Raw genomic sequence first — 144,179 nt, 5'->3', positions numbered from 1 at the left:
ATGTTCTCTAAGGTAACTAAGGGAGAGTGATATTCATAGCATTAACATGTATAATGGACCTAGAAAACTATAAAAAGCACTGGTGAGCAGTTGCACTATTTATAGACGGAAAGCCTCTCTTTTGGAAAATATTTTATATACATTTACTATTGGGGCTGGACAGGTCATAACTAAAATGCATACTGGAATTACGTAATTTACAGCATACAGCTGTAAACAGCTTTTCAACATTCAATTGATTGCTAGCATTTGGGAGAATGGGTATAAATGACTGGCTCAAGTAAAGTCTTACTCTCTTAAAAGTGACAGCAGTATTTATTCTTATACTTGAGCTGTTTACCATGGAGATAAGATGAAAAGCTAGAAATTAGCTTCCCTTTGTCACTCTGTGTATTTTGTAGCTAGGTGTTGTTGCCTAAGTGGATGTGAGATGCTATTGAAACCTTTCTTCATGCAGGACACCCAAAAATCTGGCCAGGGAAAGATGCAAGAAGTGTTAAAAAATGTTCAGTACAATAAGCATTCAGATATCATGGTGATGGGTACTATATCAATACTACATAAAAGTAAACCATGACTGTTTTTCGTTTGGCAACACTGTCACAGAGCTTTTCAGCGCACTTAAACTGAATTGAGACATGTTCCTTTATATTGGCTTCTAACTGCATTTGGAGGTCTTTAATTGTCACATAGAAATGTTTACAGAGATCTTGTGGCAAATACATAATTACAGATGTTCTTGTGCATATTTCTGATGGACATACTTTCTTAAACCAGGGATGGCCTAATACTGAAGGACCTGTAGAGAAACCAAGTGACATGAAACTTCAAGTAGGTTTGTACATTTCTGCGATTTGATTATTTAGCAGCCTTGTTTAAATATTCTGACGTTAAAAAACCCCCCAATTGTTTAAACTTTTATCTAGAAGAGTCATAGGGGAATGGCTATCACATATATCCCCCTTCTCAACTCATACGATAAAGTTGTGATATATAGGGGTACTAAGGAGAAACTGATCTTCTATATCTTGGCCATTGTCACATGATGTGGTTCAGGGTTACAAAAGGTGATACTCTTACCATATGACAGGAGTCTATTGTCTCCAACACTCTTATGGGGTTATATATTGATAGTGAATGTCAGTGTGTATTGCATTCTCTCAATGACCTTTCTCATTATTGTGGCATGGACAGTTTGGGACAGACAATGCTAAGTTAGTTTGGTGGCAGCCAAACCAAACACAAACTCTCATGCAAGGAGAGGCTGTTGGCTGTTTGTTGAACTTATGATATATTATAAAACTGCCTTGTGGTTTATATATTTTTTTAAATATTTACATTTTTTAAATTAAGTATTAAGAAATCCCAGTGAAAAATCCTCCCCTCTGAACCATGGCTGATCAAATGTGGAACAGACATAGCTGCATCAAGGAAGCATTCAGTGTCCTTAGCACCAATGGTGGCATGAAGATGAGACAGAGAGGCACACTACTTCGTCATAAGGTGCCCCAATTGTGCTTTATTGTTTTGGTGATGGGGAAGAGAGAGAGATGGGTGTGGGCGGACTGGAGGGAGATGAGAATGTTTTGTAGTAACTCTTCTCTGAACAGTACTAGTCATTCCTTGCACAAGATTCTCTTCCAAAACTAGCTGCTGTTGTTCTACCTGACAAGATATTCAGAGGGCGAACTATTCTAAAGCACTTTAGAGTATAAAAGAGCAGTGTACATGTATATTTCATGACATGATTTCCCCCCCGCCCCACCCTTTTTACTTGTAGTTTAAGGCTTTTTATAAACAGATTTCAAGTTCCTTACCAAGCTACTCTTCCATATTAGGAACATACTCTAAATATGCTGTATAACAGCTGTTTCAAACAAACAAAAACGAAACAAGAGAAACCCTTCCTCTGTTACAGGAAAGGTTTTCTTTCCAAGTATTTTAACTATCTGTTCTTCTTCTAGTGATTGCTCATGTGTATTCCACAATAGGTGTGTGTGCTCGCCATGTGCACTGGTGCTGGTGCAGTACCCATGGGGGAAGGGGAGGGGGGAGCACCCCCTGCGACCCCTGCAGTGGCGCCTGCCTGGCGCAGTATAAGGGGAGCTCCATGCTCCCCACACCCTCAGTTCCTTCTTGCCACCAGTGAAGGTGCGTCGGAACTGCTCTGCTCGAGCTTTGCTGTAGCTCGTCCCCAGAACTGTTCGTTCGTTCAGTGTTAGTACCTGTATTTAGTTAGCCGTTTAGTTAGTTTAGTCAGTGAGCCTGGGCTGGGGCATGCCCCGTGCCCTGGGGTTTATATCGTGTGGTTCTTGTAGGCTTTCTATGCCAAGAAGTGACCCGCCCGCAAACTGTTTGCGCTGTTTGGGAGAAACCCATATCAGTGAAAGGTGTAAGATTTGTAAGTCATTTAAGCCTCGGACCAAAAAAGAAAGAGACATTAGGCTCCGAGCCGTCCTGATGGAGTCGGCACTGACCCCGACTCCAGCACGCCGCTCCAAACCGGTACCCAGCACCGCGGCATCGGTATGCGGCGACCCTCCAGTGCCATTGACCAGTCAGCACCGCTTCCCATCCAGGGGGCACGCCAAAGAGGGCCAGGAAGACTCCCTCTTCACAGTGGCACCGAGGGAAGTCTGGGACAGAGGCTAGGCCCATGTCGGGCAGTCCTCGATCCCCACTGGGCCCCAGGCCTCTGACTCACGTTGAGTGGAGTAGCCCGGCCCCTTCAGAACAGGCCTCTCCAGATGTCCGGATGCCATCCGCACCTGAAGCCCTCCAGACGGCCTGGGACGTTATGTCCATGCCAGTGCCTGGAGCGCCTCCAATGTCAGCCCCACGCTCCAGAGGCAAGCCGCCGCTGGGATCTCCGCAGTCGCCTCCGGCCCGGTACTGGTCTTGGTCGAGGGAATGTTCCTGACGCCATTCACCGCCCAGCGACTACTTGGGCAGAGTCCATGTAGATCACCCTTGATGCCGACCAACCTATCTGGCTGGGTTCCATCCAGACGGGACTCTCGGCACCGCTTGTCCTCAAGGAGCGAATATGGACAGGGCCACAGCGGGTGTGGCCAACGATCCTCATCTCGGAGTTGGTCACGGCATGGTCGTCGCTGCTATTCCCGCTTCGACTCCCGCTCCAAGACTCCGCCAAGACATCGCAGCCCCGGGGGTCAATTGCCGTTGTCTCGCCGTCGCGAGTGGAGGCGGTTCGCGGAACGGTTGTTACCATCGGTACTGATCCTCCACGTCAAGATCATGGTCCTGTGGCCATCGTAGATCCCGGCACCACTGCTCCTTCTGGTCCAGAGACAGCAGCACATCTTATGCCAGCCCAGTCTCCATTCGTAGCCATCCTCCGATGGGCCAGGCCAGCCAACCTGAGCAGCCGGCCCCGCCAGTGCCACAGCAGGTGCAGTGACACCGAGCATTGTGGCTGGCCCAATGGTACCAGTGGGCACCGTGGCCTCCGGCACAGCCCCTGAGGGGAGCTTGCTCGATGGCCAGAGTTTCGGAATCACCATTGGCCTCCCTCTTCAGACCCCTGAGAAAGGAGTCGGTGGGATGTGCGTCCTCAGCACTGTGCCCAGAGTCTGACCAGGTGGTGGACCCTCCAGTGCCAGATGACACCCAGAGCACCGCATCGGCCTCCTCACCCCACCCCCCTCTGCCCCGCAGAAGGACTTCAGGGCCCACCAAGAACTTTTAAAGAGGGTGGCAGCAAGCCTCCACCTCCAAGCAGAGGAGATGGAGGAGCCTTCAGACTCCCTGTTTAATGTGTTGTCCCCATCAGCACCGGGTAGGGTGGCCTTGCCTCTCCATGAAGGGGTGGCTAAGATTTCAAATGCCCTGTGGCAAACACCGGACTCGTTGGTACCCATCTCTAAAAAGGCGGAACACAAGTACTTTGTACCCACTAAAGGACATGAGTACTTGTATACCCACCCGGTGCTCAACTCCCTGGTGATCGAGTCGGTCAACCACAGGGAACGGCAGGGTCAGCCAGCCCCGACCGCAAAGAACAAAGACTCTCGGAGACTGGACTCTTTTGGAAGGAAAATATATTCGTCTTCGAGCTTCCAGTTACGAGTGGCAAACCATCAGGCTCTCCTGGGCCAGTATGAATTCAGTCTGTGGGGCTCCCTGCCCAAGTTTGAGGACTCCCTCCAGGAGCACAATAGGAAGGAATTCAAGGTGCTAGTGGAGGAAGGGGCAGCGGCCGCTAGGGCATCCCTGCAGGCAGCTTCAGATGCTGCGGATATGGCTGCACGATCCATGGCCTCCGCAGTGTCCATGAGACGGCGCCATGGCTCCTGCTCTCTGGGCTGTCCAGCGAGGCACAGTCTTCCATGCAGGATCTTCTGTTTGACGGGAAAGCTCTGTTTGTGGAGGAATCAGATACAAGAATGCATGGCATGAAAGACTCCCACAAGACCCTCCAGATTCTGGGCCTCTATGTCCTGGCTCCGGCAAAACCTAAGTTCAAGCCGCAGCTGACTCCCCGCCCAGGCCGCCCTCCCGAAGTATGAGGCCGCCTATAAGAAGCAGCAGGAATATAAGAGACACCCTGACCCCCAGCCTGGATCCTCCCAGGGCAAGCAGGTGGGGAAAAGGTGTTTTTGACGGGACACTCGGGGGCACCCTGCCAGTCCTCACCCGGGATCCAATAAAACTACCCTTTTCCAACCAGTTATGTGCTTTCCTCCTGGAATGGTGGTGGCTAACCTTGGACCCATGGGTCCTCAACACCATCTCCTGGGGTTACACCCTCCAGTTTACTTCCCCCCCACCCAACCACCGCCGACCCCTGTCCCTCTTGGGGGACCTCTCGCACAAAGCTCTACTCAAGCAGGAGGTTGGGCGGCTGCTAGGACTAGGAGTGATAGAGGTGGTGCCCGAGGAGTTCATGGGCAAGGGGTATTACTCCCATTATTTCCTTATCCCAAAGGTCAAAGGGGGGCTCAGGCCCATCCTGGACCTGCGAGGTCTGAACCAGTACATGGTGAAACTGAAGTTCCGCATGGTCTCCCTGGCCTCCATCATCCCCTCCTTGGATCCCGCGGACTGGCACGCTGCCCTTGATCTACAGGACGCGTACTTCCACATTCACATATTCGAGGGGCATAGGTGCTTCCTCTGTTTCGCGGTGGGACAGAATCATTACCAATTCACTGTCCTCCCGTTTGGTCTGTCCACTACCCCCTGGGTGTTTACAAAATGCATGTTGGTGGTAGCAGCCTACCTCAGACGGTGGGGGGTTCCAGATATTTCCCTATCTGGACGATTGGATTGTCAAGGGCACCTCCTGGTTGCAGGGGAGGGATCACGTGGCACTCCTCCTGTCCATGTGCACCGCCCTGGGCCTTTTGGTAAACAACACCAAGTCCATGTTAGTCCCGGTCCAATGCATAGAGTTTATCGGGGTGCTCCTGGATGCAGTGTCTGCCAGGGCCTCTCTCCCGCCAGACAGATTTGAGACCCTGAAAGGTCTCATCAACTCGGTCACAAGATTCCTGGTGACAACAGCCAGGGTTTGCCTGCTAACTCTTGGGTCACATGTTGGCATGCACATATGTGGACCATCACGCCAGACTCAGGAGGAGGCCCCTCCAGCTCTGGTTGGCCTCTAAGTTCTCCCAGGCCATGGACAGGATGAACAAGGTCCTCACCTTGCCGGACTCTGTGATCACCTCCCTGTCGTGGTGGTCCGCCCCAAACAACATGCTCCAAGGGGTCCCGTTCAGGGACAGGACCCCGTCGTTGGAGCTGGTGTCCGATGCATCGGACCTGGGTTGGGGGGTCCCATGTGGGGAACTTTCAGACCCAAGGCCTGTGGTTGACTTACCACCTGACCCTACATATAATGTCATGGAGCTCAGGATGGTGCGGCTGGCATGCATGGCCTTCCACTCGCACCTGGAGGGCAAGGTAGTCAGGGTCCTTACGGACAACATGGCCTCGATGTTCTATATCGACAAGCAAGGTGGGTCCTGATCCTCTGCCACAAAGCCCTCAGGCTGTGGGACTTCTGTATAGCCCACGACATCCACCTGAAGGCCTTCCACCTACTGGGCGCCCGGAATGAGAGGGCGGATCACTTGAGCAGGGACTTTTCCTTGCAACACGAGTGGTCCCTCCGCCTGGAAGTGGCCCACTGGCTCTTCCGAAGGTGGGGAACTCCCCAGGTGGACCTATTGGCGACACAGCAGAACCGGCGATGCCCCCAGTTCTGCTCCAGGGGGGCCTGGGGAGGGGCACTATCTCTGATGTCTTTCTCCTGGCCTGGTCAGGCTGGCTTCTCTACGCCTTTTCCCTGTTCCCTCTAATCAGCAGGGTCCTGGAGAAGATGAAGATGGACAAGGCCCGGGTCCTCCTGATTGCCGTGGCGTGGCCCAGGCATCACTGGTATGGGATCCTCACGGGCCTGGCAGTAGCTCCGCCATTGCCGTTGCCGCTCCACCCGGACCAGCTTTCTCAGGAGCACGCCACCTCACGGCGTGGCTGCTCAGCGGTTAGGGGGAGAGGAATGAATGTGCTCAGAACAGGTTCAGCACGTCCTCCTCGAAAGTAGACGGCCCTCCACTCACCGCGCTTATTTGGCAAAGTGGTCCCGGTTCTCTTGGTGGGAGGCAGACCAGGGTGTCTCCCCAGTTGCCACCCTGATCCACTTATCCTTGATTACCTCCTCCACCTGAAGGCCCAGGGCCTGGCGCCCTCATCAGTCAAGGTGCACGTGGCAGCCATATCGGCCTTCCATCCGCCGGTGCAAGGGCACACGGTATTTTCCCATGCTATGACTGGCTGGTTCCTTAAGGGTTTAGATTGTCTTTTTCCATATTCTAGACCACCGGTCCCGCAGTGGGACCTAAACCTGGTGTTGGCTCGTCTCACGGGGCCCCCGTTTGAACCAGTGGCCACGTGCTCCTGGTCTGACCTCTCGTGGAAGGTGGCCTTCCTGGTTGCAATCACGTCGGCCAGGCAAGTCTCAGAGCTCAGGACCCTGACCTCCAAGCTGCCACACACAGTCTTTCATAAGGACAAGGTCCAGCTCTGCCCACACCCTGCATTCCTCCTGAAGGCGGTCTCCGCCTACCACATGGGTCAGGACATTTTTCTACCAGTCCTCTGCCCCAAGCCTCATGCGTCCAGTGAGGAGTGCCGTCTCCACATGCTCGATGTGCAGCGAGCTCTGGCTTTCTACCTCAAGCAGACCAAGCCATTCAGAAAGTCCTCGCAAGTGTTCGTCACCTTGGCTGAGCGCGCGAGGGGCCAGCCGATATCCACTTGGCAGCTTTCCAACTGGATCACTTCGTGCATCTGCTCCTGTTATGAGCTAGCAGGTGTTCCCCTGCCACCCATTGTGAGGGCACACTCGACTCGGGCGCAGGCCTCGTCAGCTGCCCTTGTGGCCTACGTCCCCATCCAGGACATTTTATAGGGCCACCACGTGGTCTTCGGTTCACATGTTCACCTCGCACTAGGCAATCGTTCCCCAAACCAGGGATGACGCCGGGTTTGTCAGGGCGGTCCTCCGTCCTGGGAACTTGTGAACTCCTACCCACCTCCAACAGATATAGCTTGGACTCACCTATTGTGGAATACACATAAGCAATCACTCGAAGAAGACGACAGTTACCTTTTCCATATCTGGTGTTCTTCGAGATGTGTTGGTCATGCCTATTCCACATCCCACCCTCCTTCCCCTCTGTCGGAGTTGTCTGGCAAGAAGGAACTGAGGGTGGGGGGAGCATGCAGCTCCCCTTATACCATGCCAGGCAGGCACCACTCGAGGGGCCACCGGGGGCACTCCCCCCCATGGGTACTGCTAGGGGAAAAACTTCCGGCACCGGTGCACATGGCGAGCACGCACACCTATTGTAGTCTTTTCTTCACTGCCGTTTTCTGTAGAGGGTTGTAGAGGACTGTTCACAGGCTTGCTTGCTGTCAAGTAAGTGCTAGTTATAGTTAAAATCATGTGATCAGAAGTCCAGCATTTGTGGTACTGAAACCGCTATGGTGACAGTACTTTCACACCAAAATGTCACTGGGCATATAATCACCCTTGCCAAAATAACTTACTGCATCCTTGGGTCTGCTTCTGCTGGTACTGATGGCAAACAACACCAGAGATTTTAAGGGAAGCCTGCATTAATATTGTAACGCTAGCTATTGTTCCACTACTGACTGAAATAACTGATGTTTATTTACAAAAGAGCTTATCAGTTCTTCATATTTGTAGTGGAAGTGATAATACAGTATTTGTCTCATTTATTAGAGCTATTTTGTTACAGTTTTTAGATCCGTATCGTGGTTATTCAGAAGACATGTCAACTCAGTCGGATTGTAGTTTGAATTTCATTAACAACATAAATTGTAGAAGAGTTAACCGTTGGCTGACACACAAAATACCAGAGATGGTAGCTTTGGAAGACATCTTCCCTTCGGAAGACCAAGAGTTCCTCCATACATCTTCAAACTGGGTCTCCCCAGCAACAGAAACCCATGGTGATGTTTCTATGGAAACAGTAATCGATTTTAAAATGCCAGGGGATACAATCAGTAAAGAGAAGAGGGATTTTCCAACAAGATTTGTAATGCCATTTGAACTACCTAGGAACTCTGAAGTAATTGCTGATGCAATGTGGCTGACACCTGATCATTCCTTACTTATGGATATTGATCCTTCAAAATCCAGGGGCTTCCTAGAAAACTCAGTCACAGCTGCTCTGCAACAACCCATGCTAACAGAGTATGAGGGTGACGTTCCCATGTGTGAGGAACCAATAATCAAGAGCAAACAAGTATTTCCAATTCTAGAGTGTGTTGGTGAAAAACTAAGAGAAAAACTGCATGTTGACTTAAACTGAGGTATGACTAGGCTAATTATGATCTGGACTTGTCAAAATGTTCCCACTATTAAATATATACTATCAATAATGCAAAAAGATATTTCTAAACAACTTATTCTAGATGTTGTGTTAACCTGTGGGGCATTTGTACTTGGGTAGTAGTATTAAGGCTTTTAGTTAGGGCCTTGCAACCCTTGTGGGTAAGACGAGGTTCTACTCAATTTATGAATTGCAGATTGTAGTCCTAGGTTGAATCTGTACACACAGTCACACCCCCACCACAAAACTAGGACCCTCTTAACCTCAGATGGCTTCATGAGGGACAGAACCTGTTCCAGTGTCTGAGAGGTCAGGTGCTCCCTCTCTCCTTTCTCAGGTTTTCAAAGAGATGTTGGTTGTCAGGGTTGGGGGTGGGAGCCGCTGGAAAGTGCCCCAAATCCTATAGAGATTTTTCTGAGGGATTGGGAGCGCAGCTCTGCTGGATTTAGGAAATTTGTTTTTTTTGGCCCATTCCTGTGACTAGAAAACAGAGATAGAAATTAACATTCTTCTTTGGGTGGCCTCTGCATATTCCCAGTCATGGGATGCATGGGCTGTGCAGCTCCAGCGATGGAATGTTTCAAAGCAGTGCCCATTGTGGCACTCTCTTGCCCCCTTCGGTCCCTTCCCTCACTGTTTCTTAACATTCTGAGGGAAGGCTGTAAAAGGGGGTGTGGTGCTCTGGCTGCCTTAGATCCTTCCAAATGGACCAGGAACCCCTCCAGGCTGATCCAATCTTTTCAAAGACCCAGTACCTTAGTTAGATTTCATAGTTAGATAGGAATAGGGTTTGAAACCTTAGCTTGCATATTTTCTTTAAGAAAGATTTTCTTTTATTCATTTTTATTAGTTCCCACATCTCTGGGTGGGCTTAAAGATCCTGTGGCAGATCCGAAGAGGAAGTGGCCAGGAGTTAAGAGGTGTGCCTCTTATCCTGCTGTATTTCCACTTTGGATGTCCATTGTGACAAAGCTCTGACCTTGACTCAGTGGGTCCCGTGCTTCTTGGCAGATTATGCTAGCCTCAGAGACTCACTGTGACCCTCCACATAGGCCTTCTCTCTCTAGAGGCAAGGGTCACAGCCTACTGAGCCATTTTCATCATAAGCCAGCAAGGGAGGTGAGGAGAAGCTCTCCTCCCTCTCACAGTCTCTGTTGTCTCCCAGTCTCAGTAATAAGTCAGGGAGAGGAGAGGGGAGCCTGGGCCCGCCCTCTACTCCGGGCTCCAGCCCAGTACCTGGATAGTAGCAGCTTTTGGTAGCTGACTTTTTGGAAACAGGACAAGTACAATTCCCTGCGCCACTTCCCCACAGCAGCCCCCACTTCCTCAATATCTTCGTCACCCTTACCTCAGGCCTCCTTTCTTGTGCCTGATAAGGTTTGTACTGCTCCATTTCTCCAGCGGCATGGCTCCCTTCTACAGCTCCTGACACACATGCCCCCCACCTGACTAAGTGAGAGGCTTTTAACTAGTTTCAGCCAGCCCCTGATTGGCTTCAGGTGTCCCAATCAACCTAACTGTCTCCACTGCTTTCTGGAAGGAACTTAATTGGCCCCAGGTGTCTTGATTAACCTGGAGCAACTGCCATTTGGTTACCATGGTAACAGGGATTTGTTTAGCCTGGGGCTAACATGCCTGTGTCTCACTACTTTCCTATAGCCATCTGGCCTTGCCCCGTCACACCATACAAGATACTTGGTTTGCTTCGATGAAGGACACTCTTCTTCCTGGTGCATGATCTGCAGCACTTTCAGTCCAAGAGCTCACAAGGAGCATCAGAGCTGGCTCCAAGCCATACGACTGCAAGAGGCACTCGTGGCCAAACCTTCTGGTTCCATAACCACTTGTTCCATGAGTCCCAGGTGGCCTGTGTTGGCCCTTAGCCCCTCAGGGGATAAAAAGCCCAAGATCTCGATAAAGGTACGCTGCTCCTCTCCTAGAATGAAAACAAAACCTTTGATATTGAAAGATCCTAAGCCATTGGGATCCTAATTCTAGATACAGCAGAACCCCACAGATGTCCGCTTATGTCACCAGAACCAATCCTAGTGGGGCATCTCTTGGATCCAACACCTCTGGTTCCAGTTTGGAGTTTGGTCCGAGATATGATCAGTCCTAGCAGAGCCAAGAACTACTCTGGGTTCCTCTTGGATCCCTCAGGGTCAGTTCCGAAAACACCCTCAGAACTTAGGCTAAAGGTTAAGGCCACAGAAGAGGGAAAATACCTAAAGAAAGGTCATACCCCTAATACAACAAGACTGAGGAGTCGTTTCTGACTCTGATGCTGGCACCGTCTACCATAATGACAGCTGTTCAGGTACATCACTTGGATCAACAATTCAAATCTGATCTGAAGGTTATGAAGATTCCTATGTCCTCTTGGTGGAGTGATAAGGGGAATAAAAGAAACACCACAGGTCCACTTCCTACTCCCACTTCCCTGATGGGAAAAGACAAAAGATCAAGGAGCAGATTCAGATATCCCCAGATGTTTGGCTCCCTACCCCTAGAACCAGGGAGATCTGTCTCCCCGTTTTCAGTTTTAAGGATGCAGAGTCACTGATTTCCCTTTTATTTATTGAATAGATATTGAATAGAACCAGACCCAGAACTGATCCCAGTAGGACCCCAGTTGATATGCCCTTCCAGCTTGACTGTGAACCACTGATAACGACTATCTGGGAACGGTTTTCCAACCAGTGATGCACCCAACTTATAGAAGCTCCATCTAGGCTATATTTCCCTAGTTTGTTTATGAGACAGTCATGTGAGACAGTATCAAAAGCCTTAATAAAGTTAAGATATACCACATCTACTCCTTCTCCCCATACTCCGTCTAAGAAAGCTATTATGTTGGTTTGACATGATTTATTTTTGAAAAATCCATGCTGACTGTTTCTTATCATCTTATTATCTTCTAGGTGTCTGCAAATTGATTGCTTCATCATTTGCTCCATTATCTTTCTGGCTACTGAAGTTAAACTGACTGGTCTGTAATTCCCTGGGTTGTCCTTATTTCCCTTTTTATAGATTGGCATTATATTTGCCTTTTTCCAGTCCTCTGCAATCTCTTGCGTCTTACATGACTTTTGTAATCGCTAATGGCTCAGGTATCTCCTCAGCCAGCTCCTGGAATATTCTAGGATGTATTTCATCAGGCCCTGGTGACTTGAAGACATCTAACGAGTCTAACTTGGAATACCTTTCCAACAGTGTAAAGGCAGCCTCCTTGGCATGCCTTAGGCATATTTCTACTGTAGAAATTGCAGAGCTGCAACATGGACCTCTAGTCATATGTTCACAAAACATTATGTAATAGACCTAATCAGTTGGATTTTAGAGAGTGGTACTTCAGTCACTGTTTAATAAGGACTCCATGTTCCACCTTCCTCAGATGACAGTACTATTTATCAAAGTATCCCATGACGTTGAATGTGCAGAGGCCACTCAAAGAAGAAATTAAGGTTGCTCGTCTATAACCAGAGTTCTTTGAGAGAGACTCTGCACATTCATACTCCCTGCCTAGCTTCCCCTCTTCCCAGGAGTCCTAATTACAATCTTGGACCTGAGGAGGCAGAGGAAGGAACTCGGGTGGCCAGAGTACTAAACCCTCTTTTATAGCCTCCTCCTCAGAATGTTTAGGAACGATAAGGGGAGGGGCGGGAGTGAGCACAAGAGTGCTACAATGGGCACTGCTTGCAGAGCTGCCCACCTGTGTATCCCATGAGTGTGAGTATGCAGAGTCCATCTCAAAAAACTCCAGTTACTGGTGAATAACCCTCATTTAAAGTCAGACAAAATCTCCCATATATTCTCCAGGGGGCAATTATTTTCGTGCTCTAGTGATACAAAGAAAAAGCATGTTTTTGAAAATATAATAGCAATATTTTAAACTGTCTTTATAAATGAAGTTTACTTTCCTAGTCAACTTGTGTACTGGGTCATTGATTCATTTCTCAGGTGATAGAATGCTCTCTCTTCCCGGTTCATTCCCTACAAGACACCCACCATCTGCATTTGTGACTCAGGAACTCATGCCAGGTTGTAGCATTCCCCTTAAAGTGCCGATGGGTATCAGCATATTGCTGGAGTCTTGGCATCTGATTGAACAGTTTCCAGGAAACAGCAAACATGGCACCATAACTAAGCAGAAATGTTAGCAGCAAAATTCTGCATAAGTGATGCTGGATTTTGTAGTCAAACTGTAGCTTAACAGTGTAACTGTTAAATGCATAATGAACAGTAGGCATCATATCACATTTCATTTTACAGTGACCCATCATTCAGATAATCGAGTCCTGAGACTACTATCTGTGGCCACTTCACTCTGGGCATGAATGATCTTTCACAGCTTCAACTATGGATGACTTTTAAAATAGCTCAAATGAAATAAAGCACAAAGAAACAAATAGCCCTGATCTAGTCTTATTTTATAGGGATAAACTGATTATTGCGACTAATATGTAATAGAATGCTAATGTATCATTGACTTGCCTTGATGCAGCACCAGATGTATTTTGAATATATTTTTAAATATAAAATCCATATAAATTTGCATGCAGTATTGGATTTACAATGGAAATATCAAACAGCCATTTTGTTATGAGATGTTTACTTTTATTTTTGCTTTGTGAAAATTGAGTAACTTCCCCCTTCCCTGGCCAGTTACTAGTAATTAGCTCTTGCAAGCACTTTTCATCTATCTAGGTCAAGTTGCTTTACAAAGAAAGGTAGTATCATTATCTACAGTTTACAGGTGGGGAAATGAGGCATAGAGATGTATAAAGTGACTTGTCTGTGGTCACACAGCAGGCCAGCAGAAGATCTAGCAATAGACCTAGTCTAGTGCCCTATCCACTGGCTCATACTGCCTCCCACTAAACAGAAGAAAACTGAGTCTTAACTGGTTTCAGATTAGCAGCCGAGTTAGTCTGTATTCGCAAAAAGAAAAGGGGTACTTGTGGCACCTTAGAGACTAACAAATTTATTTGAGCATAAGCTTTTGTGAGCTACAGCTCACTTCATCGGATGCATAAAGTGGAAAATACAGTGAGGAGATTTATATACACACAGACCATGAAAAAATGGGTGTTTATCATATACATTGTAAGGAGAGTGATCACTTAAATTGAGCTATTACCAGCAGGAGAGTGGGGCGGGGGGAGAGAAAACCTTTTCAAGTGATAATCAAGGTGGGCCATTTCCAGCACATTTCCAGGAGTAAACAAGAATGTCTGAGGAACAGTGGGGGGGGGGGAATAAACAAGGGGAAATAGTTTTACTTTGTATAATGACTCAACCACTCCCAGTCTCTATTCAAGCCTAAATTAATTGTATCCAATTTGCAAATTAATTCCAATTCAGCAATCTCTCTTTGGAGTCTGTTTTCGAAGTTTTTTTGTTGAAGAATAGTCACTTTTAGATCAGAAATCGAGTGACCAGAGAGATTGAAGTGTTCTCCGACTGGTTTATGAATGTTATAATTCTTCACATCTGATTTGTGTCCATTTATTCTTTTACATAGAGACTGTCCAGTTTGACCAATGTACATGGCAGAGGGGTATTACTGGCACATGATGGCATATATCACATTGGTAGATGTGCAGGTGAATGAGCCTCTGATAGTGTGGTATATAAATCTCCTCACTGTATTTTCCACTTTATGCATCCGATGAAGTGATCTGTAGCTCACGAAAGCTTATGCTCAAATAAATTGGTTAGTCTCTAAGGTGCCACAAGTACTCCTTTTCTTTTTGAGTCTTAACTGATTATCTTTGCTCATTTTCCTTTTCTCCACTTTTCCTGTAATATAGGGAGGATTTGTGGCATGTGCAACCTAGACTCCTTAGAACTGATTTCTACCACAAAAGACTACTTCTTCCATGTCCATAGAATAGAGAAGAAGCTGAGTGAGTTTTCTTTTACAGTGGCAAAGAAAAGGCTCTCCATACCACGTGGGGCCAGATTTTAAAAGATATTTAGGCCCCTAACTCAGGAGTTAGGGATCTAACTACTTTTAAAAATCTGGCTCTTGGTCATGCGTAGTAGTGAGGGGGTTTAAAATTTGCATTTCTCATCTTAGGCCTAACCTTGTGTTGTTTTTTGAATAATCAACTGTCATATTAGCCACAATAATGATATCTAGTTCTTATATAGTGCTTTCCATCAGTTGATCTGGAAGTGCTTTACAAAAGAGGTATTGTCACCCCCATTTTACAGATGGGGAAACTGAGGCATAGAGCAGTGATGTGCCCAGCACCACCCAGTGGCTGAGGTGGAACCCAGGTCTCCTGAACCCCTGTCCAGCATGCTCTTCACAAGGCCACACTGCCCCCCTTACAGTAGATATATTTTCTTCATATGTTTAGCAACAAGACAATAAGAAAACATATTACTCTTAACTAAAACAACTGCAAACTCTATCATGGTCTCTTATTCACTGTATCTCTTTGTTCACAATCTGGGTGGATTTAGTAAGAAGTTACATATTCTGAAGAATTTCCTACACCATTAGGGTGACCAGATGTCCTGATTTTATAGGGACAGTCCCAATTTTTCTTATATAGGCTCCTGTTACCCCCCACTCCCATCCTGATTTTTTACACTTGCCATCTGGTCACCCTATACACCATGCATGTAGATGGAGACATTTCCGTTACATAGTATGAGTAGGGAGCCCTTTGGTCTTTGTCTATTCCGGCTTCTAGCTTCCACACACCACCATTTTATCTGAGTGCATGTCGAGCAAAAGGTATCTTTATTAGCATGCCCCAAAGGGTTGCCAAAATTCCCATTTGTTTATATAGTTACAGTAACATTGTACACAGTCTAATGTACAGCTTCTTGTAATGAGGGGACTGGCACTACTTGCACCTTTCCCATACACCTTGAATCTTGACACTTGGTAAGACATTTATTATGCGTCACTGACTGCAGGAGCAAAACCTCCCAGATTTGAAATGCAATTTTTCTCTAGTAGGTCACCAAAAGAGTCCAGACCAACAATTTACACAAATTATATTAATTTCTGATATGAGGCTTTATGTTGGGTAAGAGGCCTCCACTGTGGAGAAGTGAAGGCCACCTGAACTAGTGAAGGCTAGTTGTATTTATATTGGACTTTTAACCAAGTAACTTTTGAAGAAACATCAGTTATCTAAAACTTCCTCTTCAAAGCCATTATGCTTGTAGCTACTACCACAGGCAATTCCACTAATGGTTTTTTAAGCAAAAAGTCTGTACTTTCTGCAGAAGCTGATTTACCAGCACACAGCAGTGATGTGCCCAAGGTCACCCAATGGCATCTGGAAAGGTGGCTGCAGTTGTGTCATAGTTTATATTTTAAAAGTCAGCTTTGTTTATATTAGGACTTTGTCTTTGTATGACACACACACAGTTTAGTGGTCAGGTCCAAATTACTAACCTGTCTGACTCCTCCATGCTTGAGCTGGTCTGGGCTTGTGTATATTACATATGTTTTCAATGAATTCAGATAATTGTGATGCATTACGTTGTCTTATTGTGCCTCATTGTGCACTTACTATACTTTTACTGCAGTATAGACCCATTTTACAATTTTTTAAAAAGTGCCATGATGATGAATGGCAGATGTATAAAGATTCCTAATACCTGATCAGCACAAGAAATAATGGTATTCAGCACTACACCGGGGGACTGAGAGGAGCAAGTCAGTGCCAGCCCTGCTATGTGAACCAGTAGACAAGTCTCTTTTAGCTCCAGTCCATCTGTGAGGGGCCCTACGATGAAGCATACACACATGTTGTCTGTAGGCTGATGGGGAAACAGTTAACCTTCGGACCACAGCAGGATAGCAGCTGTGAAAAGTTAATTTTCCAGCATACACAGTATACATGACCTGACCTGAGAGGAAAACGAGAAAGGAGCTTTAGAAGTTGCTGCTGGTGTCATTGAAGTAGTCTGGATTTTATGTGCAGGACTGTGGCTAAAGAAAGTCTAGTAATGCTTAGGCCTAACTTGAAGACAGAAACATGTTCTGTTTTCTATACAATAAAGTACATCTCCCAGCTCTTTGAATTCTCTCCAGCTAGATGAATCCTTCCTTGACCACTTCTTCTTGGCCTGCTATAGACCTCAAACCTGGTTACCCTCAGCCAATGGTTGATGAGTTGTGTAAGGAGTACTAAATTTTTAACATCATGTTGCACCTTAAGAATTCTTCTTTTTTTGTGTGTGTGTGTGGGTGGAGTGGAAGCAAGCTGTCTTTGAGCCCCTTGCCTCCCAAACAGATAGTGAGTTGGAAGTCTTGTTCATTGTTATGTCTCCAGGTACTAATTAAGCCAAAACATACTCCTTCAGTAAAACTAAATGATTTTAATTGGCTCAGCAAAACAAACAAGGCAACAACAACAACAAACCAAGGTCTCAAGTAAGCACAATGTAACATTACAAGTTGCTGTTCAAATCCACTCTAAAAGGCTTCAGTTGGGACCAGGGTCCCACTGCCTTGGTATAGACATGGAAGGAGACATGGTCCTTCCTGAAAAACGTACAGTCTAGAGTCAGTCTCAGCTGCAATTCTGTTAACTCCTACCTCTCAAGTCTTGAACTCTGCCCTCCAGCCAGTTCTAGAGCTGCAACTTGGTGCAACAGCACAGATAAAGTTAATTTCCTACAGCTGCATACATTGCTTTCCCCACTGCTTGCCTTTCATGGTAGGCAGACTAACATCATACAAATAGCCTGTATGTTTAATGTGCCAGATACTGTTCCATCAAACCAAGGGATACTCTACAGCTGAGGCACAGCTGTGCCATATTTCCAGTAAGCTGAGTGTGATGATCCATGTGTGTGGTGTTCAAACAGAAAGGTGCAATGGAAGTTGTAGTTCCAAACTGGACCACTGGGAGAGCTGTTCCTTGCAGTTCCCATCTGTCAGACCACTCGGGGAAATATGGGGAGGTAACTGGTTTATTCAATATGACTGGGGGACTTTACTGGCTAGGCTGTTGGAAAAGCAGAGAGTACCAGGGCCAATCATGACAGAGCTCTGTATGGAGAAGACAGTCCTTCCCAGTCCCAAGGAAGATAAGGAACCACCAGGAGTGACAGTAAGTGATTGTTTCAATCTTATTACTACCATAATTTTCGGTGCAGCTATACAAAGTGTTTCTGTGCCTGTATATCCCTGCTAGCCCTTCTTTCTGCTTAGTAGGCAAAACAAAATCCTGTTCTGCTCTACTTCTGCCATGACGCAGCCCCACTTTATTTCAGTTTTGACCCCTCTACACTTGCAATTAGGACTTTTTTAAGAACCAGTTTACACGGACTAGTTGCTGACAACTGTTTTCACAATAGATTAGCTACCTACTGTAGACAGATCTTGTGAGATTCAGATAAACATTTTCACACAGAGCTGCATGACTGAAAGAAGAATAGTTGTAATTACAAACTTACTGAAATCAGCTGTAGGCCAAAGCACTTACTAGGGCATGGTTTAGCTCCCATATCCCAGCCTTGAGCCAAATTTGGGTGTGTAAGTAAGTCCTGTGAAGGCTGCTCGCTAGCTGCTCCATCCTTGTTATTGCTTCTACCATCTCACTGATCTCTATGTTCTTGTGAAAGTAGTCAGAGAATTCAGAGGTGCAAAAGCACCATCAATCCAATCCCTAACTATTGCAGAAGGGGAAAGAGAAAATGGAGACAGAAAAGAAAGGTATAGGGGGAAGAAGAGAGATAGAGACAGTGAGAAGAGCAGAAGGTAGCTGGAGGTCAGTTGGAAAAGGGAACAGGAAAGTGCAGGGGGAACTGGGTAGAAGGAAGAAAAGAAGAAATGAGTACAAGGGATTAGAAAAGTGGCATGGTGTACATAGCTATGTGACTGTGGTATTCTTTTTCTGTGAGCTTCCCCTTTAAATTCCTAGTGAATTGCTGTCAGCAGCAGCCATTTTCAAAAGCAAAGTCAGCTGATGAGTACAGAGGGTGGGATCCAGGAAAGTACTGAAGCACTCCTGTCCCATTTGGGGTTCACTGTGATCTACAGAACTCCTGCCCAACCCTGTAGGTGCCTACATTTTCTAGAGTAAAAGTTCCCCAGATGCCTGTGTTTCTGCGTCTGGTGCCTCCTGCTAGGTGACTAGATGCCTGTCTCCCACCTAAGTCCCTGAGTGATCCATGAACCAGGGGAAGATGGCATAGGTGCCCACTCCGTGGGTGCTCCAGGGCTGCAGCAGTCATGGGGGGGAAGGGTGGGTGCTGAGCACCCACTGGCAGTCCCCCTTAGGGTGACCAGAGGGCAAGTGTGAAAAATCAGGATGGGGGTGGGGGGTAATAGGAGCCTATATAAGAAAAAGCCCCAAATATCAGGACTGTCCCTATAAAATCGGAATATCTGGTCACCCTAGCCCCCCTATCAGCTCCCGCCTCCCCCCTGCTGGTGGGTCCTGGCAATCAGCACCTCCCCCTCCTTCCCAGTGGCTCCCACCCACCATGATCAGCTGTTTCGCAGCATGCAGGGGATGTTGGTGGGGAGGGGGAATAGTGAGGGCATGGCACGCTCATTGAGGGGCTGGGAAGAGGTGAGGCGAAAAGAGGTATGGCAGGGGTATGAAGAGGCAGGGTGGGGTGGGGGCCTTGGGGGAAGGAGTCAAGCACCCCCCTGGCACATAGGAAAGTCCCTGCTTGTGGAAGATGGGCATTCATGTGTGGAGCCTGATCTGATAGGTGTGCTCAGAGCCCATCCAAAATCTAGCGTGGAGGTGCTACCCTTCACTGTATAAGATGTAGCCCAGTGGTTAGAGCCCTCCTCTGGGATATGGGAGACCCGGGTCCAATTTCTCCCACCCTGCCAAAAGGGCAGAAAGGATTTGAATAAAGGGCTCCCCCCTCACAGGAGAGGGCTTTAAGCACCAAGCTACGGGATAGGCCCGTGTGGGGCTCCCTCAGCCTCTCCTGTTGAATCCTCTGTTGATAAATCCTTAAACGGTCATTGGGCCAAGGAGCAGAAAGGACTCAGTATCCCAATGGTTAGGGCACCCACCTGGGTGGTGGGAGGTCCTGGGCCCAGTCCCCGTGCTCTGCCACTCTTCATTACTTATCCACAATGGCTCCAGGCAGCAGGTGCCCATTTGTGGATCACTAGCAGAGCTAGGTGCCATTCTAGAGCCTGGACTTATGCAACTCTCTCTCAGAAAGAGTTGGGGAAACCCCTTTTGTTGGCATTTCCCATTGGTTGGTTTAGGCAGATTCCCAACAAGCTTGCTGGCTTTTTGGTTTGCATTCCTAGGGTGACTGTCTCTCCCCATTCATTGTGTAGGAAGCCGAGGCACCTAACTTGGCTTTGTGGATCACAGTGTTGTTCCTGTGATTTTCCAGACTCCTGAAAGTTAGGTGTTATGATGTTCAGCACTGCAATGCCTAAGTCCCTTTGTGGTCCCATCCAGAGCGAGACACAAAGTGAAGAAACTACTCTAAGGCAAGTTTCCTATCTAGTGAGAACGAACAAGAATCTGAAATATATTTGAAGAGACTTGTGCCCTGATCCTTCAGTGAGGTTCCACGGGCGTACTCAGGTCTCCTTTGCTGAACTTTTTGCAAAATATGGGTCATGCAAATGTTGTAGAAAACAGTAGCAAGAAAAACAGTCTATTTTCCTAACACTAATGAGAGAGGTGTGCAGTACTTAGGCAATCAGCTGGGATAGATTTCAAGGACTTAATAAAAGTGCTTAGAAAGCATTATGTGCCAAACCCAAACTTTCTGTCTGTGCAGATTTTCTGCAAAACTGAGCTTATATTAAAAACATACGGGGAAGAAGTGTGATGCATGTAAATATGAAACTGCAATGCCTTTTATTTTCTGTGTACTTCATCTGTGTATTACAGGGGTTTTCTGTCTTCAACAGCCATTTTCAAAAGCATGGTCTCCAGCCTTTACCAGTGACACACCCACTTTGCGGTTTCATAGAAAGACTTGATTTTTTCCCCTTTTCATTGCTTCAGCTTACTCCAACCCCTCAGACAGAGACAAACACCTACAAGAGCTCTATCAAGCATTCTTACAACGACAATACCCACCTGCTGAAGTGAAGAAACAGATTGACAGAGCCAGAAGAGTACCCAGAAGTTACCTACTACAGGGCAGGCCCAACAAAGAAAATAACAGAACGCCACTAGCCGTCACCTTCAGCCCCCAACTAAAACCTGTCCAGTGATCATCAAGAATCTACAACCTATCCTGAAGGACGACCCATCACTCTCACAGATCTTGGGAGACAGGCCAGTCCTTGCTTACAGACAGCCCCCCAACCTGAAGCAAATACTCACCAGCAACCACGCACCACACAACAAAAACACTAACCTAGGAGCCTATCCTTGCAACAAAGTCCCGTTGCCAACTGTGTCCACATATCTATTCAGGGGACACCATCATAGGGCCTAATCACATCAGCCACACTATCAGAGGCTCGTTCACCTGCACATCTACCAATGTGATATATGCCATCATGTGCCAGCAATGCCCCTCTGCCATGTACATTGGCCAAACCGGATAGTCTCTATGTAAAAGAATAAATGGACATAAATCAGAGGTCAAGAATTATAACATTCATAAACCAGTCGGAGAACACTTCAATCTCTCTGGTCACTCGATTTCTGATCTAAAAGTGGCTATTCTTCGACAAAAAAACTTTGAAAACAGACTCCAACGAGAGACTGCTGAATTGGAATTAATTTGCAAACTGGACACCATTAAATTAGGCTTGAATAAAGACTGGGAGTGGATGGGTCATTATACAAAGTAAAACAATTTCCCCATGTTTATTTCCCCCACCCCCCTTACGGTTCCTCACACGTTCTTGTCAACTGCTGGAAATGGCCCACCTTGATTATCACTACAAAAGGTTTTTTTTCTCTTCTGCTGGTAATAGCTCACCTTCCCTGATCACTCTCATTACCCTGTGTATGGTAACACCCATTGTTTCATGTTCTCTGTGTATATAAAATCTCCCTACTGTATTTTCCACTGCATGCATCCGATGAAGTGGGCTGTAGCCCACAAAAGCTTATGCTCAAATAAATTTGTTAGTCTCTAAGGTGCCACAAGTACTCCTTTTCTGTCTTAAAACCAATTTAAGTTGAGGTACAATTTTGCTCTTTGTGTATGGAAACTGGTGGAGAGGTAGAGGAAAGCTGTGATACACAGGAGGAATGGTAAAGGAGATGGCTCTCTCTTTCAGGATCAAATCACTGCTTGTTTCCTGAAAAATTCTCATGAAAATTTGTTTATGGAATTTAAGGGTGGTGGGGGAAAGTAGCTGCAAGCATTAGGGAGGGGAGGGGCATGGCAGAAGTGGGAGGGGAAGTCATGCCTATAAAGCAGGAGTAGGTTGAGGCTGCTTGTAGTAGAATGGCTTCAGTGGAGAAAAGGCAAAGGAGAAGGAAGAAGTGCTGGGGTAGACAACCCAGAGCAGGTATGGATGGGGTTAGGATGATCCTGGAAAATGGAGTTATAGTGATAGTGGGCATAGAGACACAACAATGCAGCTTCTCTAACACCCCCCTTTCCTTAAAGGCATGTTTGTATTGCTGTTAACAGGACACACATCCAAGCACTTTATTCTGTCTACTAGAGAGGGCAGTGGTACTAGTAAATATTAATTAGTTTATTGCAGTTTTATACAAAAATGATTCCTTGCTTGCATTTCCTGCTAGTGTGCTAGAAATGTCCTATAAAAGTGCAATACCTCACATTCACAAGCTAGAGTGGGCTGAAAATATGAGAGTTACAACTAATTCGAAACATGGCTTTACTTGAGCCTGACTGAAGAGTTCACTTGGGGAAGAGAAATGCCTTCTGTCTTATCTGGCTCCCTGGGTTAATGCAAGTTTTTCTCCATCTTCCAGTGACATACAATGCTTAAAAACCATGTGCCCAAAATGACAGTCTCTGTGTCTTTTCTTTCTCATAACAGGATGATTAAATATTGAATATCCTAATTTTTTTCCTTGAGCTATCCTCTTGGTAAGATATGAGGGTATGAGATTTGTGGATGGTCACTGCTTTTAAGCTGTAGAAGCCAAACTTTATTAAATATTTAACTTAAAATGCAATTGTTAACATGGTTGGTAGATGTGTTTCTAGTATTAGGGGAGTTGCCATGTCTGGGTATCCTCTATTAGAAATGCTCTTCTAACACAGCTGGTCTTTCCCTCCTTTGTGGTAGACTCCTGTGATCTGATGGATTCTGATAAAAGTTCAGACTACGTAGAGAGACTAGCACACAAATACATGGTAAAATTTCTCTTTAAGTTATTGGCCTTTCCGATACATGTGTGATTCTCTAGCCTAAGATTTCAGACTAAACAGCTAAATTGGAAAAATGCTGCCTAATGAGCATGTGTGGCTAATTGTCTGTGTTGGTAAATTGACACAAACTGATTCACCTGCAAAGAAATGAGGATGGGAGGAAACTGCTTCTGATTTAACTCCTGTTACCATCTGCAGCATGAAAAACTTTTTTTTTTTTTTGGTAGTTTTGAGTAAATACAGCAGACACACTGTATCCTTTGGAAAAGCTGTGGCTGGGGGTGTTATAAATAGCTAAACTACATCTATAACTTGGATGCAATTTAAAATAATGGCCAAAGAAAAATCAAGTTAACAAAGCTGAAAGTGCTGTTTCTGTTGCAGGCATAACTCTGAACCACTCTTTCTGCTACATCTTAAAAAAAAAAAAAAAAAAAAAAAAAAATCCCCTTGACCTGAAATTTCTTAGGTCAGCACAGATTTCCCTCCCTCCCCCTCAAAATTTGAGGTTTTTCAGACAAGTTAGCTTTGTGTAATGGAAGTTTAGAAAAATACAGCATCAGCGAACTTCCTAAGTATATTAGAGAATGTGTCCTATTTACTATGACTTCAAAATAAGCCCTGTGCTGTTTTATATTTACAAACATCTGGTTGTCTCCCCTCCCCCCTTCTCTACAGCGAAAATGCACGGTGGAGTCCAGTACAGAGTCAGAATCTGAATCCAATAATGAGGTAATTTCTTTTGCTGTTTGATCCCTGGGGGCTGGGATTCTCCTCTCTGACTATACGAAACAATGTCAGGGGACTCTCTCTCTCTCAGCATGTTGGCTGTGCTCCTTCCCTACCCACCCTCCTGCAGACTCTGTAGGGGAGAGAAGGCTTTCTTCACAGCCACCATTGTCTTCCCTTCAGAGCATCCTATGGTGGGTGTGTGTGTTTTTTTTTTTTTTTTTTTCTGGAATGGCTGACTTGGGGAGGGAGGTTTGGTATTGACAACAACGAATGTTTGGGGAGCTGAATGTAGTACAAGAGTTTCTCTGTTAAAAGGTACTTACAGCTGAACTGGGTTGTCTCTGAGGAGGTGACTGTTTGTTTTTTCCCTTAATAGCTCAACTCTTGTGCAACTGGGCTCCAGCATGTTGTAGATTTCCTGCAGATAATTCTTGCATTATATGCATTCAATGCATATTCTGTCATCAATAGAGTGCAGGAGAGAGTGGATTTGACTTTCCTACTTGCTGCAAGAGTTGCCCCAAATGTCTGTCATTCAGCAAAGAACGTTTCCATCTACTACCATGTTGGGTACAACAAAGAAAACAGTAAACCCTGTGTTGTGATGGTGTGAATATTTATCTGTGGGTATACAACTCCAGAATCTAACTAAAGGTCCACCAGGTAAATATTGCCCACTCTGTTGTCTAGGGATGTAGTAGGTGTCTTGCTGCAGTCTGTCACCTCTTCCCCATGCTCTGTGGAGGGTTGCTGAGAGGAGAGACTGGGAGGAAGCAGAAGTGAGTTCTACCAGGAATCTGACCAGAGGTAGATGACTTCTCTCTTTGAGAGCAGAAGATACAAAAGCTCCTCTTCTATGCAGCCATCTGTGACCGCTTCCATTGAGAACCACAGAAGCCCACGGTTTGGGCCATGGATGATGATAGGGATGGCTGAGGCAGACATGGTTGCCCACTTAAGAGGATTTGCACACCTTCATTGGAACAGAAAGTGTATTTCCTCTTTGATATTCCTATGTTTCCCCACCTTTTTTTTTTTTCCCCAGTACCTCCTCAGAGGCCCCAAATCAAAACAAGACTTGTTGGTGCCAAAATCCAGCTAAAAGTCACAAACAGACTTTGATAGGAATTTTCTGAGGTAAAATTTTTCAGAATAGGGTTTGAAAGGTCTGAACTCCTCTCCAGGCCTAAATAGGTTGGACTTTAGAAGAGACTTCTCTGAAAACATCCACTCAATGTGCAGTGGCAGTCAAAAAGGCAAACAGAATATTGGGAATCATTAAGAAAGGGATAGATAAGACAGAAAATATGATATTGCCTCTATATAAATCCATGGTACGCCCACATCTTCAATACTGCATGCAACTGTGGTCGCTCCATCTCAAAAATATATATATATATATATATATATATATATATTGGACTTGGAAAAAGTTCAGAGAAGGGCAACAAAAATGATTAGGGGTATGGAAGGGCTGCTGTGTGAGGAAATTAATGACTGGGAGTTTTCAGCTTGGAAAAGAGATGACTAATGGGGGAATATGTTAGAGGTCTATAAAACCATGACTGGGGTGGAGAAAGTAAATAAGGAAGTGTTGTTTACTCCTCCTTATAACACAAGAACTAGGGGCTACCAAATGAAATTAATAGGCAGCAGGCTTAAAACAAACAAAAGGAAGCATATTTTCACACAACGCACAGTCAACCTATGGAACGCCTTGCCAGAGGATGTTGTGAAGGCAAAGACTATAACAGGGTTCAAAAAAGAACTAGATAAATTCATGGAGGATAGGTCCATCAATGGCTATTAGCCAGGATGGGAAGGGATGGTGTCTCTAGCCTGTTTGCCAGAAGCTGGGAATGGGCGACAGGGGATGGATCACTTGATGATTACCTGTTCTGTTCATTCCTTCTGCGGCACCTGGCATTGGCCACTGTCGGAAGACAGGATACTGGGCTAGATGGACCTTTGGTCTAACCCATATGGCCATTCTTATGTTCTTCTCATGACTTTCTGTGGTGAGTTTCTTCCATAGAGACTAACAGATACTAATGCTTTGCAGACGAAGGCTTGTCTGTTTGAGCTGCTGAGAAAGAAGAGTAATAGTGACAGCTCCTCAGTGGAGTCTAGTCTGCAGTAGTGACTGACAGAATTAGACCAAGGAGAGACTGAAGATTGTCTAGGGTGTATGGGCTTGCCTGTGAAATACAATTGCTGTTGACAGTATTAGTTTTTAAAATGACAGAGCACTATAAACACCACTGGAGAAAAATCAGTTTTACAAACAGACTTTCCTCAGGAACATACCTAATGGTTTCCTTGGATCTGCACAAGTTCATATTATGCACACAGGAGATAGAGATGCAACTTGCTTATCACTGAAATGATTGTTAGGACTTGATTTAACTGATCTGACTTCAACAAAAATATCAACTCCTAGGTGGCAGCAGCATTTAATGTTATGGAGCAGCTCACAAGGGAGATAAAAGAAAAGAGAATGTATAGTTTTTAGCTTCTCTTAGGTAAGTTTCAGGGCTATAAAATACATTTCTCCACTTCATTCCCTCAAATATATTCTGTACAATAAAAAAATACAGTACAAACACCCACAGTTAAAGTGGCTTAGATAAAAGGTTGTTTTGTTTTTTTAAATGGTACTTTACTTTCTTGTGTCTGATTAGACTCTTGCAGAAATTTTTAGAGCACTTAAACTGAATTCCGAGAGATGTCCAATGCTAGTTAAAACAAGAAAAACATCTCTGCTCTCTACATAAAAACGTCCAGAAAGAACTTGTGGCAACCATGTATGAGACCATTTGTAAATACATATGTCTGATGGGAATACTTCTTTAAACAGGGCCTGCCTAGCACACTTACTGAAGGAGTCTTCAAGAAAGCAAGGGACACGCTACTTCAGGTAGGTTTATACACTTCTGCCATTTCATTATGTAGCAGCCTTGTTTAAATTTCCTTAAAAATAAACAGTTGTTCAGGTTGTGGAGTGGGTGGATGTGTTGATTCTAAATGATGCTGTTGCTTATGTTTTTCCAGTGTGATCTCTTAGTATTGCAGCAATGAAAGGTTGTGGGGAAACTGGATGGTTACCAAACTTTTTTTTTTCCAGAGAAATGTCAAGAAAGGTACAGTGGATAACCTAGTGATCTGCTTTATTTAGACCTATTTGTTTTAGTTTTTAGATCCATATGATGGTGATTCAGAAGATGCATCAACCCACTCAGACTGTAGTTTGAATTCTCTTAATGATGTAAACTATAACCGAGTTACACCTTTGGTGCACAATTTGCCAGAGATGGTGGAAGACCTTTACTCTTCTGAAAACACAGAGTCCCTACATATGTCTTCAAATTGGGTCTCCCCAAAAACAGAAATCTGTGATGTCTATATGCAGCCAGTAAATGACCTTAAAATACAGATGGAAGTTATCACTAAAGAGAAAAGTGATGTTCCAATAAGACTTGCCAGGCCATGTGAACGGCCCAGAACCTCTGGAGTACTTGCCTCTGCAATGTGGCTGACATCTGACTGTTCCTTACTCATGAGTGTTGAGCCTTCAAAATATGCCGGAGTCCTAGAAAGCCCAGTCACCACTACTCTGCAACAACCCATGTTAGCAAAGTCTGATGGTGAAAATACAATGTGTGACCAATCAATAATCAAGAGAAAACTAGGGCTTCCATTTCTAGAGGGTGTTGGTGAAAAGCTAAGAAGAAAGAAATTGCGTTCAACCTAATCTAAGGTACATATAGGCTAATTTATGATCTGGAATTCCGTCTGTTTAAATGTATATTATAGTAAATGAGAGAGAAGACTTCAAAATGTCAACTAGGACTAGCAGTACCCTACAGAACATTAATGCTTATGTAGGGGAATTGGAGCTAATATAGAGCTGTACCAGTCATTGTGATCAAACGTGATCCCTTTCAGCATACAGTACTCTGCCTTCAGTCCTGTTCTTCCCCAGCAACCCAACTCCTGTACCTGTGGCCAAGTAATTATCCATTTCTTTAAGCAATAAGCGACAATGGATTCTATGCCTTAGCATTGTATACAATGCCTATCCTACTGCTGCAGGGGTCAGGCCTTCTCATGACATGGTGGTTGGAGAAATGCATAGCATCACAAATAACTAAACTGTAGGGTTGTTAATTCTGTAAATGCAGAATAAGTAGCACTCATCATATTGTTTCACCTTCACAGTGAGTGCGCCATCTTCAGTGAGGCCTGTTCCTGCTTCCTGCAGCTGCTTTGTTCCCATCGTGAATGGTCACTTGCAGGTTCAGCCTTGGATAACTGCCAAAATAAATCAAATCACACAAACCAGAAGTTTGGGGGAGCAGATAATCCTCATCAACTTTCATTTTGCAGGGTCAAACTGACTTTCCCTTTTATTTGGTGTTGACAATGAACTCTAACAGAGCCTGTTTCTTTAACCTTCTCTCCAGTACTGTGCATGCCAACGTGGGGTTTATAATGTAAATACCCAACAGTTGAAGTTCTTCTACAATGAGGGGTTTTTATTTTTCCTTTCTCAAACCTGCTGTTAAATAGTGATCAGGGCCAGGAGAATAAATAACCATTTTAATTCGCATGGTTACCTCTTTTTGTCTTCCCTTCCATATGGTATGGGGTAGATTCTGGGGGGAGTAATCTAGAGAAAGGGCTCTATGGAGCCCCGTTGCTCAGCACAAGTAAAACTGTCTGCTACTGAACAAATGTAGACGTGTGGGATTTACCTAGTAGCAGGAAGAGTGAGAGAAGGGTATTTTGTTGCAGCACCACCCAGAGCTACAGGGATGTTTGTTTAAACTTCTTTTCAAATCTACTATCCCAGTATACAACCTGTTTTTTACTACAATTGAAATAAACTACTTTAAACCAAGCCTGAACTTTATTGCTCTTCCTTATTAACTGTATGTTCTCAAGGTGGAGATGGGGGGGAAGTGTGGCAAGTGAAACATGTAAAATAAACCTACATCAAGTGTTCTATTAAACATCATCAGTTAGAACCTTTGTGTCTAGGTCCCTCTGTATCCTATCCCTACCCTCCAGCATATCTACCACTCCTCCCAGTGTCATCTGCAAACTTGCTGAGGGTGCAATCTACGCTATCCTCCAGATCGTGAAACTGGCACTAGGATTAGTGCCTCCAACTACATCTATGGAGTATCTCCATAGCAGCATAAGCCTTGTTCTTTAGTCAGTGCTACATAAATTTTTTTCTAAATTCCTCAATATTTTTCAGTTCTTCTGTAAAAACTTTTTGGACACCTTTTTTGTTTTGTTTTTTGCTCTCTAGATTTCATCTCAGACAAATTAGAGGTGGAAAAAGACCTTCTCTGTCTAGCTTGCTGGGATTTATTTCTACAACTGCTAGTAAGCTGAAAGTTGCTACTGGAGACAGTGAACAAACACTCTTGAAATCTGGACCTCAAGGTCCACCTCTTCAACCTACCAAAGGCCAAAGCTGGGGCACAATGTCTGAAAACCCCCAAAGTGTGTGGTGAACACTATTTAAGCTTAAAATGCTGGAGGATTCCTCATAGCATAGATCAGTATCTACTTCTACCAAATCCTAGCCCCATGTTAAACAGAAAAAATTCAGTGCCCCCATCTAGCCATGTAGAATAGAAATGGGCTCAGGAGACCAGTAGCTCTGTTCATGACCCCTCAAGGCTGGCATTAAACATCTTTCAGCTTTTTACTGCTGATTATTAAGTGCATGTAACATAGATAACAGTGAGTGAAAAGAGTTATAGTCCTCACTTTTAGGGTCATTTGACACATGCAAGCCCAGATGTGTCAATCAGGGAAGGGAAGTAACCCAGTCTCCTTCCATAATTGTGTCAAAGGGCTTACCTTTGATTTACTTCAACAACTGCATGAGACTATATATTTCAGGGTGAAGCTTTTCCTCACAGTTTAAATTATTTTCCATTTCACTGCCTGTAGCACCACCCTAAATAAATATTCGTGGATAGCCTTTAATATATTGTCAAGTGGTCTGAAACTCATAAGTTATCTATACAAGGCCTACATTTAACTGACAGCAAGGATCAGTTTAAGTATACTACAGCATCTTTAACATGTAGTGTAGGGGTCTATATCATGGCAGGTGTGAATGCACAACTCAGCTACTTTAGTGGAAGCTGAGACACTACTGCCAGAACCTAGCTCTTAAAGCCTTTTTTCATGGGAGCTCTAGAATCTCTAAAGCAGTGCTCATCAACTGAATTGTAAAAGGGGTTTCAGCACAATTCCCCTGTAATTTTTTCTAAGTCTGGCACTCTGGAGAAAGTTGCACTTTCTCCATTCCTCTCTCAAGGCAGCAGGGCTCAGGGTCCTCACATAAGAATCTTAGTGAGGCTCCACCAAAAGCAGATACTACCCACCCTCCCAATGAAAGACACCCTGCACTCCAACAATTAGGCTGCTGGTCAATGACAGGCTACTTGTACTGTTGCCAGAGTTGGCACACAGGTCACAAGCCATGTGGTGCCATCAGTCTAAGAGGTACCATTTCCCAATACAGTGCAGGTTGTGCTTTTATCCCCCAAGTATACTCCTGCATATGTACCTCTGTGTAAGCATGGCTCATTGAGTTCTTACAGCCACATGATTAGCCCATCCAAGACCTGTGTTTCCCTGTGTACAGGAGTTCAGAGATCTCAAATGCCAAATGGGAATACAGAACAGTAAAGCTCTTTAATTACTAATGCAAATTTTGTTATGCATATGATATTCAAATTACCTGAAGACTACAGGAAGTTTAGACGGATACTCCATGTGGCAACATTCTGCAGTCCAAATACCAGTCTCATTTGATGAGACTTTTAGAAGGCTTAGGGGCCTTCTTGTAAGATTTAGGGCACAAGGAAGTCATGTACTTCCCTGGAAGGAATGTTAGAGGCAACATCCATGTTCAGAACTCACATCCCACAAAAAGCTCCTCAGAGGCAGAGAATGGCAGATTCTGTGCATGAGGAACAGCGATCAAGTGAGACAGTATTCAGAAATTGCAGGTTGTTTTGCTGCCCTAGAAATTTCTGAAGATAAAGGAGCCAAACAAGTAAAAATCTAGTAAAGATGTATTTTGAGAGCAGCAGAGTTTTAAATGTTAGCAACTACTGTGTAACCAAAAGCTATTTGGTTGGGTGGGTCAGATTTTTGGGTCTGCCAGCTTTAAAGTGTCCCTTTAAGGAATGAACAGAATAAAACCACTATCTTTAGCATATGCTATCAGAAGAGAGACACCTCAAGGTATTTGCCATAAGAAGTTTGGTAGGGCTATTAGTTTATGTCAATGATGCCGCTCTCAGAGGTGGAAATAATACCCATTCAGAAAAAATCCCAAGTGGATCTAAATTCAAGTGTCTGCAGACATGTTGATATTAATGCAAAGTTACTTCCTCACATATGTCCACTGTGCTGGTTATTGTATCACTGGAGGTGATGAAACTGTTCTGAAAGTTAGCATTCTGTGTACAGGGTAGTTCTCACTTAAGTATGCAGGTGGTTCATATCTATACCATGTAGATTAAGCAATGTGTGCAGTTCATCACGCCTGTGTAATAGTAATATTGGCATAACCTCTCCCTTGCATTCCTTTTTAAAACCAGTGTTTGCTCAATTTCAACTTGTTCCACTGAATTAATTTTGGCTTTTCTTGTTTCTGGTTACAGGTGATTTATACAGGAGATCTGCAAGTTAAGTACCACAAATGGTAAAACTGGTTTCTTAGTAAGTTAGCATCATTCATTATTGAAGACCTGGGTAATGCTTCACCATCATTCTCCATTCCTTGAACATTTAAAAACATTAATGGAAGTAATTCTCTAGAGCAAGTCATGGCAAGAACAATGCTTTTAGAAATGAAATAAAGAACCACAAATCATGCTACAGAATTTATTGAATGTAGTAGGAGCCATCAAACATTACCATATGTAACTAGAGCCATCTAAAAACCACATCCAATTCTCCCTCAAAACCATCAGTATCACCAGAAACCCTGGCAAGAAGCCCAGCCTCTAGCAAGTCAACTTTACACCAATCCATCTGACAACTTAACCATGCCCTGGAGGTTAAAACTAACACTGTGGACTAGATTAAAGACACTGAATTTTACTACTATTTATCAGTTAGAAAACGTTATTTTGTTACTCTGTGCAGAGGACTGCAACACCACGTTCATAGAAACTGCGAGGATCTTCCTTGGTGGCTATTTCAAAGTCAACAGTGAAGATCAGATCAGCACGGGTGAAGTTCAGATAAACTGGTAATGTAACCTGGAAAAGAAGTTAGGCATTTATTAAAATGTGGATAAGACAGATGAATGCAAGATAAAAGTCAAAGGGAAGACAGCAAAGGTCCCCACCACTGGAAATTATGAAGAGGCATTCCATATTGAACTTTGCCCATCCTTCCCCAACCAAGATCAACTGTACTCCTAAGAAAGAACTCCCAGCCTGCCAGGCTAAAGTGTACTTTTATAATACATTTCTAAGGTGTTGTTCAGACTTCTCAGGACCCAATGCTTCATGAGTTTACATTTCTTGGTACCCCCCAGCTAGCCACAAAGAAAGGGTGGTAGCAATACTGGATCTGTTTGTCAGACTCCTAGGAATTGTAACCCCCAGGTTGAAAACTCATATTGGAAAGGAACATCTGTGGTACTGCAAAATGTAAGACTAATGAAATGGAAGCAGGTATTTCCCCATTTTTATTCCAGGGCACCAGAGAAAGCAGAATTTAAAGCTGATGAGCCACTACTGAAAGAAATCACAGAATAACAAAACTTATGTCTCCACATTACTTACCACATTAGCCTTTTTATCTGCATTTGTCTGCTTGATCCAGCGAAGCTGTGTTATGGGCAATATAGTTGATATAGCATTTGAAAGGGACAGTTTATTGTTACTGCATGTAGCTCCCTGAAGCTTCAAACCTATGAGTTAAGAAGTATGAAAATGTGAAGTCTTTCCTGAAAGTGAAGTGTATGCACATTTAAAGGAAGTTTCCTTTTCCACTCCATTTTCAAGTCCAGAGGTAGATTCACCCATCTAAAATGTGGTAATTGATATTTAGACCTACTGTTAAAATGGGAGACCTCATTTATAAATGAAAAAATACTCCAGAAAAGGTAACAGTGAAGGCTACTAGAGGAATAAAAAAGCCACCAGAGCGCTACCTCTAACATATTGACTGTTAGTTATTTGCATTTATCCATATTGCACTACTCCTGACAATGTTCATTCATAAGGATTCTCAACCCCTATGCACTAGCATAGCAAAGTTTTCCATTAACGTGTTTTTAAATAATGCAGAATCCCCCATAGAAATTGACTTCCAATGCTACTTCTCGTGCAACTGCAATCAAACTTTCACTGTGCTTGTTAACTCCCCTCGGTGTTATGTATCTGATATGGTCTGTACCAGCATTTTTACAGAAGATAAATACTCAGTGTTAAGGGCTAATAGCACCTATTTCCTTCCCTTCCACCTTGTAAAAAGCACATCAGCTAACCTGTGACTCCAAAACTGCAAGCATCCAGGACTGCATTCTGGGTAGTTGTAACATTGACTTCTAGACAAAGTTCTTCCAGGGACCAGCTGTTTGCTTGAGCCACATATTGTCTTGTAGCAGTAATATAAGCCTCAGGTACGAACAAGCCACCCAGGCACACATGGATGTTCTATTAAAAGAATTGTATGTTTTAGAAATTTCTATAGTAGCTACTGCAATGGCACTTAGCTGCATTCAATATCTATTTAAACAAAAAGTTGCACTAAAATATGGACCATCTTGCAAACTATGTATGGCATGTTTCCTCAGATGAAGATTTACCCTCAAAGGGATAGTTTCCTACTAACATACACATGTAGAAACAATTTTATGAATCCTAAAGTCTGTTTTATAGGAAAAAATTAGCAGTTTCAGAAGAGTTCAATATTTGTACGTAATTCTATTGAATATATATAAGTAGAATTAGAAATACAAATTTCCTAATGTGTCAACATTTCCCACAAGGCTGTGCTATAAGGTATTGTCTTCTTTGAGTACATGCAGCGTATTCCATGCATGTGCCCAGCGCACCAAAGCCAGAGAACTTTGCCTAGCAGTACCTATAGAGGCTGTGCTCATGCCTTGGGACACCTCCTCTGGGTATTTAAAGGCAGCACCTCCCTGACCCTTCTCAGTTCCCTCTCACTGCCCATGGCTTGAATCGGAGCTCTGAGTGTTGTTCTCACCTCATGTTTTAGTATCAGTTTTCTGAGCGTTATTTCTTCTAGATCAGCGGTTCTCAAACTATGGGTCGGAACCCCAAAGTGGGTAGTGACCCCCTTTGAATGGGGTCGCCAGTGCTGGCTTAGACTTGCTTAAACTTAGAACAAGCCCTACTGCCCAGGGCTGAAGCCAAAGCCCAAGGGCTTCAGCCCTGGGCAGCAGGGCTCAGGTTACAGGCCTCCTGCCTGGGGCTGAAGCCCCTAGGCTTCAGCTTTGGCCCCCTTGCCCAGGGCAATGGGGCTTAGGCTTCGGTCCCCCCTTTTGGAGTTGAGAAGTAATTTTTGTTGTCAGACGGGGGTCACGGTGCAATGAAGTTTGAGAACCCCTGTTCTAGATAACAGTAGCTTAGATTTTGTTTAGTGTCAATATAGTGTTTGAATAGCAGGCTGCCTCGTGTGATGCCCTCACCAGGGTTCAAGCACCATCTGTCACGTGAGGGGCATCCTCACACAAAGTGTCTGTGGTGTCTCAGTGAGGGACACATTATGGACTAGTGCTCCATTTGTAAGGTTTTTGGGTTGTTTTGTTAAAAAAAGGATTCAGGTGGCGAGAGACTTATGGCGGAAGCAGCACTTTCTGGAGCAGGCCTTGAGGCCCACTTCAGCACTGAGGCCCTTGTCTGATTGGTGGTCACCTTCGTAACTAGCAAGTAACTGTGCTCCATGTTCGGACTCTGGTGTTTCACTCAAGAGGAAGAGGAGTTACTCTCCATAACACTAATTGGGACCACTTCAGGGCTCAGGGAGACTCTTCCTCATCTTTTAAGAGGAGTGCTAACTGGCATCGTACTCCTGGCATGCAGAATGGAGCAGGTCCATCTAACTCAGGGGTTCTCAAACAGGGGGTCACAAGGTTATTACTGGGTCGGGGGGGGGGGTGTCGTAAGCTGTCAGTGTCACTGCAAGCCCCACTTTGCCTCCAGCATTTATAATAGTGTTAAATATAAAAAAATGTGTTTTTAACTTATAAGGTGGGGGGGGGGTCACACTCATAGGCTTGCTGTGTGAAAGGGGTCACCAGTACAAAGTTTGAGAACCACTGGTTGAACTGCTCCCTGGTACCATACTGAGACCAGCAAGAGCCTGTACCATTGACTCTGATTCTGGCCATGGGGTGTTCATTGAGTCCAGTACCAATGATGTCAGGACTGGAGCAGATTGTCTCCGTGCTGGTAGCATGTCAGGCAGCATCAGACCTGCTTTGCCTCTCAGTCCCTGACTCTCCACTAGTTCAGGAATTTTTCTGGGGCCGTAGCTTTTAATGTTTCGTTCTCAGTGGTGCCCATGGCACCTTCTAGCTGGGTTGCAGAACTGTTGGGTTTATTGGCAGTGCAGCTTGCACTGCCCATGTCCCAGACTGTGGAATTGAGGCAGATGCCAGGCCTGGCCCCAAAAGCTCCCCGTCAATGCTTGTGCGCCGTTTAGTACAGTCATTGCCCTGACAATAGATCCTGTTGTCGACTTCAGTACCGTCCTTGACCTCAGTACTGGCACCTCTTGTAGTACCGGGTAGGATTGTGTCTCGCTCAATACCACCAATGCCCAATTCCCCATTCCTCTTTAGTACCGATGCTGCCCCCGTGTTGGGACGCTATTAGTACACCATGTTCCCTTTGCTCTATCTTCCACTCCCTGGGTTTTTAGCAATTGCATGATTGTGATGACAGCATATCTCAGGAAGAGGGGATTTCATATCTTCCTGCATCTAGATGATTGGTACAGAGAGGCAAGTCCAGAGAAGAAGTCCTCATGTTCAGTTCACACTACGCTTACTCGATAGTCTAGGTCTCATCTTAACCAATGGGAAGTCAACATTAATTCCAGTATTGAGTTCACTGTGGCCCTGCTAGACTGAGTTTGAGAGCATTTCTGCCGACCGACTGATTTTGCATTATTCACCACCTGTGTCTGGAACTGCAGTCTCAACCCTCAACCACAGCCCAAGTATGCCTGAGATTGCTAAGCCATGTGGCTACTACATACACACAGAAAGTCCAATACGTCAGGTTACACCTTTGTCCTCTTCAAATGTGTTTGACATTGATCTATCATCTGAACCATCATCTGTTGGACAAACTGGTCTGACTTCCTCTGCCTGTCCGGACTCCTTATGGTGGACAACTGTTCAGGGAACATGTGCCAGGGTGTTCCCTTCACCCAGTCCCCATCAAGCAGGACTACTGTCACTGATGCACATCCTTAAGAATATCACCATGATGTATTATGTGAACAGACGGGGGTACATACTCTAATGTGCTGTGTCAGAAGGCGATCAGACTCTGCCAGTTTTACATCAACAAAAACAATCACTGTGGCCTGTCATTTACCTAGGATCCAGAATCATCTGGCAGATCCCCTCAGTAGAAAATTTCTCCTTGAATTACAAGTGGTCTAAAAATCCCTGTGTCCTGCGGTACCTCTTTGCAGTTTGAGAATTCTGATCTGTTCAAGACAGACAAGAAATGCTATCTATTTTGCTCTTGAGGGTGTGGGTCTCAGTCGAGGCCTCCAGTTGATGCTTTTCACCTGATGCTGGGAATCAGCACTCCTGTATGCCCTTTCCTCCAATTCCAATCATCCTGGAGGTCATTCCCAAGCTGAAACTGGATCGTGCCAAGCTCATTCTCATTGCTCCAATGTGGCAGAAACAATATCAATTCTCTGACCTCAGGTTATTGTCCTCAGGTTATTGGTTTGGCCTTCCATATCTCTTTCTCTTCACCCTGACCTCTTTCTTTCTTCCTTTTTGTCAGAAAGCTCCTTTCCTTGTGGCAACATCATCTGCTAGGAGCACGTGTGAATTGCAAGCTCTGATGGCGGAGCATCCTGACACACAATTTTCCAAAAACAAAGTAACCCTTCAGTCACACCATAAATTTTTATCTAAAGTGGTTTCTCAGTTTTACTTGAAACAAATTATATATCTACCAGTGAAAGTGGCAAAGAGTCCTGTGGCACCTTATAGACTAACAGACATACATGACATGCACCTGAAGAAGTGGGTATTCACCCACGAAAGCTTATGCTCCTATACGTCTGTTAGTCTATAAGGTGCCACAGGACTCTTTGCCGCTTTCACAGACCCAGACTAACACGGCTACCCCTCCGATACATATCTACCCGTGTTCTTCCCTGAGCCGAATTCAACCTCAGATGAACAGCATCTTCACACGTTGGATGTCAGGTGATGTTTAGCCTTTTACAGATAGAACTAAATGCTTCCTTTCTTCATCTCATCTGTTTCATATGTGAACCAAATGAAGGGGCAAGCGGTCTCTTCACAGATGATCTCAAGGTGGATAACTTTCTATATCATGACAGCATATGAAGCAGCTCAGATTGGGCCTCCACAAAGGGCCCGGGCAATGATGATGGCATTTCCAAGTGATGCTCCTATATTAGGAATTTGCAGAGCTGCCACTGGAGCCTGTGTACATATGTTTAAAACCACTATGCCACTAATGCTAAATCCAGATCAGATGAAACCTTTGAGAAGGTAATCCTGCACTCCTTGTTTAAACATATTCCAAGCCCCACCTCCTGCAAATACTGCTTGAGAGTCACCTACATGAAATTCATGGCTGTGACTACTTGAAGAAGGAATTACAGTTCAGGTAAGTAACTGTTTCCGTTTTTCTAGATGTGATGCAGATGTGTATTCCACAACTCACCCTCTGCATCGGAGTCTGTACTCTTGATATTTGGAGCAAAGGAAATGAGGGAGGTTGGGGGTGCACCAACCTTATACAGCCACAGTAGAAGCTAGGGTCACAGGGCATGAGTGCTGCCCCTACATGTACAGCTAGTCAAAATTATTTGCTTTGGTGCTCGGGACCCACACGCACCTACATGGAATACATGGCTGCATCACATTTTGAAGAACAACAGTTACAGAACAGTAAGTAAGACTACGTCTACACTACCACGGTAAGGCGACCTACACTACACAACTCCAGCTATGTGAATAATGTAGCTGAGTGGACATACTTTAGGTCGAGTTACCACAGGGTCTACACCAGGGCAGCGGGGGTTGATGTCAGAAAGTCTCCTGTCAACTTACCTTACTCTTCTTGTAGAGTACAGGGGGTTGACTAGAGAGCACTCTATTGTTGATTTGGCAGGTCTTCACTAGACCCGCTAAATTGACCGCTGGTGGATTGATCCCGGCAGTAGTGTAGACATAGCCTAACTGTTTTTTCCCATTGCAGCAACTATTCTGTATGCATGATCTGTAGCTAGGTTTGGAAAATGGCAATTTTTAAACACAGGAAGTCATTCAGGTACACCATAATATACAAGCACGTTTGAAGGGGTGTCCAGGTAAGATTTCTGATAAGCTCCTTAGCTAAAGCGTTTCAATGCTTTTTACACTAACAGATATAAGCAGTTACAGACTCATGTAACCCTGATTTCTCAGAATTCAGAAAAGCCTTTAATGAGAAAAGGCAATACAACGCAAGATAGATACCTTTAGTTCTTTTGCTCCACCAGAAGCAGCTGCCTGGGAAATATTCTGTAGTTGTTTAATGCGTTCACTGAAGTCAGACACCCACTGAATAACAGTCATGCCAGCAGGTACAGTGTAATGAGACCAGCTATGAGGCACAATACCTAGAGAAGACATATCCAAGGTAAGAGCTCTGTATGGGTATGAGTTGGATTACACACTATTTCCAAATGCAATTTTATCCTTTCAGTGGCAGCCACTTCGCTATTACTGTGTTTTACAACAGATTTTTTTATACCACCAACCACAATGGGGTTCTAACCTAACTGGGACCAGAGAGTACAAGTGTAACACAAACTGAAAGACAAACAGAATTTCATGACATTATAGAAAGCTACCTAGTTTTCTAAAATGTGTTCTTCAGATGAATATTTAAACAGAAATTACTGTCTAAAGTACAACTTACTAACAAATCCTGGAAGACATTCATTAGTAAGTTCAACTGCATATACACATCAGATCTCAAAATACATCACAGCTAATTTTACAATTAAGCCTTTTGCAACATGGAAGACACAAATTTTAAGGAGTTATTGCACAGGTACCACCACCTTTATCCTTGGGTCACAAGGCAAAGAATATTTTATTAATTCAGTGTACAATAGTTCTGCTTAAATCGGTATCTCAACCACCAGCATATTCCACTGTATTGGTACAAAATGTCCCCTTTTCATCATACTGCCAAATGTATGAGCAGAGAAAATCAAGCCAGGGTAACTTTTGGAGTTTCTCTGATAATTTTGTTACAAGTGAGTGCTTAAAACTTAAGGTTTAGATGGAAACTGATTTACGGTCAATTAACACCAGGCTCCAACTGTTTGTTTCAAACTCAGCAAAATCTTATTTTTTGATACCAGTCTCAGTTTTAGTGCTGCCAACTCTCAATTCTTTTCCAAGTCACACAATATAGATGTCCTACTTAAATCTCCAGCTCCTGGACAGTAACATGAAAGTTACATCTTTCATTTAAATAGTTTCTAGCTCCCACAGCTGCAGAACAAGGTTAAAAACCACAATCCAAGTGAACCCCAAAGGCAAAAAACCTAGATTGACTTGAAAAAAAATAAATCAAATTTTTAAGCCAATCTCATGCTATTTGAATGCTTGGGTTGGCAATACTGCAGTTCATATATGTCACAGGACCAACCTCACCATTTTGACTTCAGAATTTTGTATTAGGCAAGAATAGTGTTTTTTCTTTCACCTGGTCAGTGCTGGAAATGAGAAGACATCAGCTGATGTAACAGGATTACTGGGAAAGCATTCTAAAAAGAGAAGCTTGTTTGAAGTAATATACCTTTCACCAATTCGTTTATAAGTGTACGCAAGTAGTTGGTCTGTTTCTTCTTGCCTTCACAAACCTGAAGCACATCGGCAAGATCCTGATGGACATTCTGAAGTAATTTGTCTCCCATTTTCACCTCTCTCTCAAAGAATCGGAACAACGGATCCTTATTTAAGCAAGAAAAAAACATGATGAGCATCTTCTGGTGGGAAAACTAACTTAGCCCTGCAACACTGAAGGGCACTAGTTGGCTGCCCAAATCCCACATACATTATCATCAGCTGTTAAGGTCTCACCGTAATGTTTTTTTTACAATGCAGTCACTTCCTCCACCCACCCCAAAGATGCAGCTGCCCCACAGATAGTCGTTTAAGGGAAGCGAAGCAAGTACTTCATTCCCTACTGACACCAACTGCAGGTGGGAACAACAGTGTGCAAGCTGCCTGCTGCAGTTTGGTCTGATTACTACAAATTCCTGTTCCTTTCTTTATCTACATCCAGAGCTCAAGTCCATAATATGATCTAAATAGAGAAGTTTAATATATAATCCACGTCTAAATCATTCAACAACTTAGAAACTGAGACTCTCCCTAAACTCTCTTGCTTGTAAAACAACCTGTCTCATACTAGCCCTCACAGTTTTATGGCTCCCTTTCATTATTAGTCTCCACTCCCAATTAGCAGAAGCCTCATTATTAGCTACCACCCATCTTTCCAGTGAGGACCGACCAGTGATACTACCTTTGAGCCAACATACACTCCTCAGTTCACTTGAGTGATCAGACATGTGATGTGTCTGATGCTGCACTTACAGCACCCCTGGCTCAGGAAGCAAGAGACTAGAAGTAAACTCTTCTAAATGATACCTTCCCAACCAAATGGAAGTGTTACTCTGTCATAATTTCTTTAACTGAATTACAGCAAAGAAAAGGAAACAATACCTTGTTTCAAAGTCTGCTATACTACTTGGATCTAGAAAGACCTTTTTCAGGCTGCAATCTGAGTAGGATACCTCAGCCACATTTGCATAACCCCTACTCTTTTACAGACCAAAATATGTATATGGCAATCACCTTAATATTTTCCACTGTTCGTTTAAGAGGATTTAGAGTTTGTGGGATAAGATGGAACCAGTTGGAGGCTGTGGTGTGCAGTGTTTTCATCCAGGATGGACGACCATCTGAAGTTGAATCTGTTCTTGCCTTCTTCTCAGTTTCTACATAAGCTAGATCATCCTCATCCTCTAGCATCTGCATTTTCAGCATTTTACTGATCATATCAATACCTGAACCAAAGAATAAAGGAAGCAAAGCCAAAAAAAAAAAAGTAAAGAAAAGTGTTGGGATATCAGTACAAGGAAAGTTTGAAAGAGGCATTAGTGGATTACATTTAACACTTCTGTGATTGCCACTTATTTAAAAATAATTCTTAAGTATATTATTAAACAAGAGTAACCTTCCTTAGGACTAGAACTAAAAGTCAGAGTCTCACTTGTGTAGTATCTTCCTGTCTACTGATGAAATTCTAAGCAAGTTACTTTAAACCTTAAGCATTCATAGACATTTATTCATTATTTTGTGGAGGCTGATATTGTTAATACACATTGAGATACACTAAATAGTAAAGTTACAAGTATCTCAAAAAGGTACTTGTGTCTCCTCTATTTTGAGCATTAAAAAAAAAAGAGTGAAGTTTACATAACTTGTAAGCACACAAAGTCAAATACAAGTTTTACCCTGTGTGGTGAGAAGAACTTTTTCTGCATTGTTTGGTAAACCAAGCCAGGATGGGGTTTGTGTGTCTGGCAGCAACTCAACCCATTGGACAAATTCTTCACATCTGCAAGTGAAAGTTGTGGCAGTAAATTGAACTAAGTTAATTATCCATAATCTCATGCATTTTAATAGGTGACCAGGAATACATTGCCTGGCTAAATACCAATGCAAAAAATACAACTTAGAGTCCAGCTTCTCAGAAGGAAAGCAGGCTACTAGGGTGAGACCAACTGAAATTTGAGGTTGAAAAAATACCTGATTCCATCTGGCATTTGAATATCCTTACGTCCATCAACCTTGCAAGCCAGTTTGAATTCACTATCAAAGCTCAAAGTGGTAAACAAACGCTCCAGGAAAGTGTTTAGCAAACGCTGATCAAATTCATTATCAATGCGACCTCCATAAATGGACTGTGCCATCAATGTCTTCAGAGCAGACCATGGGATCTTGTCAGGTGAAATGTTTTGGCGGCCCTGACAGTAAAGACAATTTAATTAGAATGTGAAGATTCCCCAAAAAATAGGGAAATCGAGTTTGGACAGTTTGTTTGATTTTGGCTTTCATTAAATAGTTTGAAATTTTGTTTTGGATATTGCTTGCTTTCAGCTAATCTCATCAGTGTTTCAGATTAATTTGCCCTTCATTGAACAGTAACCACAAGTAATCCAAATGTTACTCTGTATTTAAAAAAAGATTATGAAAGAGCAAAAAATTCAATTACCTTTGCTGTATCATCCAGCCATGTATCTATTGTGTCACAGGCAGATCTCAGATCAGATTCACCAAATTCATATTTCTTGGACCAGCCCAGGGGAGCATATCGCAAACGTTCTTGAATGATGGCATGGAACCAGGCAAGGAGGAAATATAAACGAGCACGTTCGTTTGGAGACTAGCATGGGGAAAAGAAAATGCATTATTTCTCCACAATAAAACCAAAGTGATCAGAATTTATTAAAAAAGAAACCTGGTTTGCTATAGTGCTGGTGAATGTCAAATGTTTAGTAAACACAGCATCTCCAAGTTTTAATGTATCAGATCACAAAAAGCTTAAAATATTGCTTCCTTACATGACATGCATGTTTTAGTCAGGGTAAAGTGAAAGCCTCTGAAAAGCTGGTTGCTTTACAGTAATATCAGAAGGCATAACATTAGTTTAATGTATGATAGACCAACTGAAAGCTATGAAGTTAAAAATAAACTTTCATAAACAGTTTTCAGTTTCTGAGTTCCCATAACTATACAGAAACCATCGCCTCACCTTGCATATTCTAGAAACAGGAATACTACTGAATGTCCTCAGCATGTTCACCTTTACACCAGGAGGAGGTTCAAACACAAAGATCCGACCAGCACGTAGCAAATTCACCGGCACCTAGGACAGAAGAGCATCAACACAAGTTACACCCTGAGGAATGCTTTCTTCTATGAAGAATGTGATATTTGGAACAAGTTTGTTAACCTACACTAAGTTTTTTATTGTAACAGAGTATCCTCAGTCTTGCAATAAAATGCTGAAACTACCAGGACTATGGACTTACAACAAGAGAATCATATACTTTAACATGAATTATGTACTAAGGGCCAATTACTTTCTAATAAGAAATAGGAAAGGATGGGAAGATGTAGGCAGACTTTTCTTCCTGCGTAAGCAGGGAGACAGGATATTTACAAAGCATTTGACATTACTAGGAATAGTGTGAGCAATACCCTAGAAAGCACCAGGCAGGATTTTGGGGACATTTGTTCCTGCTCCTGCAGATGCATTCCAAAATGCACCCTTTCCCCTGTCAAACTAAGGCCATCATGGGGAATGCTGCCCTGGTTGGTAGGATTCTTGTAACAGTGGACACTGGAACAGCACTACACACCACTTGCTGTGCCAGTCGAAGCCGAACCTGGTTTCAGTTACCTTGGGATTTATCTCCATTGTAAGGAAAAGTCGGAAGCAAGCATGAGGTTGTAAAGAATGCAGCTTCTTCTCTAACTGCATCAACCAACCAGGAGCCAGATGGACATTCTTTAGCATCACCCACCTACAAGAATATATTAACAGAACAGTAACTAACCTGTTATTCACAGTTCTACTACATAAAAAGAAGGAGAGAACATACCTGCCAGATTTCACTGCTGTGTTTATTGCCTTATCTGCTTGATTAAATCCTTCAGCAGAGCCTACAAGCAAAAGTTTATGGTTAGCTCTAGAAACTTAATTGGCTTAAATTACGTTTATACGAGGTGGTAAGAAATAAGACAAACATGATAACTGCCTGGAACAATTTGCTTTTTTTAAATTAGTAAATGTTAATTTCACCATGTGCACACACAAAGATGAAAAAATATTTGAATCAATAATAAACATTTACAGACAGGCAAACAATAAAAATGCTGCTTGAAGACAGATTTAAGGATATTTACTTTGTATATTTTGACAAGTGATGTTGACAATTTGTGTTTATGATGATAAAGCTTTAACTTTTTGAATCCCAATGTCTGTCATTAAATAAAGTGTCTCCCCCATGATTTCCCTCCACTGAAAGTTTTAAACCGTTAAGTGTTCTTAAAAAACAATCAGTATCTGTCAAAAATTATAAAAAATGAAAATCAAGTTCTGCCAAACCTAACAATAATGTATTCTTACCTATAGCAATAGAGATAATCTGTGTGTTTTGTTCAGCTGCAAGATCTTCAACATGGCCACTGGCATCATAGCCAGATACAGAACACATCAGTACAGGAGTATTAGGTTTCACCTGCAATCCAAGACGTTTAAACAAAACATTCACAATTATCATAAGAATAAGCCATATTGATAATTATGCATCTCCCCCAGATCTGCATGGGGAAAATAAATTCCCTTCATCCCTTATGCTACTGTAATAAACTGTTCAGCATAGCTTGTAAGTTGCGTTATATTGCAATACCGGTGAGTTGCATCATACATGCGTTTAACTTATGCAAATTCAACTATACACACTCAGCAAAAAAAAAAAAGAAAAATAACAAGATACCTGTAAATAGTGTGGGCGATTCCGCCCACCATTCCACTCAATGAGCGTATGCCCCGGAGTGAGCATGAGATGGGAGACGTGAATCTGCTGGTCCCTCAGTTGGTCTCAGTTCCAGCGTGCCTCTCATAAGGTGAGCATCTCGCCGCGCTGAGAGTGATTTTAGTGTTTAAAGATACTGTACCTATTTTTCATACAACATGACCCCTTAACGCAAACCAACTACTTCATCTGGTGCTCAACTGAAGAAACAGCGATCTGTTCCAACGCTGGAGGAAAAACTGGCTGTGTTGCACTTATTGAGAGATGATATGTTGGTCTCCAACGTGGCGCGTAAATATGGCCGCAACGAATCTAGCATCTGTGCCATCAAGATTCGAGAGAGAGAAATTTGTCAAGCCGTGGCATCAAATGCTCCGATAACTGCTAACGTGACGAGCCAGGTGCGTGATAAGACTTTAGTGAAGACTGAAAAAGCATTAAACTTATGGCTGAAAGACATGAACTGTAAATGTGTGCCTATCGATGGCAACACGTTGCAAGAAAAGGCTCTTAGCCTCTATGCACTGTTCAAACCTCCCTCTGAAGAGGGACAGCCTTCTGATGAGAAGGAATTCAAAGCCAGCCAAGGTTGGCTTAACAGTTTTAGGAACCGCTTCAACCTCAAAAATGTGCAGACTACTGGTGAAGCTGCATTTGCCAATGAAGAGGCAACAAAAGCCTACCCCAAACAATTAAAGAAAATCATAGAAGAAAACGGCTACCTTCCGGAACAAGTTTTTAATGCTGACAAGACTGGGCTCGTCTGGAAAAAAATGCCCAACCGCACTTACACTTTGAAATCAGAAAGACAAGCCCCTGGCTTCAAAGCAGCTAAAGACAGTGTGACTGTGTTGTTTTGTGGCAATGCAGCTGGGCATTTAATAAAGCCGGGCTTGCTCTACAGAGCTGCAAATCCCCATGCCCTAAAAGGCAAGAACAAAAATCTCCTGTCCGTGTTCTGGAAAATCAAATAAAAATAAAAATCAAATAAAAAACAAAGGCTTCGGTGACGGCAGCATTATTTCTGGATTGGTTCCACAAGTGTTTTATTCCAGAGGTCAAGCGGTACCTCGAAGAGAAAGGACTTGACTTTAAAGTATTGCTGATCGTAGACAATGCTCCTGGCCACCCTGCGGCACTCTGGTTTGCGCATAATGACGTTGAAATCGTCTTTCTCCCCCCCCAATACCACCTCCATTCTTCAACCTCTCGACCAAGGCGTGATTCACTGTTTCAAGGCCACGTATACGAGGCTTACATTCTCACGGATATGTAGGCACTATGGATGCTGATCCCAATTTTAATGTGATGGAGTGTTGGAAGTCCTTCAACATTGCTGATTGCATAACTTATATTAAACAGGCAGTGGATGCAATCAAGCCTGAAACAGTCAATGCATATTGGCGAAACCTATGGAAAGACTGTGTGAATGATTTTAGGGGTTTCCTGACCATTGACAAAGAAGTGGAACTCATTGTTCATGTGGCCAGGCAAGTGGGTGGTGATGGCTTCGTCGACATCCTTGAGGAAGAAATTGAAGAACTAATTGAGAGCCATAGAGAAACATTGACTAACGAAGAGTTAGAAGAACTGATAAAATCATCTACAGAAGACGAAGATGATGACGATGAACAGGAAGAGTCAGCAAGTTGGAATCCTCATAATTTGCTGAAGTGTTCCAAGCAGCGAAACACTTGAATGATTTAATTTCTGAATACGATCCCTCTATGGAACGAAGCCTCAAAATCACACGTAGTATTACGGACGATTTGAGACCATATTAAGAAATGTTTGAGCGGCTCAAGAGACAACAGCGACAGTTGCCAATCACCATGTTTTTCAAGGAAAAACAACCAGCAGTAGATGAGCCTACACAATCAACTTCTTCAGCTGAACCAGAGCCAACCACTTCGTCTTCGACTCGCTCTCCGTCACCCAAGCTCTCTGTCACCTCCGTCTCCTGGATCGACATCAAGCCCTGACAACCCCCTGTATTAACCCCCCCTGCAATTACCCCCTGTAATTAAAAATACAGTACTGTAAAATTATATTTTGCATATGTACTCTTTATTCTATACTGTCCATTACTGTATACATTATACATTTACACATATTACTGTACAGGGTTGTATACACAAAACCATGTACAGTATACTGTACTTTATGGGCGATTTAAGGGATTTTCAAGGGTAATTTTGAATATACGTGATTTTTGCCTTACGAGCTGACTTTAGAACCTAACCCCTGCATAAGATGCAACTCCACTGTAGTTTTAGCTAAAAAGGATCCTAGGAATACTGTTCTCTCAGTGCTGAAGCCTATAACGGACACCCATCACCACAAATTGAGGCAGAGCAGTCTGATGGGCCACCACCAACAGAAATGTATGCCCTCAATACGATGACATATTTTAAAGAAAAGTATTTTCATTCCTATAATTTACCTCAGTATCTACAATGTGTGTCAGATCTAATGGCTTCTCCATAATAGACATAAAGGATTCACCAAGATTTGCTGAAACAAAGGCAAGTGCCATGGCCAGCAGACGATCTGGACGGAATGCCTGGATCAAGAGTAAACGATGAATGGCCTGCCCAATAGGTGCTAAAATGAGAAAAGAAGACAGTGTGTGTTATTGTTCCTGATGCTTAACAGGTCATAACTCAACATTTTGATCTTTCCTTCCCAATTCTTGAACGGTGTTAATCAAATAATGGAGAAGAAAGAAAAGACTTAGCAAAACAACTACAGCTTTTAAAGACTGAGATACAAGCTGCTAAATGCAGTGCTCTAGATTGAAATTCACATAATGGTAATTGCTGTTAATCAATCTGACAACCAAAACAACCTTCTTAGGACAGAGTTAATCTTAAACTGACCTAGGCATATTTATCAATGTGACCATTAGGCTTACACACAGTACTCTTTTCAGGTTGTGAGCTCTAGTTCTAGTACAACAGTACCCTAATTTGATTAGGGCCTTTGGATGCTTCCGCAATGAGTTCTTTTACAGAATCTAAAGCCTATACAAGTGTTGTCATGAAGTCTCTAGGGATTTCAGAAAAAACAACAACAACAACAACCCCAAAAAACACGCTTTCCTGCAGCATCTGCAACTAAAGTGTTGCAATATTGTGAAATGCATAACACATGAAGAATGCTAGACTATTAAGGCAAATAACTAAGCTGTTGTTTGTAACAGAAAACTTTTAGCTTGACAGTATCCCTTGTTAAGATTTTGTCCAGATCTACGGACTGTTTACCTATCATTTGAAACCTATATGCTCCAGTGATAAAAGCACCATGGGAAACTAGTGTTTATCTTATGCAAATTCTGATCCCATAGCCAAAGAGTTTTACAGCAGCTACTAAAAGTGAGCTTAAAATCCTCCCTTTAGAAAAAAAATGTTGGTTAGTAACAATTTATAGCAATTAGACAGCTGTGTCAAAGAAATGCTCATGATAAATAGCCTATTTCAAACAAATTTTGCATGCAAGTGCTGTCCCATGTGATCTTACAGATGGGAAAGATTAAGCAAAAGAGTGGCAGTTTTCTTTTAAGTTTTCACCAATCCAGAGCTTTAGTTTCTTTCTAGCCACCTATAAATATCTACACTTCGCATGAACTGTCTTAGTTTCAGTTAATACAGAAGTTGAGGCGGGGGCGGGGGTGGTGGCAGGGTGGGGGGAGAGGTAGCAATAGTTCTAGTAAGAGACCAGGCAAGGTCAGGAAACTTGTAACAAGAGAGCCTTTTACAGAGTACTGTTACAGAGCACTGAGTTAGACCAGGCTGGCAATGATAAAAAGGCACAGATGCCCATTCAACAGTCTGTGTACAGTGGACTGTAGGATAGTTTGTTGCTGTTGTGGGACACCACACTGACTATACTGGAACCAATTTTAACAGTGTTTTGAAGACACTATTTGAATGTGCCTCTTTTACTTACATTTGCAAGGAAACTGCACTCATGTAAACATTCTGATACCAAGTAACTGACACCTTTTTGTGGTCAGTCTGAGGGGGATATTAAGACAATGCCCCATCCTGGGGCAAAGACCCCATTGTAGGGTAGAGCCAGGGACAGGCTGCACAGTCATTACTCATGCTGCAATTGTTTTGTGGATTGAAAACTTCCATTTTCAGACCTATCATACGTGCAGTTTTCATAAGTGCTAAGTTCTAAGACTTTAATGAAGGTCTATTCTATTCAAGACTTAAACTGGTAACAAGGCAATTGCCAGGGTAAGAGTGCAACTGATCTTACTTGCAGGTTTTTCTTCAGACCAAATGTATGGCACAGTCTGCTCTGGTGAACTGCTCTCCAACCAGATACAGAATTGCTGTATTGAAAGAAATATTAATTATGAAGCATTGTACATGACACTTAGGATTCCATTCCAGCTGTAAGATCTTCGATACGGGGACTTTCTATACACTTATCGATACAGAGCCTACCATTATAAGGTCTTGATACTGACGGGGGTGTTTACTGCAGCAAAAACCCCAACCAAAACTAAAAACATATACTGCATTTTACTGAAGATACTGGATAGTCGGCTTGAGTAAAATAAAACCCAATGCTTGAAACTATATACTAGTTTCTACAGAGAGGGGGAGACTGATCCACTGGGTTATGGCACTAGCTTGGGAAAACCCAGCTTAGAATCCCTGCTCAAAGTCTTCCTGTGTAAACTTGGGAAGCCACTTAGTCTGTGGCTCAGTTCCCAATTGTAAAATGGGAACAGTACTTCCATACCTCATAGGGGTGTTGTGAGGTTAGCTACATTGTGAAGTACTCATACTATAGCAATGGGGGCCATGCAAGTACCCAACATAGGTCTAACCTAAATTTAGTGCAGTGACAGTGCTTAACCAGGATACTTGCCTCATCAGCTTGAACCTTAGAAACCAGGTCCTTAAACTCAGGAAGGCAGCTCAATCTCATCATAGCTTCCATTTGTTCAGTTGTAAGTCCACTGATCTTTGGGAGAGATGCTGTGCTGAGTACAATTTCTTTTCCTCTTAAGAAATGTTGGAATTCTGCATCATATGTAGGCTCCCTTAAATTAAAAGTAGAGTAGATTTTAGCCAAGTATCTGTCTTCAGCTGAAGTAGTGGTTAACTTTAAGGCACCAAACACAAAGCTTTCATGTATGTAAATGGAAAAACTGAGATGCATCTCAAAAAGCAAAGATTCAAATATTTACCCAATTGTGCCTTTAAGTTTAATTCTGGCCAACAGCATAGCAAAGGTTATGTGATCCTGATGTAGCATGCCACAAGCTACTCTATTGAAAGCCACCTAGCGAAACAAAATGTAACAGGTTAGTTGTATTATAAAGAGTCTTAATCAGATTTCCACAGGACAAGACCCTTTGCTAAGTACAATGTCAATGAAAATTCTATACTGAACCTGGAAGAGGTCTTTTGTGATGATTGAGAGACGCTGGGTATGGTCTGTAATTCCCTTCAAATTTGGGTTCTCGTACAAGACATTATGATAGATATCCAAGAAAAATTGGAGAGAATACTGGTATAAGAAGTGTATCTAAAGAGTAAAAAAAAAAAAAGAGTTTAGAACTTACGGCCCTACTGTTTGTCAAACGCTGAGGTTATTGCAATTCGTGACGTACTTCTGTAGTCATAACGGGAAATTTAAACAGTACAGCATAACTTTGGAAAAATGTTAGAGTACTGAATATTTCTGGTGAGAAAAAGGGATTAAATTTGATTCTTTATCTAACCTGTTTCAGTGACTCCATTGTGAAGTAGATACTACTGCATGCTGTAGAAAGTGGCAGATACTGCTGAGATACAGTCTCCACCTCTTGCATGACAATATCAGTCTCTTCTACTTTTCTGGTGACCTCTGCTGCTTCCTTCTTTAGGTTCTCCAAAGTAGTTATGATTGTGTCATCATCTAAAATACGTCCCTTCACTTCATTGAGAGCTTGTAGCAGAGATTTTTCTAAATGCCGCAAACGCAGCTGGAATTCACCTTAAATAAAACAAATTGTAAAAAAAAATAAAACATTTTATTCTATACAGTTTGTCATATCTCCTATATGCTATGAAAGAGGAGTTACTCACCTTGTGCAGTAATGATGGTTCTTCAAGATGTGTGTCCCTATGGGTGCATCACTTTAGGAGTCTGTGTGCCCCTATACCTCTAATCGGAGATTTTTGGTAGCAGTGTCCTGTTGAGCCCGCTTATGTGCTCTCCCTCCTTCGTGGTCTGCCTCAATGCTCTTTAACACTGCACAGGCAAACCCCCCTCATTTCCTTCTCTACCACAGAGCCCTATAAAGAACTCCGAAGTAGAGGGGAGGAGGGCGAGTTGTGGAGCACCCATAGGGACACACATCTCAAAGAACCCATTGTTACTGCACAAGGTGAGTAACTTCCTCTTCTTCTTTGAGTAGCGTCCCTATGAGTGCTTCACTGTAGGTGACTCCCGAGCAGTACCCAACACTGGAGGCTGGGACTTCGGAGTGGAGTCTTTTACTACAGAGAGTATTGTGGAGACAAAGATGGTGTCAGCAGCCAAATCTTCAGTGATCACAAAATGTTCATAATGTTCTCAGTATGGGCAGAGGCCCAAGTCGTTGCTCTATGGATTGCTGAGACAGGGGTATTCCTACGGAATGTGACTAAGGTAGAAACTGATCTCGTGGAGTGCATATGTACTCTGAGTGGGAGCAAGTTGCAGCCTTGATAAGTGATTAATTCAACTAGAGACCCATTTGGATAGTTTTTGAGGCGATATCACAGAGCTTTTGGATCTTTCTGTGGACGAAAGGAAGAGTTTAGGGGATTTCCTGAAGTCCCTAGTCCTGTCCAAGTAGAATGCTAATGTCCTTCTAATATCTAGCATATGCACAATTGTCTCTCAGTTGTCACAATGTGGTTTTGGGAAAAAACAGGGAGATAGATCTGTTGATTCATATGGAAAGTGCAGAAAAAGTAGGGAGAAACTTGGGATATGGCCTTAGAGTTACTTTGTCTTTAAAAAAAAAAAAAGGGCTGTGAATGATGGATGTGCCATCAGGGCCGCTATTTCTCCTATATGCCTAGCTGAGGTGATGGCAATTAGAAATGCTGTCTTCATGGACAGGTGTAAGAGAGAACAAGTTGCCCTGGACTCAGAGGGAGGTCTAGTCAAAGCCCTGAGAACAAGGTTAAAGTTCCAGGCTACAGCGGGTGGTGTCATATGGGGGAAGAGATTCCAAATGCCCTTAAAGAATCTATGCATTAGTGGGTGAGCAAACACCAAGTGGGAAGCTGTTTTTGCCACAAGATGTACCTTAAGGGAGCTAAGTGAGAGTTTAAAATGTAGTGCAAAATCAGAGGGAGGAAAGATGAAGTTGGGTCTGTGTATTTGGAATGACACAAACTTGGAGTCATTTCCATTTTGTAGATAAGTATGTCGAGTGGTCAACTTGTGGTTGTGTTGCAACATGTCTTTCAGTTTGTCAGAGCATTCCGCCTCTCAGCCTTGGTACTAAGAAGGAGCCAAGCTTGGAGGCAGAAGACCTGCAGGTTGGGGTGAAGCCCATTGTTTTGAGAGAGTGGGTGAGGAATGGGCTGAAGAGAAACAGGAGGGCATATTGCCATCTGTGTCAGGTAAGGGAGCCAGACTTGTCATGGTCAAGAGGGGCAATCAGAAGAACTCTCACTTTGTTTTGTTGAATTTTCAACAGAATCTTGGATAGAGTAGGAAACTGGGAAAATACATAAAGTGGGCCCTGTCCCATGGGAAGATGAGGGCAACTGCCAGTGAATGTTTCCCCAGGCCGGCCCTGGAGCAGTAACAAGGACCTTTCTTGTTGTTAAGTAGCGAAGAGATCCATAGGCCGGGTTCCCCAAAGGGTGGCTATATCTTGAAGCACCTCTGAATTCAGTACACACTCACTGTCGTGAGAAAATTCCAACTGAGACTGTTGGTTGTCACGTTCTGTATCCCTGGTAGATAGACAGCTGAGATGAGCACATTGTGATGGGTGCATCAGTTCCAAAGTTTGAGTGCTGCCTTGTAGAGGCGAGGGAGATCTGGCAGCTCCTTGATGGTTTATACAAAACATACAGGCCACATTAAGTCCACCATGAACTTTGTGGGTTGTTTTTGATGAAAGGCAGAGAGTGTGCACAGGCACTCCTGACAGCCCTTAGCCCCAAAAGAGTGACATGGAAGGTCATTTCTGTGGAAAGCCATTTGTTCTGCACCTCATTGTTGTACAGGTGAGCTCCGCAGTGTATTAGGGAGAAGTGTCCCAGGTTGGTGACTGTGGGTAGTGAGAGGAGTACGCTTGCTTGTACTGCAGCAGGTTGGTGCTGATAAAGTCCAGTCACTGTACCAGGGCTAGTATGCCACTACAATGGAGAATACCCTGTGTGGAGCAGTCTGTACTGATAATGATCCTGCCCCAAAGGGAAGCAGTAGGAAATCTCCTGTACGACGGTTGTATTGAGATATGGAAGTAGGCACCCTGTAGGTTCAGGGCTAGAAATCAATCTCTTTGCTCTAGAGCTGATCCTAACTGCTGTGAAGTAGGTGAGAGGCATGACAGGTGTATAGATGGCATCTGATGCTGTAAGGTATCATTGTTCAGGCCCTTGACCAGCTCATCAAAAGTGCTTATAAGAGGCAGTTTGAGCACCACGGACTGGGGTGCAGACTGCTCCCACTTTTGGGCCCTGGGCCTCTTATACTGTGGCTCATTACAGCACTGAGATGGTGGGTATTGAGAAGATTGTGACCTGTGGTGTGGTATATCTTCTCTTCTGTTCCACAGTGTAGATTCCTAAGGAGAGTAACATGGTCCGAGAATCCTTCAGGATATGGAGACAAAATCTGTCTTCTCCGCAAAGAGTTGGGCCCTTCAAACTGGAAGTCTGTAGCTCTTTGGGCAATCTTGAGAGGTGTAGCCAACAAAAAAAACAAACAAACCACAACCTGCCTCAGCACCACTGTCATGGAGACTGGGCAGGCAGCTATAACAGCTACATCCAGTGGTGTCTCTAGGACCAGTCTGCCTATTAACTGACTGTCTCTAAGAATGGTCTGAATCTGTTCTTTTTGTGTTTCCAGTAATGTTCCAGAAACAGAATGGGTTTCCCATAAGTAATAAAATTGTATTTGCCCATGACAGTTTGGTAATTTATGACTCTAAACAGTAATGTTGTTGATGAATAGGCCATCTTGCCAAGCCTGATCGGATGGAATTGACTTGGCATTATGTTGCTTGCTTCGTGCATTAACAACATCCACTATGATGGAGTTGGGTTGCAGATGTTGAAAACAAAGTCTGCCTCTTTGGGTAGAGATGTAGGGTTGTTTTTGTTTACACTCGGTTGCAGGTCGGTGCGATGGAGGCTGGTGTCTGCCAGATGACTTTGGTAGGATCTAGAATGGCCTCATTAATTGGGAGGACAATTCTAGATGAGAAGGTGGTGTGCAGAATTTCCACCAACTTGTGATGTGTATCTGCCACCTCTTGTAGGGGAATCTGCAGTTCGTCTGCCACCCTCTTGGTAAGATCCCAAACGTTCTTAAAATATTCATCTAGTGATGAGGGTTGGGCAGCACAGCTTCATCTCGGAGAGATGAGAAGTGTGCTGGAGGGGCAGCTGCCTATTCGGGTTCTTTTTTCCTGTTCTGAAAAAGCTTTCTCCTGCCCTGGCTCAGGTGCTATGGACAGCCAGGTTGTAGCAAACCATCTGGTGGACTCTCCCTGAGAGACAACAGAGACGGTCGCGACATGTGTGTGTACATAGCCAAAGAGTTATAATATGGCCTTGGCGGGGGAGAGGGAGGAAGGTGGGCATGGGCAGTGGGCTTACCTCAGGGGACCCGTACCTCGATTGTAGGTTGGTGTGATGGAATTGGGGAGGACCCTTGTAGTGTGATGGTGGGCCACAACGAGGGGCCAGGGAATGATCTCCTCCTGGCCAGTGTCAGATTCGCCAGTGGGTAAGGGTGCAGCTGACTAGGGTATTGGCAGTATACAGCCCGGTGCCAAGAGTGATTCTGAGTGCTGGGATGTGCTCGATACCGGGGTCCTGGCACCAACTGATGGGGATTGTGGTTCTTTCCCAATCATCAGGTCTCCAGGGTACCAGAGCTTAGGCAGTACCATGGGTTCATTTGGTACCACAGAGGAGTGTCCGTGGTACGTTGTCAGTACCGATAGTTGGGCAGAGCATTCCCTAAATGAGAGTTTTGTTGTGCCACTATTTTAGAGATGGTACGGTAATTGTCTCTCCCTGGGTACCGAGGCCACAGGTCTCCAGAGTATCAGAGCACATGTGTTACCATGGGCTCACGTGGTACCACAGAGGAGTGTCTGTAGTATGCTGTCACTATGGATGGTTGGGAAGGTGCAGAACACTTCCTAGATGGGAGTTTTGTTGTACCTGGTACCAAAGGGTTTCTCTGTTCCGCTCTTTTAGAGATAAAAAGAAAAGGAGTACTTATGGCACCTTAGAGACTGACATATTTATTTGAGCATAAGCTTTCGTGAGCTACAGCTCACTTCATCGGATGCATACGGTAATTGTCCCCTCTCCTTAGGGGGTGATACCCTTGCCTGAGAGCCTGACTGTGGAAGCCCCTGGAGTGGGGACAGTGCCAGAGCAGAGCTCAGAGCAGGGCAGAGCTTACAGCAGGAGACCCCTTCTCAGGTTCCTGCTTCAGAGCTGTGATGCTGAGGGTGCCCTCCTGCAGCAGAGCTCACAGCAGGAGGTCCCTCTGCTGGTATCTCCTACTGAGGTGGCAGCTCTGGGGAGCCCCACTGGCTGGCCAGCTGCTCGGAACCATGTGTTGGGATCAGTGCCAAGATGGCTGCACTGGGGAACCCCTCTGGCTGGCCAGTTGCTCAGAGGAGTCCTTTTTACCAGCCTTTCCAGGGGGAGTCTGCTGGTGGCTTTGTCTTTCTTTCTTCTCTCTCTCCTTCTCCTCTCCTCTTCACGACTCAACCCCTTTTGAAGTGAAGGCTCTGGGGATGATCCGGGGTCAGCACCCACCGGAGTCCCCTGCAGACTGAAGTGTTTTCTCCACAGGGAGGAATTTTAACTTCAGCTCGCAGCTCCTATGAGGCTGCCGTTTTAGATGTGGCAGGTAAAGCACTTCTGTGAAGGTCTCCCAGGCACAGTGAGTGTCTGGCCATTACAGGAACTGACTCCTGGCAGGAGAGGCACGGCTTGGAGCAGAGAGAGCCAGGCAAGCCCCTGGGCAGGGGGTTGTCATCCTCTAGCAGAGAAGAATTACTTTTTTCTTTTTTTTTAAACTGGAAAAAAAATTGAATCTACTAGATGCCTGGGGGTGGGGGGGAGGAATGCCCCCAGACAGGGCAGGAAAGTGAAGTTCTTTTCCTTTCTCTCTCTCTCTTTTTTTTTTTAAACCCAAAGGAATAAAATAAAATAAAGAAACACTAGCCTAACTACTTTTAAGGAGAAGAAAGATAACAAAACAAACACTACTTATGCTAATGACACAGATGAGGAAGGGACAACTGCTCATTCCCTCAGAGGCCAAAGGCAGTAGAGAAGGAAGTGAGGGGGCTCCCCCCCCTTGCAGTGCTAAATAGCAGGGAGGGAGAGCACATGCCTGGGCTCTACCAAAAATCTCTGATTAGAGGTGCTGGGCACACAGACACCTAAAGTGATGCACCCAAAGGGACACTACTCGAAGAAGAACAGAACGTTCCAAAATATCACATTCCTCAACTATGAAAAGAATAGCTGTATATTAGTAAGAGAGTGACAGTCAAGTTTATTCTCATCTAATTCTCTGACTAATTATGACTCATTTTTACAGTTTGATTTTTCAGAAACATACCTTGAAGTTTAAGGAGGTCAGAACGTTTTTCATCAACATCTGGTCTTTCAGCTTTCAGGACCTCATTCAGACACTGGCTCTGTAAACTACTGCGAGTTACTGTGAAATTGACAAATGTAACCCGAGAGCAGAGATCCGGGGGAAACTCAACCTATCAAAATAAATATCAGGATCATTTTGTTGGCTTAATACATGTTCTGCCCTGCTGAAAGCTAAACAAATTTGTACGAGTTCCTTACGGTTGGATCTCTGGTGGAGAGGAAGATGACAAAGGATGGTGACAAGTCAATATCTTGGTCTCCCAGGGTAATAAGCACTCGACCTCCAGTTCTCCGGACTTCACGATTCAGCACAGGATTCAGAACTGGGTCATAGCTCTCCACATCCTAAACAGCAATACAATTGAGAGTAATGAAGAGAACAGTAGCTAAATGGACCTGTGCTGGAACAAGCTTGAATAAAGTTTGATCTGGATCACATTTTTTCCCCGGCTTGGGAAAAGCTCTAGTAGTAATCCACATGAAGTTTTGGTCATGTGCGTAACTGCTGATAGTCCAATGTTATTCCCCATACAATAAGCTATACACAGTTTAATTTTTACTATCAAATACTATTCAGACATTTTGGATGACGGATTACATACCTAAGTAATAAGAAAAGGAGTACTTGTGGCACCTTAGAGACTAACCAATTTATTTGAGCATAAGCTTTCGTGAGCTACAGCTCACTTCATCGGATGCATACTCAAGTAATGTTTCAGTTTGGCTTTCTTAATTTTGCTGTTTTCTTGTGTAGATATCAGATTATAAGTAGCACCAAGAGGCCGCAATCAGAAGTGATGCTCCCATTGCTCCAAATATTAGACCTAAATCCTGCCTCAAACAGCTCACAATTTAAGAGCACAGGCAATAAGAGGGTGATGGAGACCAACACCTTTGGAAAGTAAATTAACCTGTGCCTCAGTTTTACCCATCTGTGCTATAGGGATAATATATCCTTATTTCTTAAGGTGTTGTGAGGTGCTCGGATTCTACAGGAATGGGTACCATCTCTAGACAGATGTACTTTTATACATTTGCCTTATTTTTTGTATTTTCATCAAGCCAATCTGGCTTCTCCCATCTGCTCCAATCTAGCTATTTCAACACTGACTATTTACTGTAGACATCCATAGAAGTGAGTTTTAAGATTTTTTTTAAAAAAACAGGAGCATTATAGATCAGTGTAGGGACTGTTCTACACAGGAGGGATGGTGTGTGAAGAGTCACTGAAGGGGAGTGGAGAAGCAGACTGGATAGTCAAATCACTGGTGAAGCAGAAGGGGCACAATAGGTGACAAATTATTAAGTAGCAAGGGGCACAGCTGAGAAAGGCCTTTAAATTTGACCTTGATATGGTAGGAGAGGGGGAGCAATGTAGTTAGAACAACAGGTAAGGGAGATGATCTTTGCTGCATTTTGATCCATTGTCTACACAAGGACCTTCATTTATTTAATTCCTGAAAAGCACAGAATTACCAGAGTAGCAAAAAAACTAAGCCCCAGCAAGTGAAGATTTCAAGTGTACTTCCTGGGAAATGTAACCACAATTTTTTTTTCTAATTTATGTAAACAAGAGACTAACCTGGACGAGTAGAGGGTTACCAAATCTCAATGCACTTTCCAAGTTCTTTCTGAAAGCATCATCCAAAAAGCTAGTACGAGTGATCTTATGCTCCTTGTATTCATTCATAATGAACTCTGTGGCTTGTCCAGAAGGATCAATGATCAGTGGATACCTACGTTAGTGAAAAAATATTTCCATTGTATGACTGATTTAAGGCTTCTGATACAAGGCATTTAGTCCACTCAGGTTGAGTTAATATTCTAAATCTTTTTTCGAGAATGTGGACTCATGAAATGGAATATGGAGGATCACTGTCATTGTTTGGAGAAGATAACAGTTAATGATCTAATTAGATACAACTATCAAAAGGATACTTTAAGGTTTCAGTCAATACAGACTGACTAACAGCTTCAGTTTGAGCTAAGTTGGTATAATAGTGAAGTACACTAAAAATGCAAGTTGTTTTGCTTATAAACACAATGGAAAGAGATTATTAAGACTTGAATTTAATTTGCTATCATGGGTACTATGTAGATGCCAGACAGCACTCAAAATCTCTCAAAGCATTTATATTCAGTTTGATGATAAAGTTTCAACCAAGTTTTCCTTTTGATAGGTGTGTGCAAATTCCATTGACTTCAGTGGGAGTTCTGTGCACCGATCCATTGTTAAGTTTATCCCCATACATTCTGTACTTATTGTACAAATGAAGTACCTATTAAACTGCTTAAGCATGATAGCGTTTTCTGTGCACAGGTCATCTGCAGGTAGAGAACTTGCTTGCCAGCGAAGACGCTCATCTGCATTGGAAAGGTATTCTGTCCTTGCAATGTCTGTACGGAACTGTAGAGTAAAACATTATTATTATTTGCCCAAAGAGAGCCCAAAGTTTGATCAAATTTGATCTTTATCTTTTGTGAACACCTTGTGATTTCTCATTTATGAAGCAGTAACTCATTACAATATATGTTAACACGTGTGGTAGTCATGACATTAGTAATTGTGGATCAATCTTTACCTGGATATTTGCTTGCTGCAAGTGATGGGACCATGTAGTGAACAGGTTCTGTCGCATCTGCTGGTCAAAGTAACCAGCATAAGCAATAAAAGCCCCTGAAAGCAAACAGTCTCCTGCAATAGCAGACATCTGGTTCTTGAAGGTTTCACTTGTCTTCTCCCATCTTTCACGTTCGGCAGACAGACTTTTCAAGAGAGCTGTGCTACGGTTTACCTAGAAATTAAGGAATGGTCAATATAATATATATCTTTATTCAAAATGAAGGCTCCCATAATTATCGCATTTGCAACCTATATGGAGAAACAAGTTTGCCCAATACACCAGACTTTGGACCCAAATTTTCAGAATTACGTATGTTCAGAAAACAACTATGAGTGCATATACAACTCTGGAAGTTTGGTTGTTAGTATTCTTGGGCTGTGAATTTTACAGTTCTGGTAGTGGAAAGGGACAGAAGGGTTGCAAGCATTTTGGAGAACAGGATTAGAATTCAAAATGATCTTGACAAATTGGAGAATTGATCTGAATTCAACAAGTGAAATTCAGGAAGGGGGAAGGCGAAAAAAATCAAATGCAAAACAACTGCAGAACAGGGAACAACTGGCTAGGACAGGGGTGGCCAAACTGAGCCTGAGAAGGAGCCAGAATTTACCAATGTACATTGCCAAAGAGCCACAGTAATACATCAGCAGGCCCCCGGCCCCCATGAGCTCTCCCCTCACCCCCCGCTCCCAGTGCCTCCTGCCCACTGGCAGTCCTGTGGATCAGCGCCTCCCCAGTCAGCTGTTTCGTGGCATGCAGGAGGCTCTGGGGGAGAGGGGGAAGGAGTGAGGGCATGGCAGGCTCAGGGGAGGGGGTGGGAAGGGGTGGAGTGGGGGCAGGGCCTGTGGCGGAGCCAGGGGTTAAGCAGTGAGCACCCCCTGACACACTGGAAAGCTGGCGCCTGTAGCTCCAGGCTGGAGTCGGTGCCTAGACAAGGAGCCGCACGTTAACTTCTGAAGAGCCACATGGGGCTCCGCAGCTACAAGTTGGCCACCCCTGGGCTAGGATCTAGCTCAGAGGTGGGCAAACTATGGCCTGCGGGCCACATCTGGCCCACGGGACCGTCCTGCCCGGCCCCCGAGCTCGTGGACGGAGAGGCTACCTCGGCCCCTACCCTGCTGTTCCCACTCCCCCACAGCCACGCCGCCAGTGCTCTGGGCGGCGGGGTTGCGCACTCCTCCAGGGCAGCATATCTGGCTCCAGCTGGGTGGCGCAGCTGCCAGACATATTGCTCTGAGCAGCATGGTAAGGGTGCCAGGGCTCGGGGCCAGGGGATAAGGGGTAGGGGTTCCCGGGGGGCAGTCAGGGGACAGGGAGTAGGGGGTGGTTGGATAAGTGTGGGAGTCCCGGGGGGCCTATCAGGGGGCGGAGGTATGGATAGGGGTTGGGGCAGTCAGGGGACAGGGAGCGGGGGGGGGGTTGGATGGGGGTGAGGTCCTGTGGGGGCGGTTAGGGGGCAGGGGTGTGGATAGGGGGCGGGGCAGTCAGGAGACAGGGGGATTGGATAGGGGGTGGGGTCTCAGGGGGGGCAGTTAGGGGTGGGGGGGTCCCGGGAGGGGGTGGTCAGGGGATAAGGAGCAGGGGGGTTGGATGTGTAGGGGATTCTGAGGGGGGCAGTCAGGGAGCAGGAAGTGGAAGGGGGTTGGATGGGGGCAGGGACCAGGCTGTTTGGGGAGGCACAGCCTTCCCTACCCAGCCCTCCATACAGTTTTGCAACCCCGATGTGGCCCTTGGGCCAAAAAGTTTGCCCATCCCGATCTAGCTGGCTAGGCTGAAGAGGATCTGGGGGTTATAGTGGATCACAAACTGAGTCTGAGTGAACAATGTGATGGAGCTGCAAAAACGGCTACTATTCTGGAACGTATTAACAGGAGTGTTTTAAGTAAGACACAAGAGGTACTGGTCCCAATCTATACAGCAATCAGGGCTTAGCTGGATTACTGTGTCCAGTTCTGGATACCACACTTCAGGAAAGATGTGGACAGGTTGGAGAGTTTCCAGAGAAGGACAACAAAAATGATTATATGTTTAGAAAACCTGACCTACGCGAAAAGATTAAAAAATTGGGCATGTTTAGTCTCGAGAAAAGACAACCACGGGGAGAGTCTTCCAATATGTTAAGTGCTGTTCTAAAGAGGACTGATCAATTGTTCTCCATGTCCACTTAAGGTAGGATAAGAAGTAAGGGGTTTAATCTGCAGCAAGGGAAATAGAGATTAGATATGAGGAAAAGCTTTCCAACTACAAGGAGTAGTTAAGCACTGGAATAGGCTTCCAAGGGAGATTGTGAAATTCCCATCATTGGACGTTTTAAAAAACAGATTGGACAGACACCTGTCAATGATGAACTAGGTTTATTTTACCTTGCTGCAGCACAGGGGGCTGGACTCGAGTTCCCTTTCAGCCCTACATTTCTATGATTCCATCAGTGCAGCTCAAGGAACCAAAAAATAAGAGGACATTTGTATGGACTGTTTGACCTGACTTCACTAGACTTGTCTGAAGAGAACATTAATATAACAGTTACCCTGCAAGATAGTTTTAAAATATGAGAAAAGGCAGACACTCAACTTTTTGTTAAAAGCATTAAGTAATCAAAATTCCTCTGAAACACATTTGAGACTTACAGAATTGATCAGTCTAATAGGTGAATTTTGTGCTTGTGAAAAAGGACTGGTTTTACCTATGCTAGCTTTCCTTGGTTTTGAGTAACATCCCACCTGCTAGCCTCGTCCTGATCAGACAGATTGCCAACTTAATTGGGTGGCCAGCATGAGGCAGTGATTGGAAGAGTAATCCTCACTCTGGTCTGTTTATCAATGATCTGCAAAGCTCTTTGTAAAAAGTCCAAAGGATGAAACATACTGAAAGACAAACTGTTGTGTAGAGAGGCCATTAAAGCCTTTTGTTTTAGAAAGGTATATAGAATGTTTGAAAGCCACTACTCCCACCCCCTGAAACATCAAAGAGAAGCCAATAAAATGGACAAAATGGTACATTAAGTATTCTCACTTTTGCTTCAACTGCAGTCAGGTCTGCCTTAATTGCTTGAGCCTCTGAAATCAGCACTGCGTACTCTTCCTTGTAGAGAGCAATACTGGCCTCGAGATGACGAATCATCTGTTCTACCTCATTAGCTTTCTGTTGATTGTCTTTGGCATCATCCTCCAGTTTCTGTAGTTCATTGCGGAGAGGTTCTACTCGTTTCAACATATCCGCATAATTCAGCTGTGAAACATGTGAACAGTCAGTTCTAGATACTTTCTAGAATGGAATTTACCACGTGACTTGGGACCATGTAAATCAGCAAGCATAGTTTTTTATGGATTGAGGGCACCCCTCAGGATTTTAGGTATTCAGGATTTCATTTTAAAAAGTTTAATTTTCTAGTCTTCTGCTTAAACTGATTCACTATTCTGAGTCTGCAGGTCGCCTGAAACAGCCAAGAGGTGTGGACTGCACTATTCATCTCACTGAAGTGAGACTGAAGTTCTTTGGGAAGCCTCCAGATTTTGATCAAATTTCAAATTAAATCATGCAGTGCAGAGACAATTGCCCGTGATGCCAGAGCTCTCTCTCAGGGCATGTAGGATGAAGGCAGGGGAGACACTGCAATGAATCTGGAAGGCTAGAAGAGGGAAACTTACCCTTTCGGGGTAAATACCAAATTAGCGTTTCCTTTTCCCTGCACACTGGGATTAGCCTGCCCCTGCCCCCACTGAAGGAGCCCTCCTGTTTTCCCATAACAGCACTCTACTAAAGCTTCTAAAATCCCACCTGTAAACCCTCGGCCAAAGTCGACACCCACAAATAACCAACCTGGGTTTTGGATAGGGCTGGATGAGATGGTGTCTGTGCTTGCCATTGACATTACTTCAGAGCTAGATGCCCTCCCCTCAGTAAGACATGATCACACTGCTCTACAACATTCCCCACCCTTGTCAGGTGGGAGAAATGAGATCAAACCAGGCAACAAAATCTGGTCTGTGTACACAAAACTGGCTACAGAGCAAAAAGACCAGCCATTAGTCACGATTATTAAAACAGATATTTTCAATGGTCTTTTGAAAAAGTAAGTTGTAGGGTTGCAATCATTACATACAAGTTCTTATGAAATGTACTGCAGGATCCTGTTAATCATGGAACAGTTAACCGAGTATTCAAGAACACTCAACACCTTACTCTGCACGTTCACTTGAGACCAATTTCTGTTTTTACCTACAATAGCAAGCAAGACAAGATGCCACAGATCTTTGAGTGATGGAAGTCTGTGGATTCTGAGTCCTTGCATATTTCCAGCACGGTAGAACTAGGACCGATCACTAGGTGTTTGATTTCCCACATAACACTGAAGCATTCTACATTGGCGTATCTACTGCAGAAGAGTTACCTGTGCAATTGCCCATTTTACCATGGGGCCACACGCTAAGGATGCTCGGTTTACGATTTCGTAATTGTAACTTGGATTTGACATGTAATTCTTCTTCATCTTTTCCCAGATGGAGTCACTGCAAAAGAAGAGGTACCCTGTGTGCTTAACACAGCATGTGTGCAAGTGTTCAATCTGTCAGCGCAGAGTTACTGAGAGGAAATTGCCCCTTTACTACAGTAGATAAACTAAAACCAATACCTGAGATCTTCAGTATTAAAGTTGACAATGCTGCTGATGAAATTATCTCTGAGAATAACTGGTCTGATCTTTTTCCAGTCATTTGTCTCCTCACCCAACAAAAGACAGATTGATTCTAAAGTCAGTTTTACTGCAGCAGGAGGGTTGGCCATTGCTCTTACTTCAACAAGATGCTGCTTCCTTATAGAGCTTACAGCTATTAAGGGGACAAAAAAGGTATTTTCAGGGATTTAAGGCTACTGCTGGGAAATAAATAAAGAAATTTAAGTTCAATTACTGGGAATAGTCTATATCCCAGTGCTCTGATGGCAGTATGTGCTACTCAGACTATACTTTAAAATTTATTTTAAGAGTAAAATTTAGCCGAGATGCATATCTGCTCCCTGATAGATCATCTTCATGAATATATGACAGAGTTTGATATTTTGTTCACCGCATAAAATATGGAGATTCTGCATATGCATATGAGATGAATTCTGCTTTTTCTGAGGTAGAAAACAAGCCCTAACATCACCAATTGTGACTACTAGTAAGATTTCTATTGTGAAAATCTTGTGAACAATTTCTTTCTATTCCCAGCAGTAGCTTGGTACCTGCAATTATTCACCTGATCTCCTCAGCAGAAAAGTTTACAATAGTTGGAATGAAGTTTTCCCTCATAATGATGGAACGTATCTGTTTCCAGTCAGTTGTACTTTCACCCAATAGTAGACAGATGGATTCTAGTGCTAGCTTCACTGCTGCAGGTGGGTTGGCCATAGAACGGACCTCTACCAGATGCTGCTTCTTTATTGATTTTACAGCTAATCACAGTGGTCAAGCCAGATCAAGCAGGAGAAAGGAAGGGTATTGATTGGGAAGAAAATGGAAGAAAAGACAGCAAAATAGTAAGACAGGAATTAGCAAATATTCATTGTGATTGTTGAGAGATTTTTAAGCTTCAGGTCATATTTAAAATGAATTAAACCTCTCTTGTAAAAACCAAATGCTTTCCACATTTTGAAAACCCTCCACCAGTATTCTCACTTGTGTGAGAGCAAGCTGAACTATCAGAAGCCTCCAAGCACTACTACAAGAGCAAGAGTCTGCACCTGGCAGCTATACTGAGTTCACAAGTTAAGGAGCCTAAAAACAAAGTGTCATAAATATAAAGCGAAGGGTAAACCCCTTTAAAATCCCTCCTGGCCAGAGGAAAAATCCTCTCACCTGTAAAGGGTTAAGAAGCTAAAGGTAACCTCACTGGCACCTGACCAAAATGACCAATGAGGAGACAAGATACTTTCAAAAGCTGGGAGGAGGGAGAGAAACAAAGGGTCTGTGTCTGTCGGTACGCTGCTTTTGCCAAGAATAGACCAGGAATGGAGTCTTAGAACTTTTAGTAAGTAATCTAGCTAGGTATGCGTTAGATTATGATTACTTTAAATGGCTGAGAAAAGAATTGTGCTGAATAGAATGACTATTTCTGTCTGTGTGTCTTTTTTGTAACTTAAGGTTTTGCCTAGAGGGATTCTCTATGTTTTGAATCTAATTACCCTGTAGGTATCTACCATCCTGATTTTACAGGGGTGATTCCTTTACTTCTATTTCCTTCTATTTCTATTAAAAGTCTTCTTGTACGAAAACTGAATGCTTTTTCATTGTTCTCAGATCCAAGGGTTTGGGTCTGTGGTCACCTATGCAAATTGGTGAGGATTTTTACCAAACATTTCCCAGGAAGTGGGGTGCAAGGGTTGGGAGGATTTTGGGGGGAAAGACGTGTCCAAACTACGTTTCCCAGTAAACCCAGTTAGAGTTTGGTGGTGGCAGTGGATATTCTAAGGACAAAGGATAAAATTAATTTGTACCTTAGGGAAGTTTTAACCTAAGCTGGTAAAAGTAAGATTAGGAGGTTTTCATGCAGGTCCCCACATCTGTACCCTAGAGTTCAGAGTGGGGGAGGAACCTTGACACAAGGCTATGCCTCTACAGTGAGTGACTGTATACCTAAGCAAATAGTGAGTTAGAAGTCCTTCCTCCTCTTACACAATCCACTGATAAGCCATTGTAACTAACTCTTGAGTAAATAAGTTGTAGGTAGTATTTACATTCATGATACTTATATAGCATTTATTAAATCACTAATTCCATGAACCGGAACCTGCTATCTCTTAAGAGGCAGCACCAGCAGAGACAGAACACATTAGGGGCTTGTCTAGTAAACAGTGAGCAATAAGCTGGGGTGTAAGTGCACAGCAAGGTACTGTGCTGTAGACTAACTAACTATGTGGACCATACTAGTGCACACCAGAAATTTCCTAGTGTTTGCTGACCTACTGCTGTTTCAGGAGTTCCTATTTTAATGTGGCCTGGTATACTGAAAGATAGTAAGTAAATCTAGCAAAGCTTGACAAAAAACAGTGAACCATTAAGACACTTTATTGCTCAAAGTTTAATAAAAATACGGCTTAGAATGCAAGTCTACAGTAGCAATAATGAGAAGTTTGGAAGCTCAGTAGTGCTAGTGAACTATTTTATTTCTACTGCTTCCACACTAAAGATTAAGATACTGCTGATAAAGGGAAGGACCCAAAGTTCACTGAAGCAAATGGAAGCATGCCCACTGACTTCAAGAGCCTTCGGATCAGCCCCAAACCCCTAAAGGCAGGCATGCTGTAGTTATTTGTCAGTGCTGACTTACCATTCTGAGCTTCAATGACAGCAGGCTCGACTTTGTCTAGATCCTCCTTCACACTCATTTGCTTATCTGTAATTACTTTTTGCTGTTCGTGTAGCTGCTCTTGAATGTCTTGGCTCATAACCTAAGAGAAAGATTGTGCAACCTGTAAGATGTTATTTCTGAATATACTGCACATGTACAAAAGGTAAAGAAAGCTTTGATTTCACCTTTTTCTTCTCAGCTTGTTGCTGATGCTCCACCATTTTTTTCAGCTTGTCATTAGCTGCTGCATTCTTTACTTCCAACTCCTGGCTCTTTATTCTCAGGTCCCTGCGCAGTTCTTCCACCTGTCATGAATTAAAAGATTAGAGTCTATACAGACTAAACTCAGTTTTAAAATGTTTTAATAGCTCTAATTTTATTTTAAAAAGTGAAGTTTAAAGGTATGTACCTGGTCAACAGTTTCCTTGATCTTTCGAAGACCAACATTCAAATGCATCTGCTGTTCCTCCAGCTCACTCCTTTTCTCATTGAACAAGTTGACATAATGGTTGAGGAAGTCCAAGTAGTGACGTGGTGTGATGGCCATAGTTCTGCCTCCCCGTTTTGCTAGACGAGCATTAGCCTTTCCAAAGGAAAAGGATTTTGTCAAAAGTTTGTATATGTAAAACATTAGGATTATATAATGTCTAGATTTTTTTAAACTCAATATTGTCACGGGGCAACATTGTTTTACTGAACTTATGTCAGTCCACTAGAACACGGCACTAGAGATCCGAGTAGCATGGCAGAACACACCTGATGAAGGGTCTGATGAACAAATACACAGCTATTTACAATAGCTTCCCAATGTGATGGCGGTTGTGGTAACTTGTCATACACAACTGGCAAATAGTCTGGCACAGTGTAGTCTGGCTTCTCCAGATCCATTTTGCTTGTAAACTCTTTGCCAACTTGGTACAGTGCTTCAGCTGACCAGTCTCCAAACCAATTCAAGACACACCTGCAGTCAGGACAAGACAGACATTAAAGCCTGCAAAATTTCTTTTTTTAAGAGGGTATTAACAATATTCTTAATTAAAAAAGACAGACGCAAAGTGTTAAGATACTTTGTTGTAGTTAGTTCCCAAACACAGTAAGTTAGTTACCTGTTGAAGAGAGCTGGAGAAGTAGCTGCTCTGTCCTTCAGGCCCTCAGAAGATGGGTTCATGGTGAACACAACATGGAGATTGCGAATAACTTGACTGGTGAACCATTTGTACAATTCTTCATGGGAATCTAGCATTAAACCTTCTTTCTGCGCTCCCTCTTTACATTGAGTCATAAGGGTGGCATATTCATCTCCTTCAAAGAGACCAGGAACCTAATCCAGGAAATAAGTATATTTTTCTTAAAGGCTTGATTTTTTTCCTGCATAACTGCTGCTTTATACACATTTACTCAAGTTACCTCTCCATTGGCTAGAAGAGTATTCATTCTCTCCAGGAATCCAGAACCCAGTACATTTGACTCATCCATTATAAATGCTATTTTCTCATTCTTGCAGCCAGAGCGTCTTAAGACCATTCTCAGATCTTCATCAAAGTCTTCACCTGTGTATTTTCTATGAACCTATAAAGATTTAGCAATAGTTACTGATCTTTTTTAGCCCTTATCATCCCTCACAATGACTTATGTTTATACATTTATCTTACCAAAGATAGAATATCTGTAAGACAACTGCAAGCTTTAACAGTCAGTTTTTTTGTTGAGTGATTGAACTAAACCAACCTTTATTTGGTAAACACTTAAACCATTCATCCAAGCTACGAATCGTGAGAGAGTAGTTTTCCCTGCTCCACTAACTCCAATGAGAAGCAAATGACCCTGGGGCTGGCGGAAGATTCTGAAAGAGATTGGTACTTCAAGTAAATTTATTGCTTGATAAATTGTGAATTAGCCACCACATTTCCAAACCTCCTTTCCTTGCAAACTTAACCTGTATTTTTTTTTTTAGTACTGTGACCGGTTCGGGGATACACTGAAGTGACTATTGTCAATATTTCTCAGTCTACTGCTATAATTCCAACCTTGCAGTGCCCCCTTCACAGAATGCCTCTCCCAAGTAGAACACCAGAACAAACTGGTGCTCCATTCTGGACTAGTCTGAATACAGATTTGTTTTATAATTCAAACTAGACAAACCCAGAAGTTGGAAATTCAGCTTACCGGTCAATTCTTAGGACATGATCCAAAACTTCATTGAACAGCACTAGTGGCACATCAAGTTCTTCCTCATAAAACACTTTCAGCCTGGCTTTTATATAGTCTCTCAGCTCTTCCTGATCCACTGGGATATAATCCTAGAATAAGGAGGCCAATATGTAAGCAAGAGATCTAACCATCTAGAATTTAAGACTAAGGGAGAGATTCTCAACCTGCTGACCCCTCTGTGCTGGATAAAGAGGCTGGAATGACACAAATTCCCAACTCGAGAATTGAGGAGGATCGCCACAGGGACCCCCTCAGACTCCGATGTAGCATGTGCCACGGGCAGGGCATGTAATGTTATATGCCACGGCAGCAGTGCTGCCCAGAATTTCTGCAGGCATCTGGGAAGTGGCTTGCACGATTTAGACAGCCCACTAAGACTCAAAGCTACCTTAGTCCCCACCCCACTCCCCTTTGGCTATGAGTTCTGTGCTGTGCCTCTTAGCACACAGTTCAGACTTTCACTTTAAGTTGAAAAACTAGTTTCTACACCAGCTCAGATGCTGCACTAAAATCTGATGGATTTTCTATTTGTACATCATGTCCGCAGAGCCACTGTAATGTAAGGCATTTAAAAGGATCTACTGATTACTTTAAGAGGCAATATAAGTCAGTATATTCATAGGTGCCACAAAATTCCCAGGTAGATAGGTATTTGTGCTCCTCCTTGCCACTTTTACCATCACTGCAAACTCCTGATTTGAACACACATATGGTTCAACTGGTTTGAGTTACGTTATCTAACACAGGGTGCATGTATGTTAAATGCATTTTCATAAGTCTAAACAGACAGGAGAGCATTTAGCCAGCAGGCAGAGAAGTAGATTTATGAATACCTGCTTGGACACTGAAAAGCAAACCCTAAAACATTCAGAGCAACAAGCTTTACAACCACATATTAGCATTACACAATTGTTTCTTGAAGTCAGCTGCAACAGTTGAGGTCATATAAAGGATTGGTGGTGGGGGGGGGTGTCTAAGGCCATGAACAGTTTATTGATCAGACACTAATGTTTGTTATGAGATGACTATAGGCAATTATTGTTCTGAAAGCATACAGCTAGATACAAGACTGAGTATGCTTGTACTCCACAATCATACCACCTTGGGTCATACCTCAGATCAAGCTACACAATGATCTAACACCACTTGGGAAACCCAGGGAAACCCAGGATGCTAGGAAGTGAAGCTTGTGACTCAGTGGGTGGCACTTCTTCTTTGAGTCATTAGTTAGCCAGTGTGGTTACGGACACCACTGGCTTATTTGTTAAATAAACCAAGACTACATCTTCTAACTGCACTAGTCCAAGACCCCAGGATACTTTCTGCAATGGTTACCCTTGGTATTCTAGAGGTGTCCCTGTTTGGGTATATGCTCTGCCTTCAAATTCACAGTTCTACTCCCTTGATACCCAGATAGATTCTGCTGTGTGCTGGATACCCATCATGGCATGCTGCACCAAATGTGTTTGCTTACTAAGTCCAAATGGTTAGCAATCCTTATTGTCAACGGTAAATCCTATCATAGCATGGATTGCACTTAGTATGCTAGAACGAGTGCTGCCTAAGAGAAGTGATGGGCAAAGATTCACTCTCTTAATAGGATACTTAGTATCTGCAACAGTCAATGGCAAGGCTTCAATTGAGATATCCCTCTTTACCTTTGACAGCCAATTGCTGTACAAGATGGGTCTGCTCATAGCTTTCTCTTTGTCTATGTTGGGGAAATGTTTCAGAGCTACCATATCAATGTTTTCATCAGTCCAACGTCTCTCCTCATCTTCTACAAGTCTAGTTAGAGAGAAAGACAGTTACAAGCAAGCATGCAACACCTATTAAAAACAGATACATGTGAAGGACACGCTAAGTGCTATAAATAGCAAATTAAGGCAAAGGATAATACTATTGTAAATATGAGTCAGTTCTACCTACTAGCAACTACTTAGCAATCCAACAGACACTTCTCTTGCCCTGAGCTTAGAGGACTAGATTTCAAATCCACAAAAATATTATTCTTCATATTTTGGTTATGTGTATAAGCCTTTGAAGGTGGCACTTATTTTATGAACTTAAACTTTTGTTCATTTCTACAATTTGTACTTTTAATACTATTTCCATAGTTTCTTTACCTGTCTTGGAAGAGACGCAAGGCTTCGTGTGCCCAAATCCTAATAAGGCCTTCAGCAGGTAAGGTTTCTAATGGTCTTAAGGCTTCAAAGATACCTATCACCCATCGAGTCATTTCACGAGGTGAATAGATGTAGTGTGGTTGTGTCTCCTGGGTGAACCTTTCCTAAAATTCAAAACACTGGGTATAGTATATAATAGGATAAAGTTGTGCAACAATAATTAACATGCAAACAATGCTTCTCATGTCCCCATCTCACAACTGCTAATAAAAACAGGGTAAGCAGGCTAAGACAAAAAGCACTGGGATTTATCTACAGTGGAATAGTAGCAAGGAAAGAGGACTAGTCAGCAGAAGTTGGGATAGTGTGTAGATCAAGTTACCTGTGACATTGTATAGAACTCTACCATGGCAGCAGTAAGAGGTTCTACATATGTGCGGAGCGATGGGATAAGCCTCAGCATTGCACGATTGAATGTTCCATATATCTGAGTAAGAGAAGCTGGTCCAGGATAGTCCACATACACCACAAGGACGTGGCGTAAAAATCTGAAAGAGGTCCAATAGCTTAGTTTTCATACCAGGAAAGACTTCACCCAAGTCAGCTAGACTAGACCTGACCTATCTATTTTCAATATTCAAAACAACTGCCATCCTTGGTGGAGATTTCATCTCAAATTAAGCCACTAAAAGTCAAAGTAGGAGAGTCAATTACTGACTTGTACTCTGCAATATCACATCATATTGGTTTGTTTCTGATCCAAGCTGCTTGTTTCATAGGGTAAAAATAACTATTAATTTCACAACAGCATTCTCAGCCTCTGAAATGAGTGATGTTCAGCACTCACATTAGCCACCATCCTATTGGCTAATACAAAGTCCTCTTTGAAGTACAGGGATGTGAATGGAGTACAGTCTGTGTTGTTCATAGATTCTAAGGCCAGAAGAAATCTAGTCTAACCTCCCATAGAACACAGGTGGTAGAACTTCCCCAAAATAATTCCTAGGGCATCTTTTAGAAAAAAATGCTGTTATCTTGATTCATAGGCACCAACTTCTCCTGGCGCCGGTGGGTGCGTGACCCCCCCTCCCTGACCCATGCCTGCCCCACCTCCTCCTGCCCCTGCCCCACCCCCATATCAACCCCTTCCCCAAAGTCCCCGCCCCGACTCCTCCCCCATTGGACTCCTTCCCCAAATTCCCACCCTGTCCCCGCCTCTTCCCCGCATCCTCCCCTGAGCGCGCCGCATTCCTGCTCCTCCCCCCTCCCTCGCACAGCTTGTTACGCTGAGAAACAGCTGTTTTGCCACAGCAAGTGCTGGGGGGAGAAGTGGGGCATGGTGCACTCAGGGGAGGAGGTGGAGGTGAGGTGAGCTGGGGTGGGGAGCTTGGCTGCTGTGGCAATTTTTCCCTGTGGGTGCTCCAGCCCTGGAGCACCCATGGAGTCGGCACCTATGTCTCGATTTAAAAATTGTGAATGATGCAGAATCCACCCTCGGTAAGTTATTCCAATGGGTAACTACTCTCACTGTTAAAAATGTATGCCTTGTTTCCAGTCTGAATTTGTCTAGCTTCAGTCTAGCAAAGAAAGGTATAACATGATCCAGTGGCTGGAAGCTGAAGAGCCCATTATTAAATATTTGTTCCCTCTGTAGGTACTGTGACAGGGTCAGGCCAGATGCCTACAGGAGAGTGATAGAAGGTAGATATATTAGCTCCAGATTAAGCAGGTCCCTTTCCCCTGAGTAAGATAATGGGCTGTTCCAGAACAATCAGGAAGTTTCTGGAACCAATTAAGAAGCTACCAGAATCAATTAGGACAGGCAGGCTAATCAGGGCACCTGGTTTTAAAAAGGACCTCACTTCAGTTAGTGAGGTGTGTGCGAGGAGCTGGGAGCAAGAGGCACGCAAGAAGCTGAGAGTGAGAAGGTGTACTGCTGGAGGAATGAGGAGTACAAGCATTATCATACATCAGGAGGAAGGTCCTGTGATGAGGATAAAGAAGGAGTTGGGAGGAGGCCATGGGGAAGTAGCCCAGAGAGTTGTAGCGGTCACGCAGTTGTTACAGGAGACACCTTAGAGAGCTGCAATCCACAGGGCCCTGGGCTGGAACCCAGAGTAGAGGGCAGGCCCAGGTTCCCCCCATCCCCTTCAACTCCCTATTTGATACAAGAGGAGGTGACCTCGACTGTGGGTTCCACCAGAGGGGAAGGTTCCTGGCCTAGCCCCCGACCCACTAGTTGGGTCAGCAGAGACTGCAGGGATTGTTCTCCTCCCTTTCCCCAGGCTGGCCAATGATGAGGTTAGCTGAGTGAACGGCAGGTTTGAGCCACTAGCAAAAGTGGCCAAACTGAGGGCTGCCGTGAATCGCTGAGGCGAGCAAATCCGCCAATAAGCGCAGGAAACCCCCAAGGCAGAGGAGGAACTTTGTCACAGTACTTACAGACTAATCAAGTCCCTCCTGAACATATTCTTTGTTAAACTAAATATCTTGAGCGTTTTGAGTCCATCATTATAAAAGCAGGTTTTCTAATCCTTTATCATTCTTGTGGCCCTTCTCTGAACTCTCTTCAATTTGTCCACATCTTTCTTGAATTGTGGGCATCAGAACTGGACACAGATTCACAGTGGTCACATCAATGCCACAATGGCCACACAGCAGTGGTCACATAAGTGCCAAATACAGAGATCAAATAAACCTCTTTATTCCTATTTGTGATCTTCATTTAAGCATCCCAGGATTGCAATAGCTCTTTTGGCCACAGCGTTACATGTTCAGCGGGGAGCTCAAGTTCAACTGATTATCCACCATGATCCCCAAACCTCTCTCAGGATATAGTCCCCCAGCCTGTAAGTATGGCCAACTTTCTTTGTTCCTAGATGTATGTATTTACATTTAGCTTTATTAAAATGCATATTAACTGCTTGCGCCAAGTTTACCAAGTGACACAGATTGCTGTGAATCAGTGACCTGTCCTCATCATTATTTACCATCCTCCCATTTTTGGGTCCTCTGCAAACAATCAGTGATTGATAAATATGTTAAATATCATATGGTCAAGAACCAGGCCCTGAGCAACCCTACTGGAAACAAGCCCACTCAATAATGGCTCCCAGTTAACAGTTACATTTTGAGACGTATCAGTTAGCCAGTTTTTAATCCATTTAATGTGTACCATGTAACTTTTATATCATTCTAGTTTTTTGTGTGTTTTTTTAAATCAAATTGTCGTGCAATACCAAGTCAAATGCCTTACCTAAGTGAGTATATTATGTCAAAGCTATTACCTTTATCAACTAAATTTGCAATCTCATCAAAAACAACAAAGTTAGTTTGACATGATCTATTCTCCATAAACCCATGTTGATTTGTATTAGTTACATTGCCCTCTATTAACTCTTTAACAATCAAGTCCTGTATCAGCCACTCCATTATTCTGGCTGGGATCTAGGTCATCCCATTTACCCTTTTTAAAAACTGGCATTTTAGCAGCTTTCTTCCAGTCTTCGGAACTTCCAGTGCTCCAAGACTTATTGAAGATCAACAGGAGCCTGATGGACTGTTAATGAGCAGCTCATTTGGATGCAAGGTATTTTTAAACCAATATTTGACGCTACAAAAACTGGATTCCAATAGTAGAATGTAAAGGAATCAGATACTCCATTTCGCAGATCGGTACTATAGTTTTAGTAGCTTCAGAATTTACCTATGTGAAAGTGGTTTCCTTCCAGGATCGGTAGGGGAGTTACAAGCTCCAACAATCTGAATCCTCTCTAATTTCACCCAGGTCTGATCCGACGTATGGTAGAAGCCTCCATGTTCCACCATCTGAATGAGGGAATTGTTTTAATATAAGAAAGTTTCCATAAAAGCATAACAGTAGAATCCTTAGTTTCACAACAAAACAAACCTGTCTAATGAAGGATATGACTCTCTGCGTGCCATACTTATCCATATCTGGCAAGTTGATTTCGTCACAGAACAGCACCAGCCACTTTCCTAGCTGCACGGGAGCCAGCACCACTCCATTAGGTGTACGCCTGTACTCACAGTAATGATCAAAAGTTTTCAAAAGTAGCTCAGGGGTAGTAGCACTAGAGAAGTTAAGTCCAACCACCTTTAAAAAAAAAGGGGGTGAAAGAGGTAAATTCATGAAGACATTTGATATGTTTTAATGTTTTATGATAGCTTGAAGTCTTAGAACCAAAGTTTCAATAGATTATCATTCCTCAGTAACAAATATATGTTACAACTTGGCCTTCAGATTGAAAATATATGCTGTATGTTGACTAGATACTGATCACTGGATTCTGTTTACACAAGTATTTGGGTCACTACAGATATATAAAATTCCTTATAGACTTTGCCATCAAAGTCTGTTATGTGCCAGTAGTACCCACCTGTTATACATACTGTCTCTCATCACTGTTAACAGGTTTAAACACTCATATACCAAGACGGAACAGCTACCTGAACTCAAAATACTTTTGATTTAATACTGAACAAGTGGAAAAAAGCCAGTATTACTGGTGCTAGTTAGAAAGGAAGAACAGATGGCCTTGAAGTTAAGGGACTCCTGGAGTTAGGAAGAGTCTAGATCTTCCTGGTGACTAAGGGCAAGTCACTGATTTCTGCTTCAGTTTCCACTCCCTTTTACAGTTCATGTTTCTACTTCACAGAGTGTTATAAAGATACATTCATTTACTTGGGCAAAGAGCTCTGATACAAAGAAGTTTTTGCCATGTAAGTAGAGAGGTGTTGCTGTAATCACGAGAGTAAACCTTGTAGGCAGCTTTTACTTGTTATAAATTTGCTATTATTCAATAACCCACACATAAACAGAATAGTTACCTCCATATCAGGGCGGGCTCTGAGAGCACTGAAAAGGCTCATAGTCTTTCCAGAACCTGGTGGGCCACAGAGCACTAGGGGTTTGTGTTCCACTAGCCAAGTATACAGCAAAGCTTCATGCCGGACAGTATCTAGGGTTGGTACTACAACATCAAGAGCAGCAACCTTGTGTGTCTCAACTTCAATCTGAGGAACCTTGGACTGCCATGGGACCCATTCACCTGTAATTGACACCTAGGTGAACAGAAATAGTTAATGTACAAATTTAGTAGAGAGATGTGTTTCAATGGGGTTCTCATCATAACCCCATCGTATTTTACACAACTTCATGCTTTAATTTGTGAACTCAGTTAGGCTTTTAACACCTGCAAATTTAATTCTGTGGGACTAGTTTAGAAGAAACTTGGACTACACAGTAAATTATGTACCAACTGAGCAAAACAAATAAAAAATAAAATAATCAATCAAATTTAGAGTGGCTTGCCTTGAGCTAACTTGTGAGATACTAATTTACTCCCATTGAGAGAGGTTAATTTAGAAATAGTGGCAAAGAGTCCTGTGCCATCTTACAGACTAACAGATGTATTGGAGCATAAGCTTCTGTGGGTCATTCTGGTTTTGTTTCTTTAGGAATTAGGTTTGTAACTATACAAGGTACAAGAGGCTATTACCTCATAATCAATTATGGGTATGTTGGGTGCTGTGGGCAATGGTACAGTGGTGATTCTCCTAATGTATTCTCCCAGCTCTGCTCTCATTTTCAGTCCACTGTCTCCAGAGAATGACCACAGTATTGCGTAGACCAGGTATCTCTGATGGAAGACAAGAGAAAGTTTAGTCCACACAAATGCAAAAAAGTATTACTTGTGTTTGAAGGACAGCTGAAGAAAATACAAGGAGACTATTCAAAAAGTCTGGTAACTGTGTTCATCTTTAGGCTTTCAGATCACTTTGCTGCAGTATTTACTTTACCTGGATATAACGCTCCAGTTGCTCTTTCTGCATAGGGAAATCGGGATGGTTTGCATTGTACTGGGCTACATTGCGGCAAGCCTGATGCAACATAGAGAACAATGAACCAAGACAGCGCAAACGAATGAGGTCCATGATATGCTCTAACTTGAAAGCATGTTCAAGAGCTTTAGTCACTAGTCCATTAGATGTGAAATAGGGCTGCATAATTGTTGCTGCATCTCTTTGAATCTGTTGGTAAAGACATTAGCATTGTTCAAAGAACTTGGTTTGTAGTTTTAAGTCATAACACTAGATTTTAAAATAAGTTTGTCAATAGCATGGATTCAAAATGTCATGCGTGTTGTATTCCCTAAAGTTATACTTTGTTAACTCAATCTCTATTTATATTCAGTACAGCCGGTAAGATAAGCTTTCAAGGCACTTCCTACTTTTAGTGGGTCCGGTGTCAGTCCACAGTATTACAATCCATTCCAAGTTATACCTGCAACATTGGAGAAGCTGCTTCTTCACCTTCATCTTCTTTGCCCTTTCGCCTGCGCTGAGCTTCCTCTTCATCTTCATCCAGAGGGATGCTTCGTAGTCTGGCCAAGAAATTATTGAATATCATGTCAGTGCTTAGAACATCTTCACTGAACCAGACCATTCCGCACCTTGACACTGTGGCCATAGTAGCATATTTCAGATCCTGTACCTCAAACATGATACGCACCTAGAGAGAAAGTGCAGACATTTAAGAGAAGTTAGATTTTATGTTCTACTGAATCTATTACAGTAACTCCTCACTTAACATCGTCCCAATTAATGTTGTTTCATTGTTACGTCGCCGATCTGTTAGAGAACATGCTCGTTTAAAGTTGTGCAATGCTCCCTTATAACGTTGTTTTTCTGCAACCAGTGGACAAAGCAGGTGGCTGCCAGAGCTAACTGTTGGGGGTTTGGAACCAGGGGGGACCGGCAGCCCCACTATCAGCTCCCCTAAGTTGTCTGTGCGACAGCCATCCAGCAGGCTATCAATTGCTGGGCAGTTCAGGTATCCCTCCCGCCACTGCCATGTGCTGCTCCTGTTCTCTGCCTTGGAGCTGCTCCCGGGAACCTCCTGCTTGCTGTGCAGGGGGTGGTGGGGTAAGGAGGGGTGCTGATGTCAGGGTGTCCCTATACGTGTTGGTATATGTGAAAGAAAATGTAGAATCAAATGAAATAAAAATCTTAAATGAATCCACATGTTCCATAGAATCTGTATGTATAGTAATTCCATGCTCTAATAAGAATATAACAGTAGGGATCTATTATCGACCACCTGACCAGGACAGTGATAGTGATGATGAAATGCTAAGGGACATTAGAGAAGCTATCAAAATAAAGAACTCAATAATAATGGAGGATTTCAATTATCCCCATATTGACTGGGTACATGTCACCTCAGGACGAAATGCAGAGACAAAATTTCTCGATACTTTAAATGACTGCTTCTTGGAGCAGCTGGTACAGGAACCCACGAGGGGAGGGGCAATTCTCGATCTAGTCCTGAGTGGAGTGAAGGATCTGGTCCAAGAGGTAACTATAACAAGACCGCTTGGAAATAGTGACCATAATATAACAACATTTAACATTCCTGTGGTGGGAAGAACACCTCAGCAGCCCAACACCATGGCATTTCATTTCAGAAAGGGGAACTATGCAAAAATGAGGAGGTTAATTAAACAGAAATTAAAAGGTACCGTGCTAGAGTGAAATCCCTGCAAGCTGCATGGGCACTTTTCAAAGACACCATAATAGAGGCCCAACTTAAGTGTATATCCCAAATTAAAAAAGAGCTACTGTGGCTTAATACCATGTAAAAGAAGCAGTGACAGATAAAAAGGCTTTTAAAAAGTGGAAGTCAGATCCTAGTGAGGTAAATAGAAATGAGCATAAACACTGCCAAATTAAGTATAAAATGTAATAAGAAAAGCCAAAAAGGAGTTTGAAGGACAGCTAGCCAAAAACTCAAAATAATAAAATGTTTAAGTACATCAGAAGCAGGAAGCCTGCTAAACAACTAGTGGGGCCCCTGGACGATCGAGATACAAAAGGAACACAAAGACGATAACATCATTGTGGAGAAACTAAATTAATTCTTTGCTTCAGTCTTCATGACTGAGGATGTTGGGGAGAGTCCCAAACCTGAGTCATCCTTTGTAGGTGACAAATCTGAGGAATTGTCACAGATTGAAGTGTCATTAGAGGAAGTTTTGGAATTAATTGAGAAACTTAACAGTAACAAGTCACCAGGACCAGATGGCATTCACCCAAGAGTCCTGAAAGAACTCATATGTGAAATTGTGGAACTATTAACTGTAGTTTGTAACCTGTCCTTTGAATCAGCTTCTGTACCCAATGACTGGAAGATAGCTAATGTAATGCCAATATTTTAAAATAGCTCTAGAGGTGATCCCGGCAATTACAGACCGGTAAGTCTAACGTCAGTACCAGGCAAATTAGTTGAAACAATAGTAAAGAATAAAATTGTCAGACACATAGTAGAACATAAATTGTTGTGCAAAAGTCAACATGGTTTCTGTAAAGGGAAATCATGTCTTACTAATCTATTAGAGTTCTTTGAAAGGGTCAACATATGTGGACAAAGTTCAGAGGACACAGTGTACTTAGATTTCCAGAAAGCCTTTGACAAGGTCCCTCACCAAAGGCTCTTATGTAAATTAAGTTGTCATGGGATAAGAGGGAAGATCTTTTCATGGATTGAGAACTGGTTAAAACAGTGATTCTCAAAGCTGGTCCACCGCTTGTTCAGGGAAAGCCCCTGGCGGGCCAGACCGGTTTGTTTACCTCCCGCGTCTGCAGGTTCGGCTGATCATGGCTCCCACTGGCCACGGTTTGCCCCTCCAGGCCAATGGGGGCTGCGGGAAGTGGCACAGGCCAAGGGACGTGCTGGCTGCCCTTCATGCAGCCCCCATTGGCCTGGAGAGGTGAACTGCGGCCAGTGGGAGCTGCGATAGGCTGAACCTGCGGATACGGCAGGTAAACAAACCGGACCAGCCAGCCAGGGGCTTTCCCTGAACAAGCAGCGGAACAACTTTGAGAACCACTGGGTTAAAAGACAGGGAACAGAGGGTAGGAATAAATGATAAATTTTCAGAATGGAGAGGGGTAACTAGTGGTGTTCCCCAAGGGTCAGTCCTAGGACCAATCCTATTCAACTTATTCATAAATGATCTGGAGAAAGGGGTAAACAGTGAGGTGACAAAGTTTGCAGAAGATACTGAACTGCTCAAGATAGTTAAGACCAAAGCAGACTGTGAAGCACTTCAAAAAGAACTCACAAAACTAAGTGATTGGGCAACAAAATGGCAAAGAAATTTAATGTGGATAAATGTAAAGTAATGCACATTGGAAAAACTAACCCCAACTATACCTTCAATAGGATGGGGGCTAATTTAGCCCTGGTCTACACTAGGAGTTTAGGTCAAATTTAGCAGCATTAAATCAATGTAAACCTGCATGCGTCCACACAATGAAGCCCTTTTTTTCAACTTAAAGGGCTCTTAAAATCGATTTCCTTACTCCACCCCCAACTAGCCTTAAATCGGCCTTGCCGGGTCGAATTTGGGGTACTGTGGACACAATTAGACGGTATTGGCCTCCGGGAGCTATCCCAGAGTACTCTATTATGATCGCTCTGGACAGCACTCTCAACTCAGATGCACTGGCCAGGTAGACAGGAAAAGGCCTGCAAACTTTTGAATTTTAATTTTCTGTTTGCATGGTCATCTGCAGCTTGCCATGCTGGCCAGAGCTCATCAGCAGAGGTGACCATGATGGAGTCCCAGAATCGCAAAAGAGCTCCAGCATGGACCGAACGGGAGGTACGGGATCTGATCACTGTATGGGGAGAGGAATCCGTGCTATCAGAACTCCGTTCCAGTTTTCGAAATGCCAAAACATTTGTCAAAATCTCCCAGGGCATGAAGGACAGAGGCCATAACAGGGACCCGAAGCAATGCATGAAACTTAAGGAGCTGAGGCAAGCCTACCAGAAAACCAGAGAGGCAAACGGCCGCTCCAGGTCAAAGCCCCAAACATGCCACTTCTATGATGAGCTGCATGCCATTTTAGGGGGTTCAGCCACCACTACCCCAGCCGTGTTCCTTGACTCCTTCAATGGAGATTGAGGCAACAAAGAAGCAGGTTTTGGGGACGAGAAAGATGATGATGATGAAGTTGTAGATAGCTCACAGCAAGCAAGTGGAGAAACCGGTTTTCCCGACAGCCAGGAACTGTTTCTCACCCTGGACCTGGAGCCAGTACCCCCGAACCCACCAAAGGCTGCCTCCTGGACCCGCCAGGTAGAGAAGGGACCTCTGGTGAGTGTACCTTTTAAAATACTATACATGGTTTAAAAGCAAGCATGTTTAATGATTAATTTGCCCTGGCATTTGCGGCTCTCCTGGATGTACTCCCAAAGCCTTTGCAAAAGGTTTCTGGGGAGGGCAGCCTTATTCCGTCCACTGTGGTAGGACACTTTACCACACCACGCCAGTAGCATGTACTAGGGAATCATTGTAGAACAAAGCATTGCAGTGTATGTTTGCTGGCATTCGAACAATATCCGTTCTTTATCTCTCTGTGTTATCCTCAGGAGAGTGATATCATTCATGGTCACCTGGTTGAAATAGGGTGCTTTTCTTAAGGGGACATTCAGGTGCCCGTTCCTGCTGGGCTGTTTGCCTGTGGCTGAACAGAAATGTTCCCTGCTGTTAGCCATGGGGAGGGGTGAGGGGCTAGCCACGTGGTGGGGGGAGGCAAAATGCGACCTTTGAACGAAAGCACATGTGCTGTGTATGTAATGTTAACGGCAAGGTTTACCGTGAAAGAGTGTAGCCATTGTTCTAGAAAATGTGTCTTTTTAAATACCACTGTCTCTTTTTTTTTCTCCACCAGCTACATGTGTTTCAAGGATCACAGGATCTTCTCCTTCCCAGAGACTAGTGAAGATTAGAAGGTGAAAAAAACGCACTCGTGATGAAATGTTCTCTGAGCTCATGCTGTCCTCCCACACTGACAGAGCACAGACGAATGCATGGAGGCAGACAATGTCAGAGTGCAGGAAAGCACAAAATGGGGAGGAGAGGTGGCGGGCTGAAGAGAGTAAGTGGCAGGCTGAAGAGAGTAAGTGGTGGGCTGAAGAGAGGGCTGAAGCTGAAAGGTGGCGGCAGCGTGATGAAAGGAGGCAGGATTCAATGCTGAGGCTGCTGGAGGATCAAACCAATATGCTCCAGCGTATGGTTGAGCTGCAGGAAAGGCAGCAGGAGCACAGACCGCTGCTACAGCCCCTGTGTAACCAACCTCCCTCCTCCCCAAGTTCCATAGCCTCCTCACCCAGATGCCCAAGAACACGGTGGGGGGGCCTCCGGCTACTCCACCCCAGAGGATTGCCCAAGCAACAGAAGGCTGGCATTCAATAAGTTTTAAAATTTTAAACTTTTAAAGTGCTGTGTGGCCTTGTCCTTCCCTCCTCCACCACCTCTCCCAGTGCTTCTCTCCTCCACCACCCATCCTGGGCTACCTTGGTAGTTATCCCTCTATTTGTGTGATGAATGAATAAAGAATGCATGAATATGAAGCAACAATGACTTTATTGCCTCTGCAAGCGGTGATCGAAGGGAGGAGGGGAGGGTGGTTAGCTTACAGGGAAGTAGAGTGAACCAAGGGGCAGAGGGTTTCATCAAGGAGAAACAAACAGAACTTTCACACCGTAGCCTGTCCAGTCATGAAACTGGTTTTCAAAGCTTCTCTGATGCGCACCGCGCCCTCCTGTGCTCTTCTAACCGTCCTGGTGTCTGGCTGTGCAAAACCAGCAGCCAGGCGATTTGCCTCAACCTTCCACCCTGCCATAAACATCTCCCCCTTACTCTCACAGATATTGTGGAGCGCACAGAAAGCAGTAATAACAGTGGGAATATTGGGTTTCGCTGAGGTCTAACCGAGTTAGTAAACTGCGCCAGCGCACTTTTAAATGTCCAAATGCACATTCTACCACCATTCTGCACTTGCTCAGCCTGTAGTTGAACAGCTCCTGACTACTGTCCAGGCTGCCTGTGTATGGCTTCATGAGCCATGGCATTAAGGGGTAGGCTGGGTCCCCAAGGATAACTATAGGCATTTCAACATCCCCAATGGTTATTTTCTGGTCTGGGAATAAAGTTCCTTCTTGCAGCTTTTGAAACAGACCAGAGTTCCTGAAGATGCGAGCGTCATGTACCTTTCCCGGCCATCCCACATTGATGTTGGTGAAATGTCCCTTGTGATCCACCAGTGCTTGCAGCACTATTGAAAAGTACCCCTTGCGGTTTATGTACTCGCCAGCTTGGTGCTCCGGTACCAAGATAGGGATATGGGTTCCGTCTATGGCCCCACCACAGTTAGGGAATCCCATTGCAGCAAAGCCATCCACTATGACCTGCACATTTCCCAGGGTCACTACCCTTGATATCAGCAGATCTTTGACTGCGTGGGCTACTTGCATCACAGCAGCCCCCACAGTAGATTTGCCCACTCCAAATTGATTCCTGACTGACCGGTAGCTGTCTGGCTTTGCAAGCTTCCACAGGGCTATTTCCACTTGCTTCTCAACTGTGAGGGCTGCTCTCATCTTGGTAGTCTTGCGCCTCAGGGCAGGGGAAAGCAAATCACAAAGTTCCATGAAAGTGCCCTTACGCATGCGAAAGTTTTGCAACCACTGGGAATCGTCCCAGACCTGCAACACTATGCAGTCCCACCAGTCTGTGCTTGTTTCCCGAGCCCAGAATCGGCATTCCACCGCATGAACCTGCTGCATTAGCACCATAATGCCCACATTGCCAGGGCCCATGCTTTGAGAGAAGTCTGTGTCCATGTCCTCATCACTCACGTCACCGTGCTGACGTCGCCTACTCACCTGGTATCGCTTTGCCAGGTTCTGGTGCTGCATATACTGCTGGATAATGCGTGTGGTGTTTAATGTGCTCCTAATTGCCAAAGTGATCTTAGTGGGCTCCTTGCTTGCCGTGGTATGGCGTCTGCACAGAAAAAAGGTGTGGAACGATTGTCTGCCGTTGCCTTGACGGAGGGAGGGGTGACTGACAACATGGCTTACAGGGTTGGCTTACAGGGAATTAAAATCAACAAAGGGGGTGGCTTTGTGAGAAACTGAATGGCCCCCTCAAGGATAGAACTCAAAACCTCAAGGATAGAACTCAAAACTGGGTTTAGCAGGCCGTTGATTTCACGGAGGGAGGGAGGGAGGGAGGAGAAAATGAATACAAAACAAATCTGGTCTATTTCTTGTTTTGAGCCACTTCATCTTTCTTTATACATCTTGCTGGCAGCAGACTGTGTAGTACGACTGCTAGCCATCATCATCTCCTGGGTGGTCAGCAGAAGACAGTGCAGTATGACGACTAGCCATCATCTTCTGCTAGCTGGAGGTTAAAAGACAGTGGACTGCCGGTAGGACTCAATCCCCACAAGACGAAACAAGGGAAATGACCTGGCTGAGTCACTCCCATGTTTGCCCAGGTGCCCGGTTAAAAGAGCACCCAGGACTACGTTGATGACGGCTACCAGTCATACTGCACTGTCTGCTGCCAAAAGGCAATAAACTGCTGCTGTGTAGCAATGCAGTACCACGTCTGCCAGCACCCAGGAGACATACGGTGACGGTTAGCTGAGCAGGCTCCATGCTTGCCGTGGTATGGCGTCTGCACAGGTAACTCAAGAAAAGAGGCGCAAAATGATTGTCTGCCCTTGCTTTCACGGAGGGAGGGAGGGAGGGAGGGAAGGAAGGGGGGCCTGATGATATGTACCCAGAACCACCCATGACAATGTTTTAGCCCCATCAAGCACTGGGATTTCTACCCAGAATTCAAATGGGCGGCGGAGACTGCGGGAACTGTGGGATAGCCACCCACAGTGCAACGCTCCAGAAGTCGACGGTTGCCTCGGTACTGTGGACACACTCCGCCGACTACATGCACTTAGAGCATTTGTGTGGGGACACACACAATCAACTGTATAAAAACGCTTTCTACAAAACCGACTTCTATAAATTCGACCTAATTTCGTAGTGTAGACATACCCTTAGCTACAACTAATCACAAAAGAGATCTTAGAGTCATCGTGGATAGTTCTCTGAAGAAGTCCACACAGTGTGCAGTGTGCAGCGGCAGTCAAAAAAAACAAACAGGATGTTAGGAACCATTAAAAAAGGGATAGAGAATAAGATGGAGAATATCTTATTGCCCTTATATAAATCCATGGTACTCCCACATCTTGAATACTGCATACAGAGGTGGTCTCCTCATCTCAAAAAAGATATGCTGGCATTAGAAAAGGTTCAGAAAAGGGCATCTGAAGTGATTAGTGGTTTGGAACGGGTCCCATGTGAGGAGAGATTAAAGAGGCTAGGACTTTTCAGCTTGGAAAAGAGGAGACTAAGTGGGGATTTGATAGAGGTATATAAAGTCATGAGTGGTGTGGAGAAAGTGAATAAGGAAAAGTTACTTACTTGTTCCCATAATATAAGAACTAGGGGCCACCAAATGAAATTAATGGGCAGCAGGTTTAAAACAAATAAAAGGAAGTTCTTCTTCACACAGCGCACAGTCAACCTGTGGAACTCCTTGCCTGAGGAGGTTGTGAAGGCTAGGACTATAACAGGATTTAAAAGAGAACTAGATAAATTCATGGAGGTTAAGTCCATTAATGGCTATTAGCTAGGATGGATAAGGAATGGTGTCCCTAGCCTCTGTTTGTCAGAGGGTGGAGCTGGATGGCAGGAGAGAGATCACTTGATCATTACCTGTTAGGTTCACTCCCTCTGGGGCACCTGGCATTGGCCACTGTTGGCAGACAGGATACTGGGCTGGATGGACCTTTGGTCTGACCCACTATGGCTATTCTTATGTTCTTATGTCCCCTACCCCCGGCTCCTGTACCCCATCTCCACAGAGCAGGGGAAATGAGGGGACAGGACACGACTCACGACGGAGGGGACTTGCTGGCAGCAGCTGCTGCCTCAACTTGCTGATCTACTTAAAGGCAGTATACTTAGAGTGGGGTCAGCGTACTTAAAGGGGCAATGCGCTTCACACACATGGTGTGTTTGTCTGTGTGTCACAGCCACCCATGTGGTGTGTCTGTCTCACACACACATGCATCTCTCCCACCCGGTACTTTGGAAAGTGGAGGTAGTGGTGCACTCCAGTGGGATAGCATGAGTTCATCATGTTCAGTTTCCACAGGGAACGTTTGCAGCCACTGCCATGCTGTGTCTCCTCCCTTCAAATGTGCTGCCTTGTAGAGTGTGAGGCTACATTAACAACAATGTGTTAACCCTTGAGGGCTCAGCCGAGTGCTAGTTCATCATTTAGCAAGAAGGCATTCCCTGGGAAATATCCCATCCTCTGTCTTCACCACCTCAACCAAGCTTCACAATGTACAGTATTCAATTGTTTGTTTAAAACTTAAACTTTTGTCTGTAGAAAAAAAATTTCCCTGGAACCTAGCCCCCCCCACTATTTACATTAATTCTTATGGGGAAATTGGACTCTCTTAACATCATTTCGCTTAAAGTAGCATTTTTCAGGAACATAACTACAACGTTAAACGAGGAGTCACTATAAAAGCTCAATTAACATGCTTCTCTAAACTCCCCAAAAGCCAATAGGTGTTATAAAATTTAAGTTTCATCTTAACTACATCAGGTATTTTATATATTTAACACCTAATTAGACATTTATGCATGATCTAGTATTTCCTAGTCTGGTAGGGTCAAGATAAACCTGACATGACAAACTCCATAACCACAGAAGGGTTTTAAAGAATTGAACCAGACCATTGCATAAGATCACTTTTGCTCTGATGCAATATTAACTTTACTCTGTGCCCACAGTTTGTGTGGTAAGAGCCTGTTCATGTCAGCTACCAAAAGCAGCAGAGCTATCAAATTTTCAGTAGATTAAACTATTTAGAAATGCTAAAATGTTTGTAAAAACAAAAAGAACTTTACATTTGGTGGAAGGCTGAGACGTTCTCCATTGGGCAGAGTCAGCAGTTTGTTGTCATCCAGCACGGAGTTTAAGTTCTCCACCCATTCAGGATCTACATCCCCATCAAAGATGATCCACTGTCGTTTTTGCAATTCACCTCTCACATTGTCTATGATCCTAAATTCAGGAAAGCATTTAGTGTAGGTTAAAAAACAGTAATATTCCCTTTCCTCAATCCTCCATGGCAATGACAACATCCAAGGATCTCTCTAATAGCCACTTCTTAACTTATATGCTATTAATGTTTAAGACTCACTTTCTCAGGACATGTGTAAACAATCCATCTGTCCATTCTCTGGTATTTGGATCCAAAGTACCATAGAGGTGATCTTTGCTGATTGCTTTTGGATCAATGATGTGAGCAACACCTTCTACACCCTCTAGCCGCTCCAGAGCTTTTAGCAGCACTCTCCAAGCCATGCTCTTTCCACTTCCAGAAGGACCCACCATCATCAACCCATGATTGATCTGGGTAATTTGATAGAGCTGAAGAACCTGTGACAGAACAGATTTAAGACTTCCAGTTATTAAGATTCAAACATAATAATCCGGAATCACTTAAAGTTGACATTTATTTTAGGTACTCTGTCTATTTGGGGAGCAGTTATATTTGATTTCTGTATCACGGAATATGGAAAGTGCTACATGTACTTTTGTCAACTCCACATTGTAAGATTTACAACTATCACAATGTACCTTTTCCACCCACATGCCACCAACTTCTTCTCCATCACCATAGGTAAGGTACATTTCCTGACACACTTTCTTAAGCTCCTCTCGCAGGGCTGTCATTTCACCACGATGATACTGTACTCCAGGGAACACATCAGACAAGAGACTGATCAGCAATGGGATGTCTTCTGCAACAAGTTTGGGTACCATTGTTTCACACACACTCTGGATCAAAATCTACATGGAAAATTTTCATGCTTTGATTAGACAATACAAGGCAAGCAATGAATATCTGCATTAGTTACATTGGTGGAAATATTTCAAACAGGTCATACTGAATACTCAGACTGCAGAGTATATTGACATTTGCTAGGTTTGCATTTGGCATTCTTATTCCCTGCAAAACTTATTTGATGTTGAGTTTTTTATTTGTGCAAGACCATTTATAACAGTGCATTATGAACTTGAAGTGATGCTATACAGGGAATACTTAAGCTATCACCTAATACAATTGCCTTAATTGAGGAGTGACAGCTGTACTTGCCTACATAACATTTATCTGAAAGTGATGTGAACTACAGAGAAGTTCATTCAGAATGTCTACTCCACTTGGAATACAGTCAGGACACCACTCGTTTTATTGGAATGGTGAAAGTTTGTAATGATCACAAACCATCAGGTGCTTCTGTTTTATTGTAAGAAAGATACTTCCAACAACTCAAGCACTGATTAAAACTCCATTCAATCTGCTGAAACCACCACTTCTGTAGCCTAAAGTACCAAGACTTCAAGTAAATACGACAACGTGTGAACTTAAATAGATTACGTTTATGCTAGATACAGCAGGTGCTTTACTGTAAGTGCTCATATACATGCGTATCTACAGTAATCAGCCCTTTGCTGTGAATCAATATAAAAAAATCTGTATATGTTTTACCTCTTGTTCAGGTAGGTTCTCAGCAATTTCCCCTTCATCAACAACTTCACCATGCTTTTCCTTCTCCCGCTTTATCTTCTGAATCCTCTCCCTCTTCACATTTCCTGCACTAATCAGTACACCCTTCAAAGCTCTTAAGCCAAAGTCATAATGACTTTGAGAGGAGAGCTGCTCATCACAGAGTCTAAAGATAAAAGAGATCAGAGTCAGTTTTAGACATACTAAGATCACAAAACTAATGTTCAATAGTAAAGTGTCAAGCATGCTTACTGCTCTGTGTTCTTGCTATAGTAGTTTCTAAACTACCTACAGAGCCATTTTAAGTTCCAGATTTAAGTACATTAAAAGGTCACTTGTGGTTTGGGCCAGACTTGTTTAAGGGACTATTACTTACTTGAAGAATGGGACAATCTTTTTGGCAAGCACTTCAGCAGTACGGAAACCCTGGGAGTACAACATGACCTGGGCAATCAGCTGGCGGTCTGGCTTTGTCATCGCCAAGCTACGGAACAGCTTCTTCAAGTTGTCTGGAAGATTTGATCTACCCGCATAACCAGGATTCATGGTGACAAAGATAGCCATGTCTGGGCTCACTTTAACTTGTTTATTCAGCAGCTCACAAGTAATAGGTGCGGAAGCTAAAAGTAGTTCACACAAAGTATTTTTAGTTACAATTGATTTTGTCTCAGTCAAATCAGCTATCAACTACAGTAGCTGAAACTTCACTTTTAGTATCCTGTATAGTTTTGTTTATGGTACAGTAACTCCTCACTTAAAGTCATCTCGGTCATCCCGGTTAAGGTTGTTTTGTTGTTACATTGCTGATCAATTAGGGAACATGCTCGTTTAAAGTTGTGCAATGCTCCCTTATAATGTTGTTTGGCAGCTGCCTGCTTTGTCCACTGCTTGCAGAAAGACCAGCCCAATGGAGCTAGCTGGTGGGGGCTTGGAACCAGGGTGGACCAGCAGCCCCCCATCAGCTCCCCGTTCCCCTAAGTTCCCTGTGCGGCAGCCGCCCAGCAGGCTATCAATTGTTGGCAGTTCAGCTGTCCCTCCCCCTCACTGCCATGTGCTGCTCCTGCCCTCTACCTTGGAGCTGCTTCCGGGAGCCTCCTGCTTGCTGTGCGGGGGTGGGGGCAAGAGGGGTGCTAATATCAGGGTGTCCCCCTCACCTCTGCTTATCCCATTTCCATAGAGCTGGGGGAGGGGACACTACGGGGCTCAGGAGAGAGGGAGCATGCTGGTAGCAGCTGCTGTCTCAACTTCCTGGTCTACTTAAAAAGGCAATCTACTCAGAGTGATTCAGCGTACTTAAAGGGGCAATGCACATCTCTCTCTCTCACATACACAGGGTGTGTGTCTCTGTCTCTATCTGCCATGCTGTCTCCCCTCCCTCCATTCATGGTGCCTTGTAGAGTGTGAGGCTACATTAACAATGTGTTAACCCTTGAGGGCTCAGCTGAGTTCTAGTTCATCATTGAGCAGTAAGGAATTCCCTAAGAAATATCCCACCCTCTGACTTCAACACCTCAACTAAGCTTCACAATCATAACTGCTGTGCACGGTATTAAATTGTTTGTTTAAAACTTATACTGTGGGTATACATAATATAGTCTTTTGTCTGGAGAAAACATTTTTCCTGGAACCTAACCCTTCCATTTACATTAATTCTTATGGGGAAATTGGATTTTCTTAACATTGTTTTGCTTAAAGTTGCATTTTCCAGGAACACGTTACAACGTTAAGCGATGAGTTACTGTACAACTAGTCAAACATTTTTTCTACCACTACACTAAAGTTACACAGTGTTGAAAGAAGAAAAGGAGTACTTGTGGCACCTTAGAGACTATCCAGCAGGATAGTGAGTTTGTGTGTGTGGTTTTTGGGAGGGGGGTGAGGGGGTGAGAGAACCTGGATTTGTGCAGGAAATGGCCCAACTTGATTATCATGCACATTGTGTAGAGAGTTGTCACTTTGGATGGGCTATCACCAGCAGGAGAGTGAATTTGTGTGGGGGGCTGGAGGGTGAGAAAACCTGGATTTGTGCTGGAAATGGCCCAACTTGATGATCACTTTAGATAAGCTATTACCAGCAGGACAGTGGGGTGGGAGGAGGTATTGTTTCATATTCTCTGTGTGTATATAAAGTCTGCTGCAGTTTCCACAGTATGCATCCGATGAAGTGAGCTGAAGCTCACGAAAGCTCATGCTCAAATAAATTGGTTAGTCTCTAAGGTGCCACAAGTACTCCTTTTCTTTTTGCGAATACAGACTAACACGGCTGTTACTCTGAAACAGTGTTGAAAGTGACTGCATATCTGTTGAAAGCTATTTCCTTTAATTGTTTAAGGTTTAAGTTACATTTTCAAAATGTAAAAAAAAAAAAAAAAAAACCTCTGGCCAATGTGGGCGTAACTGATCAAAGAGATTTCTCAAAAAGGACATATTTCAGACATGCAAGTGAGGGCATTCTTTTGACAGAACAGCTATAGAAAACCATTAGCAATGGAAAAAATTGCATACTCTTGTCATAGTTTGGATTGCAATGTTCTCGCAAGGCTTCCTGGATGCACTGAACCTGCTGAGAAACAGCAGAAAGCATACGCTCCTCAAGTCTGTTGAACTCATCAAAGCAGCCCCATGCGCCCACTTGGCAGAGCCCCACAAAGATGCGTCCCATTGCCTGTAGGTGGAGAAAAAGAGAAGATAAGCTTTATATATACACACATACACACTGAAAAAAAAAGTTACCTTGGTTATTCTTCCCTGTACATAGTGGAACAGGTGTAGACTGGACAGGATTGTAGTTACATATATTAACCCCCTATTTAATGTGTGTGTATCTTTAGGCTGAGAATCTTTATGCTTTCAACAGAAACAACTACTTCTCTACACACCACTCCACTCTTCTCTACCTACTCACACCACTCTTGCTTCTCAGAGGTTTCAGTTTTTGAATGCCAACTTCCATGTTCTAGAATGTATAAGGCACTACTAAGCAACTTCTACTCCTCTTTAGGGAAGTCTGTCACTTAATTCTAAAATCTCTGCAAGCACACTCCTAAACCTGCAGCAGAATTTAAAAGTAGTTCCGATGCTGCAATAGATCAGGAAGTCCATTGACATAAGGAGTATGTGCAGCAACATAGATTCATAGATTCATAGATTCATAGATATTTAGGTCAGAAGGGACCATTATGATCATCTAGTCTGACCTCCTGCATAACGCAGGCCACAGAATTTCACCCACCACTCCTACAAAAAAAAAAACCTCACACCTATATCTGTGCTATTGAAGTCCTCAAATTGTAGTTTAAAGACCTCAAGGAGCAGAGAATCATCCAGCAAGTGACCCGTGCCCCATGCTACAGAGGAAGGCGAAAAACCTCCAGGGCCTCTTCCAATCTGCCCTGGAGGAAAATTCCTTCCCGACCCCAAATATGGCGATCAGCTAAACCCTGAGCATAGGGGCAAGATTCATCAGCCAGATACTACAGAAAATTCTTTCCCAGGTAACTTGGATCTTACCCCATCTAAAACCCATCACAGGCCATTGGGCCTATTTACCATGAATATTTAATTACCAAAACCATGTTATCCCATCATACCATCTCCTCCATAAACTTATCGAGTTTAATCTTAAAGCAAGATAGATCTTTTGCCCCCACTACTTCCCTCGGAAGGCTATTCCAAAACTTCACTCCTCTGATGGTTAGAAACCTTCGTCTAATTTCTAATCTAAATTTCCTAGTGGCCAATTAATATCCATTAGGAGTCAGCCAGTCACACCTACTTGGTTTCCACTAAAGTAGGTCTACTGCCGTTGGTCACACAATATGACTGGGGGATGGTAATGGAAGACTGTAGTTTGAAAAAATTTGAAGTTACCTTCCGAAAGCTTGCAGTTCAGATCTTCTCTTGCTAAATTACTATCTAAAAACAGAGCAGGCAGCTTCTAACCCAATTCTGCTTTAGGTGGTAGTGAGGTCCAATGAAGCACAGTTCAGTAACCAGAATCTATTTTGCCAGATACAGGAACAAGCTTTCAAACATGTTTTGAAATCTACAAGCTTAAATGGCATATTAATGAGATCTTAACATAAAATGAAGAATGTTCTCATGTTAAATTAAAGATACTATACCTGGAAGTCAAATGTTTCACCGCAGTTGAAAACCAGAACAAAGCGGCCAAGCTGGTGTCCAAGGGCCTTTACAGATTCTGTTTTACCAGTACCAGCAGGACCTATTTTTAGAATGGGATAAAAACATTAGTCTCTTCCTAGGCACTAAACTGTCAATATTAACATCTAGAGTCTACGGACTGGGCTACAGTACCACAGTAATGACGTAACTGAAGTTGATGTAGCTTAGGTCGACTTAACGCAGTGTGTGCACCTCACTGTGTCGATGGGAGATGCTCTCCCGCTGACTTTCCTTACTTTTCTCAAGGAGGTGGAGTACACAAATAAGTAGGAGAGCACTCTCCCATCGATTTAGCGTGTCTTCAACAGACCCGCTAAATCAACACCTGCTGCATCAATTACAGCAGTGCAGATCTACTGGTAAATATAGACATAGCCTAAGTGTTGCTCATTTTTCAAAATTGGAGTCTCAACTATGGAAGTTACTTTATTAATTTTATAGCTGATGAACATCAATCTTTACATTTAACAGAAGACACATATGGAATAAGTACAAACTTACCAAACGGTGAGCCTCCAAGTCTTGCCTCCAAGGCTTGCGTCATTGTCAGGTAACAGCGGTCAGTAAGAGGAGTCTGAACTAGTTTATCCTGAACACCAAGATATTCAAAGCCGTAGTTGAATTTGGCATTTGCCATCTGAATGGACAGCTGCTGCAACACATCTGTCTGTTTTGGGTCAAAGTAGAATCGCATCTGGCTGAGCCACTCAAAGGATTTGGAGTTGTCAATTTTGCTTTTGATCAGTGATCTTGTAACATCTCTTTGGTGCACTAACTCTGTAATCTGGAGAACAAGCATCTCATTAGCAACCACAATGAAAAAAGACCATGTACTCTAATGAAACTAACAATTTTACTGCATCTCAATGCACCTCAGTTTATGAAAAGCCATTGCTCGGTGCTAGACGGCATGATCTATACCTGGAAGTCAAAGGTATAGCTTGCAGAAAGGAGGAGCTAGTAAAAAAAGTCTGTTGCTACAGGATCCCTCTCAGTCAAGCTTCAGGCCAAGGCATGGTTCTGAAATCACAAGAACTGTCCTTATAGACAACCTTTTTCTGTCCACAAGCAGAGAAAGGAAACACATTCATACTCATCCTGGTACCATCATCTGGCACCACATACTGTTAGTCACCAGATATTCTTCTCTGCCTCCAGTGATGAATTAAAGTGCCCTTAAACCAGCTCAGATTTTCCTCTAAGAAACCACAAGTGCTGTAGAGGGACAGTGTTTCTACATCCCTCCCCACCAAGAGCCCTCTCCTCTGAGGTCCCACAAGCTTTAATCCTCTGCACAAGTTATTCAAAGTCGATATATTTTCAGCAACCAAGAGAACTGATGAGACACTATGGGCTGAAATCCCAACAGGTACAAACCAAAACTGAGCTCTACATCTCCATTCCCAGCTTTCAGTAGCTAGAATCAGCAGCTGAATTAACCCAGCCAAGACTGAGATGCTGGTAGATAAAGAGAAACGTTTCCAAGAACTTGCTTCTTCTAAGACTTCACTATGGAGGGCACCTTCCCCTCAAATTATCACGAGCCTTCAATCCTTTTGGATGCCCAAGGCACAATAATGTCAACTTTCATCTGCAATAGGCCAGAAATGGGCACCTCATTGTATCAGCACAGACTCGGACATGCTAAGGCTGAAGGTCCATAGATTTGATTACTGCAAATCATGACTAGCAGTGAAGCCACACCCCAAGTGAAGGCTCCAGCTTGTACAAAACACAGGACTTTAGTTTCTTGGCAGCACAGACTGCCACAAACACCATTCTGTGGCTATGCACTCTACACTTGTTCCCCAATTAGAAGTTTCATTCAAGGTTTATTTTAAGGGAGCCTTTCAACAACAGGATAGATTGTCAGTTGCACTCGTCTGGTGGAAAGTAGAGCTTCTTAGGAGGAGCTGGAGTTATGCTATGAATTCAGTGGGCAAGAAGTGATGACTTAAGACTTTCGTAGCTAAATGCAAAAACCCTCAGTTTAGCTCTTCTTTCTTCAGAAAGTTCTTCACATGACTATGACAGCCCCTCACACAAACACAGAAGTTTTAAGTTAAACTATTTCTCATGTAAATGGTTTCTATTTTTAAACAGCTGAAGGAGCTCAGACACTATGGTTACGGGAGCCATGTACATACACAGATGATAAAAGTTAATATAAACTCTAGATTTATAAATCTTATCTACTCTCAGAATAGGAGATTGGGGGATATATTCCAAGAGTTTTCTATTCACTAAATAATTCTTCAGAATCTTGTGTTACATGGACATTTAAGTTTATAGACGTTATTTCAAGTCAGGCATATGTAATATCTACAGAAACAGATGTTCCTCAAGAAATCTTGATGGGTACATTTTAGTTTTCCCTAGGTGTCACTTTCATGATTTGAAGATGGACAGATTGTGTTCAAATTTTGTAAGAGACCGAATGACTACTGAGGATGGGGAGGAGCGTATTACTTACCAAGTGTTCCAATTTCCTTCTGCGGAGAGGTGGCTGTTCCATCAACACAGAGTCTGCCAACATATTCAGCGTGACCTCAACATTAGTCAGCACAGAGTGCAGAGGACTGCTGTCATCTCCACCACCCATGCCATTCAGAGCAGATTCCACATTCTCTGACCATGCAATTTGGGCTGACAGGACAACAAGCTGGGCCTGAACATTTAAAATACAGTTAGATTTTTGCTAAGAGTTGTTCCTCCCCAAAAGTGTATTATATAGTTTGGTTAGACAAACGTGAATAAGATGGATACCTGATATTTGTCAATCCAAGAAATATAGAGACCGGGATCAATTGAAGTTGCTTTACCAAAGATTTCTACATCAGTAACAGACTCGGCAAGCAGCTTTGCAAGTGTGACCCTCATTTCCTTTTCAACAAGTGTGAGCCACTCATTGATCTTAGGATGTTCTGTGATAGAGATAGGTGTTTTGAACAGCACCTGAAACAATTACATTTAAGTGTCATTTTAGTTTTAATTTCGACCAGGTTTGTAATTTTGCAAAAAAACCCCGAAGACGCAGCTTTACCTCCTCTCCTTCACGTGATGAGATCCCCAGAACAACAGTGTTATTTTCATTCAGGATGATGCTCGAAACCCCAGCAAACATTTTCTTGAAATGTTTCTTCAACTTAACTACGTTCTTGCTGTTTCCTATGATTTCGAGCAAGTCCTCATCACCAACGAAGTAGAACCTGGTATTGGAGATAAGGTTAAAGCTGTTTAAAACAACTGACCACTGAGGTGAAAGAATTTTTTTTTTAACACTTAATGGAAGGCCCAGAATTAATGTATTTACTTGAACCCTCTATAACCCTTATAAAACTGGAGAAATGTCTGCTAGTTTGTGCAATGCTGCGTAATTCCTTTCCTCCATAATTCTGTTAGATCATAGTAAAAATACCTGAGGGCTTATTCTCTGCACCATTTTTAGTCTATCTAGAGTTTTCTTCCCACTTTAACACCTCATTAACAGATAAATGCTAAGTATTGAAAGATTATGAGACAGCAAAGCTCCCACTCTGAACACATGCTTGACATGGAGGTTATGTTTAGATCTACAATCCAAAGACCTCACATACTACTGAGAATTGAAGGTGAAACAGAATGCAACATGATTCAAATATAGAATGATACAAGTTCTTAAGCTTTGGTATTTGGTTAGAGAGATTCCAAGGGTTCATTTAGTTTAATGGAACAAAACTAATTTGAGAATTTCATTATTCAGTACCAGGTGAAACAGCCTATTAAGCAATATTTATATTCAAATTATGCCATTTAAGTTACTAATCACAAGTGACCCACACAAAGAAATTGAAGGTTATTACTTCCCAGGAAATGGGACCATAAAATGACTAAATTGTTTAACCTTTATTTTTTTATGATTCCAAAGCATTCATGTTTTGATATCTGTGTATGCACTAAAAGATTGCTAGTGGAACACAATAAAAGGAAGTACTTAGGCACTACCATGCAAACAAACACAATTCCTATTAGAGTTTATTCCAGCACAATTGGTTGAGGAGATGAAATTCCTTACCGAGGAAAGGAGGATCTCTCCCTCTCCAGGTATTCTCCCAATGCTTTCTGGATCTTTCCAAGCAAGTCTGCTAATCTCTCCAGTGATCTTTGTACACCTTGGATGTTAAGAACATCCATCACAAGGGGAGATTTGGATACCTTTTTCATAAGTGCCAGAAACTCAGTACTGACGCTGTAAGTGAGAGTGAGAAAAATATTAAGCTCATTTTAAATGAGAGATACAATAATACAAGTTCAGTTACTGAGTGTGAAAAAGGGTGATATCTATTAATTTTATTAATATTGTGTGTGAGTATTATGGTGTGGCTAGCTTTATGCTACACCAAAGACTAATTCTAGTTGGAGCTCTCCACATGGTACCCAAGAACCAGACAATGACTAACTCAATTGCCAGTGCTCAAATGGACCATACAGTAAATCCACTGCTATCGTGTACCTCTGACTCTCTGGAGAGGTGCATATGTCTGTCCTGGGACACCTCAACCTATTCAAAGACTTTGAAATGGATAAGAGACTGCTTGTTAGCTCAGGGTAGGAGACATCAAACGAAGATTGGACACAGGCAGAGACTGCAAGGGTGAAATCTACCTGCCTAGCCCAATGCAAGATGATACGTGGGACAAGAGGGGCTACCTAAACTTGCAAGGAAAGGCTAAGGTCTAGGTAACTTATAGGTCTACAGGTCTTTTATTGTTTTAACCTTTTTTTTCCTTTGTGCAAAACAAAACTTTATCCATATGAACAAGCTGTTTTGTCACTGCACTCTCATATTGGTCATAGGCTTCCAAAGTCTGCAGCAGGGGCCAAAACCCAGATAGACCTGTTGAGAACACTGTTGGTGAACAGGACTATTTTGCTCTGGGTCACTAGAACAGAAAAGTGAGGGCAAATCACAGGAGTCACTGAGAGAAGTGCAGACCTATCACTTGAAAGGGATGCTCATGCGCGGGCAGGCAAAGGAACAAAGTCAATGGTGCAGCTTGCCCTGAACTGTAACTGAGAATTTCACACAAATCCAAAGTAAGTATACCTTTGGAACCTCTGGGTTTCAACAGGCAATAAGTGCTTAATATCAGCACTACCAGTGAAGATACCCTCCATGTAGACCCATCGCCTTTGGACATCTATCCAGACATCAAAGAGTGCAAAGATACGATTCAATTTGTCTTCCCAGCTAAGGGCATCTTCTTCAAACACCTAAATGTTACAAAAACCATTAACATTCAGTTTACCGTTAAAAAAAACAAAACAAAACAAAACAAAAAAAAAACTTCACCTACAAGTCAGTATGATTTTAAGAAGTTGGACAAGTAACACTAATCAAGCTAGTTTGAGAACTGAATTGGAAATAATTTTGTAAGTTTGGTTAAAGCTATAAAAAGGTATAATCCACTTATACACCTAGCAATTTGCCAAACTTGGCACACAAGGTGCCAGCAGAACAAATGTACACTAGGAAAAGAATATGAAAACAAGGAGGGAGATATTTAATATCAAAGATAATTGAAAAGAAAAATAAAGTAATTTTACATTATACCTTGTAGTATGGTGATAACTCCATGGCAGACACACTGTTAATGTGCTCCTTGACCTTATTGAAGAGATCATCCCAACCACGAATCAAATGACATTTGTTCTGATAGTTAACCAAATCCAATTCATAGTTGTTCCACACTTCTCTTATCTTTAAGAAAAAAAGAAGTCAGATTATGAACACGTGATAGTAATTTTAATTCTATTACATTTATTTCATTCTGTAGTGTAGAAATGTAGTTACATGAGCTTGATTCTTATCTTTTTACAGAGCACATGAACCTGCAGGCCTTGGATTGCTGTGAATCATATGGTGGGAGATTTCATAATTATGTCTTGTGGGTCAGAGTTAAAGTTATTGCAACTCATAAAATGAAATTACAGAAGGAAGTTTCCAGTCTTCTACTTAGAAGTTTTATAATAGTAATGTTAGTACTAGCTATATATTTTACTTGACTTATCTTTAAGTTCAAGTTACAGTACCTTCAGTAAACTTCCGAAGCTTTTAATAAAACCCCTAAACCTATGGGGTTTCATGTTGTGTCAGTTCGTGTGTTTAAAAATTTATTCAGTTATTGAGAACTAACAATATATGGTGAAGATCTAAAGCATTTCACTTTCACCATCCTGGGTATCTAAAATCCAATGTGTTACATAGCTGTCAGCAAATTAACTTACACCTCTAAAATCTCTCCTGCACAACAGGTCTAATATATATAATGATAGATACTAGCCTGTTTCAAGAACTCTTCCAAAGCCATCTCTCCCTGAGCCACAAGAAGTACATCTTTGACAGTTGCTTCACTCTTCTGCAAGTCAACATCCCAGATCTGTCCCAGGGTTAGTTCAGAGACAACCCAGTTAACGTGAAGCCTCTTCATCAGCTGCTTCCAGTGACGAGCTTTAAGAGCCTCAGATTTCAGTTCAATCACCAGCATGTTTATCTAGAACACGAGACAGCACATATTAAGTTAATGGATGCACTTACCCTTGATAACTAATTAAAAAATTATGTACAGCTTACCTTCATGTAACCCTTCAGAAGTCTCTGAACATATTCATAGGAGGCATACTGCCGCAAACGAGCAGGGAAGTTTTTCAATTGGTTCAGTAAGCCGTCCAAATTTTGTCGAAGCTGTCAATAAAATACAGAAGCCATGAAAGAATTCATCTACCAGCAACATTATGATAAACACAATCACTCTAGTAAACTGGATATTACAACAGTTATCCGTTTTACTTACAATTTGTCATCTTAACACTTTTATTCAACTGTTCTTTAAGAATGGGAGAATCACCCTTACATAATATTGATCATACTTTGCTATGCTGCATATATTTAATTTTGCTAACACTAAATATAGCTGTATACAAGGCAGGCAAACCATATACTAGATGTATGAAAACATTCAATTGTCCCTCAAAACCTCATCATTCCAACAGATTCTCCATGCATTTGTTGATATATTCCACCTCAGCAGATTATGTGGAATCAACAGTACTGCTTTAAGATTAATTCACGACTGTTGGCGCAATACTAGTTTTCTCTATCCCTTGATCATTGGAGTAGCACAGCATGAAGTAATTTTATACTAGATCACAGTGGTCATGAAATTGTGACATTCTTCCTTGCAGATAAGAGGTAGAAGCCTCGTTTCAGGTTTATGTATCCAAGAAGCATCAGCTGGGCAATAGCTTTTCATCAGTGAAGCTGGACAAGTGTTTGAGAAAAGTGCTAATTTAGATCAACTCAATTTCAGGAAACAGATAGAGCATCAATTCTTGTCCTCTGAAGACGTAGCCTATAATTAAATATATTTAAGGTTGTGTAGTTTCTGCAATCCTGACAATTTTTCAAATTTTGTTTTGTAAGCCTTACCCTGTTGAAGCTTCAGTTAAGAGGAAAAGTTATTTCTGCCGTTCAGTGCTGCAAATTAGATTAAGATAGAGGCTGCATTCTCAGTTATGAATTCTATTTTTCATATGCCAAAAAGACCCAGGTACATAAGCACCATGCCATATATTCTGGCTCATTTTCAAGTTGTTAGAGAATTTAAATGTATTTTTATCTCAAAGGCCAAAAGGCGAATAGTATAGTTGTAGTTATGCTTTCTATATACTGAATAAAAGAAGGTACCTTGCGAGGCTGTACTGAAACCCATGGCTGTTCCTTCATCTGATCAATCTGGTCCCAGACCTTGGAAAGCTCAGACCAAACTCCTTTCAGGTCTTGTAACTCTTCTAAAGCTACCTACAGTACAAGGGATACATCAAACTTTGGTCAGTTATATAGAAAAAGATGGTAAATATCTGTCCTAAGTTAGACAGAACTTTTTAAACAAATCATTGGGATAGAAACTTGGTCAGGGTACAGGTAATTGGACAGAGACTTGACCCTAGCTTGCCTAGCACATCTCTGGTGGCCCAAAAGGAGTTACTATACGTTGGCTGCTCAGCAGCTTAAGTTAGGACTTGAATACATAGCAAGTTACTGCACAGCACACAAGAGTGAACGCCTACAGTATATCAAACTTGCCTTGCAGTAACATCTCATGTGGATGCTGCTACAGTTCAGTGAAAGTCCTAGAGTGTGGCTTAGCATAATATGACTTAGAACAGCATTTCTCAAACTGGGGACCATGGACCCCTGTGGATCCCCAAGGGTCCGCGGGCCCCGCTGATCAACTCAGTTCTCCCCATTCCTCCCAGCGCCTGCACGCTGGGGACCAGTGCTATCTCCTGGAAGCTACTGAAGCTAAACTTGGGAGATTTTAGGCACTAAAAGTCCAGTGGCACAGGGGGGCTAAGGCAGACTTTCTTTCTCCCCTGGCTCCGTGCCACTCCCTGTGGCCTGGGGGGTGGGGGTGGGAGTAGAAGAGGAACAGGGGGTCTCCGCATGTTGCGTCGGCCCTGAGCACCGACTCTGCAGCTCCCATTGGCCGGGAACTATGCGGGGGCGGTGCCTGCAGGCAGAGGCAGCGCACAAAGACCCACCTAGCCCTCCCTCCTAGGAGCCGCTGCCAGAGAGATATGCTGGTCACTTTCGGAAGCTGCCCAAGGTAAGCTCCACCCGGCTGGAACCCGCACCCCCTCAGCCCCTCCTGCACCCCAACCTCCTGCCACAGCCCAGAACCTGCACCCATACCCCATCCCAGAGCCCACATCCTGTACCCCCTCCCGCACCCAAACTCCCTCCCAGAGCCTGCACCCCCCCTGCACCCCAACCCTCTGCCCCAGCCTGGTGAAAGTGAGTGAGGGTGGGGGAGAACGAGTGACAGAGGGAAGGGGGAATGGAGGGGGCAGGGTTGGAGTGGGGGCAGGGCCTGGGGCTGAGCCGGGGGGTTTCGGGTCCCTGAAATTTTTTTCAATCAAAATGGGGGTTCTCAGGTTGCTGAAGTTTGAGAACTGCTGACTTAGAAGCTACTTGTCACGTAGACAAGCCCTTAGTTTAATGGCCAGATTTCTACATCTTATAAAGCTGCCCTCAAACATCTGTGGTTGCAGTCTTAGTGGAAAAGCCAAGGGCTGAATGGGTATTGAGACTGAGTTACTCACTCCTAAGGCTGGACCAACCCAGTTAAGGTTAGGGCACAGTGATAGGGCAGCATGAAGGGAGAACCACTGACTGCTATGCCTTCTCTATGAATGAATTGAAGGACTTCTGCCTACAAGAAGTCATCTGTCCAGAACCAATTACAAGCACCAAATTTATGGATTTTTAAAAAACAGTCTATACCTGCACACATTCTTCACTGCCACTGAGTAGTCCTGTATCTGTTAGCTCAACAGCTTCTTTGGCCTTTGCACATTTCTCACGATCATCTTTCAACCTACCAAATTTCCCTTCGTAAATGGTAAGTGCTTGAAGAGCCTCCTCAGGACGCAAGTTTCCCTAGAAAGAACCACATGAAGGACAACATGGCACAGATGTTAAGAGTTAGGGTTTAGCACTTCAAATCTGTGCAGAAACTACTTCTGATTAGCATCAGACACTAAGCTATCTCTTCTGCTTTAAGGAATTTACAGTTTCCTTGGCAGACCTTTAACTCTGGGTATACGAGTTACTGATCCCTTGCCTGGGTAAGCATCTAAAGAATCATCTTGGCAGGAGAGATTTTTTAGCAGACACTAGTAACTTTTACTTTAGGACATAGGCTCAACAAGATTCTTCCTCTTACCAAATGCTCTATTAAATGCACACTCCTTATTGCTAGTTAAATTTGTAAAAATCAAGTTACAATGGAGGTGTTTCCGTTTTAAAATGCAAGTCAGGGAAAGTGCTGGAATTTTAAACCAAAAGCAAAAGCAAGCTACACTTTCTGCCAAGTCACTAGGAAACCCCCTGAAGAGGATTCACATTTCTGCATCAAAATCTGTAAAAGTAAAAACTATACCCCCCTGTCTATTTCAGGGTTTACTGAACAACCTGTTTGTTTGTTACAGAATGCAAACTTTCTATCGTGAGTTCAGCAAAGAGACCTGAAAAAACTCACTGTCACAGGCTTTGTTTTCTCCCAGTCAGTCAGCAGGTCAGTTGTACGGCTCTCCACTGCTCGATCCTCTTGAACTATTTTCATTTGCAAGTTTGCTACTTGTTGCTGAATGGCAGAATCTTTGCGACGCATTATGTCATTGAAAGCACCCCACTCTCCTTCAATGTTGTCAATGTATAACCAGGAGGAAGGGAACTGGAACCTCTGTTTCTCCAGCAAGCGCTGACCATTGCGGTAAAGCTACAGTCCACACAAACATTGTTAGAAGGTAACCTACTTGAATTTCTAAAGTTCAATTCGAAATTCAGATAGCCAGAAGTCTAAAGAGAAATCAGCAATAAATCAACCTAAAGAACCCTCAGAAGTATAAAGTAACTCAGTAAGGCTCACTATAGAATCGTGGTTTGAAAGTGTTTATCTAGAAGAGTTACTAGGACAGGAAATTAGAGGCAGGGTTTCTCTTAGCAGGCTTAGACTGGTCATGATCAATTGTCCCCTCCCTGTAGAAAAGCTTTTACGGATTTCCAGAAACAAGATGTTACTAAGAAAGTGACAACTTACCTCAACTTGTTTCTCAAACTGCTTGATTTTACGTTTCAGGGATTGTACATATGTGATGAAGGTCACTGCATCTGATGTGCTAGCAGTGTCCACTGAATGCTGCTCCAACTCTTGACGGGACTGTTAGAGGGAAAAAACCCAGTATTTTAAAGGTGGATGTAGTAAGTTGATTTTGTAATAAGGAATCATTGTTTGGACTATTCTTACCTTAGAAATTTGTGAATGGAACTCTGTCATGTTCTGACCTAGCATTTGGCCAAATTTACTGAGTACTTCCTTATGCCAAGAGTCATATTTCAAGTTCACCTTAGATTGTACCTGCAATCAAGAAAGTTTACCAAGTATTACTATTAGTTATGAAGTCTCGTTTTATCCTCTATAAGCCCATTCTGAAGTTTATTTCTGCAGGTTACTTTTACAAGATGCGTGAAAGTTTCAAGTTCTTACTTTCCCATAGTCTATGATAACAGGTCCAAATTCCTTCCTGGTTTCTGCATTGTCAAAGGTTCCTCTAGCCTTCCTTATCTGAACTAAGAGGGCTTGCCACTTATTTAAATCTTCTCCAAGACGGTTGTATATGTTTTCAGCTTGCATATCCCATAAGCACTGGTACTGCAGCCATACCTATTAATAAGTACGTTAAAAAAAAAACTCCATGTAACAGTGAATTCTCAGAATGTAGATACTTTCCTTATTTACATAACTGAATTAATGGGGATTATAGTAAACAGGTAACATTGATGGGAGTTACCTTTGATTAAAGATATGGAAGAGCTCTTCTAAATCCAACAAATGTGTTATTCTACAATTGCAAACTGAAAATCAGAATTCATATCCTACCTTAACATACTGTTCGACCTCTGTCACAATGCCCATAACAGCCGAATAAGACTCCTCCAGCACTACAGGACCGTCAGGCATCCGTGTTAAGGCGTTCCGATAGAACTTCTCTTCCTCAGACAACTCATAGTGTACACCCACCTGACAAGACCCACAATTAAATACAAGTTGCATATACCAAATTCACAATACATGGCCAGTTCTCATTTTCAAAAATTGCTCCTTCATAACCATTAAAGATTACATTATCTGTATACAACTGCAATGCAACAGATCTAGGTAGAGCCATCTTATTAGATTTATAAATACATTTATTATGCTTACCTGGTATCTTTGACTTTGAATTCTGGGTAGCGATAGTATTACCATTTTCCAGGAAAACATTTCTTGATAGAGCTTATATCTGCATTCTTCAATTGGTGGATTCAAATAGATCACCTGGTTGGTTATCCTCAGTTCATGTACAACATTCTACAGGCATAGAAAGACACCACATGCAGTTTCAATTTTGCTAAATAAGAACCTGCTGGGCCAGCTAAAGATAAACACAAAATACATTTTAGACAAAGGCTGCAACCTCTTCTTCTTTGAGTGATAGTACCTATTGTATTCCACTGAGGGTTAACAACAAGCAGGGTGCGAGGAAGATGATGGAACCATGGAGTGGAGCACTGCCGTGCCAAGCGAGGCATCGGTCGCAGAGTCTTGCGCCAAGACGTAAAGGGAAAAGAAGGTACATACCGAAGTCCACTTGACCCCGTCCTACATATGTCCGCAACTGGTACATCATGAAGCACAGTTGTAGTCAATGCTTGCACGCTCATGGAGTGGAGTGGGGTGGGGACAATCCCGATAACTGATAGTGTAATGCACCCCAAAACCGACTTAGAAATCTGCTGAATGGAGATCACTTGCCCTTTAATTCTTTCTGCTATCGTGATAAAATGTCTAGGGAGACTTCCTGAATCATCTCATCCTCTGAAGGCAGAAAGCCAGGGCGCAGCAGACGTTAAGGGAGTGACGGCACAGTTCCCCCACGGAGGCATGAGGTTTCAGAAAGAAAGCAGGTAAGTGTATGGGTTGGTTGAGATGAAAATGGGATACAATCTTTGTCAGAAACTTGGGGTGCAAGCATAGGGAAACACTGTCCTTATAGAACATGGTAAAGGGGGAGGGGTCCGTCACCATGACCCTCACTTCTCCAACCCAGAAGTAACAGCTACCAGGAAAGTGACCTTCATGGAGAGGAGAGAGAGGGAGGTGGCAGCCAGAGGTTCAAAGGGCAATTTCATCAACACTGTGAGGACAAGGTTGAGGTCCCATTGGGGAAGCAATGGATTGAAGGGGAGAATAAGTCCATTGGAAGTCCTTCCAAAATCTGGTAAAGAGAATGCCCCTCCACAGGAGGGTGAAAGGCACGGACAGTGGTTACGTGCACCTTGATGGAATTGAGCGTGAGGCCTGATGTCTTCAGGGAGAGAAGATAGTCCAAAAGAAGACAGATGTCCATATTTTCAGGAGCAAGACCCCTCTTGTTGGGTCCATGAGGTGAAACACTTCCACTTGTCCCTATAGGACTGCATTGTGGACTCTTCTCTGCTATTCAAGAGGATATCTTGTACTGCTGATGAACATTCCTGCTCTAGTGAAGATACCCATCCAAAAAACAAGCTCGGATGCTGGGTCCTGCAGCAGCGTCGTTTGAGGAGTTCTGGAAAAGCTGGCCACTGAAGCAGGGGGATATGCTGACATGTGGAGAAGAAAGGAAACCAGAACTGGCAAGGCCACAACAGGGTAATCAGAGTGACTGTCATTCCCTCCCATTAGATCTTGTGTAGGACACGTGGCAGAAGCTCTAGAGAGGAAAGGCATAATTGATCTGGTCCGACCTGCACAGGACCGGGGCATCACCTTGGGAAAGGTCACTGAGCCCCCCCAGTCTCCCATAGGAATATTAGGTGCATTTGCTGTTGGTGTGGGAGATGAAGAGGTCCCTGGTCAGAATCCCACAGCGGTTAAAAATGTTGGTGACCACGGTGTTGTGGTGCTCCCATTCGTGATCCATCATGAATTTCCTGCTGAGAGAGTTGGCACTTAGCTTGAGTTCCGGGAAGGTATGCTACTGACAACAGGATCTTGTGAGCAATGCACTAATCCCAAAGATGAACTGCCTCCGTACAAAACATAGATGACCTCATGCCCCCTTGTTTGTTGATTTAGTAAACAGGGATAGTGTTGTCTGACATGAGGAGAACATGACAGGAATGAATTAAACGTGAGAAATGTGCGATATGCTCTCTGCATCGCCAAAGTTCTAGGACATTGATGGGCATCCAGGATTCCTGAGCAGTCCAAGACTCCTGAGTCATGTGCTCGCCCATGTGGGCACCCCATCCGACAAGTAACACATCTATGATCATCGTCATGCTTGGAGGACGGAAGGAATGATGTTCCGGTTCAGACCTGACCTGGATCAGTCTACCACTAGAGGGAGGAGAGAAGCTCTTGGGGAACTATCAGTAGAAAGTCCGTGATGTAGTTCATGGGAAAATAGATCCTCTGGAGGCACAGCTGTAGACAACGAAAGTGGAGACAAGCTAAGGCAGTAATGTATGTACAAATAACCTTGGCCAGAACAGAAGGACTGGAAATTGCAGTGGAAATCAGCTCTTGTAGGGCTCTGGGAGGTGGGCATGTGCTAATATTGCATTGATACAGGCCCCAATGAATTCTAGGAACTGTGTGGGATCCAACTGATTTTCTGATGTTTACACTCACCACCAGGGAGGAGTGGAGTGTAAACAGCATGGAGGTCAAGGAATGCCCCTCCCCTTTGGTTGCTAGCAGCACAATCAAATAATCAAGGGAATATAAGGACCCCTTGGCAGTGGTCCATCGCTCCCGAGAAAACTTTGGTGAAGACTTGTCAAGCAGTGGCGAGTCCAAAATGTAGAACCTTGAATCTCAGGAAATGTCTGTGGGTAGGATGGATATCCATGTGGAAGTAGAGACTGGGAGTGGCTAAGTCATTATGCAAGGTAGCCTATTTCCTCTTGTTTTTTCCCCCCTTCCCTCCCCCCCCCAGATGTTCTGGTTTAACTTGGATTTAAACTTGGAGAGTGGTCAGTTTGGATGAGCTATTACCAGCAGGAGAGTGAGTTTGTGTGTGTATGGGGGTGGGTTTTTGGAGGGGGGTGAGGGAGTGAGAGAACCTGGATTTGTGCAGGAAATGGCCTAACTTGATTATCATGCACAATGTGTAAAGAGTTGTCACTTTGGATGGGCTATCACCAGCAGGAGAGTGAATTTGTGTGGGGGGGTGGAGGGTGAGAAAACCTGGATTTGTGCTGGAAATGGCCTAACCTGGTGATTACTTTAGATAAGCTATTACCAGCAGGACAGTGGGGTGGGAGGAGGTATTGTTTCATATTCTCTGTGTATATATAAAGTCTGCTGCAGTTTCCACGGTATGCATCTGATGAAGTGAGCTGTAGCTCACGAAAGCTCACGCTCAAATAAATTGGTTAGTCTCTAAGGTGCCACAAGTCCTCCTTTTCTCTTTGCGAATACAGACTAACACGGCTGTTACTCTGAAACCTGTCATGTGGAAGTAAGCATCCTGCATATCGAGAGCTGTAAACCACATGCCTCTTTCTAACAAAGGAACGATGGTTGCTAGGGTGGCCATATGAAATTTTGGCTTGCATATGAAGTGGTTGAGATGATTGAGGTCTAAGATTCGCCTCCACATGCCCCTCTTGGGGACTAGAAAATAGGTGGACTAGAACCCTGCACCCTGATAGGTCATAGGAACAGGTTCTATCACTCCCCTTTGCAGGAGAGAGAGTCCACTTCTAGGCAGAGTAAGACTTGCACTTGGTTGCTGGTGCATAGATACCCAGTGATCGCAGAGCGGCTCTGGAGTCTTTGAGGGAGTGGAGGGAATCATCTATCTTCTGACTCAAGAAATGAGACCCACTGAAAGGGAAGTCCTCTATGGTGTTTTTTACTTCCCTTGGGAAACCTGATGAATGCAGCCATGACTCCCTTCACCTGAAGATCCCTGAAGCCATACTGAGCGAAGTACTGTCTGCCACATCCGCAGCGGCCTGGAGCATTGTCCTTCAACTAGTTTCCCCTCCTGTAGGACAGCCTTGAAGCAGGGGAGGGATAGCTCAGTGGTTTGAGCATTGGCCTGCTAAACCCAGGGTTGTGAGTTCAATCCTTGAGGGGGCCATTTAGGGATCTGGGGCAAAAATTGGGGATTGGTCCTGCTTTGAGCAGGGGGTTGGACTAGATGACCTCCTGAGATACCTTCCAACCTAGATATTCTATGATTCTATGATTCAGGCTTGATCCTGCTGGGGAAGTTTGTCTGAGAAGTCCTACCTACTTGCCGTAGGTAAGAAAGTCGTATTTAGCGAACAGAGCCAAGTAATTGGAGATGTGAAATTGGAGGCTGGCAGAAAAGAATACCTTCTGACACAAAATATCCAGTCGCTTGCCCTCATTATCTGCTGGGGGAGAGCGCCAGCAGTGCTGCCGGGCCCGCTCTGTCACTGCCTGTAAGATGAGGAAATTGGATTGGGGGGGTGGGAATGAGAGAACAGAAAAATCAGACCCCTTTGCAGGTACACAGTACCTCTTCTCTGACAATACCCTTGGGGGTAGGTGTGCAGGTGGCTGGAGGCCAGACAGTCCAGGCCAGTTGAAGAAGAACAGCATCACTGATTGCCAGAATGGCTCTACCAAGTAACAAGGCATGTAGGATATCAGACAGCTGGTGCTGTTTGTTCTGTACAGTGGAAAGTGGAGGGTATTAGCCACCCAATGGAACAGTTCTTGGAACTGATGGTAGTCATCTGGGCACGAAGAGGGAGATGAAGACACTACAGCATCTGGAGATGACAAAGGGAACTGCTCTGGTTCCAGCAGTACTGTCAGAGTTGGACTAAGAGGAGCATCTTCCAACACTAGTTCAGAATACCTACTCTATAACTGTCAAAGATGTGAGGTGGGGGAACTCCTCTTGAGCGTAGTGGGAAGGTTACAAAGGCAGATACTGACACCACAATGCCCAGGATAGCCAACCAGACAGATCCATTGCTATGGAGGGCCCCAAAGAGCAGGGTACCAACGGTTCCATTGCTGGGGAAAGGGAGGGTACTGCCACTGAGTCTGCGGAATCTTAGGGTAGTCATATTGGTTATGGGAGGACAGATCCTGTACTCCATCCAAGTCCTCCAATGCCAAAAAATCAAAGCCCAGTTTGAATGGTGGTGCCCTCAAAACTGGGGGATCCGCAGGAGCCATAGGGAAATGGGAGGGAACATGGCCTGAAGGACGAAAGTCTAATGTAGAAAGGGGGACTGCCTCGCTACCAAAGGCTCCCTTGACTTCAGCGAAGCAAGGGCGTATGTGTGGACCAAGAGACACTACTACTTTCAAAATCTCCAGCTTCTCACGCATGGCGCGTGCATATAACCCCCAGAGGAATACAAATCAGGACCATGACTTGAAGAATTTACATTATATAGCAATATGTACTATCAGAGTATTTTTATTTCTACTCAAGGTTCTGGACGGTCTTATTTTAGCAAAAAGCATGAGTAACAGTCAAATGTAACTTACTTTGATCTTTGGCTCCCCACCAGGCTTGTGACTGACTTGAGGTGCATCTGTATCCATGTCAACTTCTGCTTTATCATCAGCTTGTCCAAGAAGAACTTGGGTCCAAGTTCTCAGCCCAGCCTGTAGACGAACTCCTAGTATTCGTTCAATCTAAGGGAGGAAGAAACCATATTGAAAACAAATACAAAGACGCTTATATCATGTGTTCTCTCCAAAAGATTCCCGCATTGTCAAGAAATCCCTGAAACTTTCAGATACAGCAGGACTCTTAAAGGATGGAAATTCAGCCTTACACTTTAGAACAGGAGAGGGTTTTTTTTAAAATTAAATGAACACTTTTAAAGCAAAGGAAGTTTAAGTCAACATGCTAGATTACTGTTTAGAGTATTTAAAAAAAATCCATGTTTTAGGAGGGGATCTAAATGTCAGATTTACTGCCATGTTATCCTAAGTAAGAGACTTCACCTTAGCATTAGGATTATTATTGTCCGTATTAAGGTGTTGATGTTCACTCACATTGGAGAACCTGTCCTTATCCTGCCATTTGTAGCACACAGGATTGTTTTGCTAGCTATTATATTTTATTAATCCAGCCGGCAGTATCAATTAATAGGTTTCTTTTTCTGAAATTAATCCATTTTATTTTATCAGTATTAATTCCTTGGAATTTAGGATATGTTGAGGCATGTGTTTCCTAATAATAAGTTTTGCTGAAATGCAAGAAGCCTACCGGTCTGTAAGATCCGGTAAGATCTGCTACATAGCAAAAAGTATAATCAGGTATAAATATGTCAGCATAGAAGTTGGCAACCTTTGGCAAAGATAAGAATGGTCCCTGAATTTTGGGGAACCAAAGGGAGGAACTATCCACATCACATCACAGATTTATCCGGCTTCTACGACTGGTTGGTAACTGAAGCGTACACAACTTGGAGGTCATCAAGAGAGCCTAGGCTGGCAGTTTTGGGAACGAGATAATCCTTAATATATTTAGAAAATAAGTGTCATAATCCACCAACCTATAGGAGAAGGGTACCCATAAAATTCTTAGGGTTCGGAAATAAGTTTTGGGTATAGTAGGTTGGGCCTAAATTACATAGGTTAGGATCCTATAAAATACCTTGTAAAAGAGCTCTTTGGGATTCGACTCCAGTGGTGAGCTGGAGCCGGTTCACATGAACCGGTTGTTAAATTTTCAAGCTGTTTTAGAATTGGTTGTTAACCCGCTTCCCTGCAGACGGTGCTGAGGCTTTGATGGGCTCTGGCCGGGAAGTGATGTAATTCCTCCTCCGGCCGCTGGGGGCGCTGTGCTGCAGGAGCCACGTGGGCTGCCGCCTGGCCCTGGGCATAAGCCCTGTTGCTGCTGCTGCTCCCCCAACCCCTGGCCCTGGGGCTCCCGCAGCTGCCTGGCGGGCCGCGTCCTGCTGCTCGGGCTGCTCCGAGCCGCTCTCCCCGTGAGTACCCACCACCCTGCCCGCAGCCAGCTCCTGTCTCCAGCCACCCCCGCACCTCCTGCCCGCAGCCAGCCCCTGCCGCACCCCCTGCCCTGCTCACAGCCAGCCCCTACCTGCAGTCAACCCCTGCCCTGCGCGCAGCCAGCCCAGTACCCCCTGCCTCCAGCTAGCCATGCCCCACGCCCCTGTCTGCAGCTGGCCCCATGTCCACTGGTGCCCTGCAGTTCCCAGGGCAGTAACCCTGCACACCTGCTTCAGCGAGGGGGGCATGGAGCAGCTGGGACCCACACATGTGCACACCCCAGGGTGACCAGACAGCAAGTGTGAAAAATCAGGATAGGGAGTGGGGGGGGGGTAATAGGAGCCTATATAAGAAAAAGACCCCAAAATCGGGACTGTCCCTATAAAATCGGGACATCTGGTCACCCTAGCACACCCCCAGGGAGTGGTGGGGACCCACACATGTGAAACGGAGTTCATTTCTAGTTCAGGCCCATCTTTTTAAACAAGAAATTTAGGCAGGGTTAACATACATCCGTATTTTCCCAGGCAGGTCAGGCTTTTTGGTTCTTAAATCGCCAGCTGGGAAAATACGGACGTATGATAACCTTGTTGGTACAAAAAATACATACTGGGGCACATCCCTTAAATCAGAACTTTTTATAGGGAACCGGTTGTTAAGATTTTGGCAGCTCATCACTGGTCGACTCTATTCTAAAACTCTTCCTTTGATTCATTCATTTCATTCAGTTCTCCTATACTATATAGACAATCACGTTATCAGGTCAGCTTGTGCAGTATAGTATAACTACTCAACATTCCTAACCATGGGGGAAGCCAGCACCATCGCGTAATCGGACATGCCAGGAGTGAGGATGGTCCTTCACCTCCTATTACTGTGTCCTCAAGGAGGAGTGAGAGTATGTTAGGTTAAGATACTTATAACAGAAATGTTACCACCAGGAGTTTTGGAATTCTTTTACTGTTTTGCAGTTATAAGTTCCATTGCATTTCAAGAAAGGTTTTATCAATTTGGTATTGTCCTCACTGTACTATTTCTTGTCAAGCACTCCATGAATCCTCTCCTGTTATAGAACTCATTGAGTTCTTGAACTCTGTAGTCTGAATTGGATAAGAATCTATAAATATTCTGGTCAGATGCGATCAGTGGCGAGCCATTAAACTAACCCATTAAATTCAGGTCAACGCATATTCAACCATCTATTAAGCCTTTAGCTATTATCCTGTCAGCTAAAAGGCTAGCAAGTCTCCCCTGGAATCCATTAATTCCAGTCATTGGGAGCAAAGCACTTTTATCTGTCTGCCTAAGAGCCTGCCAGATGTCCTAAATGGCATTTGGTAGAGATATTCAAGCAACTGGCAAATAGATTGGAAATTCTCACTCTAGGTCACTTGAAAGTGGTAGACCACGTTGTTAGTGACAAATTACTCTGCCACCTAACACCTTTGAAGGCTACGTTCACTTTGAGTGAAAGACCTACCTCCATATCCAACTTATTGACCCAGATAGGCAGATTGGAATATGAATGAAGATTCAAGTCATCCACAGCTTTTTGAACTCTGTTCAAGATTTCTGAAAAAGTCTTATGATCATACATGCAGGTTTCCAAGGATCGAACTTCCAGGTCTATTTTTTCTTCAATAATGAGCAGATCATCCACCTAAGGGAACATTTAATTTTAGTACTTTGCTGATAGCAGTCTGCCATGTTGAGGGAAGTGATAAAACATCCCTCTCTCACAAAAAGAGCTACATCCATTCTTGCAAGGGGGAGAGGGGGGAGAGTCATTACATTTTCATTCACTGAAACTTACTGAAGACTCTGGGAACTTGCCTGATAATGGAGAAGTCAGAATTTGATTAAATTAGCACAAAAATTTGGCTAATTCCCTTAATCTAAAAGGGAGATACTGAGAAACATGCATGCAGGTTTTTAAAAGGTAGCTGATGCTATACTAGAATATAAAGCATTAATACAACGCGTGTTCATGTTATAATCACTAACTAAAAAGGTTCAGTAGCTACTTCACGAAATTAGCATTTTTTATAAGATATGGTTTCTCTACCACCCCCTAAAGAGAACATTTTCCACATTACCAGGTAATAATCTGAGAGCATACATTTTATCAATTGTTTTTCTATTCAGCGACTTCTTCAGTACTATAAGACATTGTGGAATCTAAGCAATAGTTGCATACAGTAAGATTATTTTCCAAGAGGAAGACACCTGTTGTCCTGAATAGTATACAATCCAAAACTAAAATATTTTGTTGTGATAAACTCAACTGCCACCGATATGTGCAGAGTCTCCCTTGGAAAAAAGAACATAATCAGTAGAACAAACCTTTTCTTGGAAGCTGAAGACAGTCTCTGCTAGGCGTTGTACATAGGGATCAAGTTTGTATGACTCCCACACCAGGGCAATACCTTCTCCAATCAAAGCCTGCACTTCCTTCTTTAGGCCAGCTACCAGCAGAGAAATAGTGTTACGCTCTTCCACCTTCTCACAGGTCCGTTCATATGTACGGACACTTTCAATCAGAGAAATAGCAAAAGGATAGAGCTGGTTTGCTTGGTGAGCTTTGTTGACAACTGCAAGTGGAACACGAAATCCAAACCACTTAAGGTTGCGGACTTCTTTTGAGAGTGTAATTATTTCTGGGAGAAAGTTGACCTTTAGTTTGAGGACATGTCCAGTTCGGCCTCTAACACGAGTGCTTTCAATAGTGAAGATACGGCCACACACACCAAGGTTGTGCTGCTGAACCTTCCTTACCCAATCGTCAAATATTCCTTGAGTGCTGAGCTTCATACGGAAGCTGTCTCCATCCTGCTTCAGCTTCTGGCCTTCCACATGATTCTCCCAACCTTTGCCAAGCACATCTTCAACACGCTTCATGTAGGCTGTGAGCTGTTGATCAATCTGTTTGGCCCAGATTATAGACCCAGACACAGGAGGCAAGTCGCGAACATGACTCATTTTGCAAGCCTGACTTTGTGGGTATTGTACCTTGAATTTGTCATGAAGAGACTCAATATCATCTTTTACACGCTGGATCAATTGTGTTTGATATTCACGAATAGCACCCCGAATGTGAGGTCTGACAAACAAAGCATTGAATCTGGAGAAGATCCGAAACATTTCATTTGCATTCTTTGCTGTGCCAAGCTGGTCTCGTAGACGAGCAGTTATTCTTGTTTCAACCCTATCAATTCTTTCATCATACCGTTTCATTGCTGCCTCCCAGGCTTCTGTACCTTCTTTGGAAACATCTAAGCCATCTACTTCTTTAACATTCTCATAAGCAAGATTCACTTCTTCAATAGCATTAGCGTCCGCAGCATCAAAAAGGACTTCTGCTACCTTCATATCCTGGGGTTCAGGTACATCTCCTTGATTCTGCTGGGCAACAGCAGTGACCTGCATAAAGTCACAGAGTTTAGTAAAGACTCACTGATCTAACCGTTTCTTTGTCACACACATGTTCAGAGTGAAGCATTTTATGTACACATTGTAAAAAGACACATGCAATTACTTTTTGCACTGTACTTACAGTTGACTAAACCCTTTGGAACCTAAGGGTGCTAATTTGGTTTCTGTTGGGTATTAATCTGCAAATGAGACGAGGAGAGTATATCTTCTGCTGCACGCTGTTTAGCAATAATGAGAGATTCTCCACTTCAAACTTGTGCTGTAGTTATTTGCCACATTCAAAATCAAGCGATCCAAACTTAAAGCAAGTTATTGCATGCAGGATCCATTTTTTCCAATCACATGGAAAAACAGGCCAGCATTAGAGTGCTTTTATTCATGGATTTAAGTATGGACACTTTAGCCTTATTATTAAGAAAACGTGGAGGAATGTAATACCATTCTTCTCATTAATGTCTGTAAGCAAACTGAAAAATGATTACATATCTTTCACTATTGTCAGGGTATAAACACTGAATAATTGAATAGGACTGCTCCTTTTGGAAAACTAAAGACAATTTAAAAACATGCCCTCAAGGCCTGAAAATAAATCCCCAGATTCTTTTTCCTTTTGAAGAGAGATTATACAGAGAAAAAACATTGCTGTTTGCATGAATACAAAAGTGATCAGTTACAGATTGAATTGGTACTGGTACATTTCTAATGTAGCTGAAAATGGGTCTTTACCGCTATGTCACAGATATCAAAACTTTGAAGTAACTGTTTAACTTGCTTCAGATCCATCAGAGGAGCTCACAGCTATGAGAGTGATTGTATATTCCTTTCCATGGTGGATTTAGAAAGCTTTTAAGAGTTCTACCCAAATTCTATTGGTTATGTTTTGCACCTGTGGTTCCTTTAGTCGGCTGTTTGCAGGGGAACACAAGTAATTTTGCTTTTCGTGAGTTAATACATTTTAACATGACTGGCTTGTGTCTACATGTAGGCTTTCATCAAGAGATGGGAAACTACTATATCTTTACCAGATGTATAGGCAGTTACCCCAATTAGAAAGGAGTGGAACACTACCTGAGGTCTTAAGACTCTCACAATCACTGCTCTCAGCTGCTCATGCTGGCGCCTGAACTTCCTCATTTGATCAAGACGAGCCTGCAGTTTCCTGTGGGCAGGATTGATACGCCACACCATCTTCAGATTCTCTTCTCTCTTTCTCTTCACAATATCTCTCAGCAACACTTGTAATTTCTCATATTCATCATCCCAAGTTTGGAAGACTTCAAAACATGCAACCATAACCTGAAAATTTAAGAACGTAAACTTGTTTGACTCTCAAACGACATGCTCTCATAGTTGCATTCAGTGTGTTACGTTAGCTATTACCATATTTGACATCCTAGACCTACCTTTTCAAACTCTTCATAGGCAACATGCATCAGTTTTCTGGTTCCCAATACTTTCAGTAGCTGAGAACTCAGGTCTCTTGAAATGGCTTCCACTAGACGCAGTGCCCTTTGAATGGGGTACTTCGTATTTCTGATTTTTCTCAGGTGGGTGAATATTGCCACAAGTGCCTGTCTTATTTTGTCCAGTTCAGTAGCAGACAACAAGTCATTCAAAGGAAAGTCTTTCATCAGTGGATTGTAGTCATTTACAGTTTCCAGTGCCTGTTTTAGACCTAAATACAATACAAGAGAGTTAAATTTAATTGACCTCATTGTGTCAATTCCATCTGGCCAGTTTAAAGACAATAGTTTTCACTTCATACAAGGTGAAGCTTTTTGATTGTGATATTGATGTTTAACTTGTGTAACTATATCACAAGAGCTAAACTTCCACAGAAACTGCTCATGAAGCTACAGCACATTGTAATTTCTTACCTGTGTCTGTGTCAAAGCTGACAGTAGCATGAAAACGTTTGCCATGTTTCAAGATATCTAGTGTCAGGAGGACTTCTGGGCTTTCACGCTTCTCCTGAATGCGGTACAGGGCACGTTCCAAGTTCAGCCAGAAACTAATTTCCTGTAAAGCCGTGCCTGACGCAGGATCTCGATCCAGTTTGGTCACCTTAAAGACATAAATGAAATGTTGAAGAAAGTGACATGCTTTTGTTGTGTAACTGTTTATTAATAGAAGTGCAAACCTACCTACAACAATTAACTGCCTCCACACAATTTTAATAGTTCAACATGCCAAAATGGAAAGTTCTAGTCTACACGAGCCCACTGCAAGCAATTCACCAACAACTGTAATAGTGAACGTTGCTTGCAGTAGCTGTACACAAAAGGTGTAAGTTAAAAAATATTCCTAGGGTAAAAGAAGAGCCAAATTAAAGTGTTTTCACAGGTGAGCAAACATATTTCTTTAGGCTTCTGGGAGGTACACTGGAGAAGGTGTAAAGCTGTTGTTGTTGACGCCAAGTGGAAGTGACCCCGTATCTACCCGGGATAGACTGAACTCATTTAGACATAGGAGTTGTGGTTGCTTTAAAAAACAAGTGTAGTTGGTACTCTATCTCCATTTGGTTTCAGTCACCGTGAGTTATGCAGAAGGGCACTGACTACAGCCCCAACATAAGCCATGCTCGTTGGGAACCTGCTGGGTGTACTAAATCAGTCTCAGAATCCAATGATTGCAGGAGCTGGCAATAAAATGAAAGAAGGAAGCTGTGGCCTCATCCTTTGCCTCAGTGTACCCATGCAGGAACACTGAGAATTTGGTCATGAAAAAGTAAAAAGCCAATATTTCATCGTTATTTAGATTATGCCTGTGTGTGTAGGAGCAAGTGATATGCATGCATCCTATGAAATCTTAAGGTATAAGTTTGCAATACATTAAGGATAGAGCAGCCAGCTTTGCTTATGTTTGTCTCAATTATAGCATCTATCCACAAATTATTTCCAGAAGTAAAAATTCAAGTCTTGACACAGATATTTCAAGTTAACTAAGTGTCACTGTATAGTAGCCTCTTCAAAATTTATCTTCACCACAACTTGAAAAAGCCCCACTCCCCTTTGGAAGACAGATATTATGCCCATATAAATAAGAAGAAAACAAAGAAAGAAGAAGTGGCACCGCTAAACACTGAGGATGGAGTGGAGGTGAAGGATAATCTAGGCATGGCTCAATATCTAAAGAAATACTTTGCCTCAGTCTTTAATAAGACTAAAGAGGATCTTAGGGATAATGGTAGCATGACAAATGGGAATGAGGATATGGAGGTAGATATTACCATATTTGAGGTTGAAGCATAACTCAAATAGCATAATGGGACTAAATTGCGGGGGGCCCGGATAATCTTCATCCAAGAATATTAAAGGAATTGGCACATGAAATTGAAAGCCCATTAGCAAGAATTTTTAATGAATCTGTAAACTCAGGGGTTGTACCGTATGATTGGAGAATTGCTAACATAGTTCCTATTTTTAAGAAAGGGAAAAAAAGTGATCCGGATAATTATAGGCCTGTTAGTTTGACATCTGTAGTATGCAAGGTCTTGGAAAAAATTTTGAAGGAGAAGGTAGTTAAGGACATTGAAGTCAATGGTAAATGGGACAAAATACAACATGGTTTTACAAAAGGTAGATCATGCCAAACCAACCTGATCTCCTTCTTTGAGAAAGTAACAGATTTTTTAGACAAAGGAAACGCAGTAGATCTAATTTACCTAGATTTCAGTAAGGCGTTTGATACCGTGCCACATGGGGAATTATTAGCTAAATTGGATAAGATGGGGATTAATAGGAAAATTGAAAGGTGGATAAGGAATTGGTTAAAGGGGAGACTACAATGGGTCCTACTGAAAGATGAACTGTCAGGCTGGAGGGAGGTTACCAGTGGAGTTCCTCAAGGATCGGTTTTGGGACCAATCTTATTTAATCTTTTTATTACTGACCTCGACACAAAAAGTGGGAGTGTGCTAATAAAGTTTGCGGATGATACAAAGCTGGGAGGTATTGCCAATTTAGAGAAGGACAGGGATATCCAACAGGAGGATTTGGATGACCTTGTAAACTGGAGTAATAGTAATGTAATGAAGTAAGTAATGTAGTAGGTGTAAGGTCATGCATTTAGGGATTAATAACAAGAATTTTAGTTATAAGCTGGGGACGCATCAATTAGAAGTAATGGAGGAGGAGAAGGACCTTGGAGTATTGGTTGTTCATAGGATGACTATGAGCCGCCAATGTGATATGGCCGTGAAAAAAGCTAATGCGGTCTTAGGATGCATCAGGAGAGGTATTTCCAGTAGGATAAGGAGGTTTTAGTACCGTTATACAAGGCACTGGTGAGACCTCACCTGGAATACTGTGTGCAGTTCTGGTCTCCCATGTTTCAGAAGGATGAATTCAAACTGGAACAGGTACAGAGAAGGGCTACTAGGATGATCCGAGGAATGGAAAACTTGTCTTATGAAAGGAGACTCAAGGAGCTTGGCTTGTTTAGCCTAACTAAAAGAAGGTTGAGGGGAGATATCATTGCTTTCTATAAATATATCAGAGGGATAAATACTGGAGACGGAGAGGAATTATTTAAGCTCAGTACCAATGTGGACACAAGAACAAATGGATATAAACTGGCCACCAGGAAATTTAGACTAGAAATTAGACGAAGGTTTCTAACCATCAGAGGAGTGAAGTTTTGGAATAGCCTTCCAAGGGAAGCAGTGGGGGCAAAAGATCTATCTGGCTTTAAGATTAAACTCGATAAGTTTATAGAGGAGATGGTATGATCGGATAACACGGTTTTGGTAATTAAATATTCATGGTAAATAGGCCCTGTCATAAATATAAAGGGAAGGGTAAACCCCTTTGAAATCCCTCCTGGCCAGGGGAAAGCTCCTCTCACCTGTAAAGGGTTAAGAAGCTAAAGGTAACCTCGCTGGCACCTGACCAAAATGACCAATGAGGAGACAAGATACTTTCAAAAGCTGGGAGGAGGGAGAAAAACAAAGGGTCTGTGTCTGTCTGTATGCTGGGTCTTTGCCGGGGATAGACCAAGAATGGAGTCTTAGAACTTTTAGTAAGTAATCTAGCTAGGTATGTGTTAGATTATGATTTCTTTAAATGGTTGAGAAAAGAATTGTGCTGAATAGAATAACTATTTCTGTCTGTGTATCTTTTTTGTAACTTAAGGTTTTGCCTAGAGGGGTTCTCTATGTTTTTGAATCTAATTACCCTGTAAGATATCTACCATCCTGATTTTACAGGGGGGATTTCTTTATTTCTATTTACTTCTATTTTTTATTAAAAGTCTTCTTGTAAAAAACTGAATGCTTTTTCATTGTTCTCAGATCCAAGGGTTTGGGTCTGTGGTCACCTATGCAAATTGGTGAGGCTTTTTATCCAACATTTCCCAGGAAAGGGGGGGTGCAAGTGTTGGGAGGATTGTTCATTGCTCTTAAGATCCAAGGGTCTGGGTCTGTAGTCACCTAGGCAAATTGGTGAGGCTTTTTACCAAACCTTGTCCAGGAAGTGGGGTGCAAGGTTTTGGGAAGTATTTTGGGGGGAAGGACGCGTCCAAACAGCTCTTCCCCAGTAACCAGTATTAGTTTGGTGGTGGTAGCGGCCAGTCCAAGGACAACGGGTGGAATATTTTGTACCTTGGGGAAGCTTTGACCTAAGCTGGTAAAGATAAGCTTAGGAGGTTTTTCATGCAGGTCCCCACATCTGTACCCTAGAGTTCAGAGTGGGGGAGGAACCTTGACATGGTGGCATAGTGGTGGGATTAACCTGAAATCATTTTGAGATCCAGTTGAGATTTTTTGAACTAGAAATACAGATTTTAAAAAGGAAATTTTTTTTTCCTTTGGAAAGGAAGTCCAGAAAGCAGCTGAAACTGAAAGCAGCTTGGTTTTTCTCTGCTTTGTGGCCAAGCAGAGACAAAAGGGGATTATCTTTGTGAATTGCAGGTTTTCTTTGCCTGGAGGCAGGGTACTTAACTCCTGCAGGGAAATTCACAGTCTTCCAACCCAGAGTTTGTTTTTTTTTCTCTTCTTCCTAAAAGTAAATAGGGGGTGTGTGTTCTACCCATTTGCCTGGAGACAAAAGTGGCAGGGTTTTTTTTTTAGGATTTTGATTTTTTTGTTTTACAAGGAGCACAGGTTTGAAAAGGAATTTTTTTTCCCTTTGGGCTGCTGGTAAGCAGGTTTCCAAGTAGTTGGAGGTTTTTTGCTTTGATTTGGGCCCAGAGCAGAGACAAGGGAATTGTCTTTTTCTGTAGGCTGACAATCACTATCAGAGAATAGGTATTCTATTCCAGCACAGCAAAATTTTACAGCCAAGTTTTGTTTGTTTATTTCTAAACCTTGGGTGTAAAGTTAGTTAAAAACAGAGAGGTTAGAATGACAAAATCCACGGCTCGACAAAAGCTGGAATTAGCCAGATTTCAGGCTGCGGAAAAACAAAGGGAACATGAAAGACAGATAGAACTCATGCGGCTGAAAATGGAAGCAAGGGACAAAGAAATGGAAGCAAGGGCCAAAGAACTGGAGGAGAAGGAAAAAGAGAGGAAGCATGTGGAGGAGGTGGAGAAGATAAAGGCTCAGCGGAATATCCCAACAAACCCTAGCAATCCTTCTCCAAGTACCACTTCCCATCCCAGAAAGTTCCCCACCTACAAGGCAGGTGATGATACTGAGGCCTTCTTAGAAAACTTCGAAAGGGCCTGCCTTGGGTACAACATCTCTACTGACCAATACATGGTAGAGCTGAGGCCGCAGCTCAGTGGACCCTTAGCTGAGGTGGCAGCTGAAATGCCTAAAGAACACATGAACAAGTATGAACTGTTTAAATCCAAGGCGAGAGTCAGAATGGGGATAACACCCGAGCAGTCTCGTCGGAGGTTCAGAGCCCTAAGGTGGAAACCAGACATGTCATTTACCCGACATGCCTACCACATTGTGAAACATTGGGATGCCTGGATATCAGGAGCAAGTGTTGACTCTCCAGTAAATTTGCCCTTCCTAATGCAAATGGAACAATTCTTAGAGGGTACTCCTGAGGAAATAGAAAGATACATCCTAGATGGGAAACCCAAAACTGTAATTGAGGCAGGAGAGATTGGAGCCAGATGGGTGGAGGTGGCCGAGAAGAAGAAAACTGGTCGCAGTTGGAGCGGAGACCAGAAGGGACCACCCCAGACCACATCCTATTACCGGGGGCCACCCAAAGCCCCACCTACCTCCCAAAGAACCCTCCAGACCCCTTATCGTCCCACCACCCTGTTCTCCAGCAACCCTCCTCGCCCCAGTGACCCGTCAGCTGGACAATGTTTTAAATGTAACGAGCTGGGGCATGTAAAGGCCAACTGCCCCAAGAACCCCAACAGATTACAGTTCATTGCACCGGAATCACACCAGAGGTCCACAGGCCCAGATACCTCCCAGATATCCTTGGAGCGGAGGGAAACTGTGAGTGTGGGCGGGAAGAAGGTCACCGCGTGGAGGGACACCGGAGCACAAGTGTCAGCTATCCATGCTTCCTTAGTGGACCCCAATTTAATCAACCCAGAGATCCAAGTGACAATTCAACCCTTCAAGTCCAACTCTTTCAATTTGCCTACAGCCAAGTTGCCTGTCCAGTACAAGGGCTGGTCAGGAATGTGGACTTTTGCAGTCTATGATGATTATCCCATCCCCATGCTGTTGGGGGAAGACTTGGCCAAGCATGTGAAGCAGGCCAAGAGGGTGGGAACGGTCACCCGCAGCCAGGCTAAACAAGCCGTGAGGCCTAGCTCTGTTCCAGAAACTTCTATCAGGACCCGGTCAGAGGTGATGGACCTGGACCCCAGGCCAATGTCTGCAACAGCAGTAGTGGATCCAGTCCCAGAGACCCAGACGGAACCAGTCCCAGAACCGGAACCAGCCGAACAACCAACACCAGACCCCGTGTCAGCACTGAATCCAGTACTTGCAACCTCAACACCAGAGGGCCCCACCGAACCTGAACTGGCAGCAGCCGATAACCCTACACAAGAGGCTCAGCCGGAGCCTGAATCCCAACATAGTGCACCAGCGGAGAGCGGTTCACAGTCAACAGAAACAGCTCCATCCCCTATATCGCTTCCAGAGGGACCAAGCCTAGGTCCACAATCCCATGAGGAACTAATGTCTCCAGCATCAAGGGAACAGTTCCAGACCGAACAGGAAGCAGATGAAAGCCTCCAGAGAGCTTGGACGGCGGCACGGAGCAACCCACCGCCTCTCAGCTCTTCTAATCGATCCAGGTTTGTTGTAGAAAGAGGACTTTTATACAAGGAAACTCTTTCTGGTGGACACCAGGAAGACTGGCATCCTCAGAGACAGTTGGTAGTTCCAACTAAATACCGGGCCAAGCTCTTGAGCTTAGCCCACAATCACCCTAGTGGCCATGCTGGGGTGAACAGGACCAAAGACTGTTTGGGGGGGTCATTCCACTGGGAGGGAATGGGCAAGGATGTTTCTACCTATGTCCAGTCTTGTGAGGTGTGCCAAAGAATGGGAAAACCCCAAGACCAGGTCAAAGCCCCTCTACAACCACTCCCCATCATTGAAGTTCCATTTCAGCGAGTAGCTGTGGATATTCTGGGTCCTTTTCCGAAAAAGACACCCAGAGGAAAGCAGTACATACTGACTTCCATAGATTTTGCCACCCGATGGCAGGAAGCAGTAGCTCTAAGCAACACCAGGGCTAAAAGTGTGTGCCAGGCACTAGCAGACATTTTTGCCAGGGTAGGTTGGCCCTCCGACATCCTCACAGATGCAGGGACTAATTTCCTGGCAGGAACTATGAAAAACCTTTGGGAAGCTCATGGGGTAAATCACTTGGTTGCCACTCCTTACCACCATCAAACAAATGGCATGGTGGAGAAGTTTAATGGAACTTTGGGGGCCATGATACGTAAATTCGTAAATGAGCACTCCAATGATTGGGACCTAGTATTGCAGCAGTTGCTCTTTGCCTACAGAGCTGTACCACATCCCAGTTTAGGGTTTTCCCCATTTGAACTTGTATATGGCCGTGAGGTTAAGGGGCCATTGCAGTTGGTGAAGCAGCAATGGGAGGGATTTACACCTTCTCCAGGAACTAACGTTCTGGACTTTGTAACCAACCTACAAAACACCCTCCGAACCTCTTTAGCCCTTGCTAGAGAAAACTTACAGGATGCTCAAAAAGAGCAAAAAGCCTGGTATGATAAACATGCCAGAGAGCGTTCCTTCAAAGTAGGAGACCAGGTCATGGTCTTAAAGGCGCTCCAGGCCCATAAAATGGAAGCATCATGGGAAGGGCCATTCATGGTCCAGGAGCGCCTGGGAGCTGTTAATTATCTCATAGCATTCCCCACCTCCAACCGAAAGCCTAAGGTGTACCATATTAATTCTCTAAAGCCCTTTTATTCCAGAGAATTAAAGGTTTGTCAGTTTACAGCCCAGGGAGGAGACGACGCTGAGTGGCCTGAAGGTGTCTACTACGAAGGGAAATGTGCTGGTGGTGTGGAAGAAGTGAACCTCTCCATGACCCTTGGGCGTATGCAGCGACAGCAGATCCAGGAGCTGTGCACTAGGTACGCGCCAACGTTCTCAGCCACCCCAGGACTGACTGAACGGGCATACCACTCCATTGACACAGGTAATGCTCACCCAATTAGGGTCCAACCTTACCGGGTGTCTCCTCAAGCTAAAACTGCTATAGAACGGGAGATCCAGGATATGTTACAGATGGGTGTAATCCGCCCCTCTGAAAGTGCATGGGCATCTCCAGTGGTTCTAGTTCCCAAACCAGATGGGGAAATACGTTTTTGCGTGGACTACCGTAAGCTAAATGCTGTAACTCGCCCAGACAACTATCCAATGCCACGCACAGATGAACTATTAGAGAAACTGGGACGGGCCCAGTTCATCTCTACCTTGGACTTAACCAAGGGGTACTGGCAGGTACCGCTAGATGAATCTGCCAAGGAAAGGTCAGCCTTCATCACACATCTCGGGCTGTATGAATTTAATGTACTCCCTTTCGGGCTGCGAAATGCACCCGCCACTTTCCAAAGACTTGTAGATGGTCTCCTAGCGGGATTAGGAGAATATGCAGTCGCCTACCTTGACGACGTGGCCATATTTTCGGATTCCTGGGCAGACCACCTGGAACATCTACAAAAAGTCCTTGAGCGCATAAGGGAGGCAGGACTAACTGTTAAGGCTAAGAAGTGTCAAATAGGCCTAAACAGAGTGACTTACCTTGGACACCAGGTGGGTCAAGGAACTATCAGCCCCCTACAGGCCAAAGTGGATGCTATCCAAAAGTGGCCTGTCCCAAAGTCAAAGAAACAGGTTCAATCCTTCTTAGGCTTGGCCGGTTATTACAGACGATTTGTACCGCACTACAGCCAAATCGCTGCCCCACTGACAGACCTAACCAAAAAGAAACAGCCAAATGCTGTTCAGTGGACCGAAAAGTGTCAGAAGGCCTTTAACAAGCTTAAAGCGACACTCATGTCTGACCCTGTACTACGGGCCCCAGACTTTGACAAACCGTTCCTAGTAACCACAGATGCGTCCGAGCGTGGTGTGGGAGCAGTTTTAATGCAGAAAGGACCTGATCAAGAATTCCACCCTGTAGTGTTTCTCAGCAAAAAACTGTCTGAGAGGGAAAGCAACTGGTCAGTCACTGAAAAAGAATGTTACGCCATTGTCTATGCTCTGGAAAAGCTACGCCCATATGTTTGGGGACGGCGTTTCCACCTGCAAACCGACCATGCTGCACTGAAGTTGCTTCACACCGTCAAGGAAACTAACAAAAAACTTCTTCGGTGGAGTTTAGCTCTCCAAGATTTTGATTTCGACATCCATCACATCTCAGGAGCTTCTAACAAAGTGGCTGATGCACTCTCCCATGAAAGTTTCCCAGAATCAACTGGTTAAAATCGTCCTTGAGATGTGGAAAATACTGTTAGTCTTTATGTACTTGGTAGTATATTTAGAGATGCATGTGTCTTATTAACTCTGTTTTTCCTAGAGCTCCAGGAAGAAACCCCAGCCAGTGTTTCACCCTAGCTGAGATTTGTGGGGCGTGTCATAAATATAAAGGGAAGGGTAAACCCCTTTGAAATCCCTCCTGGCCAGGGGAAAGCTCCTCTCACCTGTAAAGGGTTAAGAAGCTAAAGGTAACCTCGCTGGCACCTGACCAAAATGACCAATGAGGAGACAAGATACTTTCAAAAGCTGGGAGGAGGGAGAAAAACAAAGGGTCTGTGTCTGTCTGTATGCTGGGTCTTTGCCGGGGATAGACCAAGAATGGAGTCTTAGAACTTTTAGTAAGTAATCTAGCTAGGTATGTGTTAGATTATGATTTCTTTAAATGGCTGAGAAAAGAATTGTGCTGAATAGAATAACTATTTCTGTCTGTGTATCTTTTTTGTAACTTAAGGTTTTGCCTAGAGGGGTTCTCTATGTTTTTGAATCTAATTACCCTGTAAGATATCTACCATCCTGATTTTACAGGGGGGATTTCTTTATTTCTATTTACTTCTATTTTTTATTAAAAGTCTTCTTGTAAAAAACTGAATGCTTTTTCATTGTTCTCAGATCCAAGGGTTTGGGTCTGTGGTCACCTATGCAAATTGGTGAGGCTTTTTATCCAACATTTCCCAGGAAAGGGGGGGTGCAAGTGTTGGGAGGATTGTTCATTGCTCTTAAGATCCAAGGGTCTGGGTCTGTAGTCACCTAGGCAAATTGGTGAGGCTTTTTACCAAACCTTGTCCAGGAAGTGGGGTGCAAGGTTTTGGGAAGTATTTTGGGGGGAAGGACGCGTCCAAACAGCTCTTCCCCAGTAACCAGTATTAGTTTGGTGGTGGTAGTGGCCAGTCCAAGGACAACGGGTGGAATATTTTGTACCTTGGGGAAGCTTTGACCTAAGCTGGTAAAGATAAGCTTAGGAGGTTTTTCATGCAGGTCCCCACATCTGTACCCTAGAGTTCAGAGTGGGGGAGGAACCTTGACAGGCCCAATGGTCTGTGATGGGATATTAGATGGGGTGGGATCTGAGTTACCCAGGAAAGAATTTTCTGTGGTATCTGGCTGATGAATCTTGCCCATATGCTCAGGGTTTAGCTGATCGCCATATTTGGGGTCGGGAAGAAATTTTCCTCCAGGGCAGATTGGAAGAGGTCCTGGAGGTTTTTCGCCTTCCTCTGTAGCATGGGGCACAGGTCACTTGCAGGAGGATTCTCTGCTCCTTGAAGTCTTTAAACTACGATTTGAGGACTTCAATAGCACAGATATAGTTATGAGGTTTTTTGCAGGAGTGGTGGGTGAAATTCTGTGGCCTGCATTGTGCAGGAGGTCAGACTAGATGATCATAATGGTCCCTTCTGACCTAAATATCTATGAAACAGAGAAGTGAGCCAACTCAGGCAAGGGAGTCAGTGGCTCCTTTGGAGGAAGAGTGATGCATAATTACTCCTGAAAGAGAAGTGGAAGAGATGTGAAACACAGCATGGCACAGATGCTGCTTCTCCTGTGGGAAGGAAGAGCAGAGATGCTGGAAGCCCTACTGCTTTTCACAGAAAGGAGGGGACTGCCAGAAGGGGCCTTGCTGGGAAGCCAAGGCCTTACTAAGTACCCCAGAGGAGGCCTACAGAGCGGCTGGGTTGGGCATAAAACTGATTAATTCTTACTTAAGTACATTTATTCGAGATGTCAGTTCAGGGCATCTGCATCTGTACTTCCCCCTCACTGGGCCAGCAAGGGCTCTTACTCCCAGGTTTTAGGTCCCCTGCTGTTGCCTCTCTTGTGTGGAGATCCACATCTCTCTCCCTTTTAACTCAGGTGGTCCCAGGCTGCCTAGTTCCCTACCTTCACTGTTTATTTCCCAGCACAGACAGGTTGCCAAGGATACCTGCTTGTTTCTCTTCACAGACTGATAACAGAGTGATCATCAACACATAGTACCACACAGATCTAAGCGAGCCAATCTCATTCTTAAAAAATCCCCAGAGAGAAACCGTTTCAAAATAAAGTGCTAAAAACTTATGAGGAACCTAAACCCTAACATGGGACTCTGTCAGAAGCAGTCCATCAACCCCCGCACAACCTAGAGGAGTCCTTCTGATTATCAGCTCATCACAGCTTCAGCTCAGAACCAGCACACAGCCTCTTGGGGACTCAGTAAGCAAGTCCTTCCAAGCCTTCCCTGAGGACCAGGGCCCTCCATGAACCCAAGGTCCTGTCTGCTAGATGGATCAGGAAGTCGTCCTCAATCAGTTTGAACTCATGCTATTCATCCAAAGGTCTTCTCTTTGCTAGTCTCTCAAGAATCCGGTTTGAACTATATCTGGGGACACGGATGTGGCTTCAAAGAGTTGATAACCAGATGAATTACACTACATTACCGCTCCCCTCCTAGAGGAAACCCCCTTAATCTTAAAACTTCTCATTGTTTCAGAAGGATCTTTGGAGAGCCTTACAATCTCTTCCAGAGATTGAATTAATCTTGGCTTCCTGCTAAAGAAGTCCCAAGTAATCTCACAATAGTATATTTGCATTTTGAATACAATGAACTCCAAAGATGTTAAAACTACTTCAATAAGGTTTAATTTAATTCAGTGAAGATCATTCATGACACTGTTAGTCTTTCACAATGGGTTCAGAACTTTACTTGGAGCAGAGTTGAGTTACTGGGGGAGTAACACTATGGCAAGGCAAAGTAAGCTGCCACCCTCACCAAAACAAAGCATGTGGGGCAGAACTTTTATACATACTAGTAACAACAAACATTTTCCCAGACCTGCTCTACTCAGTACCAGCCTTCTGCACCAGTCCCTTTAAATTTCAGTCATTTTTTACTACCTGAATGGAAAGAATGAAAATTAGCCAGCATTTTATTAATAACAATTTACTTGAAGGCACAGAACGTGAGCCAGGTTCTCAACTGTACAGTGGTGTAGCTCAGTTTACGCTGGCTGAAAATCTAGCCCTGTGTTTAGAGTTTCCTGCATGGAGTAAGATTTTACTACACGGTTAAGGGGCCAACAGCAAAAGAGGAGGCTTTCACACCCTTAAAGAATGACACAGGAGTTTCTACCGAGTAGTCTGACATTTGGTTCTGCAATTTTACCTTCTGTATTTCTCTAATCCATCGATTAACTCCAGACTGTAGCTGGTTGAGAAAAGTTGGGTCCTCAACCTTGTCACCGAAGTCAGTAACCTTTGGCTTTTCTCCATGCTCATAACGTTGCTTGGCAACATTAGTAATAATTGGATGAATTGGCAAACTGATCTCTGGAATTTCAATATTCTGCTGCAAGTGCAGCAGTCCCATTTCAAGTTCTGCAATTTTCTTCTCAACTGATGGAGCCATTTTATCACCATCCCTGGGGGGAAAAAACGTTACCAAATGAAAAGCGAGACCAACAGGCATATATGAACACAAGTGCATGTAATTTTATGTAACTTGAACTACATCCTCAACAAGCAGCACCAATTTGTGACAATCTCATAAGCAAGAGCCTAGCTTCAAGATCATTTTCCTATTAAAATTGTTTCAAGTCCTATTTACCTCACCCCACATTCTTTTTGATCCATTTTTCTTTAGTACGGACAATTTATTATTTGCATTTAACAGAATTACCTGTCTGCTTTGCCAGACTCTCTGATATAGGACTTAAAAAAGGGAGCAACAGCATTGCTAATGAAAGAATGTAATGTTTCATAAGGAGAATCTTCACTAAGAGTAAGCACTCTCAGTTGGGAGGACACTGGTTTGTCAGCATCGATCACTGGTGTACGCTTAATGAATGCCAAACTGCGGAGCAAAGAAAAAAGTTAGTTAACCATAAGACATTTAATTCCAGAATACAGTAAATTACAGTAGCTCTAGTATAACACAAGATTAGGAGGTGTATATCAGACGTTACATGCTAACATGCTTTACCGGGGTACACTTTTGAAAGTGTGAGAGCAAAACTTGTGCTTCTGCCTTAAAACTATTACTAGTAGCTGAATGTATTAGGGTTTTATATGCATCCATTTTAGCCTGACAGAAAACTAAAAGCAATCAAGTCTATAATCATGGTAATTGAAAGCATGCCATTTTCTGTTGTAAGATTGCTTCTTAAATATTTTAGCTTCATGGAGACAAATGTGTGCTAGGGTTAGACAATGGCAAGAGACAAATATGCAAGCATATGAGGGAGAGAGAGATAGAGAGGGAGAGAGTGCACGTGCTGTTGTGAAGCTAGGGGTTTGTAGAGCACTTTGAACATCAAAAGCACTATATAAGCTCTACATATTACTATATGTGTTAGCCTAAGGATTATAGGACTATCTTTTCCTAGTCCTAAAACATTCATATCAGATTTCAGTGAGACTGCACTCACCTGTTTGACTTTAGCCCATAATGAATGTCAGTGTTAATGCTATAGGATATGAACTCTTTTTCCTCTTCTCCTTCATCATCCACATCCTCTGCAAACAGAGTTTGATATATTAAAAACCTCTAACATACACTTAAAAGCCTTTGAACCCATCCCTCTCCACCCCAACTACCTCATACCTACTCGTGTAGGAGCGCATTCATACCAACCTCTCATCTAGGTTTGAAACTTTACACAAAATACCGTGTGCCATACAGCTCAAGTTATATTTTTAGGGGTTTGAGACACTATCTATAATAACCAGATAAGATAAAAACTGGTGGAGCCTTGTTACTTAGCTTGAGAAATGTACAATCAGTCTGATTTTTAATCAGCATTTCCAAGGCAACTAAATTAAAATCATACCTAGAATGATTTCATTTGTTGTCAGCAGAGTTGGACAGAACATACCAAAATATATTTTCATTTATACTAAACCATGACTTAGAACCCAGAAACACATGACTCCTCAAGACAGAGGTTTTTATGGATTTATTACAAGCTATTAGTTACTTCAGGACCACTACTGCTCCCCTTTTTTCTAGGCTGCCTCCTGTATGAATTGCTGTAGTGAAAGCAAATTACAAGCCAACTCCTTACATGCTGATTTCAAGAGATAGAATTGCAGAGTTTCCCCACAATACAAAGCCTGAGTTATGGCTTGTTAAAACTACACAAAGTTTAGTTATCTCAGTATACTTAAAGACCTGAAAGAAAACATTTCACAAGATTGTCAGTTTAATTCCTTTTCATAACTTGACTTGATATTTTTCAAAGACTTCAAATTATATTAACGAAAAGAGGAGATTAAAAGTACAAAGTGTAAGAGAAAATGACTGTTTCCCTAACTTAGCTAGTGAGTCACAAGGTGATGTAAGCACTGGGCATGCTGGCACTTCTGCAGTGAAACCACTGCAATGCAGCACAAAGCTGTCTCCATCTGAGGAAGACACGCCCAAGTGAGAAAAAGAACAAGAGCATTACTCTCCTGTTCTCCCAATGCCTCCAAAAGATAAACTACCAGAGTTTTATTTCGTATTACTGTAGCACCTAAAGCCCATGGACAAGTAGTAGCCCATTGTGGTAGATGCCCCTGATGTCCAGATGAAACCAACCACTTAACAGCACACAATTTATGTCTGATAAGATTAACTCGTGAATCTTTGTGATCTGAAGTCTGGCTCTCCTGAGAGTTGATAGTAGTCAGCACTGGGTGCTTTACATTTTCAAATCAGAGTAGAAAAGTCAACACTTAACATTTTAACTTTGTAACAAAGCAGGAGTGCTAGAACTCTACCCATTGCACTTAAAGGTATTTAACCTCCTTCCTACTGTATTAATTGTGTAAAAGCTCTGATAATCCAGCAGCATATTTCCATTAGAATACGACTTCCAACAGAAGTAAGTTCTCTTACCCCAGGTGATGCTGACAGAATGCACAGCTCTAGTGAGCTCATCAGTACTATATTTCCAGCACACTTTTTCAGAATGTTTTTAATCATCTTTTAAAAATTCAACATATGAGTTGTCAGGCTATTAATTTTTAGTGGCTGAAGCTGACCAAGAGTGTCCATAAAAGTCAGGTGGATCAGTTTTAAAAATATTAACAAAACCTTTTCTAGAATGTGGTATTTTAAAAATTGTTGTTTAGGCTATTAGTGTAGAACAGATTCCTTTTTGATGAAGTATTTAAAACAAGATTTAGAATTTTAGCAAAACTTCTCTCCGCATATAGAGGGTTCACCTTTGTCTGGTTCCTCTATACCAGGGGTGGCCAACCTGTGGCTCCAGAGCCACACGCAGCTCTTCAGAAGTTAATATGCGGCTCCTTGTATAGGCACCGACTCCGGGGCTGGAGTTACAGGCGCCAACTTGCCAATGTGCTGGGGGATGCTCACTGCTCAACCCCTGGCTCTGCCACAGGCCCTGTCCCCACTCCACCCCTTCCTGCCCCCTCCCCTGAGGCTGCCCTGCCCTTGCTCCTCCCACTCCCCCCTCCGAGCCTCCTGCATGCCACAAAACAGCTGATCTGGAAGTGCAGGGTGGGGGGAGGCGCTGATCAGTGGGGCTGCCGGTGGGTGGGAGGTGCTGGAAGCGGGGGAAGCTGATGGCGGGGGGGGGTGTTGCGGGGGCTGCTGATGTATTACTATGGCTCTTTGGCAATTTACATTGATAAATTCTGGCTCCTTCTTAGGCTCAGGTTGGCCACCCCTGCTCTATACAAAGAAAGCATCTGAGGGTATGTCTACACTAAAATTAAAAATCACCCAAACCCACTGTGCCTAAGTGAAGGGGCTGTTTAATTGCAGTGCAGACAGGTTTGGGCAGACTGAGCTCTGGGACCTCCCACCTCGCAGGCTGGAGCTGGAATGTCTAAATAGCCCCTTAGCCACCGTCAGCTGGCACAGGCCAGGCGCAGGTGTCTACTTACAGTAGTATAGACATATCCTGAGGGAACAACAGTCCTTTGCAGACCCCAGAAGATCAAACCTATTCCTGAGACATAAAAAAAACAGGAGTACTTGTGGCACCTTAGAGACTAACCAATTTATTTGAGCATAAGCTTTCGTGAGCTACAGCTCACTTCATCGGATGCAAGTGAGCTGTAGCTCACGAAAGCTTATGCTCTAATAAATTTGTTAGTCTCTAAGGTGCCACAAGTACTCCTTTTCTTTTTACAGATACAGACTAACACGGCTGCTACTCTGATTCCTGATTCAGACACTCCATATATTTCAGAGACATGCTATCCCCACTAAAAACAGCCACATGCACAACATGACTTGTTGCAAGCCTGAAGTGGACGATCAGCTGGATCAAGCTCCAATAAAAAATAAAATAAAAAAAAAGCTCCAGAGGAACAGCTTGCCATTTGACTCCTCTGCCCTTCCTTAAAGAGATTCTTCTGCTAGTGAAGAAAAACTAATCCTGCTGAAGCCTTGTTTGAGATTTGTTTTTTTAGGGGATGGAGGTGGGGGGAGCAGGGCCAAACAAGTTTGCCAGTAGCCTTCTAGTAGTTATCCAATGGCTTGGAGCAGGGGTCTAAAGTTCCTATGAAATGATGGCAAAGAAGAGGTCCCTCAGCCCGCTGTTTCTCTTGACAGGTGTTTGGGAACATGGCAGTCAAAGCTTCACACACTAGTTATTACAAACCAGATCATAAATTTTATTGCAAGTAATGCAAATATTTTCCTAGGGCATCCAGGAAGAGGCTGGACTGGATAGTGTGGTGCTGTAAAGGGTAGCAAAGGGATAGGTGTGAGTAGAGAGTGGATTGAGGGCTCAAAATCAAAAGACAGCTGCTGGTTTATGTAATGACATACCAAGATAGGAAACATGAACACATTTAAGACCAGCACGCAATAGCGCATTTGAGTCAGTTATTCTGAAACAGTTGCATAAGTTTCCCTTACTGTACAACATGTGTGCTCATAGTCTCTCGTGAAAGAGGTACCATTACTCAAGTCATAGACACTTGCCAATTGTCACAAGCTATTAAAAGGAGACTACTACTAAAATTAATATTTACATGTTAAAGTCATTAGTCTGAAGTAAACTAACCTAGCACTTGGGCATGCCAGTATAACATCTGACCATGTTGCGTGCAACATGCACACACTTCGCGCTGTGGCTGTGTCAAAGCAACTGTTAAGAATCACCCCAGGCTAGTCATGGAGGCCATGGAAGTTTTCCAAAAAGATTCCCACATTGACATTAACACCAATTCAGGTATACTGGTGTTCACTCCCTTACTTGGGCAGCCCACCATACTGTTTTAAGCACTATGTTGTTTGGATTTGGAGGTCTTCACCATGGTGCTTAAAAAGGTCTGGCCAGTTAATACTGTCTACACTTAGCATGAAGTAGAGCTTCTAGAATTGCTTCAGCTGAACATTAGCAACAGTGGGAAATGAAGAGAGAGTTTTCCTACTGCAGGCAAAGCTGGGATCCAATAATTACATAAAGCAAGAATGTCATAAGTATTCTTTTGGAACAGTTTACAGTTATACAACTGCTGGAATCATTTGCTCTTTTTACTGTGTTAAATAAAACCCAGGATGTTAAAATGAGCTATTTTGCCCATTCAAGATTTCGTGGTGCTGAATTTAACATCCAATTAACTTACTACTGCTAGAAGTATCATGAAATGGCAATTTGTTTTACCAGTGTTTGCAGAATCAGCCTCTTGGCATTTGGCCCAAGGCACATTTGTTGGGTGAAGTTTAGGTAGAGTAATGTCCTCAAAAAGATTTATCCTGTCAGGAGTGAGGAAATGTATCCATCACAGAAAGGAATGAGTAATACCAAAATGTTCGCAAATTGCTCTCAGAGCACTTTCTCTTAGACGTAACATGATGTGTACAGTAAAAATAGTCTGTGCCTGCAATATTTGAACATGCTGGGGTAGACTGGGGACCAAGTGCACCAGGGGTACATCTACACTGCAATAAAATAACTCACTGAGCAGCTGTGGCTGGTGCCCATCAGCTGATTTAGACTTGTGGGGCTTGGGCTGAGGCGGCTAAAAATTGCAGTGTAGACATTAGAGCACAGGCCTTGTGCAGGGCATGGGTCCCAGAGTCCTGTCTCCTGCCTGAGATGAACATTTAAACTGCTATTTTTAGTCCAGCAGCCCAAGCCAAATGACTTGGGCTCTGAGACTGTACCACAGATTGCATTACAGTGTAGACATACTAGGTGTCTCATAAATGGGGCAACTCGAGTTAGAGCACAATTGGCTTATTTTTTGTGTGTGAGTTTAAGGACTTTGACTTCCCACTCTCACCCCACTTCTCCACCCAAACTATTGCAAAAAAGCTTTGATCGGGGTTAGACATACCAGACCACCTAACTAACTGTCAAGGATTTGATATCTGTTATTACATCCCCATATGTCAAGGTTCCTTCCCCACTCTGAACTCTAGGGTACAGATGTGGGTACCTGCATGAAAAACCCCCTAAGCTTATTTTTACCAGCTTAGGTTAAAACTTCCCCAAGGTACAAACTATTTTACCTTTTGTCCTTGGACTTTATTGTTGTCACCACCAAGCGTCGAACAAATATAACAGGGAAAGAGCCCACTTGGAAACGTCTTTTCTCCCAAAATCCCCCCAAGCCCTACACCCCCTTTCCTGGGGAAGGCTTGATAAAAATCCTCACCAATTTGCATAGGTGAACACAGACCCAAACCCTTGGATCTTAAGAACAATGAAAAAGCAATCAGGTTCTTAAAAGAAGAATTTTAATTAAAGAAAAAGTAAAAGAATCACCTCTGTAAAATCAGGATGGTAAATACCTTACAGGGTAATCAGATTCAAAACATAGAGAATCCCTCTAGGCTAAACCTTAAGTTACAAAAAGACACAGAAACAGGAATATACATTCCATTCAGCACAGCTTATTTTATCAGCCATTTAAACAAAACAGAATCTAACGCATATCTAGCTAGATTGCTTACTGACTTTTTACAGGAGTTCTGACCTGCATTCCTGCTCTGGTCCCAGCAAAAAAAACCACACAGACCGAGAGAACCCTTTGTCCCCCCCCAGCTTTGAAAGTATCTTGTCTCCTCATTGGTCATTTTGGTCAGGTGCCAGCGAAGTTATCTTAGCTTCTTAACCCTTTACAGGTGAAAGGGTTTTTCCTCTGGCCAGGAGGGATTTAAAGGTGTTTACCCTTCCTTTTATATTTATGACACCATATCTGAAACTAATGTAGTTTTTATTCCTCCCTATGAGCAACTCACCCATAAAAAAGTTACTAGATACTATACAAGGGGGGAGGGGGGAAACAATGTAAATACCTTACATAGAAAAAAGAAAAGGAGTACTAGTGGCACCTTAGAGACTAACCAATTTATTTGAGCATAAGCTTTCATGAGCTACAGCTCACTTCATCGGATGCAAGTGAGCTGTAGCTCATGAAAGCTTATGCTCAAATAAATTGGTTAGTCTCTAAGGTGCCACAAGTACTCCTTTTCTTTTCGCGAATACAGACTAACACGGCTGCTACTCTGAAACATTACAGAGAAAAGTACACAAGCCAGGTTTTGAAACATTTATTCCATTTTAACTGAATGTCACTGGTGTTAAAGTAGCTCAGTTGCTAGAACATAACATCACACATCCAAGTACTTCAACAGCACTGGCTCATACCTACTGTTTATACTGCACTGCAGTACTTTGTAACACTGTGGCAGGTGCAGTCCTTCAGATGAAATCACTGGGAGATTCCTTCTGCCTGCATCTGTGAACTAGCCACGTAGAAACTAATGATCCTTGGGAACATTTCAACAATTCTCTAACTGATTCTCCCCGTGGGGTGGAACTGGCTCCTCCTGTAACCTCCTGTACTGGAATAGAGCGAAGAAGAGATGCTGTGACCCACAAATAACACCCCTGTCCATTCCCACAGGAAGGGAATGTACCATAGCCTTGGTCCTGAAAGCTAACTCAAAACCTATACAGAGGCGCTACTAATGTGTCTTTGCTGTGGGAAGAAAAAATAGCCAGAAACTGGTACTTCAGTTTTAAATTATCGAGATCAAGAAAATAACATTGATCTTTGAAAAAAGACATGTGTGGACACTGCCTTATATGAACTTTGGCTGAAATCAAAGTCGAGGCGATAAAACATTCCCTTGAGCTCTGCATTTATTGTTTTGTCAAGTTTCTTTCTTGGCTTTGCAGCACTGGAGTGCTTGGAAGCCTTGAACTTGGACCTCCTTCACAACAGCATCTGACTTTATTGCTGTGTTGTGCCACGTATCACTCCGAAGTTCTTTATAAACTAAGATGTAGATGCTGGCTCAAAGGTCTTATGTAGGTAAATACAACAGCCGTTGTGCCTTCACATAGACTTCCCTGTTGGTACCTGACTTGAAAAGATAAGGGCATGATGTTAGGATTTTTCTTTGGTCAAGTTAGGGAATTGTTGATGGGGCTGTCTCCCCTCTTCCTGTTGCAATAGGGCATTACAGGGTACACTACACCGTGCATGTGGGGTCAGCATCTCTCCTGGGGGCAGGGTGAGGATACAGGGGGATCATAGACCCACCCCCACTGCGTGTATGTGTATATGGAGGGAGTCACAGGCCCACCCCTCACTTTGTGTGTGTGTATATGGGGGGAGGTCACAGGCCCAACAAGCCCTGTCACAGGGAGCAGGGGAACAAAGGTCACCATGGCGCATAAAGCAGCAACTGCCGCCAGCTTGGCAGCTACCATCTGCAGCAAAGGGAGGCTCCGCCCAACCCAACCCCCTCCTCCCAGTACCGGGGTTACCATGGCGCCACCAAACAGCTGTTTGCCAGCACACCCAGAGGGAGGGGGAGGAGCCAGAGAAGAGGCAGGGACGGGGCCTTGGAGAAGGGGGGGGAAATCGGGGCAGGGTAGAGCCCCTGCACTCCCCCTACAAATACCCCCTCCAGCCCCCTGCCGTGAGCTGCTCAGGCAGGGGGCTGGAAGCACCCCCATGACCCCAGCTTAAACCCCCAGCTCCCTGCCCTGACCCCTTCTCCCCCCTTACACACCCCCATGACCCCAGCCCTGACTCCTGCACCCCCACACATACCCAGCCCCCCCCATGCCCTGACTCCTGCACCCCCCACATCCCCACCCCAAGCACCAAATGGGAGCTCCTGCACCCCCCCCACACACATTCCCACCTGCACCCCTTGCACCAAACAGGAGCTGCCCCAGGTAAGTGCTCCACACCCCAATCCCCTGCCCCAACCCTGAGCCTCTCCTGCATCCTAACTCCTGGCCAGACCCTGCACCCCAACCCCCAGCCCACTCCTGCACCCTAACTTCCTCCCAGACCCTACACCTCCAGCCCTCACTCCTGCACCCCCTCACACACCTCCAGCCCCGTGCCCTCCCAGACTCCTGCAACCCCTCACACACACCCAGCCCTGACACCTGCACCCCCTCTCACACACCCAGCCCCCTGCCCTCCCTGACTCCTGCACCTCCCCCCCCCACATTCCCACCTGCAGCCCTCGCACCAAATGGGAGCTGCCCCAGGTAAGCGCTCCACACTCCAATCCTGAGCTCCCTTCCTCACCCTAACTCCTGGCCAGACCCTGCACCCCAACCCCCAGCCTGCTCCTGCACCCTAACTCCCTTCCAGGCCCTGCACCCCCAGCCCTGAGCCCCCTCCCGCACCCTAAGTCCTGGCCAGAGCCCGCACCCCAATGTTTTTTTACATTTTTTTTATAAAGCGCTCTTATCCCAAGCGCTTTACAATCGTTAGCTAACGGTACAAACAATATTTGGAAAGATCATTAAGTGGTCCGCCGAGACCCCCAGTGATTTTCAAGTGGTCTGTGGAAAAATAAGTTAGACTACAAGAACAATCAAGGTACCTCACTTTATTTTCATTTACTTACAAGAGAAGGATGAAGAAAAAAAGAATGAAAAATGGGGGCAGGGGGAGATCAGAGAGAATGTTCTTTTTCTTGGCTGGGTCCCAAGGAGGGGCCCCAAAAATGAAGCTGAGCACAGGGCCCCACTAACTCTAAATCTGCCTCTGGGGCTGACCCCTCCCCACAGCTCCCCATGCCGCAGCCAGGGGCTGACCCCCCCTCCTCGAGTTCTGCATGCCGCTGCCAGGATAGGGGCTGACCCCTCCTTCGCCCCAGCTCCCCGTACCACTGCCAGGAGCTGACACCCTCCCCACACCACCACCAGGGGCTAGGGCTGGCCCCCTAACCCCGCCAAGCTCCATTCTGGCTGGGGCTGGGGCTGACCCCCAAAGCCCTGATGCCTGACACCTTGCGTCGCCACCCCCCAAACACACATTCCTCCACGCCCAGCTAGGGGGGCGCACCAGACTTTTTTGGCAAACGGGGCATTTGTTCATTTGCTCTTGCCAGCTGATCAGTTGGCAAGAGCAAATGGGATAAATGTCTGTTTTTGGTCAAAAAAAAGTTGGGATGGCCAGGACAGAGCTTAAAAAGGGAACTGTCCTGGCCAAACGGGGATGTATGGTGACCCTATCTCTAGGCAAGTGGGTCCTGAGGGAGTCCGGAGAGGGCGGGGGCAGACCCTGGCCTGGCTAATCACGCCACTCCCAAGAGGCCGGAGTGATTCCCCACCCTGGCACTGGACCGGCCCCGGCTGCGCTGCCAGCTCAGCCTGCAGACGCAGTCACCTTCCAGCAGGGTCCGTGAGTGGCCAGGGGGCAGGGTGTGAGGGAGTGGGTCTCTGGAGGTGTGTGTGTGTGGGGGGCTGCTGGTCAGTGGGGGGAATCTCTTGGGGGGCAGTGGGGGAGGTCTGTGCGTTGGGACGCTGGGCATTAGGGGGGGTCTGAGTGGGGTGCTGTGTAGTTGTGGTGGTGCGCTGTGGGGAAGTGCATTGGGCAGTAGTGGTGCAGCTGTGTGGGGTGGTGCGGGGCAGGGGTGGTGGTGTGCAGGCCGCTGTGCTTTTGTGGTGGAGGGTCTGTGGGCGGGGGGAGGGCTGCTGGGCATAGCAGTTCCGGGGGATACTAGACATAGGGAATCGGAGGCTGTGTGGCATGGCATAGGCCCACCCCTGAGGGGAAGGGGCATGCTGGCAACACAGGGCTGGGCGGGCCAGTGTGCATCTGGCAACTGCTGGTTTGTATCCAGTGCTCTTGCACTGGGCTGGCTGGAGCGGGGCTGGCCCCACCATGCTTTGCCCCATTGTCCCTTGCTCTGGGGACCAACTTCCCCAAGCCATGCTCCTTTGCCCCTATGGGGGCCCACAGATATGTTTGGCACCAGGCCCACAAAAGCTTAATCCGGCCCTGCCACCTCCCCCGTGCCCGGCAGTTGCCCCGCCCGGCTCTCCCCATTGCAGCGGCTCGGCGCCTGGCCCGGCTCTCACCCTTGAGCGTGGAGCGCTCCACCAGCACGGTGTGCACCTGCGGGTCGGAGAGGAACTTGCGCATCTGCTCCAGGGCGCCCTTCTCCTCCATCGCCGCCTCTAGCATGGCCGGGGCCTCGCCACCGTCCTCCAGCAGCAGCGGCACCAGCTTGCGCAGGTGCTTCTGCAGCACCGAGACGTCGGCCACATTCTGCACCGCCGAGCCTGGCACGTCCAGGCCGCCCTCCTTGCTGCCCCCGCCGGGGCCCCCGCTGGCCCCGTCTGACATACTGAGACAGCCAGACACAACTCAGAGCCTGCTTCGGCTGCTGAGCCGCCGCCTAGTACTACTGAGCCGGCTGCACCCACCACCCCGCCCTGTAATCATCTCCCGCCCCACCCCCTGCCATGGGGAGGCCTGGGAAGTGTAGTCCGCACAGCCTGGATGCTCAAGATAGAGCCAGAGAGAATGACTACAAATCCCAGCATGCAAATTTGAATACGACCCAGAGCATCCTGGAAGCTGTCATTCACTGAGATCACAAACCTGACGAGAAAGGCGACAGACAAAGGCGTCAAATCCCGCTTTGCCTTCGGCAGGCAGATCCGCGATGGCTCCCAGAATGAACCTTTCAAAGTACAAACAGGAGTCAAACAGGGCTGTATCATTGCTCCAACCATGTCTGCAGTTTTTATTGCCGTCATTCTTTACCTAATTGCTGGGAAGTTTACAGCTGCCATTGAAATCATTTACAGAACGGATGGAAAGCTGTTCAGGGTTAGCAGGCTGAAAGCCAAGAATAAGATCTCAACAACATCTCTTGTGGAACTTCAGTATGCCGATGACAACGCAATCTTTGCTCACTCTGAGAAACACCTTCAAACTTTTTTGAATTTGTCTGCCGATGCTTATGCAAGTCTTGGTTTCACTCTTAATATCAAGAAGACTAAACTGCTCTATCAGCCCTCTCCAAATGAGGTATTACATGCCCCATATATCAAAATCAATGGAGTGGCAGTGGAGAATGTCAATCATTTCCTCTACCTTGGAAGTCATCTTTCATCCAAGGTAGATATTGATGCAGAAACTCAACTTCACCTGAGCTGTGCCAATGTTGCTTTCTCTCGTTTATGGCACAGGGTTTTTGAAGATCACAACATTCGAACAGACACCAAGCTTCTTGTTTATCAAGCCGTTATTCTCCCAACACTCTTGTATGGGTCCGAAACTTGGACAACCTACAGACACCACTTGAAAGTCCTCGAGAAGCACCCTCAAAGCTGCCTTCGGAAGATTCTGAAGATCGAATGGGAGGACAGGTGCACCAGTATTAGTGTTCCGGAAGAAGCAAAGACCACCAGTATCGAGGCAATGATCATCCATCAGCAATTCCGCTGGACTAGTTACGTTGTCCGGATGCCAGACCAGCGCCTCCCAAAACAGGTCCTGTTCTCTCAGCTGAAAGAACGGTACCATAACGTGGGTGGACAATGGAAACATTATAAGGACTTCCTGAAGGACAACTTTAAAAAGTGTAATATTGACATTGACTCTTGGGAGACACTTGCCCAGGATTGCTTAAAATGGAGTGAAGTCCTATGTGATGGTCCCCTGCATTTTGAACTTGCTCGCCAACAAGCTGAAGAGGACAAGAGGCGCAGGAGGAAGAAGAGACTGGCTTCCAGTCATGGTCAACATCCTCCTGCTGAGCCTGAAAACACCTGCCCTCATTGTAATAGAACTTGTGGTTCAAGGATTGGCCTTATTAGCCACCTGAGGACCCATGACTCCCATGGAAGATGATCATACTCAATAACAAGAGATCACCCATCACTAACCTGTCTGACTCCTCCATGCTTGAGCTGGTCTGGGCTTGTGTATGTAACATCTGTTTCTAATGAATTCAGATAATTGTGGTGCATTACTTTGTCTTATTGTGCCTCATTGTGCACTTACTGTACTTTTACTGCAATATAGACCCATTTTACAATTTTTTAAAAAGTGCCATGCTGATGAATGGCAGATGTATAAATATTCCTAATACCTGATCAGCACAAGAAATAATGGTATTCAGCACTACACCGGGGGACTGAGAGGAGCAAGCCAGTGCCAGCCCCACTATATGAACCAGTAGACAAGTCTTTTTTAGCTCCAGTCCATCTGTGAGGGGCCCTACGATGGAGCATACACACATGCTGTCTGTAGGCTGATGGGGAAACAGTTAACCTTCTTAGCAGAAGGACCACAGTTGCACCTGGTCAGTGCAGGGTAGCAGCTGTGAAAAGTTAATACATGACCTGGCCTGAGAGGAAAGGGAGAAAGGAGCTTTAGAAGTTGCTGCTGGTGTCATTGAAGTAGTCTGGATTTTATGTGGGGGACTGTGGCTAAAGAAAGTCTAGTAATGCTTAGGCCTAACTTGGAGACAGGAACATGTTCTGTTTTCTTTAAAATAAAGTACATCTCCCAGCTCTTTGAATTCTCTCCAGCTAGATGAATTCTTCCTTGACCACTTCTTCTTGGCCTGCCATAGTCCCCAAACCTGGTTACCCCCAACCAATGGTTGATGAGCTGTGTAAGGAGTACTAAAGTTTTAACATCATGCTGCACTTTAAGAATTCTTCTCCTTTTTTTTTTCTTTTTTCTTTTTTTTGGTGTGGGTGGAGTGGAAAAAAGCTGTCTTTGAGCCCCCTGCCTCCCAAACAGATAGACTCCTGCCCAAACCTGTGGGTGCCTAAATTTTCTTGAGTAAAAATTCCCCAGATACCCGTGTTTTTGCCGCTGATGCCTCCTGCTAGGTGACTAGATGCCAGGCTCCCACCTAAGCTCCTGAGTGATCCATGAACCAGGGGAAGATGGCGTAGGTGCTCACTCCGTGGGTGCTCCGGGGCTGCAGCAACCATGGGGGGAAAAGGGTGGGTGCTGAGCACCAACTGGCAGCCCCCATCAGTTCCTCCCTCCCCCCAGCACCTCCCCGTCCTTCCCAGTGCCTCCCACCCACCACAATCAGCTGTTTCGCAGCATGCAGGGGGTGCTGGTGGGGAGGGGGAATAGTGAGGGCACGGCGCTCAGTGAGGGGGTGGGAAGAAGTGGGGCGAGAAGAGGCATAGCGGGGCTGTGAAGAGGCAGGGTGGGGTGGGAGCCAGGGTGGGAGCAGGGTGGGGTGGGGGAAGGGGTCGAGCACCCCCCCCCAGCACATAGGAATGTCAGTGCTTGTGGAAGATGGGCATTCATGTGTGGAGCCTGATCTGATAGGTGTGCTCAGAGCCCATCCAAAATCCAGAGGTGGAGGCGCTACCCTTCACTTTATAAGGTGTAGCCCAGTGGTTAGAGCCCTCCTCTGGGATATGGGAGACCCAGGTCCAATTTCCCCCTCTCTGCCAAAAGGGCAGAAAGGATTTGAATAAAGGGCTCCCCCCTCACAGGAGAGGGCTTTAAGCACCGAGCTACGGGATAGGCCAGTGTGGGGCTCCCTCAGCCTCGCCTGTTGCATCTTCTGTTGATAAATCCTTAAACGGTCGTTGGGCCAAGGAGCAGGAAGGACTCAGTATCCCAACGGTTAGGGCACCCACCTGGGCAGTGGGAGTTCCTGGGCCCAGTCCCCATGCTCTGCCACTCTTATTACTTATCCACAATGGCTCCAGGCAGTAGGTGCCCATTTATGGATCACTAGCAGAGTTAGGTGCCTTCGTAGAGCCTGGACTTATGCAACTCTCTCTCAGAAAGAGTTGGGGAAACCCCTTTTGTTGGTATTTCTCATTGGCTGGTTTAGGTGGCTCCCCAACAAGCTTGCTGGCTTTTGTGGTTTGCATTCCTAGGGCGCCCGTCTCTCCCCATTCATTGTGTAGGAAGCCGAGGCCCCTAACTTGGCTTTGTGGATCACAGTGTTGTTCCTGTGATTTTCTAGACACCTGAAAGTTGGGTGCCATGATGTTCAGCACTGCAATGCCTAAGTCCCTTTGTGGATTCCATCCAGAGTGAGACACAAAGTGAAGAAACTACTCTAAGGCAAGTTTCCTATCTAGTGAGAACGAACAAGAATATGAAATATATTTGAAGAGACTTGTGCCCTGATCCTGCAGTGAGGTTCCAGGGGGGTAAACAGGTCTTCTTTGCTGAACTTTTTGCAAAATGTGGGTCATGTAAATGTTGTAGAAAACAGTGGCAGGAAAAACAATCTATTTTCCTAACACTAATGAGAAAGGTGTGCAGTACTTAGGCAATCAGCTGGGAC

General features: G+C 44.0%; 1 protein-coding gene across 1 annotated transcript; it reads right to left on the bottom strand.

Annotated features, from left to right (window-relative positions):
- Nucleotides 1-31,812: 31,812 nt before the first annotated feature.
- On the bottom strand, nucleotides 31,813-140,236 carry LOC144266149 (cytoplasmic dynein 1 heavy chain 1-like). Its single transcript, XM_077819378.1, has 78 exons — nucleotides 139,969-140,236; nucleotides 130,084-130,171; nucleotides 129,336-129,509; nucleotides 128,823-129,078; nucleotides 116,613-116,799; nucleotides 116,139-116,410; nucleotides 115,804-116,031; nucleotides 113,647-114,723; nucleotides 112,784-112,963; nucleotides 109,828-109,977; nucleotides 104,521-104,667; nucleotides 104,197-104,337; nucleotides 103,804-103,980; nucleotides 103,564-103,674; nucleotides 103,357-103,476; nucleotides 102,796-103,035; nucleotides 102,039-102,194; nucleotides 100,440-100,553; nucleotides 99,327-99,437; nucleotides 99,037-99,246; nucleotides 98,307-98,453; nucleotides 97,800-97,966; nucleotides 96,768-96,941; nucleotides 95,757-95,922; nucleotides 95,480-95,668; nucleotides 95,187-95,381; nucleotides 93,215-93,497; nucleotides 92,653-92,753; nucleotides 91,034-91,193; nucleotides 88,905-89,148; nucleotides 88,511-88,694; nucleotides 87,598-87,810; nucleotides 87,158-87,396; nucleotides 86,862-87,018; nucleotides 77,298-77,525; nucleotides 76,814-77,044; nucleotides 76,513-76,653; nucleotides 75,842-76,075; nucleotides 74,901-75,107; nucleotides 74,697-74,818; nucleotides 71,373-71,538; nucleotides 70,991-71,154; nucleotides 70,523-70,652; nucleotides 68,820-68,953; nucleotides 68,382-68,496; nucleotides 68,061-68,222; nucleotides 67,760-67,974; nucleotides 67,410-67,614; nucleotides 67,063-67,236; nucleotides 66,839-66,958; nucleotides 66,633-66,753; nucleotides 64,563-64,758; nucleotides 63,716-63,833; nucleotides 62,338-62,553; nucleotides 59,284-59,496; nucleotides 58,981-59,108; nucleotides 58,284-58,437; nucleotides 56,900-57,046; nucleotides 56,661-56,811; nucleotides 50,569-50,822; nucleotides 50,238-50,372; nucleotides 50,032-50,126; nucleotides 49,710-49,884; nucleotides 49,089-49,164; nucleotides 47,266-47,426; nucleotides 44,414-44,525; nucleotides 43,887-43,947; nucleotides 43,685-43,808; nucleotides 43,034-43,147; nucleotides 42,494-42,664; nucleotides 42,028-42,245; nucleotides 41,733-41,836; nucleotides 41,071-41,282; nucleotides 40,010-40,163; nucleotides 38,674-38,816; nucleotides 33,445-33,613; nucleotides 32,738-32,865; nucleotides 31,813-32,206 (listed from the first exon to the last, which is right to left on the bottom strand). Exons 1-78 carry the CDS (start codon nucleotides 140,234-140,236, stop codon nucleotides 32,078-32,080), a joined length of 13,953 nt encoding a protein of 4,650 aa, XP_077675504.1. The 3' UTR covers nucleotides 31,813-32,077.
- Between the last annotated feature and the right edge of the window lie 3,943 nt (nucleotides 140,237-144,179).

This window comes from Eretmochelys imbricata, chromosome 6 (genome assembly GCF_965152235.1).
Source record: "Eretmochelys imbricata isolate rEreImb1 chromosome 6, rEreImb1.hap1, whole genome shotgun sequence".
NCBI classification, from domain to species: domain Eukaryota; kingdom Metazoa; phylum Chordata; order Testudines; family Cheloniidae; genus Eretmochelys; species Eretmochelys imbricata.
Note: the sequence above shows the minus strand (reverse complement) of the source record. Positions and strands in the feature narration are given on the sequence as shown.

Bases quoted from the DNA above. Each gene is read 5' to 3' on its own strand.
- LOC144266149 (XM_077819378.1), bottom strand. From the start codon at position 140,236: ATGTCAGACGGGGCCAGCGGGGGCCCCGGCGGGGGCAGCAAGGAGGGC. The intron at 43,948-44,413 runs GTAAGAATACAT...TTTTGCTTGTAG, and splicing joins GATTATCTCTATTGCTATAG to GCTCTGCTGAAGGATTTAAT. The intron at 38,817-40,009 runs GTATATTACTTC...TGTCTTCTCTAG, and splicing joins TATAAACGAATTGGTGAAAG to GTATTGTGCCTCATAGCTGG.